General features: G+C 36.7%; 1 protein-coding gene and 1 long non-coding RNA gene across 35 annotated transcripts; both read left to right on the forward strand.

Moving 5' to 3' along the window:
• The first annotated feature begins 17,434 nt into the window (after positions 1-17,434).
• Positions 17,435-109,287, forward strand: LOC18423205 (ARM repeat superfamily protein). 34 transcript variants are annotated; one of them, XR_016054167.1, is made up of 22 exons: positions 17,435-18,062; positions 19,054-19,130; positions 19,230-19,302; positions 25,665-25,787; positions 26,284-26,453; positions 41,916-42,065; positions 42,605-42,739; positions 42,915-43,061; positions 51,469-51,550; positions 62,518-62,849; positions 66,221-66,352; positions 67,889-68,008; positions 69,514-69,600; positions 69,857-69,985; positions 70,093-70,225; positions 70,321-70,446; positions 72,442-72,576; positions 78,393-78,574; positions 78,822-78,940; positions 89,846-89,993; positions 90,082-90,230; positions 108,851-109,287. XR_016054167.1 is itself a non-coding variant. In XM_020672842.2 (22 exons), the coding sequence occupies exons 2-22, from the start codon at positions 19,071-19,073 to the stop codon at positions 108,983-108,985; spliced, it is 2,889 nt and encodes a 962-aa protein (XP_020528501.1). In that variant the 5' UTR covers positions 17,435-18,062; positions 19,054-19,070; the 3' UTR covers positions 108,986-109,287. The 34 variants fall into 34 exon arrangements, 21 of the variants coding, with proteins under 21 accessions (XP_020528501.1, XP_088721037.1, XP_088721035.1 ...); XR_016054168.1 differs by having other exon boundaries at positions 90,082-90,171; XR_016054171.1 differs by having other exon boundaries at positions 69,866-69,985.
• On the forward strand, positions 75,259-76,039 carry LOC148782308 (uncharacterized). The gene is made up of 2 exons (XR_016054178.1): positions 75,259-75,378; positions 75,475-76,039. It is a non-coding gene; the product is annotated as an uncharacterized LOC148782308 (long non-coding RNA).
• Positions 109,288-125,789: the final 16,502 nt, after the last annotated feature.

The following is a 125,789-nucleotide window of genomic DNA, read 5'->3' on the forward strand; positions in this document are numbered from 1 at the left end:
ATGTAGACAATCTATATTTACTCTCGTTCGTCTCATTGTATCCACTAACTCCTTACTCATACTTGTAAGCGCTCCTACATTCCATGTGGCTAGACAAATCTTATTCTCTTAAACTAGCTTCTTTACCCATGCTCGTCCAGGATGTCGCAGGAACCAGTGGCTATTTTTCACTGCAACCGGGCGCTGCTGCGGCACGTCGCTTATGGGGAATACCCTAGCTAACCCTTGCTTATTTCTCATTATACCTAAGGTCTGGTACAACGCGTCGCTTCTGGGGAATACCCTAACTACCCTTGCTCATTTCTTACTATACCTAGGGTCCAGTACAGCGCGTCGCTTTTGAGGAACGCTCTAGCTACCCTTGCTCATTTCTCACTGTATTTGCTCATTTCTCACTGTATTCGGGTTCTGGGACAATGTGTCGCTTGTGTGCAATGCCTAGCATAAGCAGAAACTATAGATTCAATATTCATGATAAGTTTTGGCAAAATTTTACGTGGGCTACCTATCTAAACAACCCAACCCTTTTACCTGGACATGAGATTGGTTAAGGAAATGTTTAAGGTCATCTTACATATAAGATACGAATTTAAATGGTAGTTTTCCATTTCACCTGCAATGGAAATAACACCTTTCCCTATTGGAAAACTCCAATGGTCTTACCTTTAATTAGTTTTAATTGGGGATCATGAGAAATGGCCTCTAGGCCTGGGTGGTCTAGTTGAAGGCGGTCACATAGAGAATTTCAATCCACACCAAGTTAACATTTTATATAAAAAAAAAAGGCTCATCAACCCAATGAACTCTCTTCTTAGAACTTCTGAATGGGGCTATCAACGAGCTAGCCGACCTAAGGGCTTTTACTGCAAGCTTGGGTTCTAGGCTGAGTTCAGCCCACATGCCAAGGTCCACATCAAGGTCCACAGGCCATGCATAGTAAGCCCAAACTATTTTTGGATTGAGCCTGGACCAGAGCTGGTCCTAGATAAGAATATCATAGACTATAATATAGCTAGTCAATGCTCTAAATATATATTCTGATGTAGTCCAGATTTTAAAATCTAGGGAAAATGACCTATACCCCATCCCTTTAAATTTCAAGCCCATATAAGCCTTCGTGTTGGGTTTATTGAAAACCCTTAGACCACATTTGTTTCTAAAAGTGAGGACAAGGATCCCTTTTCTTATACTCTTTTTGTGCTAACGTGCAATATTGGTCATTTTCTTTTGCTCAATTCTAATGAAGTAAAAATGAAATCCAATCTTTTGTTGGGTTTATATGGCCTTTAAAGGCCTTATGAGTGTGTATTGAAATACTTTTATTATAGTGAAACATAAACTCAATGGGAGTGTGACCCCTCTAGGACCATAATAAACAAATAATGTTTGCTTATACCGGACTGTGCTTATCGATCTAGGCCAGTCAGTTGAAAAACCCATGATACCTAGGCATAAAGAATTAACCGAGGATGGTTTTGGGTTAGCCCTTGAAGAGGTTGGAGCTTATGCCTAGATGAGTGAGCTGAGGGACTGTATGACCCTTATGTGTGATGGTAGGCCTACTGAGACGGGTGGCCAAAACCCCATCTATGTTCCATGCCACGGCATGTATATCGATAGATCATTCGGGAAAGCTAAATATCCACCTTTAGGTGAAGCGTATGCATGTGCGAGAGATAGCCCTAAGCGCCATAGAGCTATGGTCGCATTAGGTCGTGGTGACATTGACTCATCTCTAGGGGAGGACCTATAATCCACAAACTGGGATTGCGACCCCTTGACTCATCGGGCAGACTTAGTTGACCCACTAATGAGTCCTTGCTTGGACTGAGGGTCATGAGAAACACCGAATCGGTTTGATAAAGCAAGTGTGATTTGTAGTCCACAGTTGAAGGTGGAGTACCCCATTAGTTGATAGAATTCCTAAACCATATGGATCCACTTCCCATCATATTAATTTAATTGTGTTTATTTTATTATTAAATTATTTTATATTTGTTATTTGAATTTTAATAAGTCATTTGATATTTTATTTATTATTTTTAGACTTATAAAAATGAAGTTATTAATTTACAAAGTTATAATGTTTTTAAAATTTGTTTGGTTCAATTTTAAAATATTTATAAAAAATACATGGAGGCCCATAGTGCACATGGGCCCACCATGTGGGTATTGGGTGAGGCCCCACGTGTTTCATATGGGTGGCACGCCCCACCCTTAGATGCCTCTTCTTGATTACTTTGAGTACAAGTTTATTGAATATGGTAACTCTATCTTGTAGCATATGGTCAACTGTTGATTATGAAATATTGTCCATATCTTATCTTAACTATTGAAGGAATATCTTGACTTGATATTATTGAAATATTCTTATGGAAAATACAATATGGAATATGCAATTTTATGGTATGCACTATATCTTTGATAGATTTAATTTATTTAAATATATTGATGGGAAAATGGTTTAAGGAAAAGGGGATAATGGTCCATGCACCTTCCATAATGTTGATGACCCATCTATGGAATTGATGGCTCAGATTTCTCACCCCACAAGTCACATTCATCAATGGTCCATATTCAATCTCAAGAAAGAGGCAAACTATGAGAAACCCTAAATAAACCCTAGACTTCAATTTCACAATGCATAGGAACTTTCTCTCTCCAAAACCCAATGTAGTACTCTCTCGCCTCTCAAAACAGATAAAGAAACTAAGGGTTGAAAAAATTAGAGGGAGACTAAGTTAATTTTGGGGGGTTCAGGTTTAATAGAGATTTTAAGGGTGGTTACCTAGTTTGGTTGAAATCAGCTATCCCAATTCGAGATTGAAGCTAGATCGCAGATCCAGTACCATTGGATGTGGTGACTCGGTGTGGGGTGTAAAAAGCCCGGTTGAGGTAATCTCCGGTATTTTTTCTTTTATTTGCTTATTCTTTTATTTTATATTCTCAAGCACAATATTAGGTTGTATAAAAGGCATCAAGTAGTTGAGGTTTATTTTATTGATGTGCTATTTATTTTTCGAATATCTATTGTTTGTAATAAGACCATCTGTCAGTAATCTTCTTGCCAAAAACATAAGGGGTCATTATTATTAAAAAAAAAAAAAAATTGTATTTCCCCTGAGAAAGATCACATAGGTCTTACTTTCATTGGTATCAGAGCTAGTTTTACTTGATTGCCATTAGAAATCTTTTCTTATTTTTGCTTGAGAATAGAAATATATGGCTGCTTGTACCTTCATCTCAGAGATTCTAAAAACCGAAAGGTTTAATGAGACAACTTTGTTTCATGGAAAAGAAAAATCACCTATGAGGAAAACTTACATGAGTTACTCTTTGAGGACCAACCTCGTCGTTCAATTGACAACACATCTCAAGTCATTAAAGATGAGTACGCCAATTGGAAAAGGATGAATCTGATATGCAAAAACATTCTTTTATCTGCCATGACTGACTCATATGCTTCTGAGTATGAGTCAACCTATACTGCAAGTGAGATTTATGATAAACTTGAGAGAGAGTATATTGAACCCTCTCTTATGAAGCAAACCATGGCTATGAGGAGTTATAATGAATTAAAGATGGCATAAGGTACCAAGTTTGCAGATCATGTGCACGTGCTTCGTGCGCTAATCAGAGAGCTAGAAGACACATGCATGAAACTTAATGAACCTATGCAAGTGATTCATCTTATGAATCCACTTCCTAATTCATGAGAGACCTTCATATCTTCCATCTCAGCCAGAAGGAAAACACCAAAACTGGAGGAGCTCATCACTACAATTAAAGCAGAAGAGGAGAGGAAAAATTCCAGGCAACTACTGACAACAGCTTCAAGAGAAGCTATGTATATGGTAAAATCTTTACCTTTTTTTAAATTTAAGAAAGGAAAGGGAAGAAATAATTTTGAAATGAAAAAATATTTCAAAAGGAGAGATTTTGGAAATAAGGGAGCAAAGAGAGAGACTCGAACTTGCTTTATTTGTAAGAAAATGGGCCACATAGCCAATAGTTATCGATTTAATAAATCTGGAGGGACCAACAAGGAATTGGCATGTGCGGTTTTTTAGTCTATGCTGGCTGACCCCAAGGGAGCCTCTTGGTGTCTTGAATCGGGTGCTACGACCCATGTTACAAACACTAAAGATGGTTTTCATTCTTTCACTCCCATGGACCAGAACAGCAGCATAGTTATTAGGGAGGAAATCAAAGACTAATTTCTTGAAGTTGGAGATTTTGAGCTGAAACTGAAGAGTGGGAGCATCTTGATCATAAAACAAGCATTTTATGCTCCTGATATGAGGAAGTGCTTAGTTTCAGTTCCTAAGATATCTTTGGCTGGATTCATAATCACTTTCATTGGGGAGAAAGTGGTGGTCAAAAAGGGAAAAGATGTGATCATGACTGGATGACTTGTAGATGGGCTATTTACCATTAAAATAAAGCAAAATATTGTTTATGTCTCTTCCCCTAATGAATTGGATGCTAGCCTATGGGCATATGATGTTAGGACACATTAATATCAAACAATGGAAAGATTAAAAAGGGATGGGATTCTTCAAAATTATAAGGGAGATTTATTGAAAGTGTGGGAGTCTTGTGTGCAAGGAAAATTAATAAAGAAAAATATCACCAGGGCAAAAAGAGCTACTAGCGTATTGGAAATCATTCATAGTGACATATGTAGACCTATGAATGTGACCACCAAAAGTGGAAAAAGATATTTTATCTCTTTTATAGATGATCACTCGCGATATGGCCATGTGTACCTTATTCATCCAAATCAGAAGCCCTAGAAATATTCAAAGAATATAAGGCCCAGGTAAAGATCAAACCAACCTGAAAATTAAAGTCCTTAGAACCGATAGAGGGGGGGAATACTCATCTGACCTTTTCAAAGAATTGTGCATTGAAAATTGGATCATCCATCAGTACACCATGCCTTATACTCCTGAACAAAATGGTGTAGCTGAGAGAGTGAATAGGACCTTAGTGGAAATGGTAAAGAGTATGATGGGGCATGCAAATCTCACGTTGGAGTTTTGGGAAGAAGCCGTATTAACGGTATGTTACATCCTTAACCGGACTCCCACAAAAGTTGTCACACTTACTCCTCACGAAATTTTTACAGATCGCACTCCCTCCCTTGAACACGTGAGAGTTTGGGGTTGCTCAGCCCATGTCCTTATCCCACATCAAAATAGATCCAAATTGCAACCCAAAACTATCAAAACCATTTTCATTGGTTACTCAGATCATGGTAAGGGGTATCGATTCTACAACCTTGAAACAAGTGCGGTTATTGATAGCCGCGATGCTCACTTCTTCGAGGAAGAGTTCCTTGAAGCAAGGGTGAGGAGAATACAAGCCGACTTTTATGAGGAGGTCCAAAACAAGGATGTAGTTCGAGACCCTGAACTTGAAACTTCTAAACCAACCTAACCTGATCCTGAACTACCTATAGAGAGTGAACCTTTACCTGAAACAAGACGAAGTAACCGAGTCAGTAGACCACATCTTTACCTAGAACATTTTTGTCTACCTTGGAGAACATTTTGATAAGATTGGGGAAGATCCAGATTCAGAACTTAAAACTCACCGTGAAGCCTTTACCTGTCCTGAAAGAGAATACTGGGTAGAAGCCATGAAAGACGAGTATGCTTCCATTAACCAAAACCATGTATGAGAATTAGTACATCTACCTCAAAAGCGTAAGGTTATTGGTTGTAAGTGGATTTTCAAGAAAAAGTCAAACTCTGAAGGGAAAAATAAAAAAATACAAAACTAGGTTGATTGCAAAGGGTTTCACCTAAAAAAAATGGATAGATTATGAAAAAACATTTTTCCCTGTTGCCAAATTTCCATATATCCGAATCTTTATAGCTATAATTGCCCATTTTGACTTTGAGGTTCATCAAATGAATGTCAAAACAGTCTTTCTAAATGAGGATTTAGAAGAAGAAATTTACATGACCTAACTTGAGGGATTTGAGGAGAAAGGGAAAGATAACCTAGTATGCAAACTTAATAAATCCCTTTATGGCCTGAAACAAGCATCACAACAGTGGTATATAAAATTCCAGGAGACCCTTGCTCTTGCAGGGTTCTCCACAAATAATGAGGATTATTGCATATATCAAAAGGTTAGTGGGAGTGATGTGGTCTTTATATCATTATATGTAGATGATATGTTAATTGTTAGTAGCTCAATTGCCCTAGTAGTAGAGACAAACAATTTCCTTACACAACACTTCGATATGAAGGATCTTGGAGAAGCTTCATATATGTTGGGCATTAAGATAATAAGAAACATGAGAGAAAAGACTATCCAACTTTCCCAAGTAACCTACTGTAAGAGGATACTGGAAAAGTTTGATATGAGTATGTGTAAGCCCATGTCTACCCCAATTGACAAAAAGATGAAACTTAGTAATAAGATGTGTCATATTGAAGACATGGCTAGAAGAGCCATAGAGAGAGTGTCATACAAGAGCGCAATTGAATCCCTTATGTATACCATGATAGGAACAAAGCCTGACTTATCCTTCGTCATGAATCTGGTGAGCCGTTTCCAAAGTAATCCAGGAGAGGAGCATTGGAAAGCTGTAAAAAGAATTCTCAAATATTTAATGGGGACCATGAGCTATGCGCTCATATATAAGGGGGAAACTGAAATAGCAATAGAGGGATATTCAGATACAAGCTATCTCGCGGATCTAGATGATGTGAAGTCTACATCTGGATATGTGTTTTTGCTTGGAGGGGGTGTGGTTTCTTTGAAGTCAAAGAAACAAGCTATTGTGGCCTTGTCCACCATGGAATCTGAGTATGTGGCATGCTATCTAGCCGCCAATGAGGTGGTGTGGAATAAGAAGTTTCTTAATCAACTTAATTTTCATTCTGTACGTTATGAGGTAGTGCGAATTTTCTATGATAACACGACGTCTATTTGTACCTCTAAGGAGCCTCGGTTTCACAAGAACTTCAAGCACATTAAACCTTATTTTTATCACCTGAGAAATGAGGTGAGATTGAAAGAAATCGAGATCAACTACATATCTACAGATTTGATGATTGCAGACCCTTTGATTAAGAGAGTTGTCACTAATGGTTTTGTAAGACAAGTAAGAGAAATGAGGATGAGAGAAAGTAAAGAAGAGAGAATGTAAGGCCTTCAAATGCCAGTAGGAGATGTTGGGTATATGTTATGAGTGTATATTAAAATACTTTTATTATAGTGAAACATAAACTCAATGGGAGAATAGTCCCTCGAGGACCATAATAAACGAATAATGTTTGCTTATACCAGATTGTGCTTATCGATCTAGGCCAGTCGGTTTGAAAACTCAAGGTACCTGGGCATAAAGAATTAACCGATGAGGGTCTTGGGTTAGCCCTTGTTGAGGTCAGAGCTTATGCCTAGATGAGTGAGCTGAGGGATTGTGTGACCCTTGTGTGTAATGGTAGGCCTACTGAGATGGGGGTCCAAAACCACATCCATATTCCATCAGACGGAATGCATATCAATAGATCGTTAAGGAAAGCCAGATATCCACCTTTGGGTGAAGCATATGCATGTGTGAGAGATACCCCTATACGTCATAGAGATGTGGTGGCATCAGGTCGTAGTGACATTGACTCGTCTCTAAGGGAGGACCTGTAATCCAAAAACTGATATTGTGACCTCTTGACTCATCGAGCAGACTTTGGTGACCCACTAATAAGCCCCTACTTAGATTGTGGGTCATGAGAAACACCGAATCGGTTTGATAAAGCAAGTGTGATTTGTAGTCCACAGTTGAAGGTGGAGTACCCCATGATCGTTGATAGAATTCCTGAACCATATGGATCCACTTCCCATCATATTAATTTAATTGTGTTTATTTTATTATTAAATTATTTTATATTTGTTATTTGAATTTTTATAAGTCATTTGATATTTTATTTATTATTTTTGGACTTATAAAAATGAAGTTATTAATTTACAAAGTTATAATGTTTTTAAAATTTGTTTGGTTCAATTTTAAAATATTTATAAAAAATACATGGGGGCCCATAGTGCACATGGGCCCACCATGTGGGTATTGGGTGAGGCCCCACGTGCCTCATATGGGGCACGCCCCACCCTTGGATGCCTCTTCTTGATTACTTTGAGTACAAGTTTATTGAATATGGTAACCCTATCTTGTAGCATATGGTCAACTGTTGATTAGAAAATATTGACCATATCTTATCATGATTATTGAAAGAATATCTTGACTTGATATTATTGAAATATTCTTATGGAAAATATAAGATAGAATATGCAATTTTATGGTATGCACTATATCTTTGATAGATTTAATTTATTTAAACATATTTATGGGAAATGGTTTAAGAAAAGGGGGATAATGGTTCATGTACCTTCCATAATGTTGATGGCATATCTATGGAATAGATGGCTCAGATATCTCACCCTAAAAATCATCTTGATCAACGGTCCATATTCAATCTCAAGAAAGAGACAAACTATGGAAAGCCCTAAAGAAACCGTAGACCTAAATTTCACTATAAATAGGGGTGCTCTCCCCCCATCTCTCCTCACCTCTCTCTCTCCCACAACATATCTCTCTCCCCTAATCTCTCTCTCATCTATCTCTCCTAAAGGGGCACGACCCACTCTCTATCCTCTATATTTCTCTCTCTAACTTTCTCTCTCAAAAACCCTAGGTAGTACTCTCTCCTCTTTAAACCTAAGAAGAAACTAAGGGTTGGAAAAATTAGATGGAGTCTAAGTTAATTTTGGGGGGTTAAGGTTTAATAGAGATTTTAAGGGTAGTTACCTAGTTTGGCCGATATCAACTATCCCGATTTGAGATTGAAGCTAGATCGCAGATACAGTACCATTGGATGTGGTGACTCGGTGTGGGGTTTAAAAAGCCCGGTTGAGGTAATCTCCGGTATTTTTTTTTAATTTACTTCTTCTTGTATTTTATATTCTCAAGCACAATATTAAGTTGTATGAATGGCATCAAGTAGTTGAGGTTTATTTTATTGATGTGCTATTTATTTTTTGGAATATCTATTGTTTGTAATAAGACCATCTGTGAGTGATCTTATCGCCAAAAACATAAGGGGTCATTATTATTAAATAATAATGATAATAATAATTGTATTTTCCCTGAAAAAGATCACATAGGTCTTACTTTCACCTTTGTCAAGTTAGCCTTCTCTCTTTTTACTGCCTCTCTCCCCCTTTCTCTCCACCAGTGAGGCACACTTGCTTCGCATGTGTTTTCATTGGTCTGTGAAGGTCAAAGCAAGCAGGTGCACTATTTGTAAATGTGATTACCAAAGCTCAATGCACTATTTGTAAATGTAATTACGAAAAGTCAATCCCACTTATTAAAATAGTATTGATCATTTTAGTGATAAGGGTACCTACAAAAACTCAATCGCATTTATTGAGATAGTTAAGATAAATTATGTAGGTGCTAGAGAAAATGTATACATTGAATAGATACAACTCAATTTTTGGGTGGTCAAATTTGGTTGTTAAAGAACACAAATTATGATATAGAGTACACGTGATGGACACGTACTCCACAAGTATTTTCTCATATTTATTACATATGTTTCCATTTATTCATGCTTAGGAAATTATCTCATGCATTAATAGATACTACAATGAATGGAAAAAGTCTTAGCAAATTTTATTATCCAAGTACATTTGGTATAAAATATGTCTTACATTTTTAATAAATCATCTTTTGTCCGAATGCTTCCATCATTTTAGATCCAAAAAACCTCCCCAAGTGGTCTTTTTACTTTAGGGAGCTAGTTGCCTCTTTGCTCTTGTCGGAGCATAGCATAGTATACACAACAATAATAATATAATATTAGATTGAAGGTGAAAAATAATATCGCATGCTTTTGAGGGATTATATTGTGCACTTATCCCCAATCGATTTTACATAAATTTGAGATTTAATTTAACATATAAAAATTATAAAAATATACCTTAATTTTTAGATTATTATAATTTTAGAACCTTGAAGGCATTACGATCTATTGAAAACAGTGATGGTCATGGTGGATTGTAAGTCAAATGTAGTTTTGAAACATCACGGCACTTAAAGAACCATGATGATTTACTGGACTATCACGGTTCTAATTTAAATGTTATACTCTTACCTACGCATAACAACCCTTAACCATCATCATGACCTTTTAGGTGCCGTGATGTCTCTTAACGACCATCACGGTTGTTAAAAGTGTCGTGATATATCAAAACATTAAACTACCCATAAAAATAGACGGTCTAGATAATGTGTTGCAAGATGCACTATTTCTGGGACGTAAAATCTTTTTCTTTTCTTGTTTTTGATATTCATACATCTTGATGCTGAGATGATCAATTAGAGGGTTTTCATCATTAAAACAATATTTTTCAATGAATTTTTGAGGTGTATCTTCAATTCCACATCTTTTACTTTTTTTCTATATTATATGAAGAACAAGACACAATAACTTACAAAGTAAGATTAACTACCTTGTTTCTCTCACCAAATTTATAATGTACTATATCTTATATCCTATTATAATAATACATATACATATTATATTATATTATAAAAAGGCTGAAAAGGCGGCGGGTGCATAAAACCTAGGGGAATCCTGAATTATGCTTTTGATCTCTCATATACTAAATTTTTTAAAACATTTATAAATATATATTTTATTTTTTTGGATTGTATACAATGACACCATTTCTTTTTGATACAAAGAGGTCATAATTATTTATAGCCATCCGATATAAGATCTGATATCTTGGATGTGTCACAAAGTTTGAGAAAATCGCTTCTGAACTTTGAACTTAATAAATGAAATACATGCAACTACCAAATTTCCCACATCCAATGGTGAAGGCTAATTGTGACCACCTCATACTAAAGGTAAATGGTCTTATTATATACTTTTCCTCATGGTAACGTGTAGAATAAGACCATTTACCTTTGGTACGGAAAAGTATATAATGAGACCATTTACCATTGGTACAAAGTGGTCACATTAATCTTGACCATTGGATGTGAAATTGGGTGGTTGCAATTATTCCATTGACCAAACTCAAACTTCAAAAGAAATTTTCTCAAACTTGTGACTAGTATTCGTAAAATCGAAATGGAACGGTTAACCAGACATGGGCCTGGAAACGGTTTAACCGGCCTAACCAGCCGATTCAACCGCTTTAATCGAGCAGGTCCCGGGCGGTCAAAAAAGTGTTAAAAAAAATACAAAAAAAATCTACTAAAATATGAAAATGATATAAAGAATGATTAAAATAAAACACATTCAAATGAAGTTGAAAATTAATGAAAAAAATGGATTTTAACCCATTTTATATTTTCCAAGGGCTATTTTTTAAAAGTTTCTATAAAAGATGGAAAAATATAAAAGTGAATATTACTGGCCAGAACAAATTTTAGTGTTTACCATAATGTAAAAAATATTTAAAAATGCATTCAAATCAAATTCCTTATTTTTTAGAATTTATATATATATATATATATATATATATATATATATATATATATATATATATATTATTTTTAAATACCGGTTGATCACCCTAACTGCCCGGTTCCGATCTTTCCGATCTAACCGAGCAGTTAAAGGTTAGATCGGGTGATTTTGTGAACAAAGCTTGTGACACATCCAAGCTATCAAATTTAACATCGTCTCATTATATACAATCCATTTTTGTATTTTTTATATGAGTAGTGATCCTATAGGACCCTACCACAAATAGTAGTGTGAGACCCCTATGGATCACCATTGATCTCAATATTCATATCTTAAGTTAAAGTTCAAATTTTACTCACTACAAGAGTTATTTTCCCTCTCCCCATAAATTTATCACTCCTACAAACTAGGAGTTATACAACCAGTCCCTCTCTCTTTTCCTCTCTCTCACACAGAAGAAATGGAAGCCCCTTATGTCTCTTTCTCTCTCTAAATATGGAGGCCCTTGCGCATCTCTGTCTCTCCCTCTAGCCAATACTCCTCTCTCTCTTTTGCCTCTCGCTACTATCTCTCTCCCTCACGGCCTCCCTCCTCTCTCGCCCCTCACTTGCACTTTTCTCTCTCTCCTCTCTATTACATATGTATACATGGGAGCTTAAGACCCAAATATACAGAAATACAGTTTATAACACTCTCTTGTCAATCTCTCTCCCTCACAGCCTCCGTCCTCTCTTAGCCCTCCCCTACTCTCTCCCTTTCTCTCTCTAGAGAGTAACACCTGTCATGGCTTCCTGCACTCATAAAGTTTGTCAACTACACCAAAGGCCCATACCATCTCTCCAACACAGCTTTTCACTCTCTACAATTTCTCTCTCCATATCATGGCTCAACACATCACAACCATCCTCAACCAAACACCCAACAAAGCGGTTTTGAATCATTTTTTCTCTCTAGCTCATACAGGCAATTATCAACAAGAAACCCAACAAAATGTAGTGCCTTTCTAGGTAATATATCAAAAGAAATCACAAATGACTCAACATCAATTGGGTTTGATAGTGAATCACTAAGTGTTTCTCCAACGAAATCACAAATGACTTAGCATCAATTGGGTTTGACAATCAATCACTAAGTGTTTCTCCATTAATTCAATCTGGGTTATCTCTGATTCAGGCTGTGGTGGACCTTCCAGAGAGAGAAAGATGACCTTGTCTCTCTCTTCCAAACTATGTGTCGATTACGGATGGAGAGATTAGAAATGTGTGCAGTGATTTTTATGAACTAATTATTTTTTATAGTAAATGGAATTATTAAATAGGAAAGTTGGAAAAATCTATCGCTAAAATTTCTTGGCTTAATTTGTTCTCAAGATTTGATAGCAAAAACTTGTTATCTCAAGATTCTCAACAAAGTTATTTCAGAATCGAATGTTTTCACATTCGAACAAAACTCTTCAAGAACTTGGAATATTTCAAAGTTCTAGTTCAATAGGATGTGGCGTCCCAGATTGTTTAAGCGATGGACGAAACACATAATGGAGTGTAACTGTTGAAAAATAAATATGATAATTCATTCTCCAAATGAGCCTAAGGATAATGCTCCAGTAGCGTAATAATGGTCAAAACTATAATCTCTTTTGATAGAATATTTTAAAAACTTAAAATGTAGTTTCATTCTAAACACCTTTTAAAATGTTGAGCAGATTGAGCAACCCATTAGATGGTGTTGAGATGCAAAATCTGAGCCCAGATGACTTTAAGAGAGAGAGAGAGGTGTAGGGGAGGGCTGAGAGAGAGAGAGAGAGAGGCAAAAGAGAAGGAGAGAGGAAGTAGGCCATGAAAGAAAAGAACATTGGCTAGAGAGAGAGAGAGAGAGAGGGGAGAGGTGCAGGTCCCCCATTTCTTGTGTGAGAGAGAAAATGCAGAGAGGACAGGTTCTACAGCTCCTAGGTTGTACATGTCTCACTAATTTATAGGGAGAGAGAATGGAACTTGTAGGGTGCGGTAGAATTTGAATTTTAACTCAAGATATGAATCTTAGAATGGATGATGATCTATAGGGGTCCTATACCACTATTTGTGGCAGGGTCCTAGAATCATTTCTCTTTTTATATTATTTAAAAATTTATTTTTGAAACAAATATTTTAACTATTTATTTATTTTAACTGTGGATATAGGCCAATGGGACCATCCAGGAACTATATATGAAAAGTCTACATAAAGTTTTTTTAGCGGAACCTCTATCGTAGACGCTAAACCACCTCAGACATCCCCAAAAAACCAGAAAAAATACTGTCTCCCATGTCGTTCCAGTATTCCACCCTTCCCATCTCTCAAATAGTCCAATCCATCTCGTTCCTTCCTCTCTTTCTAAATCACGGGTTTAATGATTTTGCCGAAAACACCAATAAGGAAATCAATTATGTTGACCCCAAATAAGAAAAAACAATTGTTAAAAAAAAAGCAAAAAACCCGAAATCAATTTGAAGAACCATCAAAATTGAAGAACATTAAACTTACTCAAGAAACCAAATCGAAAACTGTAAAAGCGGACCAAAAAATTGCATTTCGGAGTTTCAAACTAGGAAACTTTGTCTTTGAAGAACCAACACAAAAAATTTGCAGATTTACATGTTTCACAAAGAAACTCAGACTTGCATGGTTGGAATCTCAGCTGAGAAAACTAGTTAGAAAACATAGTTGAATATTTTCAAAAGTTTTAGAGAGAGAGAAAGATTTGGGAATTGAAGAAATGAAAAACAAAAACAGGGAGATTGTAGCGATAAGGAGGAGAGACTTGAGGAGGTTGCCCAAGAGAATTAGATGGAATACGGCGAAGTATGTGCTGTTTCTTTTGCAACTTCAAGGTTGCATCATGGCTAAGGGGCCCCTCTCTACACCATGATTCCATGAACTGGGATCCTGTTTCTAGCTTTCACCATTCCTTATTTTTGTTTCTCTTGTCATTTAAGAGAAAACCGTGGGCAATCCTAGTCTATGTTTAAAATACAAATTTTTTAAAAAATATCTATTTTTTCGAACTCTATTAAGAACTCCTCGTTTTTCAAAAATCTTCGAAATCATATTTTTTTAATGGAACCCATATATATCTGTATTTTAGTTTTTCAAAAAAAAATTTCAAAAAAACTTCTTCCCTATAAATTTATTTCTTAAAGATATGTGCATTAATAGTGGGAGTAAATTAAGAATCTTGATTTAACAAAAAATTCCATCAAAATTTTTACCAATAAGTTCCTTTAGAAAACGTGTAGAAAAAATACAAGCAATATATTTCTTAAAAACTAAGATAACAAGATAATCATATATCTCACAATAATAAGTAGATTTAGAAGAAAAATAACTCGATAAAACACCTTTTTTTAAAAAAACCCTAGAATGTCATTATAAAGAGCAAGAAAGATTCAATAATACTAAAGATTTAGGCAGCTTGGAATTCAATGTGAGATTTGAATTTACTTAAGTATTTCAATGTGAGATTTGAATTTACTTAAGTATTTCAATGTGAGATTTGAATTTACTCAAGTGTTTTGTTGCTTTTTTTATGCATAGAGAAGTTTGATTGATTTCATATTTTTATTTTTATTTTTTATTTCATTGGTGTATATAATATAGCATTTTGAATGGACCACTATTTTACATTTTTAGATGTTTATGTTTTATTTTAGTTAACACCAATCCTATACTCGGGGTCTTTTTTAATTTTTTTGAGTAATTTATGTACGGCCCCTAAAAAATAAGAAAAAAAATAAAATATTCCGTTTATAGCCCAAAGTTTCAAAGAAGGTCGGTCAACATGCGATTTTCTTTTTATCAAAATTACCCCTTGGCTCGAGGATGGCATCCTTGGACCGCATTTGAATTATTATTATCATTTAGGTTTTTTTGGGTAGGCAGTGCCCCAAGTTTTAGAGTCGTGACCAGGCGGTTCGAGGTTAGGATCCTCGGACCGATAATATTCTTTTTAAAAAAAAAAACAAATAGCGGTATGAGAATGCCAACCTCGAACCACAAATGAAGTTCTTGGTGTAACTTAAATAATGTAGTCCGAGGTTGGTATCATGGGACCACTTGAAACTTCATTTGCGGTCCAAGGTTGGCATCCTCAGGCCGCGTTGTGAAACTTCATTTCCGGTCTGAGAATGTAATCTTCGAACTGCCTTTTGTTCTTTGATATATGGAATTCTAAGCGGTTCGAGTATGCCAACCTCAGGGCACCTAGGCATTGCCCCTAAAACTTGGGGCATTGCCCTACTAAAGAAAAAACTAAAAAAATTAAAATTAAAATTTGGTTTCAGGATGCCATTCTAAGGCAGAGGGGCAAAATTGGAAAAAAAAAATTGGGCATTGACCTACCTTCTTTGTAATTTTAGGCCATAATCAGAGCCGTTTGTATTTTCCCTATTTAGGGTCCGTACATAAATTACTCATTTTCTTTTTTTATGAACAATAATTCTATACCTTGGTTTACAATTCTTGTTAGTTACTAATATAATTCTTGTTTTTAGTACTTTTGGTGGTTGTTTCATTTTATGCCCCCTAATAAATCTATTATGTGTTTTGTGATGTGACAACATAGAAAGTATTGCTATTGGATTTATTGAGAGTTTTGGTAATAAAATTATCTAGTAATGCCATAAAAATATGATAAAATTACGTAAATATCTGTTATACTTTGTGTTATTACGGATATACCAAATAGTTTCCGTTATTACATGTATGTATGTTTTTTACCTTTTATAATACACTTTTTTTAAAAAGACGACTTTACCCTTTTTCGGATGTTGAACAACCGAATTGGAGGGGCTTTTGGATGTTCAACATACAAAAATAAGCCGAAAGTTTAACGTTCACATTCCCATGGGTGTTGAACATCCGAATTGAAGGGTTATGTCGCTACATTGTATTCCTAATGAAAATGGTTTCGGATGTTGGACATCCAAAAATATCACATTTTCAGATGTTGAACATCCAAAAATTTGACATTTGCAGATGTTGAATATCCGAAAATGGTTTCAGATGTTGGACATCCAAAAATGTCATCTTTTCAGATGTTTATCATCAAACAATGACTGCGAAATTTCATAGACTTTCTGGAAATTAAAAGTCATATTTTCGAATGTTGAACATCCGAAATATGACATTTCAGATTTTCGGATGTCCAACATCCGAAATCATTTTCGGATGTCCAACATCCGAAAAACCTTTCAATTCGGATGTTCAACACCTGAAAATGAGAATATGAACGTTAAAATTTCCGCCTATTTTAGGATGTTAAACATCCGGAAAACCCTCCAATTTGGTTATTCAACATCCGAAAAAGGGTAAAGTCATCTTTTTTAAAAAAATTGAGTTTTAAAAGGTAAAAACAGACATACATATTTGGTACATCCGTAATAATGCAAAGTATAATGGATATGTATATAATTTTTCTTAAAAATATTGTTCAATGACTTTAATATATTTATACAATAACTGCAAATCATAATCCTATTTTGTGTCATTTTTACAGATCCAAAAGTTTGAACACAACATCGAAAAAAAGAAAAAAGTTGTAAGTTTGAACTAGTTTACCTGCTTTGGTTTGTTTTAGTTTAATTTTTGCTTTAGATGTTGTGGCATGTTGATTTCTCACGTTCTGGTTTTGAAATTTGCTCTTTATTAATACATATTATTCGATGCATACAATGTTGTGTTATGCTTGTATACCAAGCATTCAGATTTTGAGATTAGTATATTTAGCCATACAATTTATTGATGTTATTCTTGTAATAAAATTATTTGTGATACTTCTCTGATTTTAACCCGCTCGGTTCATGTAATTATTATTTTTCTTTCTTTGTAATATTCATAGGAAAATTAGTTCTTTTAGTCTTTATATTCCTTCTTCATGTCTCTTGCTCGTTGATTTCTCATACTGTCATACATAAAAATGCGGAAGTACTGGGAACTTACTTTTAGTTTCACTTGGCTTAAGAATTCTGTGTGATTAACTCCACCTCTCTGGTTCCTTATACTTGTTGCAATTTTATTGAGGCTATTTCTTAAGTTACATAGATGTGAGATTAAATTTCAACTTAACTATACATGGTAAGAAATGCGTTAGCTAGGTAATAACAAGAAAATCTTATTAAAAAATATACATTACACGCATCAATTTCTCTTTCATAAGGGAAAAGTTAAAACTGGCTGTTTCGTGCTTTCTCAGTATCAAGATTATCAAACCGGCAAAAACAGTAGCATCATAGTTTACGACACAGGGCTCCCAGCTTTGCTACCAATTTTCACTTTCTCCCATATTCCAGGAAAGTACGCAGCAAAGGAGAATCCCTAAATTACTGCAGCTATCAAACGCGCCCTAAGTTTCCCGAATTTGATTACTGGGAAAGTCGGAATCCCTTATTTCCCCTCTCTACTGTTCAGTTTAAGGAAAGCAACAGCTGTTCAGGAGAAACTTTATAAACCCATTCCTTCTTCTCTCCTGCAAACCATTCCTACTCGGCTCAGCCACTCTCTCTCCCAACCCATCACCAAGAACTTAGGTAAGCTCTGACCATACGAACTGAGGTAATAATGCTCAGAGAGAGAGAGAGATGCCATTAATGCTCGTGCAAAGTTGCCGAGTGCTTCAGCCACCAGAGAGAGAGAGAGAGAGAGAGAGAGAGAGAGAGAGAGAGATACCATTAATGCTTGCGCAAAATAGCTGAGTGCTTCGGCCACCAAGAAAATGGCTTCCGTTTTGATCCCAACCCCACATTCACAATGCCCCCTTAAATTCCCCATTCAACCTTTTTTCCTCATCTGCAAGTTCGTGGTCTCTCTGCTTAATCTCTCTCATATTTGCATACATAATTTTCAGAGCTTGTATGCTCTGATATGTATTGGATGAATTAGGGTTTGGGATCTGGGAAATAGGGACTAATAGTCACAGAGCTACTGGTTTTTGGGAATTTCCGGGTCTTAAGTTTTAAGAAAATAGGGTTGGTCTTAAGTTTTAAGAAAATAGGGTTTGGTTTGTGGTTACGGTTTAATGTTTTGAGAGCTTTATGTTTTTAGTGATTTCATTGTGGTGTTTTTTGCATAAACCTCTTGGTGATTTGAGAACTCTTATTTTTGGATTTGCATGCTGATTTTTGTATTATCATCTGATAAATCTATGTGAAATATATCGCATTTCATGATGAACTAAGATTCGATGGTTGTAAGGATTTCCTTTTCTTTCCCCCCCTTGAATTTTCAATAAATAAGTTGATATTGCTGCAAAAAAATATATAAGAAAATCATACAGTTTAAGTTCTTTACTGTAATTTAGATTTTAGGATCTTCTGATACTATGAACTTCATTTTTGTTGCTCTGTTTTGGTTGTAGATTTTTCCACCTATGTTTTTATTTATCCAAATAATGGTTCTCATGCCTTTTTGTATGTTAGGATAGACGAGTAAATATAGTTAACATGGGGAGTTCTATAGATCAAACATGGTAATCAAAGAGACCTATTACTATTGTTGTCTTAATTTTGCCTTTCTAAATAGCAGCTAATATAGTTAACATGGTGCGTCCAAAGCCTCGTTCATCCAAAAAATCGAAGCAGGGTGGCGTAGACTTCAAAGTGAGCTCTCATTGTCTCTACTATTTATTTGAATTATGTTATGAAGTCTCTTTATTTTGAATTTTTATTCCTTTGCATTTCTTTTATCTCCTTTTGCAGAAAGTAAAGCATAAGGTTGGACGGAAATTGCCCCCCCCGAAGAATGTGACAAATCTTACTATCAAATCCAAAGGTCTGTATATCTTTTCATATTTGATTATTTCTTGGTTTTTTTTTGTTTTTTGAAGAATGGGGAATAAGATTAATGAGTTTCGATCATGATTTGGTTGAAATGTATGCTATTGAACCCCTTTCACTCTCTGAAGATTAGTCCCATCGTCATTCATAATTGGCTAATAATTGGCTAGAAGCTCCAAGCCATTCAATAAATATCAAATAATAGATAAATATTTAAAAATGGGATAAACTTTGAAAATAATTGAAAGATTTTGATTCTTGAGTGTTTTTTTTTTTTGGGAAAAAGTTTATATGAGGGCGATGCTCTAAACAATCAAATTAAGGCGCACCTCAAAAATTCACTAGAAGAGGTTGTTTCTATGCCCAAATATCCCCAAATCGATTATGTCGACCTCAAGATGTATGGACATGAGAGAAAATAGATTTCAAGTCTTAGAAATAGTGCATCTTGTAATGCATTTTCTGGACCGTCAATTTTCAATATTTTCAAGTGTTTATTAATCTGCTTGATCTCCACTATATTTGAAACTTTAAGTTTTACAATTTGAGTGGCCTTTTCTCAATAACTTTAGTAAAAAGAGTTACCAAGAAACAATGAGCATGCTCCCAAAAGAATAGGAACGTGTTTTTTAATGAGTTCCTAAGCCGCGAAACTGCATATTGGCACTACCTTAGATAGGAGACCCAATAAGTATTGTTTGAATAGGTGAGGAGTTTGGTTGTGAAGAATCTCAGATGGGAATGTGCCGCACGAGGGGAAAGAAGTTGTTGTCTAAGCTTACGTGGAGAGAACCTCTAGTTTACAAGCTCAGGTTTTGGGGAATCTCTCCACCAAAAGAAGAAGCGCTGCAACATTTAGGAAGCACTCCCAAACATTGCTAGTGTTGTAGAATCATTCTCTACAAAGAGATTTGTTAATCTCTCTTCCAAATGTGGCCTCTCACCACAATTGAAACCCAAATTTTATTACTTGACTTGAATTGAATTGGCCATAGGCCTACATGGATATCAATAGTGTTTTGAGTCCCATAGTATTTGACTTGGCTTGGGCCTCAAGCTATCTCAACTTTCCTAAACTTCCTAATTTTCTAGAATCTTCCAAAATCAGATAACTAGTTCCCTTATAGTTATAGGCATGGTCACTGGGATCTTCTAAGGAAGGGTTTGCTCCCTCTTTGGGATCTCGACTCCGGGCGATGCCATGATATTTGAGATCTCGTTTTGGGAAATTAGGGAACTCAATTCTATGAAAAAGCTATGATGATGATGATGAGGGAACTCAATTCTATGTAAATGGGATCCACGATTCCACCAACTTGGAATCGCGTATCATCTACTTTGGGAGCAAGTTTCACTGGCACATGGTTTACTCCAATTATAATGGGGAGTAGATCTCCAATTTTTATTATTGAAAATTTTCTGAATGCCATAATTTCCACAATATTGTGCAGTAAACAACTATACATACGTTGTTATTTGTGACTCGTGTCTAATTTCAAAGAAAGGCCACAAGTGTAGGCAAGGAGAGAGAAGGAAGAAGTTGGTAGGAGATACAAAAGTTAGTTGTATTGCAGTTCTATTGAGGAATGGGGATGTGAAACTTACGCTTCACTTCATTAGGGCTAGTTCATTGGGTCATGTCCACCTCCGAAAGACTTCTATCGTTTGAGTGTTGATTAAACAATTCACACCACTCGTGGGGTTGCCTTACAGGTGATGGAATAACATATATGCTCAGAAACTGTGAGGTCCCTCTTGTGTATATATCATTGAGCCCCTAGCAATCCTCGACGGAGAAGAGCTATTAGGAATTATATACGGCAATGTCTTACTTTTTTTCTTGTTTTGTGAAGTAGCGCTTAGCTATTATGACATCCCTACGTCGTTACACTCCATTTAGGTTAGGAATAGGCGTAATTGGACCTGCTTTTTCATATCTATTGTTTTGGGTACCATATTCACTTTCGTTTGGGCTTCTATTGAATCGAGAAAGAGGTTTGATTGTACATCTTTTTTGGAAACAATGTATCACAACTTTCTTAAATTTAATCATGAATTGATATTCAAGTGGTCCAATTCAACAGTTTGGTGCCAAAAATGAGGGCAGGTGTGTACGTAGGCATACCATTGTGGCTTGGTTTGAAATTTTTGTAATGGATCCACATGAGTAATTTTTCACAGTGAATTTTGCTTAAGTAATTGTTTTTATCAGGCTGTGTTGATAAAGTTTTTGTCAACAGCTCAAAAGTTAAGATGAAATAGATGTGTATTATACATCGTGTTAATGGTGCACTATTGCCTAAAAATGTTGAGAGAGTTTGTTCTTGTCACTATGTGCATGAGGGAGATAGATCACAATGTTCCCCAAGGAATTTGAAGAGAATGGGAGTCCAAGGAAGTCCCCGATGGTTTTATCACAAAGAGAGAGAGAGAGAGAGAGAGAGAGAGAGAGAGAGAGAGAGAGAGAGAGAGAGAGAGAGAGATCATCGAGGTCAAGGACACAAAGTTCCTTTCATGCCCGAGGACTCAAGCAGACTATATTGGATTTTAAGTATCAACACTCATCTGAATCGTACTCCGATGACAAGTAAAACTCTAATAGAATTTCAATGACATGATTCTTGTTCATATTTGTACTTGGGTCTGTGAATTTGGATAGAGTTAAATATATTGTTCATTAAAATTCGATCCCATATTACAATACAAGGGAATGTGAACTTTAAGAATCTTGATCCTATGTACAACAAAACGCAATCCCATTTATTAAGAAACATGCTCTTATGCATAGAAGAAACACTCCTATGCAGATATGGAACATGCTCCTTGAAAGCCAAGGATCTTGATCCCTCTTCATGGCCATGTACAGACCTACTTCCCCCTACCATGGAATTTCGAGCCTGCCTCGCTCCGTGCTTCTACTCCTGATCCCGAATCTTTTGTCACTCATGTTTCGAGTAACTATGATGTTAGGAAACTAACCATTATAAAATATTAAAACATGAAAAGAATCTCCTGGGTATGTTTGGTTCAATGGAAAGCTCTTTCTAGGAGACATTTTTGAGAAATTGGCTTCATAACTTGCAAGGTATAATGCTACTTCCTTATGGAACACTGCTAATTTGTATAGTGGCTTGAACATTTCGCTTTCCTATGTCGCTTACCCAGGAAACAAACATGGGAAAGCGACTTGATCAACAAAAATATCTCTCCCAGTGACAAATTTCCCAATGGGAGATTTCCTAAGATTCCGCAAACCAAACATGCCCTTGAATAACATTGGGAAACTAACTTAACTTGCAAACAATGAAATAAACAACATGGAAAGAATCTCCTGGGTACGTTTAGTTCAATGGAAAGCTATTTCTAGGAGACATCTTTGAGAAATTGGCTTCATAACTTGCAAGGTATAAAGCTGCTTTCCCATGGAACACTACTAATTTGTATAGTGGCTTGAACATTTCGCTTTCCTGTGCCGCTTTCGCATGAAACAAACATGGGAAAGCGACTTGATCAACAAAAATATCTCTCCCGGTGACAAATTTCCTAAGATTCCGCAAACCAAACATGCCCTTGAACAACATTGGGAAACTAACTTAACTTGCAAACAATGAATAAACAACTTAATAGAATTTTAAAGATTCTAAACTTTCTAATCTCGGGAGACCCCAATATTTGGAAGATTGATCTTTATAAAAGATTGGCAAAGTTCCTTACCCTAGGGTTTTAACCCTAGCATTTTTAGACTCAATAGTGGAACAAAAAAAACGTAGCACACTAAGCTAATTTTTCCTGCAGATATGAATAACAATATAAGGTCTGAAATGTCGAATTAGAGATTATGGTTGTAGGACTTGAAGATATCTTTGATTTAAGCATTGGATGATCCCAAATGGGCATCCAAGCGAAAAGTTATGCCCTTCGAAGTTGAGTATGATGTGGAGACCTGAAGTCTTAGTATGGTATGGCGCCTTGTTCTGCGGGGGATGTTATATGGCTTAACTATTGAGAGGCACGGAAGGATACTTCAATGACTTATGGATGAATTGAGTATTGATCTTCTTTCGCCTATGCCACTTAAGTGCGACAATATAAGCATTGGTTAGATCATAGTTACCGGGATCTTCTAAGGAGGGGTCGCTTCCCCTCTAGGATCTCGTTTCAGTGCTCCGAAGTGCAGGATCTCAATTCTGGGGTGATTCCTTGATATTAATGATTCGATTCGGGAAATCAGAAATCTCGATCCTATGTTTATGAGACCCAGATCTCTATACCAAAAATCATCATTTCATGAGTAAGCGGAGCCATGATTCCACCAACATGGAATTGAGTATCCTATGCTTTGGTGTGAGTTTCAGGGGCACATTTTTTTGTTCTTCATATATATATGGAATGTGGATCTTTGATTTTTTTATGCCCTACACACTTTCTAAATGCCATAATTTCCTATATATTTTACAGTTTACAATTTTACACCTTGTGAATTGTGACTTGTGTCTAGTTTTAAATAAATACAACAAGGGAGGGCAAGGAGAGAGAAGTAAGAAGTTGGGATGAGATACAAAGGATAGTCATGTTGCGGTTCTATCGAGGAATAAAGTCCCCAAAAATATGCTAAACTTCCTTGGGGCTAGTTTATTGGGTGTTGTCCACCTCCCAAAGGGCTTCCATCACTTGATTGTTGGTTAACTAAATCGCTTTACACATGGGGTTGCTATGTGGGCGATGGCGTAACATGTATGCTTGTAAACGTAAGGTCTCTCTCTCGTGTATAGGTCTTGTCCCCTTACATCACCGCATTGGTTTTTAGTATCACTACTCATTTATGAAATCTTACCTCTAAGACATCTTCCATGACGTGATTCTTGTTTACATTGGGTTCGTGAATTTGGAAAAAGTAAAAATGTTGTTAAATGGAACTCGCTTCCAGATTACAGTATGATGAATATCTGATCTTTCGGAACCTTGATCCTAACAAGGCCACACATGATTCCGTTGCATAAGGGCTCCACTCCTTTGTAGATATGGAACTCAATCCCTAAAAGTCGGGATCTCGATGTCTACATTTGCCCATGTACGGAACTCGTTCCCTTGACCACAGAACTTCGTGGCTTCCTCACTATTCACTTCTACTCTCAATCCCCGAGCTTTTTTCACTCTTGGCTTGGTAACTATGGCTCAGATTGCCACCAATCCTTTTTCCACACTAAACACATTAAAGGCTGTCTTTTGCTTCTGCCTTGTTATCTCTTACACCCTACTTGTTCACCAAATCCTTGCAACTACTTAAGTTCTTGTGGTAAAAGTCACACTCATTCCCTTATTAGTTATTAGTGCCTCGATTTTCAGTTGGGGAGTTGGGGATGTTAACTCGCTGTACTTATACTCTTCTGAAGGACACTTCTATCATCATATTGATTATTTTTTACTCGTACTATTGGAAAAAGAAAATCCTTAATTCATTTCATATTGCAAGGACAATGAGATCACCTGCCATCTTTTATACTTCTATGGTTATTTTGACTAAGTGTAGTTTAGTCCTTTTTTATTTTTTTTTGACATTTTACTATGCGCCCCCTCCATGATATTGCTCAATTCTCATTAAGAAATCATATTTTTATCAAAGTTATGTGCCATAATATTGAGGGATCTCTATATTAAGTCCCCTCAATATTACTATGGTATAATCTTTTGTGCCAGCATTGTGTTCATCCTTACAAAAAACCACCTTCTAATTCTTATTCTTGATTGCATTTCAAAGATTGGAGCTTTCTCTATTACTAAAGTCTAGTATTGCATACATCATGGTACCATACTGCACCATTTGGTATTTCTTTCTTTGATGAATCATTATTCCTTGTCCTGGATGCTAGACATGGCATCCCCTCTTTATACAATGCTTCAAACTTTTTATCATGATCATTGATTATATTTCTGTTGCAGATGGATTCGGATACTTTTGAGATAAAGGGGATAAATTTTTGTATGCAGTTTTTCTTTGCAAGTGAAGTTCGTATTAAATTATGCCTCATTTCAAATTTTTCTCTGGGTTAACTATGCCTCTTTAAATTGCCATTCTTTGTATATATATCTTTCTGTGCAATGTCTTCTACCCCCCCCCCCCCCCCCCCCCCCCCCCCTTCCTCCCCCACTCCCAGGCATTAAGGTTGTCCTTTTGTGCAAATGTCATGAAGTTTCACCAATTATTTGAGCTATTGATTTCTACAGTTTGATCAGTTTTAAATAATTTCGAATTGTTTACTGTCTCAATTCATATATAGTTTGATTTAGTGATTTGGCTTGGGTCCCTGGCTAAGTACTTTGATTGTTTGCTGAATTTTCTTCCTCACTCACATGCAGCTATAATTTTACCTGAACAGAGCGTGGCTACTGAGAAAGAAGGTTTATCTGTTAATAGTAGACGGCAGACATTAAAAGAGCTACTTATGCAAACACAACATCATAATAGAAAGATCCGTAGAGGTATGTTTCTTAACATGCTTTCGTTATTGAAGCTGTTGTTCCATATGGTCTTTATGAAATAATAAATTTTATTTTTATGATAGGTATTCTATTTTGTTTTTATGACTAGTTTGTTATGAAGGTGTGGTTTTCTAGAACTTGGGAATTTTGATTTTGTATTTAAGCCTGAAATCGAACCATTTATGAAGTTGAATATTGATTATCTTGAAGTTAGGGTTTTTTGTATGTTGTGTTTACGATAGCTTGCGAGATTTACTGTTTTTAACATCTAACTCTTGTGCACTTGTAAAGAAAAATTGTGTCCTAGTTGTGAGTAATTTGACATGGACATAAATGACCTAAAGACACTCCGTTTTCTTGAAGTTCTTGACTAGTCCTATTTTGGTTTCCTCCATTGTATGGCATGTTTGTATGATGTATGAGAAGAAAGACAAATAGCTACCTAATTGTCTCTCTCTCTCTCTCTCTCTCTCTTCTGTCTCTTGTTATTATGAAGATGCATTGATCGGTATGGGTGATCTTGCTCTTCAACATCCAAAAGAGATCGCGTTGCACAAATTCTCTGTAATAGAGTACTTGAGTGCACGTATTAGCGATCCTGACAATGTGGTTCGTGAAAGACTATATCAACTCCTGGAATCAAGAATCTTTCCTCTGATTAAAGAGGTATGTTTTGATAACTTATTCATTTGATGGTTGCAGGCTATGTTTTGTTCATTACTTTATTTATCATGTTTGTATTTGTTTGTTGTTGTATTTTTAGCATTGCAAACTTCAATGCTACTGTTATTTAATCTCTGGTAATGCTGGAAGCGGTATGTAATGCCCCCTTTAGATGGACAATCGTGAGAAAAATTTAAGTGGAAGTCTATAAGAAATTAATTTCAAATTAAAAAATACTGGATCATAAACCTACTAGCAATGACGAAATTTGGATTGGAGAGAAGGAAGCAAAGAGATAATAAGGAAGCACTATAACCAATATTAAAAAACACGAAGGCGGTCGCCCAGGCATTTTGGGTTCCTAGCTGCCCACCGAGGCAGGCTCCTAGAAACAACTTGGGTTTTGGTAGGGGGAGTTGGGGGTGGGCATCTGTTTGTATGTGTGTGTGTGAGAGTGTGTGTGTGAGAGAGAGAGAGAGGGGCCTCACATCAAAGAATTGGAGGACATCTTCTTTTTCCTCTTCTTCAGTTTCTCTTAGACATAGAGAGACAGAGCACATCGGCCTGTGAGTGAGAGAGAAGGGCCTTGTGCCCTTAGCCATTTAAATAGGCCTTAACTATTTTTTTATATTTTTAAGGGCTTTTTTTGGGTGGAACTAGGTGCATAGGGGTTTGGGGGGCTAGATTTGCTCCCCAGGGGGGCAATTAATTTTTTTGCCCTTGGCCTAGGGCTTTTTTCCACCCTTGGCCAAGTTGCTCCAAGGTGCCTTGAGGCGACAACCTACTTCTAGGGGCTGCCTGAGCGGGCGCCTAAGAGCAAGTACACGCAGGGCACCCGCCTAGGCATTTTGACCTCTTGGCCGCCTAGGCGGTCGGACGGCCGAATTTTCGAACAATGACTACAATCAACAAGATGGAATCAAGAACAAGCCATAATTGTTCACCTTTTGTTGAACCTTTAGGCCAGTAGACAACCCACAACTGCTTGATGCTCTTAGCATGGGACAAAAACCTCTCTCTTCTCTTTTTTTCCATCTGAATTTGAGACCTTTCAAATGTTTAGGGCGAAGGGAAAAAAACCTCCACACGATCTTTATTGATGATAAAGCATATGAAGGGTACCTATAGATTTAATTTGGTGGGTGTTGAAAAAGAAAGGGGTCACTAGTGGTTATATTGACATAGTGAGAGATATGTACAAGGGAATGCTAACTAGTGTGAGGACAAATAGTGGAGAGACAAGTGAGTTCTTAGCGGTGTTTTAAAATGTGGCCGCATCATGCGGGATTCGCTCGCATCCGCATCGTGAACTGGCGCATATGCGCTTTTGACAGATGTGGCCGCATATGCGTCGCATCAGGCCGCATCCCGCATTGTGCCGCATCGCGTCGCATCTGTTTCCGCAGAAACAATTATCTATTTTGCCCCTATGGTCCTTTTTAACTTCCAAAGTTTAGGGTAACTGTTTGGGGGGTTATTAAACCCCCTAATCGAAGATTTCCAGCCACTTTTGTGGCTTTTTTTGCATCAAATCGAGGGAAAAAGAAAATGGCAAACTTTCTTTTTCATCCAAATCTTCGATTTGGTGGTTGTTTGATACTTGGATGTTCATTTGATGCCTTTGATTATTGATTTGGGGATGTCAAGGTGAATTTGTGATAAGAGATTGGGGATTTCAGAGGCCTTGAAGAAATCGAGCACTACTTCACAAAGTCGGTAACTTTTTATTCCTCCTTGTGCAATAATACTGTTATATTTATTTTTGGGGCAATGTCTTCTTCCCAATCTTCTAGTAACAAGGATCCGGCTTGAAAATATGCTAAACTAAAAAATCCGAAAGATAGAAATTGTGTGATATGCTTGCTCTGTGGAAATACTTATATGGGTGGTATTTTTCGACAAAAAGAGCATTTGGACAGAATTTCTGGGAATGTAAGAGCATGCCCACGAGCTACATATGATATAAAAAAGGAGATTAGAGAATATTTGGTTAGATTGAAAAAAGATAAAGAGAAAAAAGAAAAGAAAAGAAAGGAATTACTTGATGATATGCAATTATTTGATGTTGTTGATGATGATGATGATACGTCTGAAGTTGCTATGAGACAAAGGGGTACTCATACTCCAACCTCAAAAGAGAGGGTTATAAATATTGATGGTAGTGCTGAGAGAAGAACACCTCTCTCTAAGGGGTCAATTGATTCTTTATTCACCCCTAGCCTCGAAATTGTGGTTCAGGAGAGAGAAAAAAGCAAAACAAACCACAATTGACAATAAATATAAGAAAGAACAAAGGAAGTCGGTATGTAAGTGGATTTACATGATCGGCATTCCTTTTAATACTATAACTCTGGATAGTTTTCATGTATGGTCCAGGCAATTGGGCAATATGGCCCAAGACTTATTCCTCCTTCACTACATGATGTTAGGGAGCCCTTGTTGAAGGATGCTGTATTTGATGTGAATAAAATTTTGATTTCTTAGAGGGAAGGGTGGGAGAAATATGAGACCACTATTATGTGTGATGGTTGGTCCGAAGGGAAATCAAGGGCATTCATTAATTTTTTGGTTAACTGCCTAACAAGTACTTTTTTTGTTAAGTCTATTGATGCATCAGACAAGTCACATGATGGTACATAATTATGTGGCTTGATGGATGAGATTGTCGATTTTGTTGATGAGCAAAATGTGGTACAAATTATCACTGACAATGGTGCCAACTATGCTGCAGCTGAGCATTTCTTGACTTTGAAAAGGGAGCATATGTTTTGGACTCCTTGTGCAGCTCACTGTGTTAATCTTATGCTTAAGGAAATGGGTACAACATCTTTATTTAGTGGGGTGATTTGAAGAGCTATGTTTGTTGTTGGATTTATTTACAATCACACCATAGTCCTAAGCATGATGAGGTCTTTTACAAAGAAGAGAGAATTAGTGAGATGGGGTGTCGCTAGATTTGCCGCGTCATTTCTCACTCTTCAAAGCCTAGCCAAGCAAAAAAGTGCCTTTAGGACCATGTTTTCTTTAGAGCAATGGAGTCAAAGCATAAGGATGGGAGAAAGGCTGAAAAAATTATTCTGAATACATCTTTTTGGAGTCAAATAATTATTGCATTGGAGGTTGGCTCGCCCTTTAGTGAGAGTACTTTGACTGGTTGATGGTGATGTGAAGCCCGCCATGGGCTATATACATGAGGCAATGACTAGGGCAAACACTGAAATAAAAGATGTTTTAAAGGGTAATGAAAATATGCCCAAGGCTATACTTGAAATTATTGATAGGAGATGGGATACTCAACTTCACAAGTACCTCCATTCAGTCGGTTATTTTCTAAACCCATCTCTTCACTACAGGCACCCATCCATTGAGTCAGATCGTGTAATAAATGGTGGGTTCTTAGATGTGCTGGAGAGGTTGGTGCCAAACAAAGATATCCAGGATGAGATCCAGAGCCATGAATTGATTAAGTTCAAGTTAGGCTTGAAAAACTTTGGGAGAGATATTGCCCCCTCGAAATAGGGATATTACAGATCCAAGTGACGGCCAAAAGCCCAAAAATAATCTTACTTGTCTCTTACTTTATGTATAGTTCCATTTTTTATTTTATATCCTTAATTTTTAACTATATTCTAAATTATAAAATATTATACAGCTGCATGGTGGGCATTATATGGAAGCGAGACACCAAATCTACAACGTCTCGCTATTCGAGTGTTGAATCTCACATGTAGCTCATCTGGTTGTGAGCGCAATTGGAGTGCATTTGAGCATGTAAGTCCTTTACTCCTTAATCCTTAATCCTTATTTCTTGAATTTCAATTTTCTAATCTAAAATCTAATTTATCTGATTTCAAATTTCTACCACAGCTCCATACCAAAAAAAAGAAAGAGGTTGGAGCAGAAAAAGTTGAATGATTTGGTTTATGTGCGGTATAACGAGTGGCTTAGGGAGAGGTATGAAAATCGTACGAAGCTCAACCCTATTCAATTATATGAAGCTGATGGTGATTCCATAAGTGAGTGGACTGTGGATCCATGACAAGAGCGTGTGTTTGAGGGTGAGGATCTTACATGGCTTGATGTCGGGCTAGCAACAGGGGTTAATGAAGAAGATCGACTTAACACTAGAGCACAAAGGAGTAGAGGAGGTGTTGGGTCTAGTCTCACTCGCACATTAGCTTCAGAGGTCGAGGAGGAAGCTGACACAGAGAAGACCGATGAAGAAGAATACATGGAGGCCGTCGAGGATGATATTGATGATGTGCATAACGACTCTCAAGATGACTTGTCTGATTGATATTTGAAAAACTGAAGTTCAAATTTCAAAATTGATTCTCAAAAGGGATGATTGTATTAAGTTACTATTTATTAACTATTAACTCTTCTTGAACTTGACTTTTGATTTGTATTTTGTAATATCATTATTTTGTGCTTATGGTTGTATTTATGGTTGTTGATGGTTGTGCTTAATTATAGTTGTGCTTATGGTGCAAATTTGTGCTGATGGTTGTTGATTGTTCAATGCTTTATGAAGCTGGTTTCAAGTTTCTAGTTTCTATCAGGGGATAGTGGATAACTAGATACAAAATCTCCGACAGCTAATAGTTTGAAGTTAATCATTAAACTAAAATACCTACTATCACATATATCACCTTCTTATTTTTTTCTATGCATTAACTTATTTTTTTAGATTTTTTAGAATTTTCTTACATTTATTGACCGCATCATCGCGATGCACCCGCATTCGGGCCGCATCGAGCTGCATTGCCGCATTGGCTCCCCACCGCATCAAGGCCGCATCCCGCATTTTAAAACACTGGTTCTTAGTGACAATATGCATACATCAAGGGTCAGCACTGTATCTCTTTGTTTTGGTTATGGAGGTACTGTGGTGTATGTTGTTCATGGATGACATAGTTTCGATCAATGAGACTAGAGGTGGCGTCAACGCAAAGTTAGAACGTTGGAGGGATGCTCTAGAATCTAAAGGTTTTAAGATTAGCCAGACTAAAACAATATATATGGAATGTAAGTTTAGTGATAATAGAAATTAGGAAGTAGTTAAGATTGATGGTCAAGAAATACCGAGAAGAGCTTGTTTTCGATATCTTGGGTTGATAATCCAGGAGATTGAAGAGGTCGAGGAAGATGTCGCATATAAATATAGAGCTGGATGGTGAAGTGGAGATGTGCATCCAGAGTTTAATGTGATCATCGTATACCATTGAGACTGAAGGGGAAATTCTATATTACGGCTATAAGATTAGTCATGCTTTATGGGATGGAATGTTGGACGGTCAAGAAACAAGATATCCATAGGATGAGCATAACTGAGATGAGGATGTTCAGATGGATGAGTGGAAAGACAAGAAAGGATAGGATTCAAAATGAATACATATGTGGGAACTTACGTGTGGTTTAAATAGGAAAGTAGACTTAGATGGGCTGGCCATGTGAAGCATAGATTTAATACAACAACGGTTAGGAGGTGCGATTTGTTTTCCATTAAAAGGCTCTAAAAAGGCTTGGGGAAGGCCCAAAAGGATATAGATAGAAGTAGTTAGAACAAATATGGTGACTTTTGGTCTTATTGCGTGTATGACCCTTAATAGAGAAGAATGGAGGGATGGGTTTCATGTAGCCGATCCCAAATAATTGAGATATGGCTTAGATGATGATGATGATGAATTTGAGACCTTTCAGAAGTATTTTCAAACTCCCAACCACACTTAAGTGACATAGTGTTCGTGTCCCGAGGACATTATGTACATAGAGGAGTGAGGGAGTATATAGTGAGTTCAATGTATTTCTCATTTGTTATATTTCTTTTTCACGTATAAATATGACGGGTGGGTACCTGCTCAAACCCCTTGCAAATTTAGAAAAAACAAATACATCTATGGTTGAAGGTTCTTTGTGGTGAGTCCTCTTCCACTTTCATGGTAGGTTATTATCCCAAGAAAGACTGAAGTCCACCAGTTCTACTTTGCATTGTGCCTGCATGGTCCAAGCATGCCATATAGGCACCTCATACTTTAGTCATTAGAGCCAATCTCCATACTATGTTTTATTAGTTTCTATATGTTTATATTTTATTACTTAATGTTTGAATTTTTTGAGTTGCCTAAGATCTGTTCTCTTGATGACGTGGGACATACCTCTTAGTCCCTCTTAGTTCCTTTTCCTTAGGACACCCTCTTATTTAAGAAAGTAAAGCTCCGCATAAATCTTGTGAGGCTGACATTAAGAAATGCTTTCTTTGGAAAATAATATAGCCTTTTTAAGAGCATATTATCCTGATATAATTGCCTAAAAACAATGTTTTAAAATGCAAGATGCGGCCCTGATGCGGTGGGGGGACCGATGCGGCGATGCGGCTCGATGCAGCCCGGATGCGGGTGCATCGCAATGATGCGGTCAATAAATGTAAAAAAATTCTAAAAAATCTAAAAAAATAAGTTAATGCAAAGAAAAAAAATATGAAGGTGATATATGTGATAGTAGGTATTTTAGTTTAATGATTAACTTCAAAACTATTAGCTGTCAAAGATTCTGTATCCAGTTATCCACTATCCCTTGATAGAAACTAGAAACTTGAAACCAGCTTCATAAAGCATTCAACAATCAACAACCATAAACACAAATTTGCACCATAAGCACACGCATAAGCACAACCATCAATAACTATAAGTACAACCATAAGCACAAAATAGTGATATTACAAAATACAAACCAAAAGTCAAGCTCAAGAAGAGTTAATAGTGAATAACTTAATACAATCATCCATTTTGAGAGTCAATTTTGAAATTTGAATTCTTCATCGGTCTCCTCTGAGTCAGCTTCCTCCTCGACCTCTGAAGCTAATGTGCGAGTGCGATTAGACCCAACAGCTCCTCTACTCCTTTGTGCTTTAGTGTTAGGTCGATCTTCTTCATTAACCCCTGTTGCTAGCTCGACATCAAGCCATGTAAGATCCTCACCCTCAAACACACGCTCTTGTCTTGGATCCACGATCCACTCATGGAATCACCATCAGCTTCATATAATTGAATAGGGTTAAGCTTCGTGCGATTTTCATACCTCTTCCTAAGCCGCTCGTTATACCGGACATAAACCAAATCATTCAACTTTTTCTGCTCCAACCTCTTTCTTTTTTTTGTATGGAGCTGTGGTAGAAATTTGAAATCAGATAAATTAGATTTTAGATTAGAAAATTGAAATTCAAGAAATAAGGATTAAGGATTAAGGAGTAAAAGACTTGCATGCTCAAATGCACTCCAATTGCCCTCACAACCAGATGAGCTACATGTGAGATTCAACACTCGAATATCGAGACGTTGTAGATTTGGTGTCTCGCTTCCATATAATGCCCACCATGCAGCTGTATAATATTTTATAATTTAGAATATAGTTAAAAATTATGGGTATAAAATAAACAATAGATCTATACATAAAGTAAGAGACAAGTAAGATTATTTTTGGGCTTTTGGCCGTCACTTGAATCTGTAATATCCCTATTTCGAGGGGCATTATCTCTCCCAATGTTTCCCAAGCCTAACTTGAACTTAATCAATTCATGGCTCTGGATCTCATCCTGGATATCTTTGTCTGGCACCAACCTCTCCAGCACATCTAAGAACCCACCATTTATTACACGATCTGACTCAATGGATGGGTGCCTGTAGTGAAGAGATGGGTTTAGAAAATAACCGGTTGAATGGAGGTACTTGTGAAGTTGAGTATCCCATCTCCTATCAATAATTTCAAGTATAGCTTTGCGCGTATTTTCATTATCCTTTAAAACATCTTTTATTTCAGTTCTTGCCCTAGTCATTGCCTCATGTACATAGCCCATGGCGGGCTTCGCATCACCATCAACTAGTCGAAGCACTCTCACTAAAGGGCGAGCCACCTCCAATGCAATAATTATTTGAATCCAAAAAGATGTATTCAAAATAATTTTTCTGCCTTTCTCCCATCCTTATGCTTTGACCATTTGCTTTGACTCCACTGCTCTGAAGCAAACATTGTCCTCAAGGCACTTTTTTGCTTGGCTAGGCTTCGAAGAGTGAGAAATGACGTGGCAAATCTAGTGATACTCGGTCTCACTAATTCTCTCTTCTTTGTAAAAGGCCTCATCATGCTTTGGACTATGGTGTGATTGTAAATAAATCCAACAACAACATTGCTCTTGAAATCACCCCACTAAATAAAGATGTACCCATTTCCTTCAGTATAAGATTAACACAGTGAGCTGCACAAGGTGTCCAAAACATATGCTTCCTTTTCAAAGTCAAGAAATGCCCAGCTGCAGCATAGTTGGCACCATTGTCAGTGATAATTTGTTCCACATTTTGCTCCCCGACAAAATCGACAATCTCATCCATCAAGCCAGATAAGTATATACCATCATGTGACTTGTCTGATGCATCAATAGACTTAACAAAAAAAGTACCTGTTGGGCAGTTAACCACAAAATTAATGAATGCCCTTGATTTCCCATCGGACCAATCATCACACATAATAGTGGCCTCATATTTCTCCCACCCTTCTCTCTGAGAAATCAAAATTTTATTCACATCATATACAACATCCTTCTACAAGGGCTCCCTAACCTCATGTAGTGAAGGAAGAATAAGTCTTGGGCCATATTGCCCAATTGCCTAGACTATACATGCAAAACTATCCAGAGTTATAGTATTAAAAGGAATGCCGGCCATGTAAATCCACTTTGCAATCCACTTACATACTGACTTCCTTTGTTCTTTCTTATATTTATTGTCAATTGTGGTTGGGTTTTTTTTTCTTTCTCTACTAAACCACAATTTCGGGGCTAGGGGTGAAAAAAGAATCCATTGGCCCCTTAGAGAGAGGAATTCTTCTCGCAGCACTACCACCAATATTTATAACCCTCTCTCTTGAAGTTGGAGTATGAGTACCCCTTTGCCTCATAGCAACTTTAGACATATCATCATCATCATCCACATCATCATATAATTGCATATCATCAAGTAGTTCCTTTCTTTTTTTTTTTTTTCTCTTTATCTTTTTTCAATCTAACCAAATATTCTCTATTCTCCTTTTTTATATCATCTGTAGCTTGTGGGCATGCTCTTACATTTCCAGAAATTCTGGCTAAATGTTATTTTTGTCAAAAAATACCACCCATATGAGTATTTCCACAGAGCAAGCATATCACACAATTTCTATCTTTCGGATTTTTTAGTTTAGCATATTTCCAAGCTGGATCCTTTTTATTAGAAGATTGGGAAGAAGACATTGCCCCAAAAATAAGTATAACAATATTATTGCACAAGAAGGAATAAAAAGTTACCGACTCTGTGAAGTAGTGCTTGATTTCTTCATGGCCTCTGAATTCTTCAATTTCTTATCACAAATTCACCTTAACATCCCCAAATCAACAATAAAAGGCATCAAATGAACATCCAAGTATCATACAACTGCCAAATCGAAGATTTGGATGAAAAAAAAATTTTCGCCAAATTTTTTTTTCAGTGATTTGATGCAAAAAAATCCACAAAAGTGGCTGGACATCTTCAATTAGGGGCTATAGTAACTCCCCAAACAGTTTTCTTAAACATTGGAACAAAAAAAAGACCATTTTGCCCCTCCCTGAGGGGCAAAATCGAAAAACATTTTCGTGGAAACCGATGCGAGCAAGATGCGGTCTGATGCGGCCATGATGCGGCCTGGTGCTGCGCATATGCGGGAGCATCTGTCAAAAGCGCATATGCGCTTAAACGGGATGTGTATGCGAGCGCATCTCGCATGATGCAGCCGTGTATGCGGCGTTGCGGCCGCATTTTTAAACACTGCCTAAAAGTAAATTTTGTCGTCGTCATCATCACCATCATTATTATTGTCACCATCATCATTAGATCCTTTTGCCAACTATTTGGGGTCCGCTACATGAATCCTGGTCTGCTATTCTGCTCTAGCGTAGATTCAAGAATCATGGCAAGTTTTGACAAAGTTTTACATTGGCTGCGTACCTAACACAACTTACCTCCTTTACCGGTGGGATGATTCGGAGGAAGATTCAGATTTTTTTAGAAAAGTTAATGTTAGTAAAATATGTAGTTTTATATAAAAATAATTAAATATATAAAATAACAAAAAATTTAAAAATAAACAATTCAATAAAAAAAACACAGGCCGGAGCTTCAATCGAAGAGGCTGAATCACTCCGAAGCGGGACGAAGCACATAATTGCTTTTTTGAAAGACAATTTTCTCAAATTCGCTTCGGATTTTCGTCCTAGACCGAAGCGAAGTGAATCTGACAACATTGGATAGGACTTACTATGCATAAGTGAACATGAACATAGGACTTACAAGTATCCGTCTCTTTGTGGCTACCAAACTTCTCTTGACCAACAATATTGTGATATGTTTGATGCCTACCTTTAAACTACCCCATGAATACATTTGAAGCTTTGAGCATGTTCTATTACTCTTGCAATTTTCCAAATTTTATTTTATTTACCTTACATTCGTGTATTATTCTGTTCTGTATATTTCTTCATGAATTTGTAAAATGAAATCCAACAAATTACCAATTTAAATAATTTTCCGTTTTGAACTGAGCCACACACCATTGGTCCAGTTAATCTATGAAACAGAATATTCTTATGCAAATTCTTTCACATTATGCCTCCATTTATTCTTCAACTTGTAATTTCACATGCTAGAAGAATTTTGGCAACAAATACCACAGTGGATAGAATATGGAAATGTAGATCAAGTGGCCAAATATGACCATAAAGCTAATAAAAAAAAATTTGAACTCTAAGAGCACCAAACTTCTCCTGTCCAGCAGTATCTATCTCTAAGAGCACTAAACTTCTCCTGTCCAACAGTATCCCAACAATAGAATCAGATTTACCCACAGTTTGTAAATAAGGCATGAACCTCCACCCCAAAATAAATTTAACTTGATAAAGTCATCCTTCAAACAAAATAAAAATAAACCATTTGAAAATAACATTTGCTTGAGCATTAATGCTAGCATAGAAATTATGTAGTAAAAAAAAGAAAAAAAAGAAAGAAAATCAACGCTAGCATGGGAGGACTAACATGGCTTGTATTTGGATCAAGTTCCCCATGCTCGTTTGCAAAAACCACTTAAGTTATCATGATCTCCTAGAGCACCCATGACGTCATGTGGTGATGTCTTATGATTGGTTAATCAAAACTCAATCCAACTTAGCATGGTGAATCTATATAGGTTATGCTTGAATCTAATGGAACACGCTCGAGGACAATAGCATGATAACCCAGTTGACATACAAGTGGCTTTGCATGTTTTGATTGACATTCTGTGGTGAGACTAAAACTCATTGAGGTCTATAAGCCTTGTCGCCTTTTGGCTTTCACTCGTCAAGCAAATAGCCCAGCTACTTGGGAAGGAGGGTCCATGGCTCACTGAGGCATGTGGTACATCATTGGGGTTAATCCCTAACCTATACTATGCTTACTTCATAGGAAGACCTTAGCCTAACACTACCATAGGGTTTCATGCACTAATTTCTGTGGTGGTGGCGTGTTTAGAGTTAGCCGAATTGCCGATAAGGGTAGCGATTCCGTTTCGGAATCTCAATTCGGCGTTTCCCTGGGCGAAAGTTGATTCTAAAAGAAAGGTATCACGTTTCCATTTTTTGCGGAATGCGATTCCACCTAGTTTAGGAATCTCGATTCCTGGATTACCGGAATCAAGATTCCATATCAACGACTTTACGATTCTTAGTTGCACAAGAATGCGATTCTTCTTGTGAGAAACGTTGTTTCCAAATTTTTTGCAATTGCGAATCCATGTTGTTTGGAATCAAGTTTCTATATCGCATACATTGTGATTTCTTGCTACACAACAATGCGATTCTACTTATGCAAAACGTTGATTCAAAGTATTAAGGAATTGCGAATCCATGTTGTCAGGAAGCAATGTGAGCATAGGGAGAGCAGAAACCCTTCAATGTGTACTCAATCATGAGTGAGCGCGACATGTATGAGAGCGTGAGAGAATTTGAAGTTGCACACGGCAATAAAATCAAAATTTAAAATATGAGTAATATGTGAGCATAAGGAGAGTAGAAACCCTTCGATGTGTGCTCAATCATGAGTGAGAGTGGCTTGTATGAGAGGGTGAGAAAATTTGAAGTTGTTGCACATGGCAATAAAATCAAAATTTAAAATATAAGTAATATGTTAAATTTTTTATTTTCTTATTTACTAATTTCCATCCTTCATTCCATGTTACTTTTTAAGAACGCTTACAAAGAATAAATAATACTAAAAAATATGTTACTTCAAATTTACTAATGTTTGGTAAATGGTGTGGGTACTAAACTACTAATGTAATAATTTTTAATATATGATCGGCACCGTCATTTCTTCAAGTTGAATAAGAGGATAAAAATGCTTTTCTTTAAGTAAAATAAGAAGATACTAAGGAGATGAGCAAAGTGCCCTGTGTGATGTTTTAGGTTAAATTAATCATTAAATATCAGAGAAATTGACTAAAAATTGAATAACTCTATTTTCAAAAGTCAAAAGACTCAAAACTACATTTAACAAAGAAGAATTACTATGTCATGTACATATTTTATAATTCAAGGAAGGGAGATAAAGGGAGCTTGGCCCTTGTTCTCACTCCTTGTATGCTGTAGACTAGCTCCAGACCTTGTAGGCATAATAGGGTTATTGGTAGACCGAATCCATTGTATGGTATTGTCCACAAAGATATCATAAAGGTTGACATTAATACTTGGAGCCTTGAATTGACTATATACAGACCAAAATTCGATCTTGTAGTAATGGGTAAATTTATATATTTTCTGAATGCTTCTCTCATATACCGAAGGGAGTTGGTTCGCAATTCTAGTAAGGGGAGAATCTCGATTCCAATATAGGGAGAATCACGATTTCGGAATGGTGAGAATGGTGATTCCAAGTTGATGGGGACAATGATTCTAGAATTTTAGTAATCGCGATTCCTTATTTTTAGGTATCACGATTTTAGCAACCACCGAAACTAGTGGGGTCATGCGTGATTCCATATCGGTATGAAACACGATTCCAACATGAAGGGACATCAATTCTTGCAAATAGGAAACACGATTCCTAATTTTTTGAATCGCAATTCCAAAATAGTGAGAATCATTTTTCTCAAATCCGAATTGTACGGACAACGATTCCTAGATTTCAAAACTTCTGATACACGCGATTCCGATTCCCGAGACGATTCAGAATCACAAACGTTTCTAACAACTCTAAGTGTGTTACATAAGCAACCATCTCATTGTGTCCATCAGTGCATAAATGGACCTCTTTGGGTGATTATTTCTCCCTTTTGGCGTCCTCATGAGAATGCCTTAACTTTGCATCCCCCACAGCTGGGATGTACACCTAATCATTTCATTATATTAAGTACATCAAAGAAGAGTGATAAGGCCTTGTCAACAGCACAATTCTGAACATATGAAACTCAAATTTGATGGATGTGCCAAGGGAATGTTGGGACTAGCAGTTATGACTTTTGGGTTTCATACAAATGGAAAGGGGTTTTAAATTATGACGCATTTTGCTAGGCCATTGAGAAGGACAATGTCTACATGGGCCAAACTAAAAGCTGCCTTTAATTGGGATTATACTGTTGGATGATTTATGGAAGCCTATTGTTGTCGGGGGTGAATTTATGAATACTATCATTTATGCTAGAGGAAAGGTTCTACTTCCTCATGCATTGGTTGGTAATTTTAAGAACTGCAAGATTTCATCTAGGCGTATGGTGAAGTTATCATGATTCCAGAGAGAACTGTGGGTTTTCCATGGAATTTTGGGGTTTATAGGGTGGAGTGGTGGGCTTTTTCTCTTGAGGAATTTGCCGGCATGAACTCTTTGTTCCTTAGTGTGATGTTATGCAGGCATTGTTTTCCTTAGCAAGTGCCTGCCTAGGTTTTGACAAGGGCATTCTATTGCAAAAGCTCACCACTTCTACTGTAGATTTTGTAATTATGGATTTCTATTGGCATCCATCTTCTTGTTATTTGCACTGATTAAATGGGCGAAAGCATTGCCAACACGTGTTTTTGATATTTAAGACAGGTTTTGGGTGTGAATGACAAGAATTAGGAATGACTGCAGAAGCATGCGTGTATACAACAGTCCTCTTATCCTTTAATTTCATTGGCAATCCACTTATCTTTTAATTTCATTAGATTCCCGCCCTGAGTAATTTAAGTAGACTTTCAATTGTGTCAACATTGTTTCTTATCCGGAATCCATTTTAATGATGAGTTTTCTCTGTGCTTTCTCCCAATGTTCAGAAAGGCGGAGGCGGCTGTCTAAATACATAGGTGGCCCTAAGGGCAGGGGTTGGGGTGCCGGGCGGGGGGGGGGCGCATATGTTGTTTTGGGTATGTTTTATGAATGTGTGTGCATGTATATGTGTAGTGTGTATGTGCATGCACGCGTATGTGTTTGCGTGAGGCCTCGCATGAAATTCTTAGAGATCATCCCTTTTTTTTTTAGATCCATATTTTTGAGAGAGAGGTCTCGAACACTTGGAGGACATTCTGTTTTTTCTTCTTCTAATATGTTGAGAGAGATTGTGAGAGATAGAGACCTCACATCAAATGCTTGGAGGTTATCTTCTTCTTTTTCTTCTTACATGTAAAGAGGGAGCATATGAGTTCATGTGTATCTTTGTGTGTGTGTGTGTGTGTGTGTAAGAGAGAGAGAGAGAGAGAGAGAGAGAGAGAGAGAGAGAGAGAGAAAGGCCTCCTATCGAACACTTGGAGGCCCTCTTTTCTTCTTCTTCTCATATGTAAAGACAGCACATGGGCCCGAGAGAGAGAGAGAGAGAGAGAGAGAGAAGGGCATTACACATACTTTACTTGAATTTTTGTTGAGAGAAGGGCATTACACATACTTTACTTGAATTTTTGTTGGGGGTGGATTTAATTTTTTTTCTTTTAAGGGGTGGCACTAGGTGGGCGTTCAGACCCACCTGGGTGCCCGCCTTAAGCCTACCCGGGTGCCTATGCGCCAGCCTTAAGCATGTACGCCCAAACTTGACCGCCTAAGCTATGCCTAAGCAGTTTGTAGGCGAGGTCACTTAGGCGGCCGAGCGGCCGACTCTTTCATCATCACTTTCTCTGAAGTGAGCTTTCAGATAGGAGTGTAATATTCATGCTTTGCATTTCTTTGTTGAGATTTCTTGTAGAGCTGTTTAGACCATGAGGAGAAAAGTGTAGATCCTGCTACTTTTCTCCTTTTTTTTTGTTTTTTTGTTTTTTCTTTGTTATAGCAGCAGCTATCTTTTTGTTTACCTATTGAATCTTAATCTTTTGCTTCTAATATTATATTTATTGGCCTTCTATACATTTCTTCGGAAGTGGATGGAATCTGTATTGATTATATCTGTTTGATTTTCTCGTTTTGGCAGGATTCCATGGGACCTCTTATTTCCATTACAATGGCATATGTTTTGTTTGCAATGACACAACTGGCAGTTGATGTTAGGCTGACAGCATTTAAGTTTTTGGACCTCGTTGTTACACACTATCCAGTTATTGTTTTCTTGTATGCACAAGAGGTAGACGCGGTATAAACTTGGGGCTGCCAATTTATCTTGGTTGGATGTTTGAGGAATTTTTGATGAAAATAAATTTTCAATGTTTGACGCTTGAAGTATTTCAATCTAGTATGTCACAACTGGAAACCAAACGAAAAGAAAAGAAAGTAATTTGTGATGGCGTTTTTTGGATTCATATCAAATGCTTGTATTGGAGGACAATTGCTGTGTTACATATTTATCTGCCCATCTTCCAACTACTTTTGTTTTGCTGTTTTCAATGCAAATTCTCGGGCTAGGAGTCATGGGCTAGTGAACTATAACTCTGGATACTGAAACAAATGTAAATGTTGAGAGGTTGCATTTCCATTGAATTTGTTTTTTTTTTGGTCGAAGTGAAAAGACTGCATGGTTGATGGAGTTTAATGCAGAAAAATTCATGTAGTCTGTCATCATAAAGCACAGTTTTATTAGCTGATTTGGGGATTCATGGGACCCTTGTTCTGTTAAACTGTCTGCCATAGTGATTTACTGCTGTTTCTGTTTGGTGGTTGTATTAGGATATCTATAGAAAGGATCGCATGGGACCATACAGGTTAGGTCTTCCAATTCTAAAAGAAGCCCATCCCGGCTCCAGTTTGATCCAGGAAACTGATCCAAACCAAGATGATTGGTCAAAACGAAGTTATTTGAAGGTAAGGCCTGATCCATAAGAAATCTTCATTCTGTTGGAGATTAATTGATGGTCTGTCTTTTAATTTTTTCTTTAATTTCTTATCTGTAGATTTAGATGACGTATCTACGTGGGACAGTGCATGGCATGGCTCATGTGTCTCTATTCCTGATCTGTATTTGTGATGCATTGAACAGGTTCTCGACAATTATATGGATATTCTTCAGAACAATCAAAGTTGCTTTCAGGATAAGAGCAAACTCAAGGCTGTATCGACTAGTCTTGTACATTTCTTGTCATCATTGGTGTCTTATGCACAAAGAAACGATTCTTCAATTAAACATGTAATATGTTTCACATAATATGTGCTCCATTTTTGGTTTTTGCCATTAAGGATTTGATTGTATCACTTGTTTCCCATTTTAATTATGCTAATCATTTTTTTTGAGGCACCTAACTCTTTCTTTTACCCTTTCCTATGGAAGCACCACAAAACACCAATGCATCATCATGTTTTGGAGATTTGACATTGATGGTATACCAGGACCATGCGAAAAAAGCATCCATTTAACGCAACCGAGAACCTTGATGTTGGAACTGTTCAGCGACTCTACAGGGGCATGTTTGACGATGGGAATTTTTGGCTTTAGAAGCCAGAAACTCTCAGGTACTGTCGCAATTCCTAGTTTGATAACTAGGAATTGCTTTGCACTTGGAAGTGTGCACTTCTCAAAAATGAGAAGTGCGCACCTCCATGGATCCCCATGGAAGGGCGAGGTTTCCATTAAATGAGAACGGCATACTTCTCATGTGGAGCTCACCCAAGGGGATCTTTTGTTTTTTTTTTTATTTTAAAGCCCACTCATGATGAAATTTTGGGGGTGATCACCTAATTTGGGGGCATCAATAAAAAATATAAAAACTAATTTTCAAAAGAATGTTTATGGCTGTTGCAATTTAGCCAGAACAAAAAAAATCTACTGCTTTGGTAATTAGGTAAAGAGAATATGTATTTCCTTGACTCAGACCCCTGGAAGAAACTTTTAGAGTATACGAAATGGAAATGCAGACCTATTCTTGATTCCAGAATGACTTGCTAGTTGCCATGTCATATAAGATTGCACATCTCACATGGTTAATTTCTATCTCAAAGTCCATTTCATATATTATCTTCAACCCTGCCATTCAAATCTCAAAGCTAACAACTTGTGTGCCCTCAATGGCCATTCAAGTTTTAATTTCTGTGTATTAGTTTCCCCAACTCAGGGGGAGTGATTTGGGATAATACTTCTTAAGTTGCGTGTTAGAGTTTTCTATTTTGCATGGTAATCCCATGAAAAGTTGGTCTAGAATCTTTCACATCCATGGTCCTTTTGTAAATTGGTATTAATTATCCTCTCATACTCTCCTTAAATTCTTGAAGTGAAGCTTTCATAAAATGATTCATTCTGAGAGCCTGGTCTCTAGCCAAACTAGAGGCCTTTTCAACTAGCTGGCACTGCCCTTCTGACTAGGCTTGACACTTTGACCATCTGTTGATGTGTTAATGCCAGTCCCCAAGTATATAGGTCCTTAAAGAAATCCATCATTGCCATGTGTAGACGTAGCAATCCTCAACTGTCATATCTTCTGTCACAACCATATTAAAATAACAACCATATTAAATTATTAACAGTGTCTTGCATCTTCTACCATATTAAATTATTAACAGTGATCCCTTTCATGCATCCATCAGCTTTGCATTTCTGCCTCCAAGTTATTTCCTTAAGTATTTTGAGCCTTGACGTTGGATCTATGCTATGTTAATACTCCATTTTTTTTTTTTGAATGTTGACTTTGTATTAAGAGAAGTAAGTGCGTATATGCAAAAAATGACTACCCACAACTTGGGAGCTCTATACAAGACCCACCTAGCCAGTGGTGGGCAAAAAGCTATACAAGTACAGTGGTAAGAAAAACACCCCAGAAACAGAAGGCCAGTGGCAAAAGACTTAGACGACCGCCATAGCTGCACCTTCTTTAGCAAGAACGACTGCTGAGTGGTTGGCCGCATGCCAAGTATGCACCGAATAGACCTGTGAAAACCTGCTAGTGTCGGAGATTCATCAAAAACTGAAGCGAGACACCAGGGTGGGGTGGCCTTGCCTGAAGCCCAGGATATTACATTGGAGGAGTTTCCCTCCACCACTAGGGAGGATCCCCAAGAGAGATTGAAGCGTCTGAGGCCTTTTAAGAGAGCGAGAGTTTCCACCAAGGTGGAATCAGCTTGGCCAATAGGTAATTGGTGAAGGAAAGAAGGGTTGTGCCTTTGTGTGTTCTGAAAATTCCCCTGATGCCTGTTGGGCTTGGATTGCTGAGAGAGCATCCGTCAAAACTGAATTTGATCAAGTGAGGATTTGGGGGACACCAAGGGGAGATGTGGGGGGGGGGGGTTTGGGGGTGTGGGGGGGTTGGGGCTTGAAGGTAAGGATGGATTGCCAGTTGGTGAGGAAGTCCGTGGTGGAAAGGCACTTGAATCTGCTGTGAATAGTGGCCCAGAAAATCACCGTGGTCTTAACGGTGTCCAACAGATGCAATGGGGAGGAGGAGTGGCCTCGGAAGATCCTGTGGTTCCATTCATTCCATAAGGACTAGAGTGTGGCTACTACCGAGTCTCTCCAAGGCAAAATTCCTGATTTGGGCCATGGAAGAAATTGGGATTGCTGGAAAAAGCTGAGGACATTCTCGGGGGTGAACCCACGTCCAGTTGAAAAGCCGAAGGACATTGTCCCATATGCGCAAAGCTGTAGTGGATGAAGAGGTGTGGGTTTGATTCTTTGTCCTCCTTGCAAAGGATGCAGTGGTTGCGAGTGATCATTCCCCTTCTTTGGACCTGATCAATGGTAAGAGCCCTCTTGAAAAAGGGTTTATCCAGTTGAAAACCTGGATTTTAGGGGGAGAGATGGTTGACGAAGCTTCGACAACAATTGGTTGAGGAAGAGGGCTAATCGAGCAAAGGAAAGCAAAGGTGTGGGGAGAAAGAAGCCACATAGAAGACTCCAGAAGTGGAGGGGGACCAAATAAGCTTGTCCTCACCAATTACCTATTGGCCAATAGGTAATTGGTGAAGGAAAGCGGATAGCTCAAGGAAGGATTGAAGCTCCCTATCTCGAAGAAGTCTTCAAAAATTGGGGCTTGAAGAAGGTACAGAGCCAAAGGAGTCGAAGAGTTCTGCAATGGTGGCTTGTGGGTCACTGGCAGGGTGAAAGGGAGTGGGGAAACGGTCCTTGAGAGGTGTGTGCCCAAGCCGTAGATCAAATCAAAAGTGAATTCCTTTACCGGCCCTAGGGTGGAACCTAATGCAATACTTGAACTGTGGGAGCGACCGTAGTATGGATCTCCACACGCCAAAGGAATTGCTGCTGACCCTTGCGTTTGGCACCCAAGAAGAATCGGGGAGGTGATATTTTTGGCGTATCACATCTTGCCAAATGTGACCTCTTTGGGTAGCCAAAAGCCACCACCATTTGTCGAGGAGGGCCAGATTCGTCAATCAAAGGCTATGAATGCCCAGCCCTCCTTGCATCTTGGGTAAGCACACGATCTGCCATGAAAGAAGATGGTAGTTTCTGGTGTCCCTAGAGCCCAGCCATAGGAAATTTCACATCAATTGCTCTAGACGTCGGGCTACTGAGGCAGGCATGTGGAAGAGAGACATTTGAAAGATAGGGACATTGGAGAGGATGGCTTTAACGAGGGTGATCCTTCCTGCTGTGGAAAGGAAGCGCCCTTTCCAACCGGCGAGTTTGTGTTTTAATTTGTTGATAATGTGTTCCAGAGGCCTTGTTTTGGTTTGTCAGGGGAAAGAGGGTAGTTTGAGGTATTTGGAGGGGAGGGAGTCAACCCCGTACCCCTATTTTTTTTGTTTTTTTGGATAAGTCAGTGGGGGAGAAGGCCCCCTACCCCTTTTTTCATTAATAAAAAAGCAGAGAAAAACAATTAAGATACAACTCTATGGTAGGGAAATTGCGCCAGATCATGTAATAAAAGATAGGAGAGAAAATCTGGTGGTCTATGGCGCCACACAGTAGCATCGGGGCCAGCAGTTGCCCTCTTAGTTAGGGCATCAGCAACCATGTTAGGCTCACGAAATACATGTGTGATGGACCATCGATGAGAAGACAGTCTGGTGCAACAATTGTCAACAATTGTTTTAAGTCTCCATGGAGCATTGCAACTATTCTGAATGACATTCACAAGCAAGGTTGAGTCGCTTTCAATCTGGATTGGAAAGCAATTACTTTGAGCACCATCAATATTGAGTTTGTAATTATGAGTCTTAGGAAAAGACCAAGCTACCGAAGTAAAGAGCTCAGCCCTCTGCTGCTGCCAAGTTATCCGAAGGTTACCAATGATGGCCTTTTCTGATAAATGAAAATACCACTTCTTAACCTCTGCTAGTGCCTGAACATGCAAGGTAATTCTTTTCACAATAAGCTCTCTCCTGGTGGGTCTTGACTCAAAAAATTTTCTGTTGCGCTCTTCCCATAAAAACCAAATAGGAGTAAAAATGATGAAAGACCAAATATTACGAAGTCCATATGATTTAAACCTGAAAAGCAACCACCACCTAAGTAAATCAGGGACAGAGGTACCAAGGACAAACCTCTTTCCACATCTCCAAGCGAGTGATCTCTAAACACCCTGCGCAAAGGCACATTGGAATAATAGATGAAAAATGTTGTCATCATGGTTACTACAAAAGGGACATAAAGAATCCAGTTGCATGCCTCGTTGTTGTAGTAAGAATTTCGTGGGTAATCGATTATGTAAGGCCAACCATGAAACCATTTCGCCCTTGGGTGGCATTTGGAGGACCAAAGTGCACGGAAGATAGGCTGTGATGAACCTTGATGCCTAATAAAATCCCATGCCCTTTTAATAGAGAATGATCCATCAGCAGAATGAATCCAGACCAGTAAATCCTTCTTGGGCTGTAGAGGAAGAGTATAATTCTCAACCTCTCTCCACATATTCCTCAAAGAATCAGATGCGGGATGCGGCATAACCCAAGCTTGAGGAACTCCTCTGATAAAGTCTGACACCCTCCTCCCTACAGCATCCCCCATATACTCCTGAATGTTGTCATCGTGGAGGTCTGAAAATGGCTTACGTGTTAACCATGGGTCCATTCAGAAATCCACCATCTGACCATTACCAATATTCCACTGTACATTGCCTCTCAAATGAAATAAGCCGACTAAAATCCCCTTCCATGCATGAGAACATCCTCTTCTGCCTTCAAGCCTCCCAAATAGAGGAATTTCTAAAATAACGATGTTTGAAGAACTGTGCCAACAATGAGGATGGGTTTTCCAAAATCCTCCATGCTAACTTCATCATTCTTGCGATATTGAAATCCGCCATATCTCTTAACCCAAGACCTCCTTCAGCCATAGGGAGACACCGTTTTCCCATTTATAAGATGAACACCTTTTTTTTCTGCTTCCCCGGCCCATAAGAAGTTTCTCTGTAGTCTCTTTATTATATTACATGTTTTCTTCGAAAGAATGAAGGATAATAACCAGAAAACCGATGATGCCTCCAGTACAGACTTAAGCAACTGAAGTCGACCGGCATATGACAGGCATAAAGGCTGCCAAGACCTAATCTTATCGAACACTGTACCCACCAGATTATGACAATAACTGTGCCTCAGATGTCCACGAAATAATGGTAGGCCTAACTAAAGGACAGGAAGAGACCCTTCAACAAACTTTAAGTCCCTCAGAATTCTCCCTTGCCCCCCCCGTGGTGCACCAAAGAAACAAACATTGCTTTTAGATGAGTTCAGAATCTGACCCGTGCTCGTCTCAAACTTATGAATAAGTTTACGCATAGCTGTGGCAGTGGAGATGGATGCCTCACAGAAAATAAGCACATCATCAGCATAAAAGAGATGAGAGACCCCATAGTCACACCCTGTAGGAAATGCCCTGGGAACCATGCCTTGCAACATAGCACAATCAAGCTGTCTGCTAAACAAATCCATGACCAATAAAAAAAGATAAGGAGATAGAGGGTCCCCTTGCCTCAAGCCCCTCTTACCTTTAAAAAAACCTTTGGGTGAGCCATTCCTCGGGACAGAGAAAGAAGTGGTGGAAATACACAAGTGAACCCAAGAAACAAATAAGTCAGGAAAACCCAAAGCATCCATCATCCCGACTATAAAATCCCAGGATAATCTGTCATATGCACTGCTCAAATCGATTTGCAGACACATTTTAGGCCGATCTGAGTTCCTATAGCAAAGATACATAAGTTCGTTTGCCATGAGAAAATTATCAGTGACAAGCCTACCTTTCAAAAATGTAGGCTGCCTAGGGTCAATAAAATTAGCAAGAACAGTCGACCCCGTACCCCCACCTGTTGGCAAAGTGCATGATGGAACATTATGATCCTTTTTCTATCAAATATCGGGGGCAATGCCAATCATTTTTTATTTAGCCATGTTAGAACATTATGATCCTTTTTCTTTCAAATATCTCTGTCTTATCTAACAGAGACTCTTTTATAAACCTGAAATTCTGAATACTTCTGTTCATTAATTTGATATTCTCCTTTATGTTGACCTGAAATCCTGAATACTTCTGTTCATTAATTTGATATTCTCCTTTATGTTGTATCTCCTTTTGAACTTTTACAGTACTCTCGGTTGTCCTTCCACCTTTTATCATTGGCCTTAGGTTGGGAAATTTACGTACGGACTATGTTTTTTGACTGTTATAATGAAATGACCCGAAAATAGGCCATTATTACCCAGAAGGATGGATCCTCAAATTTTTTATATTTTTTCCCAAGTTTGCCCCCGGTTCGGTGTTAGAACCATCAAACCGCACTCTGTTGATTTTTTTTAAAGCAAACTAAGTGGTCTGATGTTAGAACCATCGGACCGCACTCTGTTGTTTTTTTTTTTTATTTAAACAAGCAGTCCAATGTTAGAACCATCGGACCACATTCTGTTGATTTTTTTTAAGTGAACGAAGCAGTTCGGTGTTAGAACCATTGGACCGCATTCTGTTTAATTTTTAAGAGAAACATGCGGTCTGAAGTTAGAACCATCGGACTGCTTTCTATTAATATTTTTTTATGTGAAACATGCGGTTTGATGTTATAATTATCGGATTGATTTCTATTTATTTATTTTTATGTGAATCATGCAATCTGATGTTACCACCATCGGATTGGATTCTGTTGATTTTGTTTTTGAAAATCAATCGGTTCGATGTTTTTAACATGGGACCGAAATTTCATTCTAAAACAAAGTTGAATGTTACAAAGGAAGAGAGGGTCTCTCGTGCAAGATGACTTAAAACTTGTGTACACTTTGAGAGAGAGAGGATGAGTGCATGCAAAGAGGCCTGAATAATTCCCAGTTTCATCACACTGAACATTTTCTAAATATTCAATCTATTTCTCAGAGCATCAAGAGGAGATAAGCTCTTAAAATTCTTGTACAAACATAATAACCATCTCAGATATGGAAAAAAGGCCTATAATTAGTGGGAGCCATCCATGGATCGATGGAGAAGGAAAGGAAGAGATTGACACCAAAGCAGTAAACCCATAGTTTAATAGAAGAAAATGCATGAGGAAGGATTGGGGCAAGAAATTTACACACACACACGAGAGAGAGAAAGAGAGAGAGAAAGCGAGAGAGAGAGAGCGAGAGAGCGAGAGAGAGAGAGAGAGAGAGAGAGAGAGAGAGAGGGACAAGAGAATTACAGAGAGGGAAAGCAAGAGCCAGAGGGAAAGGGAATTTTCAGAGAGAGAGAGAGCGAGAGTTAGAGGGAAGCTTGGGGGTTTTAGAGCTTAAGAGCGGTCCGAGGATAAACTTGAAAAAAGAAATTTCGGGGATCCATCCTTTTAGGTAATAATGGTCAATTTTTGGGCCATTTCGTTATAACGCTAATATAACCCGGTCCGTATGTAAACTTATCCCTTAAGTTCAAGGTATTTAAACCCCACCAGCTCATTCGTATGAAGGGCCATGTGCTTGGACCATGGTTTTTCAGGTTCAAATCTTGTCAGCTCTATCCAAAAGAAGCAGTGGTTTTGAGGGTGTGGTTTTGAGGTTGTAGTTTGAGACAGGGAATGTGTTTCATGTGGCCAATAAATGTCGAATCTTGCAAAATTGAGCTTGAACTTTCTTAGTTGGATTGCGAGTTTGGACAAGCACTCTATGCTCACTTGTTGTCATTGATGGGGTTATTTGAATTCCAATCGGTGTCTTTATAAATTTGAAGAATTTTTCTTTTTACAATTTTTGAATAAAATTACTTCTCTCAAGAGAAAGGAAACTGTAGCACCTAAGAAATTTGGTCAAACTAGTATTATGTAATGATGGCTCCCTTGCTTAAAATCAATTTAAACAGGTGAGCATTTTATTATTATTGTTGTTGTTGTTGTTGTTGTTGTTATTATTATAAGTAAGCCTTTTAAGAACTTTTGTCACATTTCATCCTTCAGATTACCTATGGATGTCTACATTCTAGCTGACGTTAAAACAAATTGTGCTTTTATCATGCCTGCCCTTTTTCTCTGAAGACATGATCATCCATTTTGTTGCATGGATGTTTTAACTCAAAGATGGTACTTAGGGCTATGTTGAGACTCAGGCAGTATAGAGTATGGGATTTCTATTGCTGGCAATTCACGATCTGCTTCTGTTTTCGAATTCCATTCATGTTCCATGCATTTTGACTTGTGCAGAACGCTAATTGGGAAGAAGTGTTGCATGAGTACAAGTCTTCCCTTCCTAATAGAGCTGGTGATTCAAGCATCCCCACAAGAGGTAAAAGAGCACATCTATGCTATTTTATAATCTACTGTTGTAATTTCAGTCTGTAGTATCTCTTGGAGGTCTGTTTGCTACTCTTATCCATTGTCTGTCTCCTTATTATTGGTCTACCTGTCCAGCATTTAAAATACCTGGAATGTATTGCATGCTCTTAAGGAAATATCTATTTTAATATGTATAAATGAATGTGCTGATGTCTATGCATATCTGTGTCTGTCGACCTATCTATTTTTCTCCTATTTAGAAAGTATATATATCTATTTAGATATTTGTATACATATATGCTTGTGTACATAATTGTTGCAGCAATGTTCTCATTTGAGTAGACAGCATAACATTTTTCGACTCTCCTTTGGAAGAAGTACACCTGGTTGAGCAATGGAAGAGCATCCCTATTGAGTATTTGTACCCTAGCTAACTGAAACTCATGGTTCAATCCGCCAGGAACTCAAAAATACAGTTTTGCTCTACTAGCTGCTTGTATTTTTCCCCATTTTCCTTGCAGGCTAGGTTAAACAACTGTTGATGATCTAACTCCTACCACATCCTACAAAGTGAGTAGAAATATGCAGCAAGAGACCTCTTTCCTTGTTAAAGATGGGAAGTTTCCTGTCTTGGTTCGTTCAGTCGAGCCACATTTTTGCTTTGGGTATAGATTTGACATACCAGTTCCAAATCTCTCTCTCAGTTCGAAGTAACAAGAAGCGCATACTAATCGATGGTTGCATAGATTGTAATAACCAAGACATCATGGTTCAATTTTCAGTTCCCCACTTCTCATATGAGAGATCCATTCTTCAGGTTCAATAATCTTTCCATTGATGTACCGTAATTTTCTGCTTCCACCAATGAATATTTTTGCTGACTGCGACCACTCTAAATAATTTGTTCCATTAAGTTTGACAGTCATAATATTCATTCCAAGGTTATATCCACGGATACCAATATAGGCTACCTTGGACTACCAAAGATGGAGTTGTCACTAATACTAGACATGCCAGCCACACAATCAGCAACTGAGAATGCTTGCTGATCAACACAATCAGCAACTCAGAAACACGCTGATCAACACAATCGACAACTCTATTTCACTTCCTACAGGGAGCTGAAACTATCTATACAAGAGATCCCAACAATGATTGGTGGAGTCTCACAAGTCACAACTTAGAAACAAGAATGCATCATATTTTCTGACAACACCATCGAACCATCCTGATCAGATCTATGTTTTTAACATCATCAAGTTATCCAAACCAGATCTAAGGTTTTTCAGACCATTGAATCATCCCAACCGACTCCAAATATAGGGTCTATAACACTGTTGAATCATCCCAACCAGATCTACAGTTTTAATTCAACATCAAGAACCTGAACTCAGAATTTTGCATTCCATACATGTTTCTTCATATTTAGGGTTTCTAACTGTACAGCTGATGAGACCCTTGCGGTCAGAATCAGATCATTAGGCTTGCAAGAACCATTGCCAAAGTCTCCTGCTCTGATACCAAGTATAAATATATAGCTGAAAAGAAGAAGAATAAGGGATAAGAGGATCTAGTGAGAGAGAGAGGAGAGGAAAAGATAAAAGACAAGTTCAGAGAGAGGCAAAAGGAAGAGAAGATAGGTATTCACATTGGGCTCTAAACTGATCCACATGCCCCTCTCTTCTAATGTATATATTATTAATATTTACTTGTATACAATGATGTCCTTTTAGTGAGGGAAATGAGACATGAGTCCTTAGATACTTAGATGCAATAGAAAAAAGTATAAACTTTTACATTTACAACCAACTTCTGTAAGGTCTTAACCTTGTAAATCGATTTACAGCCAATGAGATTCTTTCCAGGTGGAAGAGAGCTAAGCTTCAAATAGCATTTATGTTCCAAATCTCAAAGTTCCGTAGTCAGATGAAGCTTCCGACAATAATTTCTTATTGCCTTTTTATGATTACAAGGTTTAAGAGTACAACAGAAAGAAGTAACAAGAGTAGAATGACTAAGTGATGCTCAAAACCATAATAAATAGGAGGAATGAAACTTGAAAATAAAAGTCCCACCACCAAAAAAAAATATAAAGACTCAGCTAATGTTTAACATAACGTAAGGTGTTATGTTGGTGGCTACCTCAATATCAAAAACAATGAGGAGGTGTGTTTTTTTCGAGTTTTATTTTTCATGTTCCAATAGGTGGGTGGGTGGGTGGGCATGGGGGGGGGGGGGGGGGGGGTGGGGTTGGGGGGTTAGGGGTTGGGTTGGATAGAAACGCCTCTAAGTATACTTATTCATAGAGCAATAAATGAATAAAAACAATTGACTTTTGTTGTGCTTTTTGTTCCTTCATTATGTTGTTCATACATGGGTTTGAATTTTTTAAACTTGAATTAAAGCTTTAGAAGATTGAAACTTTCTCAAAGTTGAAAGTGAACTTGAAAGAAAATAACAATCCCTTTAGCTGTAGGAATGGGGTTGCATTCAAGATGGTAGCACCATTTGTGACTCAGCTACTAGTCTCTGTTTCCATTCCTACCAATCTAACCCAATTCGATAACTACTGACGGATTTCAAAACTTGCTAATACACTACTAACAATTAACATTTTAAAAAAAAAATCCGTTTAGTTGTAATGCATTGTGGATTAAGGAAAAAGAACCACAAGACGCATAACCCTTATGGTTTAAATAGTTACATTGCTTGCCATACTATACAACCAAAGATATGTCTTAGAAAAACCTGTGAATCCACTCCTTATTTCCAAAAAGAAAAAAGAAAGAGAAAAACTATCATGACCACTAGATCCACTACACTCTCCATCATCATTAACAGTTGCATATGATGCCAAGACCTTATCATTAGAGTATCCCCCTTCTCAAAATATTACTCTTCTTCCTCTGTCTCCTCTGAATCAGCCTCCACCTCTTCTTCCTCCACTATTGTCCTAATACCCTTTCTTAAAGTTGTAAACTGTCAATTGCCTACATAGGGCTTAATGAACTTTCAACAGCCTCATGAACTTGGCCGAAGCTCAAACTATTTCCAAGGAGTACTTGTCGTCTACAGCATTGACCAACCACTCATTGAAATCATATGTACCTCTTCAAGCAATGAGGTCAATGTGATGGCACTCCTCTTTCAATCTTTGATTATAATTTAACCAAGATTGTTTCATCTCCTTAGCTAGAATTTGTTTCTCTTATGGACCTGTTGGATGATGCATTAATGTACAATTTTTGAAAAAATAATACACATTAATGCTGATCTAACATGCATGTTAGGGTACTAAAGTTTAGAAATTATGAGCTTAAGTTGCGGCCACAATCAGAAGGATTACAAGATTCAATATCTGAAGGGACATCCTTTGTAAGTGTTAGATTTTCCCTTACATGTGTGGCTCACCATAGAATTACATTTATTAAAGTCAGATCTATAGAAAATAGACTATATTGTGATCTGACTATATTGTGATCTGGCAATACATTATACGCTATTATGTAAATAAAGTATTCAAAGCACAAAATCACAATGAAAAGGTAAGCACAAAGATGATCAAGATAAATTTTAATCGTCTACCTTATTGCTATATCTATCCTTAGTATCCTAAGTGAATTTATTAAGAACATAAACATATTCAACTCAATTTTTGTGAGGTCTAGGACTTCCATGTTGGGTTGCTTTTCATGTACAGTTAGGAATGGGATAAGTCGACCTGGACCTAGACCTGACTCGTTGAGGTTTAGGTTTGTTCCTGACTTGACCTATGTTCAGGTCGGGTCCAAGTCAATTAGACTCAAACTCGACCGATTAGGTTCGATCCGAGTCTAAAATAAAAGAATATAAAAAGCAATGTTATATATTTTATAATATATAGTATTGATATGTACCTTACACATATAAATATTGAGTTGCCTCACGTTGGCCCCCAATTGGGACTCGATCCGATGGGGTCCAAGTTGGACCCGAATCTGGACTTGACCCGGGTCGGGTTTCAGTCAAGTAAACCCAGACCCATGCTTAAACTACCCCACTGCTATTGACATAGATTGGAAGTTCTTCAATCTTGCATCATTGACAGAAATGCTTGCTTGGTACTTCTAGTGGACTATGTATTGACATATATGAGTCCTCTCTTCCCTATTGAAGAGGTTCCTTATAGTAGTATGCTTGTCTCTAGCTGCAGTCCCAGGATTAGGATCAGTCAACCTCTTTGGTCCGGGTTTTCTCTGACCAAACCCCATTTGTCTACTATTTCTAGATGAGTCCTCCTCAGGCTCCCCTTCCTCAAGATAGTAATGTTCTTCTGCTTCTTCCTCTTTAAAAGCCTTCATTGACCTCACAATATCCTCATATATCTACTTACCTCCATATTGGTTTGGACTTCTTTCCTAACATTGGGTGATGCCATCATGTGTGAGGCCTAAATCTCCTATAATACCAGCCAAATATTTCTTTATTTAATATATGTCATTATTACAAAAGCTTGCATTCAACCCTGTTTCTATCATTTTACCTGGCAAAGTGGCAAATTTCCACCTTGGATTACCTTGTTTGTTTGAACAGGGAGATGACATTTAACTTACTCATGCTCAAGATAAGGAGCAGAGTAACTAATACCCAAACCTGAAAAATCCACAAAACCAAAACCCAATCTTGAATATGTATAGGATGCAACATAGTAAACTCCAATCATGAATAAAGTCAATCATTTAGAATCCAAATATTGAAAAGAGTTTCTAAACCAAACCCTATCTTGGAAAATTTCGTAAGAGACCCAACCCACGCTAAAAGAAATTTACAAAAGCATAACTTGGAAAACCACAAAATAAAGAAAAAATCACCAAACAAACCAAATATTGAGAATAGTCATCAAAAATAGAAAAGAACCCAAATCCAATATTGTGAAATTGTCAAAAACCCCAAGTACTTGCCCTATGGAAAAGGGTAACAAAATGCAAACCCAAACTTAAAAAAGTAAGAACACATAAACAAAATCTTGAAAACAAATCCAAAGCCATAATTTGGACAGTATCAAGAAACTAACTCTTGGAAACCTAGTCATAGTTGACTCGGATAGGTAGCTTTGGCTGCGAAAGCACCTCCTTTGGCACATCTTCAAGTCTCACAAACAAACACTTTGTGCTTTTTTATTTCGCCTGAGTTTGAAAGTACCCAAAAAAAAAAAAAAATTGTCAATCTTCAAAAACTTTCCAAATCTTCGTTTTAGAGGGGTTTTTCTCCTTAATAGGTTCACAATTTTTGGGTGGTTAGAATACCCCCAATACTCTCTCTTCCCATCTTTTAGGGAGGAAAATGACATAAAATGCCCCTTCTCGGTGGCCTTTTCTCACCCTTGGGCAGGGGCATCTGGATGCCTCCCTACCGCATTCCTTGAGGGGGCCCTGCCCATGAAGCGCTGCCTAGCCTTTGTAAGGCACAAAATGTGTCTGCAAATCGATTTGAGCAGTGCATATGATAGAGTATCATGGGATTTTATAGTGGGTAGATCGGCCTAAAATGTGTCTGCAAATCGATTTGAGTAGTGCATATGATAGAGTATCTTGGGATTTTGTAGTGGGTAGGATGCATGGTTTGGGTTTTCCCGAGTTATTGTTTCTTGGGTTCACTTGTGTATTTCCACTACTTCTTTCTCTGTTTTGAGGAATGACCCACCCAAAAGTTTTTTTAAAGGTAAGAGAGGTTTGAGGCAAGGGAATCCTCTATCTCCTTATCTTTTTCTGCTGGTCATGGATCTTTTTAGAAGACAGCTTGATTGTGCTATGTTGCAAGGCATGGTTCCCAGGGCGTTTCCTACAAGGTGTGACTATGGGGTCTCTCATCTCTTTTATGTTGATTATGTGCTTATTTTTTGTGAGGCATCCATCTCTACTGCCACAGCTATGCGTGAACTTATTCATAAGTTTGAGAGGAGTACTGGTCAGATTCTGAACACATCTAAAAGCAAGGTCTTTTTTTTTGGTGCACCACAAGGAGGACAGGGGAGAATTCTGAGGGAGTTAAAGTTTGTTGAAGGGTCTCTTCCTGTCCGCTATTTGGGCCTACCATTATTTCGTGGATATCTGAGGCACAATTATTGTCATAGTCTGGTGGGTAAGGTGTTCGGTAAGATCGGGTCTTAACAGCCTTTATGCCTCTCATATGCCGATCGACTTCAGTTCCTTATGTCTGTACTGGGCGCGTCATCGGTTTTCTGGTTATTATCCTTCATTCTTCCGAAGAAAACATGTAAGATGATAAAGAGACTACAGAGAAACTTCTTATGGGTCATGAAGCAGAAAAAAAATGGTGTTCATCTTATAAAATGGAAAACGGTGTGCCTCCCTATGGCTGAAGGAGGTCTTGGGGTAAGAGATATGACGGATTTCAATATCGCAGGCATGATGAAGTTAGCATGGAGGATTTTGGAAAATCCATCCTCGTTGTTGGCACGGTTCTTCAAACATCGATATTTTAGAAATTCTTCTATTTGGGAGGCTGAAGGCAGAAGAGGATGTTCTCATGCATGAAAGGGGATTGTACTTGGCTTATTTCATTTGAAAGGCAATGTACAGTGGAATATTGGTATTGGTCAGATGGTGGATTTCTAGATGGACCCATGGTTAGAAGGTCAACCACTTTCAGATCTCCACGATGATAACATTTAGGAATATTTGGGGGCTGCTGTAGGGAGGAGGGTTTTAGACTTTATCAGAGGAGTTCCTCAAGCTTGGGTTCTGCCGCATCCCGCATCTGATTCTTTGAGGAATATATGGAGAGAAGTTGAGAATTATACTCTCCATCTACAACCCAAGAAGGATTCACTGGTCTGGATTATTCTGCTGATGGATCATTCTCTATTAAAAGGGCATGGGATTTTATTAGGCATCAAGGTTCATCATAGGCTATCTTCCTTGCACTTTGGTCCTCCAAATGCCACCCAAGGGCGAAATGGTTTTCATGGCTGACCTTGCATAATTGATTACCCACTTCATTCTTACTATAGTAGTGAGGCATGCAACTGGACTCGTTTTGTCCCTTTTGTAATAACCATGATGACAATCATTTTCGTCTATTATTCCAATTTGCCTTTGCGCAGGGTGTTTGGAGATCACTTGCTTGGAGATGTTGAAAAAGGTTTGTCCTTGGTACCTCTATGCCTGATTTACTTAGGTACTGGTTACTTTTCAGGTTTAAATCACATGGACTTCGTAATATTTGGTCTTCCATCTTTTTACTACTATTTGGTTTCTATAGGAAGAGCGCAACAGAAGAATTTTTGAGTCAAGACCCACCAGGAGAGAACTTATTGTGAAAAGAATTACCCTGCATGTTCAGGCACTAGCAGAAGTTAAGAAGTGGTCTTTTCATTTATCGGAAAAGGCTAGCATTGGTAACCTTTGGATAACTTGGCAGTAGCAGAGGGCTTAGCCTTTTACTTCAGTAGCATGGTCTTTTCCTGAGACTCATAATTACAAACTCAATATTGATGGTGCTTCTTTGAGAAATCCAGGTTTATCAGGTGGTGGTGGAGTTATCAGGAACAATGCGGGTGGTTTTATTGCTGCTTTTGCAAAGCATTTTGGTTTTGCTTCTAATAACTAAGCAGAATTCTTGGCATTTGAGGAAGGAGTTCAATTGGTTATTCAAAGTAATTACTTTCCAACCCAGATTGAAAGTGACTCGGCCTTGCGTGTGAATGTCATTCAGAATCGATGCAATGCTTCATGGAGACTAAAGACGATTGTAGACAATTGTTGCACCAGACTGTCTTCTCATCAATGGTCCATCACACATATCTTTCGTGAAGCTAACATGGTTGCTGGTGTCCTAGCTAAGAGGGTAGCTGCTGGCCCCGGTGCTACTGTATGGCGCCATAGACCACCAGATTTTCTTTACTCTCTTTTATTACATGATCTGGCACAAGTGCCTTACCATAGGGTTGTATCTTAATTGTTTTTCTCTGCTTTTTTATTAATGAAAAACGGGTAGGGGGCCTTCTCCCCCTCTATCTTACTCAAAAAAAAAAAGGCACCTAGGGTCTCTACCTGCATGAAGGCACCCAGGGACTCTCATCTTCTTAAACACTGAAGTCAGCCATAGAGAAAAACAGACGCTTCATTTGCCCAAGAGAAGATTGAGATTCTCAACCCCTTTTCCAGATTCGAAACTATGACTACCCTCTTTCGTAAAGACCCAAAGCATTCTGAGATGAATACACCTTGATTATTGGCTATCTAGTGTAGAATATGAATGGTCTTGAAGAATAAATTCACAACACTAGATGTTAGGTCTAAACTGAACTCCTCGAAATACCAAACTCTGAGCTCAATTTTCTTTTTCTTTTCCTTTGTTTTTTGTTGTGGGGGGGGGGGAGGGGGGCAGGGGGGGGGGGGGGTTGGGTGGGAACTTGGGATGTGTTGCTGGCCATTTCAACACACATGCCCCAATCCCACTCTGTGCCTATTTTTTTTTATCAAATTTACCGTACCATACACCACACCTCTCGATGTTGTAAACACTCCATTTCCTACTCCAATCTCTATTACTCCATCTGCTTATACTTAACAAGCATACTTACCCACAGCCACCTTATACAAAGTTTGTCATGGTCTTTTGAATGCTAATGACACTTTCCCTTGAGGCGTTGATGAAGGTGTTTTGCTATGCTCAGGATGCCGACCAAAGCTTGGCATACACACACACTCATCCATATCCTTTTGTCATTCTCATCTTGTCAGAGGTACTCTATGTGCATCTCGAACTTATCAGCTATCTGATAAAGAACTTGGGTATAGACTTTGAGTTGACTGGAATGTTATAAAGTATCTACTTGATGAGGGTGATCCTATCAACCAAAAACAATGATTGGCGTTTCCACACTTCTTTCAACTCTCTATGACAACTGTCTATGACACTGGGTTAGGGTGTTCTTAGGTTTCCCAATGTGTTATTAAAGCCTAATAATGTGAGGGTCTTTACATTGCAAGCTGGTCTCTCTGCATCTAATGAATCCTCTTGGACACCAATCCTCATTGTTATGAAGCATTAACAAAACCATCTCTTTATGGATTGTAGATTTGATCCCAACCCCAGTGTGGGCCTCCAGAAGATGTGATGCTATCTTCATTTTAACTGTAGCCTGTTCAATGTTCAAAAATGCGGATTCGGGTGCCTAGGCATTTTGGGTGCTTGGCCGCCTAGGCGCCTGGGCCCCCGCCTAGGTGCCACCCAAATATAGTGCTCCCTCACCAAAATTGAAACCCCCCACCCCCGCCTACCCCCCCAAAAAAAAAGTGTAGTACTTCCGGCGGTTTTAAGTCTTTGGGAGTTTTCAGGGCAATTTTAGAGCCCCAAACGCCTTGTGAATTAGACGAAAATGTAGTAGTACAATCACATAACAGATTTACGGATACAAGTTTCAAAGAGATTGTAACTTGTAAAACATTAAAATGCTTGAAATCCCAAGTCTAATGTAATAGTACAATCACATAATAGATTTACGGATACAAGTCTCAAAGTAAAACATTAATGTAACTTGTAAAACGTCAAAATGCTTGAAATCCCAATTCCTGCCCTTTTCTTCACATAATCCCCATCATTTCAATGAAAAAAAAAGGCTAAAGCATGAGATCGAGAGAGCAAATAAATATAAAAATATAAAGAGAAAAGCTAGAGTGATGGGAGAGAGACTTGATTCTATCTGTAGTATACATTTTATAAAAGATGATTGGTCAAAATCCCATTATCATTTTTGACATAAGTTGGACCCACCATTCCATACTGTGGATATAATTCTGGGAACATTGAGTTTAGAATTTTCTCTTTATTTATTTATTTCTTTATGGAGACTTAAGAATACCTTTCCTTTTGAGAAATTTATGGAGCATTCTTTTCGCTATGCAAAATGTTTGTAGAACATGGGCTTGAACACTTATTGCTTTATTGTTTTATTAATATGCGATTAGTGATATCCTTTGTTTGATGAATATGCTTTTGTTGTTTTTTATTGACATGCACTTATCGCTTGTTTTTTTCTTGAAAAGTATAAAGAATCTGGTTGTGTTGACCTGTTGACTGAACCATATTGAATTAGGCTTTTGCTCCCCCAACATGGATTAGGTCCCCAATCCGGATCATGGTTTCTCAGGGTTGAATTGCCACCCATGTTAGGATATCTTGGCAACTAAGATCTAGTCTCCTCTTAGTCCATAACATAGTAGGTCTTTCTTCATCACCACCACCCAGACCTTTTGCTAGCTATAATCACCTAGGTAGGCACCTGAACCATAATATTTCGAAACGAAAAATGACTATCCCAGTTAAAAACATGAAAAATTCCACAATATGAAAGTAAAAATACAAATGGTATTAATATAGACCCTGCTTACTTATACATTAAAAAGACTAGTTAGCAGTTACTCATTTCATCATTGCCATGTATATCACATTATAGCGGACTCTCTACTCTTGGGGAAATGTAAGCCAGTGCAACCACAGTAAGGGCATTACCTGTAACGAGTTCTGTGGTTTCTTAGGTTTCCCTGTGTAATTTTTTGTATTCTAAGCTTTTTGACCTTTGGAGCTCTATGGAAGAATGTTAGCATTTTTATCATAAGTAATATGGTTGTAATCTTTTTGCTTGCTTGTCGGCCTTATCTACCTATGAGTTGCAAGTTACTGTGCTGTTGATTCCTCTATCAACTGACACATTTTTTGATAGTTATCCCTGTGAAGAAGCACTCCATGAATGATTGTTGCGAAATTTTTACATTTATGTATAATCTGGTGGGATGTATTGCTTGCTTATCCTTTCTACACTTCTGCAACATAGTTTTTGATGTGTTTTAATGTAAGATTCTCACTGTGGGCATTCATCTCTGAAAGATTGCGTTGGCCATAATAATATTTTTAGACTATTTTTCTAGCTTTTACCCAGTTCATATTTATGTGTAGCTCTTTCTTTTGCAGGGCTGTCTTCCATTTGCTCAAAATTGCAAGATCTTGTCGCTATTTTACTTGACTATTGGGAGGAGTCCAGGCTTGTTTTTGTGACAACGACTGTAGTTGACACACTGTATTTTGATTGCATGCTTAACATATTACAGTGTATTAATCTTTCCGTCAAGTTTGCTGCAAAAGATAGGAAGTATGATGCAGAAGATTATTTTGGATTTAACAACAATCATTCACCATTTATAAAATCTGATGGAGGAAAGTGGTTCAAGTGTTCTTTTCCTGTACTATCAAAGAAATTACTGGGAGTATTTCCTCTCTGCCCTTCAAATCATCTTACACTGCTGGTGAGTTCTTTGGCACTTATTTAGTGCAATTTTTAGTGGGATGACATTTAGTGTTCTCCTCACAGCAAGAGTATTGAAGTGGAAGTCTTTTCTTTGTGCAAAACTCCATCACTAATGGGGGGTCTCTTACCCTTTTCAGATCGTTAGCCAATGAAAGAAATTACTGTTGTATTGGTCCCTGGGGGAACATTTTTTGGCCATATTTAACATATGATTTTTGTAATTTGGTTTGGTATTGGAATTGGACTATTGTTACTACAAATCTTTATTATCACAAAGAACCTATGGCAAGTCTAAGTGAAATTGCACGGATTAAATGCCAGTTTGTGAGTTTGTTCAATCATTATGATACAGGCCAGCTTTGTGATATTACTTTTTGATAGGAATTGTATCCATTTGCTCTTCATGTTTTATTTTTGAATTCTGATGTCAACTTGTATCCAGAATAGGATAGTGGCTGGCATAAAAGATTGGATTGAACGAAGAGAAGTTAGTAGTGAAACAATTTCGGTCCCCTTGAACTAAAAACTAGATATCTTTAGATCATAGTGAGGCATTGATGTTTCAATGAAACAAATCCCATCTCTTGTTCCCTCCCAACCCAGCCTCAACAGCAGAGCTAGGTGCAAATACAGATCTAGATGCGAGATGATCCCGAACCGATTTCATAGCCACCATCCATCACCAATCACATTCCACATCCCACTTCCAACTTTTCGATTCCTCAGGTAGGCAGCTATTCCAGCTTCAGAGGCAGGTGGGACGGGTCAGGGAGGAGTTTGACTGCGGGATCGGATCCTACTCGAAGCACTCCACCACGAAGAATACATTTTAGCGCCAAGAATTTTTCTAGTAGGGATGTGTTTGTTTTTGAATATGAACGAAATTGATACTGACTTTATGAATAAATACTCTGACTTTATGAAGGACATGAACAAAATTGATACTGATTTTATGAAGAAATACTTTGACTTTCTGAATAAATACTTGGCATCAATGTTTGGAACATGTCCCTGTGTATGCTTGTAGTTATAATTTTGGGAGCTAGAGGGCCTGTCTCTGTACAAGCTTCCTGCGGTAAATGTTCAAGATCTTATTGCCATAGTGTAAGTGTTTGAAAAAGCTGGTCCTGGTGCCAAAGCCCGGCATCGTGCCTGCATGTCACCCTTACCTGTGGATCAAAAATGCCCTCGAGTAAGTGCATTTTTAGGTCATTCCACCCTCCCTTTTAAGGGGGGAGAACTTTGTGGGTTAGGGGGTTGTTAGTTGGGGAGGAGGGGGGTGGTGTGTACTCCTAACCCCTTGACATTCCAAAGCCCTAGGTTTTGTGGTGTCAAACACGTCAAAAACTAGGATTTGGTGGAACTGTTGAGGCTGAATTTTTCTCTTCTTTTACTTCTCTTTGAAGATTTTGATTTTATTTAAAGGGGATTGGATTGTGTAAATTCAAGAAGGGTTAAAAGAGGAGTTTTGAGCCACCCAGCATTAAATGGTTTGCTTCACACCGTTGTTGATTGGATTTTGTTTGTTTTTTATTGGATATATTTTGGCTTTTCCGTTTTGGGGAACATGTAAAATAACATAGAAATAAAACATAGTTTATAGTTCTTCTTTCTTCTTTTATATTTATTTTTCACAAAACCCCATCCCACTCATTTCCCCACATCCCTCTTGGCATTTTGGGCCGCCTCCTGCAAGTGGCGGCCGGCTAGGCTTCGCAAGGTGGTGCCGAGGCGGCTAGACCCTAGGCTACATAGGCCCACCTCCTGTCTTTTAATACATTGTATAGTATCATGAAATCACAATTTCTTTTCTTAGGTTGTAACTTCAGTAACTTTTAGGGGTTTGGAGTAGACATTTGAAGGGTGATAGGGAGTCTTGCTGGAGGTATTTATTTATTTTATTGCAGGAACTTTTCTTCTTTTTTTTTTTTTTTTCGGTGGGTGGGGGAGTGCGATTGCATAATTGTTGTAACTGGGAGGTGGTCAGAAGTGAGTTAGGTATTGGAAGCGATGCTTTACGAAAGGCTAAAGACTCCCATGGTAGAAATGGCATCCTACGATGCGTATTGTTGGTTTTGGGGATCTCGCTCCCAACTTTTTGGGGATCTAACTCCCAACCTTTTTGGAATCACACAATAAATTAAGTCTGCACTGTTTAAGTTTACAATTCCACTGAGAACTGGAATTAAACAGTGTAATATTAAGAAATAGAACTATTTTTAAACCACAATAGCTACTTGTTGTAAAAATTAAAGAGTGTAATCTTCAAAAGGTCCGGATCGCTCCGATCAAGATCCGAAAACTTCAAAATCTAGACCCTTGAAGATCCCTCTTCTGGAGCTCTGGAGTGAGATTCTAGAATAGAATCACCAACTGAGTTGGCGACCCCGGCAACTGATGGAGGGAGGGAGATATTAGACCTTTAGATGCACTAAATATTATGTATTGTATGAACATCCATTTCAAAATGCAAAAACTATGGACAGCTATGACAAGGTCTATGAGTAAGTCCTAAACACGAGCACAATATATTAATTCACAGTTTCGGAATACTTTTCTGGGAGTGGAGGTGACATCCTTAATGTTAAATAGAAGTGGATAGCGATAGCCTTTATGTTATTGAATAAACTAGCGGGCTGGTTACTCCCCACTGATGGTGCTTTGCTGTTATTTTTGATGAGGTCATGGACTTAGTATCCCCTTGTATCTCTTTGTTACACCATGTCCTGGGAGAAGCAAATGTAGAGCCTGATGCTTTGGCCAAGGATGGTGTTTTGCTCAATGAATTTTCTGTAATGTCCACTTTTTCTGACCATTGAGGCCTTGGCATCTCTTTCAAATTTCACACAATTTTGTGTTCGTTTTCCTCGTTAAATTAATAGAACTTTCTCAGTTGCTTATGGAAAGAAGATTCATATAGTTGCTTACGGTTTTTGTTGGTGTCACATTGCTACACATCTTAGGAGGCCTATTTTTCTTTTTGTTTTTTTGTTTTTGGTTTTATTTTTGTTTTTTCTTTTTCTTAAGTGAGACTGTTGGTGCTCCTGGGTGCTATTACGTATTGGTATTGTCGATATTCACTATTTTCTTATAATACCTTATGCCTTAGCAAGTAGGTTAACTGATTGTGACATTTGGGTATTTAGTGCTTTTAAGAAATGAGGTGCTTTCTCTTTGATTGGTAAGGCCTGGGCAGATGCCCTCAATTTCTGTACTTGATTTAACATATTTGATCAACAGAGGAACCCATAGTTATTTGTGTTGTAGTCCTAGATATCTTCTTCCATGATGTTTATCATTGTTCTTCTTTTCTTCATTTTGTACATTGTGCTAGTTTGATTATTGCTTCTATTTGTTTCCTCATGGCAGGTTGATAGCCGGTTTTTCATTTTGAACATTGGCATCGCAGAAATATTTCTAACTATTAATCAATATGTTGAAATACGTGAGACTATCGTGGAGACGTTTCTTCAGTTTATTGAATTCGCATTCTGTGCTAAGGTGCATGTTTTCTTCTTGCCTTGTGGTTTGTATGTCACACATCAAGGGAAGTCTTGTATCAATATACTCTTGTTTGTCTTTTGCTTGTGAAGTTCTCTTTTTAGGTAGCACTGTTTGTGTGTGTATAGTTCTGTGTTTCCTTGCAAATGGGCATGGTAAAATGCATGTGCAAATTCATACACATGCATGTTTAGGTTTGGATGTATGCCTTTCTGCACATTTCATTTTTAGTGCATACACATACATCATCATGTGCCCTCAGAACTGAATTACATGTCATTGTTTTCATGGATGTTATTAAAACTATGTTCTGAAAGTCCTCCTATATGCTTTGTTCTCATTGCCCTGGGTTAGAGCTATTATCTTTTAGAATTTCTAAAGGAACATCAAAAGAAATTTCTAAATTAACATCTAAAATAAGGTTTGCATCCAGTACTTAGGTTTAACTGTGGAAATCCTTGTCCAAGGCTAACTTTCAAAATATCCTACCTGAAAATTTTCTTTCTCAGAAATAACAGAGGCTCCATAAGAACATGTCACTTTTGTTATTATCAATTCTAGCTCATCTGTTGAAACTAACCAGGCCCTTTAAGACCTATTTTGCATGGGAGCAAAGAAAACCATCAGGATATCAAACCATTCTTTTCGATGTACCTTATATACCGTGGAAGGAGACTCTTTTACTGTCATTTTGTGGACTAACAAGAGTTTCTCATTCCTTTGGCAACACACGGATACCTTTCAAGAGTTCCACAATTGAAGCTCAGTTTTGTATTTTCACATGTTTTGAAGAGAATCTAATGAACTTGCTTATTTATTACTGAGGGAGGGAATCGTTTATTCTTCACTACTGGTCTTCGCAATCTTCTATTGAGAGGTAGTAGCTCTTAAGTAACTATATTTGTTATTTGAGACTCTCAAAATTTTTGTATATTGGATGCATATGCATACCTTCTTATAGCAATGAAATTCAGTTCATCATCATCGTTCGAGCCTTATCCCAAATGTTCGGATTCGGCTAAAAAAATCATATTCCGCCATTCCGCTCTATCAATGGCTACCCCGGTAGTCAGACCATCATTTCTCATTACTTCCATCCATGTGCTTTGAGGACTTCGCCTTGCCCTTTTAGAGCATTCAACTTGAACCAAATCACCTCTCCTAACTGGTGCTATTCTAGGAACAATGAAATTCAGTTATCAACCAAAGAAGAAGGTACCCTAGAGACCGATGTTTTATATATCTATAATTATTCTACATCTTTAGAGATATTTTAATAAGCAAATATTTGAGTTTCTCCAAAATTCGCTTAGCTTGTTAAAAATATTTTCCCTACATGTTTCTCAGTATGCCACTTGGGAAAGTTTTGTCCAAATTTATATGTTTCCCATGTTAATAAAAATGCATATTACCATTAAATAACAATTCTTTGCTGTCATATTAATATAAGTTATTGCATTATCTGATAGTTTTCTTTTAGATTTTCTTTGTGGTAATGAAGAATGAATACTGAGTGATATGCCACTATCCATGCAGGTTTCTCAAACCAATCAATCTCTTGAAGCACTTCATGACAAACATGTAGTTGCTTTGCTCCCATTTATTCCACAACTTATAGAAACCGTCAATGCTCATTGGAGAGCTCGGATTCGAAAGGTCCATCGAAATTATTGTCGTACTTTTGCTAATTTTCTTGTTCTACTTGTGGATAATGTTATTTATTCCTGAGGAATAGTGTACATGACTTGCCCTTCATGCAAACAAACACGCACACACAGTTCATTTGGAGAAATATTTAATGTTCATTATATATGTTTCCAAGAGAATCTCTCACGATCCTTTGACATGGCCTTTATGAGAACCATTCATTATAGTTAAGAAAGTGAGCATATTCCATAATCCAGTTGCTCAACTCATCCCCAAAAACCATTTTCCGCATGAACTATCTAACCAATTCTATCCATGTATTCTGAGTTTATGTATCCATTGGCATTTGATGCTCCCTTCAAAAAATTTCTTCCCTGAACAAAGACGACCATATGATTCTAAACAATCTGAGGGGGGCAGAAATGTGTCTTGTGGCCTACACATTATCTTATAGATTCTTCCGACAAGGTTTATAAGTCTCAAGTCTTTGATATTTCCAGTTCGCTCTATCTTAGGAATCATAGATTCATGACAATAAACATAATTCAAACCTTTTTTGAGCTCCCCTTTTGTGACATTCATGAAAGAACAGCATAATATCTTCTTTGAGAGTATGTCAAGATTCATTGAAAACGACCAACAGAGAGATCATCCAGGCCAGGACCCCATCAAAAGCATTGCAGGTTGCCCTTCATCCTTAAGAGAATTATTTTCTTGAAATACCTTGCTGGACCAATATTTAAATATTTGATCAAAAGTAATGTTTTCTGGTAAATGTTTGAATCTACTCTGTTTTGAGTAGAGCACTTTAAAGAACTGGTAAATGTTTGAATCTGCTCTGTTTTGAGTATAGCACTTTAAAGAACCTACAATTGCGTAGTACACAGATTCTTGAGCTTTGGATCAACTCCTCCCCTACTATCTTGCTTCTGATAAAAATGTTTTCCTACTCCTCGCATTATAAAGCAGTGTTCCCATCCCCTTCTTTAAGACACTTAATCGTGTTTGTTTCCAGCCTGGTTTTTCTAGCAGGAGAGTCTCCTAGAGTTCATATTTGAGTGACCTCTTACTGTTGATCATTTGATGATAGATTAATAGTTTCTTCCCTTCCATCGAACCAGCTATATTTGGAAGGATCTCATCTTTCTTCCCCTCTATATTAACCAATACCAAAAGTTGTTATGTTCCAAATGTTGAATTCACCTATCATCGATTGGAGCTTTACCTTAAGTTCTTTTTTGCTTCATTCTGCCACCATTCTGTTGGAACCCTTTATGGAATAACCAAATAATGTCAAAAGGAAAAGGGCTCTTAATGGTTTTCTATTCCGACTTTCTAGTGTGCATTACGTTGATCTACTTGCTTGTGTGTTGCCTTCTTCCTAAAAATAATTTCATTGTTGGGTATATCTTTCCATATGAGAAACATCATGTTGTTTTTTTCACTCCTTGTTTGTCGCATTATGAAGTTCTTCAGATTATCCTCATCATGATTGTTTAAAATTCTTATTGCAGGCTTTTACTGAATTGTTTGAAGGCTGCAAAGCACATTCTGTAAGGAAGCTAGTGTGCTTATCTGCAATTGGAGAGATGCTCCCACTTGTAAGACAGAATAGCCTTTTCCTTCTCTAAGCTTGCCTTGCAATTTTTATCTTCTAAAATTAATGTTATATATATCATCCTTTATATTTAAGGCTTTCATTTTTACTCTGCATTATATACAGGTTCCTGTTCTGTGCATTCATCATGGACCTATTTTTTTGTGATAATTATTGGCATTCATATATAGATTATTTTCTATGCATTTTAAATGCTCAATCCAGCTCTCTTAATTCTTTTATAACATTTTCTGTGCAAGATACAAAAGCAAGATATTTCATTTCCGGATTCATGTGACCTTGATATGTGCGAATATCTTCAAATGTGGTTAAATGCATTGCCAAAATTGTTGTGGCAGCTAGGTCACAGTCATCCTTCTGTGTCAAAGGTATATATTTTCACTGAGATCATTATGGAATAAGGGTGAATTGTCTAATATGATCAGAAGCTATGGGTCTCACTGATAGAATTTTCAATTGTCTAACATTTTTTTAGGTTGTTTTGCATCTTCTACTTCGTATCGGGCAATGTGCAAAAATAGATTCCTTTGATGCTTTGGCTTATGACAAGATGCAAGTTGGGTTGATACCATTTTTCAGTTTATGCTCCGAAAGATCTAAAGATCAAGGTGTGGAGTTGTTCGATTTTTGTGGAATCTGGTGTGTATACTCGTGTCAATTTTGCATAATTTTTCTAATTTAATCGTCACTGTTGCCACTGCAGGAAAATGTTCTTATGGGCCATTTATAAGACTACCGAGGGACTGTCAGGAGCTTGCAATCTGTTGCTTATATTATGTCTCAAGCATGTCCTCATTGTTGCTTGAGTCTTTAGCACGCTGTTGCCTTTGTAAGTGATGAAAATGGTCATTGCGGTCATTGCTCCTTAATTTTGTTGATTTCTAGTATGGAAAATTGGAGAAATAACAGACATCCTCGCAAAACTGTTAGTCTCATGTTATCGAGTATGGCTTATTGAAGTGAAATGAAATGGGCTACATCTGGTTGATTTGGAAGATATAAAAACTTCATTGGTCAAATGAAGGGAGCAGAATCATGTACATAATATGTTTTATGTAAATATTGACTGAAATTTTCCACATAAGATACACATTCATGGAGAACTAGATCTCTGGTTTTGAAGGAAGGATCATTAAAACATGTGTTCATGTATGTGAGTTGATTAGAAATGGAATGATTGGCTTCTCTGTTTATCTAATACAAAAAAGATGCATCCATTAATTATACAATCTGGGCTTTTCGATTTTCTTTGTGGCCATAAAGAGCTTTCTAAGCAATGACAAGAGAAGGATCCAATTTCAGTTATTCTAGGTGCTAGCTACATGCATTTATAGTACTGACAGGCTGCGTAATATGAAGCTATGAACGCTTGAGGATCATGAACTTGAAAGAGAGTAAAGTATAATTGCTCTGAAAAAAAGCTGCATTTCAAGCTCTAAAAGATGTCAAAAAAAGGGGCATCATCATTTGTGATCAATAAAGGAATGTGCATATCCTAGTGAGTACTTTATAGATTATCACTGGCCAAGATTGGATCTAATGATGGGAATACTTAATAGAAAGACACATGAAAAGCTAAATAGGATCATAATTGGAGAATTGAGTACTAGAATAAGTGGATCACTTAAAACTAACAGTATTGATCTAAACCATCAACCTTTAGAAATAGAATGGACATATCATTGAGCACATATGCTGCAGTTAAAGAGGCTTAAACCCTATTGATCCATGAGAAAAAACTTGGAATGCCTAGATTATGGGCACTTTAATCCACAATAAGCAATATTCCTTCTGAAAAATTCATCCAGATGTCTGGTCAAAAAAATGAGACCAACGATTCATGAATTAGAAGTGCTATACAAGATTATCTAGTAATATGTTATTGTTGTGATCATTAGTCATTATGAGCACGATATGCATGATATGTAATTTCCTATTTCCAAATAGAAATTTGGAGTGATTGAATTTGAAGCTCCAAAGTAACATTGGAAGAAAGGTATGGATTTTGGGGTGAAGGAGAATTTGTTTCTTAATACATGATGCTGAAGGACACCCTTATGTATCAGATGCGTAAATTAAGACACTGTGTGAAAACTCGGGTAAGCCAACTTTGATTCGCCCGAGTAACTCCGACTCACCACCATGGTGGGTCCAAGTAGTCCCCCCAAGTTTGGTGGTCCGACTCGGGGACTTTAAAAACCTTCAAAACAATTATAAAAATTCCAAAAAAATAAAAAATTTATTTGTAATATGTTTTTTTAATATATTCTATCATTTTGGTAAATATTGAGAAGTGTTTTGGTCATGAATACATATTTTTACCTTTTCCCTTCTTTTTGAATTATTTATAAAATACCCATTTACAAATTGATTTTTTCAAAATACATTAACTATTTTTAACCTCATTTAGATGTGTTTTGTTCTATTTTAATTTAAACATATTTTCCTATTTTTTTATTTTTTATTTTTGAACACTTTTTGGCTTGGGGCCGAACTCAGCCCAACTGGTTGAGTAACTCAGGTCGAGTCCGAGTTATTCAGCTCGGCCAAGGGCCGAGCCTCGTGGCCGAGTCGTAGTTTCAAACACTGAATTAAGAACATTTGTAAACTTCCCATTATGAGGGTGACACAAAAGTGATAATCCAAAATTCAAAATATCGTCATGAGCATCTATGTATTTCATAAATGCGTTTGTGTGTGTACATATGTGTGGTGAGGAAGGGAAATTATCATTTGGTGGCCATACTTTTTAATTGAGCTCATTTTTGTTAGACGATCAAATCCACTTCTAACGGTTTCTACCATTCATATTAACCTTTTACAGGTAACCTTTTGGACCGTCATTTGGTTTTTCGGATTATGGAAGTTGTACAAGCAGTGTACAGAGCAGGTCATTTGAAGATTGAAAACCAGATCAGTTTCTTGGTGACTTTAATTGCAAGCTATGATGTAAATTTTGGTTAGTCATTGCATTTATCTTTGTATGCTTGCTTTTCGATATTTGAATATTTCTCATTCAGTTAAATCTAAGTTATTTCTTTGTTAAATTGTATATTATGTTTTTCACTGGTTTAAGGGATCTGAAGTCTTAAACAATACCCTTCAGAATATTATATCCATACAAAAAGAAACTTATTAATTTTCAATTTGCCTTAAGAGATTCATCTTACTCTATGGCATTGATTAGACTCACATGACCTGCTTTTGTCTCTGCCTTAATTTATGTGATTAGTTGAGAAAACCTTTGACATAGGAGCAGCGTTTTAAAATGCGGTCGCATCGCTGCATATGCGGCCGCATCATGCGGGATGCGCTCGCATCCGCATTGCAAACTGACGCATATGCGCTTTTGACAAAAGCGGCTGCATATGCGCCGCATCAGGCCGCATCCCGCATCAGACCGCATCGCGCCGCTCTGTTTCTACGGAAACAATTTTCGATTTTGCCCCACGGGGGGGGGTAAAATGGTCTTTTTGTAGTTCCAAAGTTTAGGGAAATTGTTTGGGGGGTTGTTATACCCCCTAAACGAAGATATTCAGCCACCTTTGTGGCTTTTTTTGCATCAAATCGAAGGGAAAAAAAAAATTTGGCGCAAATTTTTTTTTCATCCAAATTTTCGATTTGGCGGTTGTTTGATACTTGGATGTTCATTTGATGCCTTTGATTGTTGATTTGAGGATGTTAAGGCAAATTTGTGATAAGAATTTGGGGATTTCAAGAGCCGTGAAGAAATCGAGCACTACGTCACAGAGTCGGTAACTTTTTATTCCTTCTTGTACAATAATACTGTTATACTTATTTTTGGGGCAATTTCTTCTTCCCAATCTTCTAGTAACAAGGATCCGGCTTGGAAAAATGCTAAACTAAAAAATTCGAAAGATAGAAATTGTGTGATATGCTTGCTCTGTGGAAAAACTTATACAGGTGGTATTTTTCGATAAAAAGAGCATTTAGCCTGAATTTCTAGGAATGTAAGAGCATGCCCACAAGCTATAGATGATATAAGAAAGGAGATTAGAGAATATTTGGATAGATTGAAAAAAGATAAAAAGAAAAAAAAAAAGAAAAGAAAGGAATTACTTGATGATATGCGATGTTGATGATGATGATGATATGTCTGAAGTTGCTATGAGGCAAAGGGGTACTCATACTCCAACCTCAAGAGAGAGGGTTATAAATATTGGTGGTAGTGCTGAGAAAAGAACACGTCTCTCTAAGGGGCCTATGGATTCACCCCTAGCCTCAAAATTGTTGTTCAGGAGAGAGAAAAAAACAAAACAAACCACAATTGACAATAAATATAAGAAAGAACAAAGGATGTCGGTATGTAAGTCGATTGCAAAGTGGATTTACATGGCCGGCATTCCTTTTAATACTATAACTCTGGATAGTTTTTCATGTATGGTCCAGGCAATTGGGCAATATGGCAACTTGTTGAAGGATGTTGTATTTGATGTGAATAAATTTTGATTTCTCAGAGTGAAGGGTGGGAGAAATATGGGGCCACTATTATGTGTGATGGTTGGTCCGATGGGAAATCAAGGGCATTTATTAATGTTTTGGTTAACTGCCCAACAGGTACTTTTTTTGTTAAGTCTATTGATGCATCAGACAAGTCACATGATGGTACATACTTATGTGGCTTGGTGGATGAGATTGTCAATTTTGTTGGGGAGCAAAATGTGGTACAAATTATCATTGACAATGGTGCCAACTATGCTGCAGCTGGGCATTTCTTGACTATGAAAAGGAAGCATATGTTTTGGATCTGTGTTGATCTTATGCTTAAGGAAATGGGTACAACATCTTTATTTAGTGGGGCGATTTCAAGAGCTATGTTTGTTGTTGGATTTATTTATAATCACACCATAGTCCTAAGCACGATGAGGTGTTTTACAAAGAAGGGAGAATTAGTGAGACCGGATATCACTAGATTTGCCACGTCATTTCTCACTCTTAGAAGCCTAGCCAAGCAAAAAAGTGCCTTGAGGACCATGTTTGCTTCAGAGTAATGGAGTCAAAGCAAATGATCAAAGCATAAGGATGGGAGACAGGCTGAAAAAATTATTTTGAATACATCTTTTTGGAGTCAAATAATTATTGCATTGGAGGTGGCTCGCCCTTTAGTGAGAGTGCTTCAACTGGTTGATGATGATGCAAAGCTCGCCTTGGGCTACATACATGTGGCAATGACTAGGGCAAGAACTGAAATAAAAGTTGTTTTAAAGGATGATGAAAATATGCACAAGGCTATACTTGAAATTATCGATAATAGATGGGATACCCAACTTCACAGGCACCTCCATTCAGCCAGTTATTTTCTAAACCCATCTCTTCATTACAAGCACCCATCTATTGAGTCAGATCGTGTAATAAATGGTGGGTTCTTAGATGTGCTAAAGAGGTTGGTGCCAGACAAAGATATCTAGGATGAGATCTAGAGCCATGAATTGATTAAGTTCAAGTTAGGCTTGGAAAACTTTGGGAGAGATATTGCCACTCGAAATAGGGATACTACAGATCCAGCTAAAGGCTAAAAGCCCAAAAATAATATTACTTGTCCCTTACTTTATGTATAGTTCCATTGTTTATTTTATACCCTTAATTTTTAACTATATTCTAAATTATAAAATATTATACAGCTGCATGGTGGGCATTATATGGAAGCGAGACACCAAATCTACAACGTCTCGCTATTCGAGTGTTGAATTTCACATGTAGCTCATCTGGTTGTGAGCGCAATTGGAGTGCATTTGAGCATGTAAGTCTTTTACTCCTTATTCCTTAATCCTTATTTCTTGAATTTCAATTTTTTAATCTAAAATCTAATTTATCTGATTTCAAATTTCTACCACAGCTCCATACAAAAAAAAGAAATAGGTTGGAGCAGAAAAAGTTAATTGATTTGGTTTATGTGCGGTATAACGAGCGGCTTTGGGAGAGGTATGAAAATCGCACGAAGCTCAACCCTATTCAATTATATGAAGCTGATGTTGATTCCATAAGTGAATGGACCGTGGATCCAAGACAAGAGCATGTGTTTGAGGGTGAGGATCTTACATAGCTTGATGTCGAGCTAGCAATAGAGGCTAATGAAGAAAATCGACCTAACACTAGAGCACAAAGGAGTAGAGGAGCTGCTGGGTCTAGTCGCACTCGTACATTAGCTTCAGAGGTCGAGGAGGAAGCTGACTCAGAGGAGATCGATGAAGAAGAATACATGGAGGCCGTCGAGGATGATATTGATGATGCGCATGACGACTCTCAAGATGACTTGTCTGATTGATATTTGAAAAAATGAAGTTCAAATTTTAAAATTGACTCTCAAAATGGATGATTGTATTAAGTTATTATTTATTAACTATGAACTCTTCTTGAGCTTGACTTTTTATTTGTGTTTTGTAATATCATTATTTTGTGCTTATGGTTGTTGATGGTTGTGCTTAATTATAGTAGTGCTTATGATGCAAATTTGTGCTGATGGTTGTTGATTGTTGAATGCTTTATGAAGTTGGTTTCAAGTTTCTAGTTTCTATCAGGGGATAGTGGATAATTGGATACAGAATCTCCGACAGCTAATAGTTTTGAAGTTAATCATTAAACTAAAATACTTACTATCACATATATCACCTTCATATTTTTTTCTATGCATTAACTTACTTTTTTAGATTTTTCAGAATGTTTTTATATTTATTGACCACATCATCGCGATGCACCCGCATCCGGGCCGCATCGGCCCCCCACCCCATTAGGGCCTCATCCCGCATTTTAAAACATTGCATTGGAGGCATTTAATACATTTAGAGATTGATCGTAGTTGGGTCAAAAACTTATGCTTTTGAAAAAACTGTTTTAGGACCATATGCAAGAAAGTGCTTAAATATGACTAATAGGGGATTGTTGAAAAAACCCAAGAAAAAAACATGAGCGGCCAACCTTACAAGTCACAGGACACCGATCTGGTCACCCTTGCCTTTTTCAAAAACTTCAACTTTACTGGTTGGGTGATTGGTAACTTGTAAAATTTGGTGTTCAACTTGTTAATATCAGCTAAAATTATATCAAGGCCATGAACGCATAAAATGCTTATATCTGACAAAATGGAAGCTTCGTAAAGTTTAAGGGTTAGACTTTGTCTCCATCTTTTTGCATATATAGAGTTAATTAAGCAATCATAACATTCATGTGCCCTTGTTTCTGGAGTTGATTTGTTTCGGATTATATAAAGTTGCATACACTGTAGAGGATTATTCCCACCTCACCCAAGACTTGCATCGGAAGATTTATGATAGAAATTTATTAACTCGAGAACCTCAGTCTTAAATATGTTTAGGTGAAAGAGAAAATATTGTCAATGTTATACATATTTAGGATACCTCAATTTTTACATATTTACAAATTTACATTCATATATAAATACAATGATTGATAGATGAATACATTGATACCAAACATACATGCATGCATGCATACATACATAGATGGGCACAATTTCTTTGAGCTTGTTGGTGTTTTCCCTTCTGGATGTCATTGTAAAGGTTGTCAATAGTATTAATTCTTTTCTCAGCCAACTAGTGATTCTAAAGATTTATATAAGAAGAATGATTGCTGAAGGACTCAGCCTAGTAGCCTATTTGGGTGCCTTTTTTCGGAGATCTCTAAAAGCGGGCCTGATATATAGCCAAAGAGGGGAAAAGGAAGGTTCTAATCCAATGTTTTATGTGGTTGATATTCTTAAACTAAAATATACCATTGCATGTACCTCAATGAATAGGATGTGGGGAAAGAGGAAGACTAGCAACCGAGAGTCTGAAGTGTGAAGGGGGCTTGTCATGATATGAATCAGTTGCAGCTATTGGTGATGCATATAAGAGAAGGGTGTTAACATACTTATCTGGCAATGGCCACCAAATAAGTTTGGAACAAGTCCCTTTCATTGGACCACATGTATCTTTGGTTCTTTATAATGTTGAACGTCAGCCAAAAGAAAAGGGGAACCAAAAGAAAAGGGGAACATGTGCTTTGCATGTTCAAGGAGTCACACCAATGTTTAACTAACAGACACTAAAGCCATAACCAGATGATTTAACGTTTCATTGAACCTCAATTGTGGATTGTGTTGCATAAACATATCATACATTAATTACTCCTGAGGAAGTACTATCATAAAAACCATTGTTTATTGGTTTATCTCCTTCTATCAAAATGTGGATGGTAGTGGAGAGTGAAACAGATCCACTTTAGGGGTTATGCTCTATGCCATGTCCTGATGGGCCCCACCGTCTCTCCACTGCCAACTGTTCCGTAATCTGTTGGATTGTAGTATACCTGTCCTTTACTTTAGGATCTTACTTGTGAAATCACGCATAATTTGCAAGAACTGAGTCACTCTAATGCACTAACAGGTTATGTTAGTTTCCTAATTCAATTGTGGTCAGCTGTAAATGAGGAACATAATTCTCATTCCTCTTTTTTAGCTTTTCAGGTTTCGATAGCTTTTGACCATCAAATGAAGTGTCTGAAAATGACAGTTATGGAATACACATTTTATTTACTGTTCTCGCTTTACCCGCCTTATGGATTTGACTTCTCCCTTGGTTTTCTTATATTTCCATCAAGTTATAAATATTTTAGATGCGTTTGTTTCTGTCTAGAATTGCTCCATTGGTGAATTTTGAAATATAAAGACTTTGTCCAGGGGTTCTGAGAAGATACATTATCTGTTTTCATTAGAGATTAGACAGGTTTCTGATTTTTGTGAGTTTATTTAAATAGAGGCTAGAGGATCTCTTTCAGAAGTATTGAAGAAAGCATCACCTGAGGGGGACTATAATAAGTTGACATCAAGTTTTGATACATACAGAGCCATCACCAAAGCAGTTATTTCTTGCCTCCTTGAAATGGGTGACCCAGCACTTGTACTCAATATTTTACTGCCACTCATAACCCATGAGATGGTATCCATTTTAAACATATTTCTTTATTTTTTATTCTCGTTTCTTTTGAGTTAATGATATCCTTTACTGAGTTTTGATCCTCTTGAAACTTCACTTGTTTCTCTGGAGTTTTAATTTCATTCTCATAAGTGTTCAATTTTTTCGTGTCATGCTAACTGCTTCTTTTGCTTAAATAAAACATTCAAAGTATTTCTTCTTCAGCAATCAATTTTGGGTTTCACACTGATATCGTTTATTGCATTTTCAGGCTAACATCCCACCCCTGGACAATATGTCTGCCATGTTAAGTTTGGTTGTAGTGCTTGATTGTGAACCTGGAAAACTCACGAAGGAAATACTTATCACATTACAACGCTGCCTTCCAGGGTACTTGATTAATGTTGCGTCTGTACGTTCCTATTCTGTACTCGTAAACTTTCTAGGAATGTTACATTTAATATTAATATAGATTAGATTGCTTTATTATTATTATTTTCTTCCTATATATTGTCAGATGTAACTTTTGTTAGTCATAGTTGTTATGGGTATACTGGTAATTTTATGTACTTGTGTAACTCATTCTTGTATTGGTAGTTCATATTCATTGTAAAAGACAAATATGTAGTTTCTGGATTTATTTGTGCCCTTATCTACCTTTAGAAACAAAATAAATACATATCTTTGAGTGCGACCCTGCGCTCATGAGAATGAACTAGGGGTGGTCACGTCACTCTGCTTTGGCTCCCTGTACCACAACTTGTTCTTCTCTCTCAAGTATTCAAGATAATATTTTACCATGGTATCTGAGTGAAGTTCAACGATTAATGTATTCCATTGATCAAAGGTATCAAAGTCTCTGTTTTATCTCTTTTCTTTGTCTATCATTGTACAGATTGATCACATTTTTTTTAATATTGACGTGAAACCCTAGATTCGTCCCCAAGTTAAACTTGGGTTTCTATATCTCTTTTAACCTTAAATCTCTACTTCTCTCAAATTCTCTTCTTTATCCTAAATCTCTTCTTTATCCTAAATCTCTTCTATTCTTATGGGGTGAAATCTATCACAATAACCGAGATCTCTCTTAACTCTGAATTTCTTCTTCTCTCTAAATCGCTTATTTATCATAAACTCTTTGTTTTGACTTTAACAGTAAATCCTAGTTAGTGTTCACATGAATACTAAACCCTAGTTACTGCCCACTTAAACAATAAACCCTAGTTGATGTTCACATTTAAACAGAAAATTTCTTCTTTCTTTCTTTTTTTTTTAAAATAAAAAACTTAAATTCATTAATTTCTACTCATTTTATCTCATAGAATCTTCTAGTCTCGCCAATATCAGTTTTCCAAAAGTTATCATAAAACTCTCTTATTCCAATTTCATTGTATGGAAAGGAGTTATGCTTCTTTTTATCAGAAGCCTACCGTTGATGGGTCACATTGATAGATCATACAAGTCATCACCAATTCAGAACCAAAGAGGAAGTAAGTACAAAAGGAAAGAAAGAGAAATTTGTAGCCCTTAGTTCTATATAGGATGATTGGCTTATCAAGGATAAAGAATTAATTCAATAAGTTAAGTGAATTCTTCTTTTTTTTCTTTTGAGGGAGTCAACCAAAACTCTTGTTTCTTGAAAAAAGAAGAAAAAGCCCCTTCGAGAGGAAACCTGCTACGAAAAAAGGAATAGGTCTGGTATCAGAACATGTTAGCTTTTTGGTAGTGGTGATGGCTGATGCATGGTGGAAAACCTAACAGACGGTTGATAGCTTGAACACATTAGCTTGAACTTACGGTCGATAGCTTGAACTTACGATCGATAGCTTGAACACACGACCGATAGCTTGAACTCACGGTCGATAGCTTAAACACGACCGATTGCTTGAACTCACGGTCGATAGCTTGAAGTCACGGTCAATGGCTTGAACTTACACTCATTTTGGGAAAATTCGGCAGCACCTTCCCTAGACCGAGATAAAGCTTGGATTGAACCAGAATGCTCCTAGTACCAATCGGACTCCCGTAGGAGTCGCAATCTGGAGTCGGAGGTTATATCTGGAAAAACGAAACACTCCTAGTGCCAGACTGGATTTGGAGGTTATATCTGGAAAACGAAACACTCCTAATACCAGTTGGACTCACTGATCTGAAATCCGTGTGCAGTAATAATTCTATTGAATTGTTCATGCCATTGCTTGGGTGCTTGCTTCAAACCATATAAGGATTTGACAAATTTACAAACTTTGTGCTCTTGTCCCTTAAGGACAAATCCATCTGGTTGCCCAACATAAATTTCTTCATCTAGTTCACTAATTTTACGTTTACAATGTCGAGCTTCATATTCATTATCCCGCTCACCAATAAATGTGTGTTAAAAAAATTCTGCAGCCCTAGACTCTATGATTACATTTGACTTCAGGTCTAGAAATCTATAGGCTTTGCTGTGTTCAGCATAGCCCACAAAAACGCACTTTATAGATCTAGGTCCGAGTTTGGGCCTCTTAAGGTCAGGGAGCGTTACCAAGGCTGTACATCCCCAAACCTTGGGAAAATCTAGATGAGGTTTCGTACCTTTCCAACGTTCATATGGTGAAGCACTAAAATTCGAATATGGTATACGATTTAAAATAAAACAAGCAGACATAAGGGCTTCTCCCCAAAGATTAGCAGGGAGGATGGAACTGATGAGCATGGCATTGACCATGTCCATAAGAATTGCGATTTTTCCTTTCAGTTAAGCCTTTCTGTTGCGGTGTGTATGGGGCAGTAACTTCGTGCATAATTCCATTTTCTTCACAATAGTTAGTGAAATCAGCGGAACAATATTCACTACCTCTGTCACTTCTAAGAACCTTAATTTTAGAATTCAGTTGGTTCTCGACTTTTGTCTTGTAAACCTTGAATCTCTCAAATACTTCGTCTTTGTTCTAATCAATTAAACATAGGTGTATCTTGAGAAATCATCTGTGAAAGTGATAAAGTATTTCTTCCCACCACGAGCTTGTACGCCTCTAAGATCACAAACATCACTATGAATTAATTCCAGTAAGTTGGAACTTCTTTCTGCCTTAGGAAAGGGTTTTCTTGTGATCTTAGACTTTACTCAAAGGTTTCTCTAAAGTCGCACACTTAGGATTAAGGTCTAAACTGCTCATTTTTCTTAATGCATGATAATTAACATGTCCTAATCTACCATGCCATAAGGAAAAGGAATCAAGCATATACACCGAAAAAGATGTACATATTTCATTGTGAAGATTTAGTTTAAACATGCCTTCTGAGGCGTATCCCATTCCTACAAAGACATCATTCTTCGACAAGATAAACTTGCCGGACTCAAAGTCAAGTTTGAAACCCTTCTTATGCAAAAGCTATGCAGATACCAAGTTTCTCCGGACTTCAGGGGCATGGAACACATCAAGAAGGGTAAGGACATTACCGGATGTGGATTTTAGTTCAATTGTCCCTTCGCCAACAACCTTAGAGGAGGAAGAATTACCCATGTACAATACAGTGTCCCCCCCAACCATTTCGTAAGACCTAAACAAGTTCTTGCTATTACAGACGTGTTTAGTGGCACCTGAGTCCACCCACCAGTCTGCAGTGCCCCCTATTGCATTGACTTCGGAGATCATGGCAACAATTTTTTCTTCAATCACGTTGGCTTGAGCTTGCAGCTTCTTTCTAATTCTGCAGAATTTCTGCACATGGCCAATTTTGCCACAGAAGAAGCATATCAAGAGTTTCTTTCCTTTATCCTGGGTTGTCTTTGGGTTTACATCTTTGGTGTCTTTCTTTTCTTCTTTCTTTCCTTCCATCTTGATTCCTTTCTGAGTTCTTGGTTTCTTTCTTCTCGGGCCTTCAACTATGTGAGCTCTGGCGACCATCTGAGATTTGTATTCTTTGGCATCTCGGAGTCTGGTCTCTTCTTTAATTCTCAGATGTGTCATCAATTGTTCGAGGCTAAAGTCTTCAGGCTTATGCATCAATATATTTCGATAGTCTTTCCATGAAGGAGGCAATTTGTCAATTATTGCCCTGACATGGAATGTATCATCAAGTTTAATACCATTCGATGCAAGTTCATTTGCTATGATCTGGAAAACATGAATTCGAGCCAAGAACAGTTTTTCTTCTGTAATTTTAAAGTTCAAGTATCTGCTAATGAGATACTTCTTTTTGCCAACATCTTCTCTATATTTAGTTTCTAGAGCTGCCCATAGTGCCTTTGCAATTGGCATTCCTAAGTATAGATCAAACTATGGATCACTTAGAGCATTCAGGATATGCCCTTTGCAAATATAATAATTTTCGTCCCATGCTGCAATTTCTTCAGTAATTCGATCTACAGAAGTCTGATCACCGGTAGGTGACAAGGAATTACTTGGAGCAATAGGACGTGGTTCTCTTAGCACATATTCTACTTTTAAGGTCTTAAGTAAGAATAGTACTTTCGACTGCCATCATCTGAAATTAAGTCCATCAAAACGGTCTAGTCTGACAAAATCTTGGGTCATAGCTTTACGCGAGCTTCCAACAGCCAGCACGTTGAAATTGTTAGCTTCTTGGTAGTGGTGATGGCTCATGCACAGTGGAAAACCTAACAGACGATCGATAGCTTGAACGCACGGTCGATAGCTTGAATTTACGATTGATAGCTTGAACACACGACTGATATCTTGAACTCACGGTCGATAGCTTGAACTCATGACCAATGGCTTGAACTCACGGTTGATAGCTTGAACTCACGACCGATGGCTTGAACTTACACTCATCTTGGGGAAAATTCAGCAGCACCTCTGAAGGCTCCTAGTACCAGTCGAACTCCCGTAGGAGTCGAAATCTGGATTCAGAGATTATATCTGGAAAAACGAAACACTCCTAGTGCCAATCAGACTCCCGTAGGAGTCAGAATCTAGATTCAAAGATCATATCTGGAAAAAGGAAACACTCCTAGTACCAGTCGGACTCCCGTTGGAGTCGGAATATGGATTCGAAAGTTATACAAGGTGGCAACAAGGATAGGGATCTGGAGGCCCGAAAGGAGCTCACTTTCTTCGAAGTGTTGATCACCCCCTACCTGGTACAAAACCGAGATGCAATAGGGTATCTGGTGAACACACCCCCAGGATACAACGAGATCATAAACAATCAGAGTTTCTGAGTTCCATGCTCAAAAAACTCTCTAAAAACACAGCATCTAAACTGATCTTATTTAAAGGAAAATGAAACATCAAGAAGAAATTCTATGCGTTCATTGTTTTTAGAGAATACCTCAAATCCCTTTCCAAAATGCTGCTGGAATTGCCATTAATCTCACTCCCTTTACTCTCCCAAATTCATCCATCTCCATATGCTTTCTCTCTCTTGCCCAATGCTTATATAGTAGAGAAATAAATAATATAGGAAGGGTAGAGAAGTGGCAACTAAAAAGAGAGAGAGAGAGAGACACACACACATGGAGAATGTGTAATACCAAGAGCATGGACACTTGTCCCCCATAAGGGTAAGGAGGTGAGGTCATCATGACCAAGCAACAAATAAAAAACAAATAAGACAAAACAAAAAGGTGGGATGAAGAAGTGGTGGTCCATGCATACCAAAAGAGAGCATCATGGACCATCACCAATATTAACATTAAACAGGATTTTGACAATCTTTTCTTCTTTTTAGGACCAAGTGGTGAAGGAACTCAAGTACTAGTTGGGAGTCGAATCTACCTTTTGGTTTCATCATTGCGGATTCTTAAGATGTGGGAGTAGACATGTGCAAAACTGCACTTATTTGTGCATCCGAACGGGAGGTTAATTCTTTTCCCTAGAAGTAGAAGGTAACCATTAGACAATGTGTAACCAGTGGGAGGTGGAAAGTTCTAGAAGAATACACAGAAAAGGCTTCCATCCCAGTGGGACTTGCAGTACACACCTCTATGGACTTATCCTGGCAAAGAAATAGCCTCTTGAATCCTACACCGTGGCAGGAAGCTCTTACTACTGTGAAACCTGCCTATTTACAAACTAGTGCTTATTTGCTCTTCCAAAAATGTTGACCGCTCCAGTTGGAAGCTCCCACCAGGGTATAACATGCCTATTTACAAAACCGTTGTTACTTGCGATTCGAAACAAGTGGACTACTCTAGTGGGAGTAATGGCATATTGAGCACTCCTACTTCTCTAGGCCATAACGTTTTGCTTGTAACTCCGATTTGAACATATGACCACGCATTGGAAAACGATTGTCAAGCTCTGTAATTCCATCACTACCTAAGGTGGATTTGCTAATCAAAAAAGTAGAACAAGACCTCTAAAGACTGCTAATTGTTTTCAAAGAATGGTATAAAGCAAAATCTTGAACAACACATAAAGTCTAACATCTATAAGGTGGCTGCCTGTCTGGAGTACTTCACAATTACTTGTGAAGCATGTCAATTAAAAGTTGTATTTTTCACAAGGAAAAGGTGTGTTTTTTATGGATCTCGTACTTTACACGAGGAGAAGATGTGGTTTATATGGATCTCAAGTCTTGGTTACGCGGGCTTTCTCCAAGGGCTTGCACATATCTTATTTTGACCAAGATATCTCGAGGGCTTACCAAGGCCTCTCTCAGGCTGCGCCTAATAGTTCAGTCATAATACCATCCTTGCATTGGCTATAGGTGACTGTTTTTCCATGTTCATGCACATGTGGGTTGTTGGTCCGTACCCCAGCTTGGGCAAATCATCATCATCATCAAAGCCTTTTTTCAACTATTTGAAGTCGGTCTATACAAATCTTGGTCCACCATTCTGTTCTATCATGGGTCATCCGCTCAGTAAGGCCATAAGTCCCCATGTCTTTTTTCACTACTTCTAACCATGTCTTTTGGGCATACCCCTTATCTTATTTTAGCCTTCCACTTGAGCCAACTCACACTTCCTAACAGGTACCCTACTGAGTCTGCATTGCACATGGCCAGCCTACCTAAGTCTATTTTCTCTTAATTTATCGCCTATTGGAGCCACACCTAAGTTCTCCCAAACGTATTCATTTCGAATTCTATCCATTCTTGTCTTGTCACGCATCCATCTCAACATCCTCATCTCAACTACATTCATCCAATGGATATATTGTTTTCTGACTGCCCAACATTCCACCCCCTCCCATAACTCAGGTGTGTCCCAAATGCATTCATTTTGAATTTATTTCCTTAATGACTTGCCCAACCTGGACAAGTCATTAAGGAAATAATGTTAAGTCTTTTCATATTGACTGCAAAATCAATTTTAAGGAGCCACCGGGCACAAGCCCTGAACTCAAGTACGTCCCTTGGCTTATCTTTGGAGTGTACCAACAATTTGTACATGATTCATACTACGACGGATAATCTTTTGGAAATCCATTGCGCTACCTCACTTCCAAGTATAAAAATTGAATGAATCCGTATGCTTAAAAATAATTGTTTGGTTCAGATGCATGAATGGACCTAAGTGAAGCTTGTCCACAAAGTCTAATTGAAACTTGAAGCATGTACGTAGTGGTTTGACTGGCATTTAGATATTACTTTTGACCACTTGGAACATGTCTTGAATTTGGATTATCAATGATCATGGTTTTAGGCGGTTTGAGTTCTGACGAGCCACTGTTATTGGCTTGCAAACTGTGCTTACACGACCCAAAGAAACTTAAGGGAGACTCTTGTGTCTTTTTCTTCTTCTTCTATCAGGGTTAATCAAGAGTTCTACATGGAGTTAACTTAGTGGCCTTCTATAGTTTCAACAATATTTAGTCTATGCTTGAGATCAGTTATCATTCTAGCCTCTTGCTTCTAACAAGTAGTATTCTAAGAAACAAAGTTCTACATAGAGTTAACTTAGTGGCAATCCTCCCTTGCTATTTTGTGTAACTTGTTTACCTTTTGATTCTAGTACAATAGTATGTGCTAAAAGATATCTCCTAACCTAGGTAGAAATTCCGCTCTGGAATCTTATTCCAAGCCTGAGAAAGCGATCTTCAAGAGATCTCGATGTTTTAAAAATTTTGTGATCACGATCCCCACCTTTAAGATAAAGATATCAACCACACTAATGATTCTCTTTATTATAGCAAGCTAGCATTACAACTATACTTTTAATATTGTTGCATTACTTGTTGGCAATAAATGAAAAGATAATCACTTTTATATATAGTTCTTAGCTTATATATACTCTTTAAGGTTGGGAGAAGATCCCAAACGATCGGGATCGAGATCTCCAAGGGGGCTTCTTGATTCCTTGCATATGCATCATAAGGATGACTCTCCCAACCAATAGACCTTCTAGCCTTTCACAGGCCTTGAGAAAGCGATCTTCAAGTGATCTTGATTTTTTTAAAATTTTGTGTATCTCAATCCCCGAGTTAACGATAACAACGATGCTGATGATTTCTTTAGTTATAGCAAGCTAGCATTACAACTATACTTTTAATATTGTTGCATTACTTGCTGGCTGTAAATGAATAGATCTTACAACTAAACTTTTAATATTGTTGCATTACTTGTTAGCTTTCAATGAAGAGACCCTCACTTTTAAATATAATTCTTAATTTATATATACTCTTTAAGGTTGCGAGAAGATCCTAAAAGGTCGGGATCGAGATCTCCAAAGGTTGGGATTGATACCCTTAACATTTGGGCTTCTTGATTCCTTGCATATGCATTGTAAGGATGACGCTCCCAATCATGAGACATTCTAGCCTTTCACAATCACCTGCTCGTGATCCCAGCAACTATGGTTGATATATGAAAACATCTATATTCACTACAATAATTCATGTTATAATTGCGCTTGTTTATTTGTGTGTACATTGTGGATATCTACTATATATTAAGTGAAGGGAGGCCCCTTATTATTTTGACAAGTGTCCTTTTGAATTCCAAATTTTTCTACTGGATTTTAAGTTATACCATTTGATCCTTTTTATCTCTCAATGAATCTCTCTCTCTCTCTCTCTCTCATGCACACATTGATTTGCGTCTCATTAAATGTCATATTTATCAATCTCTCTCTCTCTCCCTCAATTAACACCCCAATAAGTTTGATCCAAACCAATATTACAAAACAATAAGTATTCGATCATGAATTGAACATACTATTATATAGGTAAAGATGTTGGGTGGAATGTTGGACGCTCAAGAAACAACATACATAGGATGAGTGTAGCTGAGATGATGATGTTGAGATAGATGTGGCAAGACAAGAAAGGATAGAATTCGGAATGAATATATGCGAGGGAACTTAGGGGTGGCTCCAATAGGTGATAAGATGAGGGAAACTAAAGCTTGGTGGGTTGGCCATGTGCAGCATAGACCTAATACAACACCGGTTAAGAGTGATGATTTGGTTCAAGTGGAAGCTCTAAAAGGACAACGGGAAGGCCCAAAAGAACATGGATGGACGTAATGGGAAGGGATATGTAGTGACTTATAATCTGGCTAAGGGTATGGCCTTTGATAGAGCAGAATGGCGAAACAAGATTCGTGTGGCCGACCCCAAATAGTTGGGATTAGGCTTGGATGATGATGATGATGATTATGTCGGTAAAGATAATCATAAACTCAATGTTCCAAAAAAAAAATCATGTATTAAATATTTATTACGAGTACAATCATGTAGTAAAATTTTAACGGCATGAATTGAAGATGCATACAATAGGAAGAGATTTGTTTCTCTATTATGTTCCATTATCATATGCATAAATACAATAATCCATTATATCCTATTCTCTTTTTAGAATTTACCACTCATATTTGATAATTTATACTCTCAACTAATGTTTTACAAACAAGATTTAAATGTTTTACGAAAATTTCTAAATTTAGATAAATTTAAATTTATTATGAATTCCAAATATCTATTCGTTTAATAATTAATTATTAAATACTATAATTAAATAGTATTTACTTTATTTGATTATATAATAACAATTAGATAAATTTACATATAAGTAATAGAAATTTTGCAATTTTTTACAATTTTGTATTAATTAATATTATTTGTCAATAATAATTAATATGATTATAATTAATCATTTTGATTCTACTAATTCTATTTTTTATATTGATATAAATCTTATTATGAATATTAAGAATTTCATTGTAATTTTGTATTAAGTATATATTAAATACACAAATAATTATTATTGTATTTAAATATAATGAAAATATTACAAATTGCTATGTGTAATTAGATATTGCATGCCTATGAGTATAATTCTGTATTTCTATGTATAATTAGATATTGTATTCCTATGAGTATAATTCTGTTATTATTTATTAACAGTAAACAAGTTATATATATATATATATATATATATATATAGACACACACAAATTAGCTTACTTTACACTTACTGAATATATTTGTAATTGAATTAGAATCATAATAATATCATCTTCAAGTTTCTTAATTTGTTAATTTAGTTTTAATATGTTATTTTTAATATCGTATAAATACTTTACTCATTTCACTAAGCTGATGTTTAACTTTCAATTATGCAGTATAAAGAGAGAGGCGTAGTCATATTCTTAAATTTAATATACTATCATCAATAACACATTATTGATACAATATTTCGGTCATCATCATCATAGCCTTTTTCCCAACTATTTGGGGTTGGCTACACGAATCATGTTCTACCATTCTACTTTATCAAGGGCTATACCTTCAGTGAAGCCATGAGTCCCCATATCTTGATACAGTATTTTGATGAGACCTGCAAAAAAAGTTCATCTTACTGGTCCCTTTTAACTGGTTCTCATTTGTACAGTGGCTTGTTGGAAATGAATGGAACACCTTGCACTAAATTATATGATCTGATTGTGACCCATGTATGATGAACATAAGAAGAAATCATAGCCGTGGATGAACCTTAATAGAAGTGCTACAAGAATGTTCTTGAAGTTCGAAGAGAATTTTTTGTTGTTCATTGTCCTCTAAGAACTATCGCTCTATGTACTCTGGCCCATTACATCTGGAAATTCATGAATTTAATCTACTGAACCATTTTTACCAATGCAATGAACCTCAGGAGAACTGTGTCCATATGTTTCTTGTCCTGCCAGTGGACTTTATTTTTTAACCATCAGACCGAGAGTCGTTATTGTTGCTCTTCTACGATTTTGTGACATATTTACTCAATGGTTGAGATACGATGTGCACTTTAACTTCCTTTTAAATTACCGGTTTATTAAGAACAAAATTCTGTATGTACTGATCTTGGTGTAATTCTGTCCTCTTACTATTTCTCACTTGCTTTTTATTTTCTCATTTCGACACAGAAGCATATGCTGAAAGATGATGGGCCAGCAATTATTGATTGTAGAAGTTTTTGGAAATACTGCATATGGCCTTGCTTTTACCTCTTCAACAGAAACTATGGCCTTCTTTCTTCAGTGTTAAAGTCATTTGGATCTGCCACCATGCCATGTGATATTCTGTGCCTTTACCTCAATTTGTGATTGTTGTTAGTAGTTCCTACAGAAGATCTTGATATATTATGCATCCTTTTCCGCAGGCTCGCATACTGCATCTGACCAGTCGAATAAGGTCCTTGCCATTGCTCAAATCCTTGTCCTCATGCATAAGGATACTCGTTTTTTCCAAGGTCTTTCTCCTTGTAAAGCTGATATAATGTCTATTTTGCGGAACATCATTATTTTCCAGGTTTGAATTTCATGCAATATTGCTGTACTTTTTCTTTTAAAAAGCTATATTACATTTTTCTTTTGTTTTATTGGCTTTTTATTACCATGGAATAGCTTATGCCTGATTAATGATAATCTTACAGAGCTGAATCTTATCCATTCTAGGCATTAAAGGCAGCTCAAAGTTCTTAATCCCATTTGCTTCTAGAAGCATCGGAATAAACATATGTACTATTTGCTTGAAAGAATGCATCAAGAAATTCTCACTAGCTGTACTCAGTCCTCCCTTATGATACTTCTTTATAGATGTTTAAAGTACCAGAGTCATCATTGGACTTTCCCAAAAGTCGACTCAACTCACCAGTCTTATCACGAGTCTTTGAAGATAATGCAGAAAAGTCAGATATTTTCAACAATAGATATTAAAATAATAAGAAAAATTGAAGAAAGTTTGGTAATGAAAATATTGCCTATGTGTTTCATATTTTCTAATTTATGTTTTAAGCAATTTTCCTTTTATTTTGATGTGTCTTCCCTTGCCGTTGCCCAATTATGTTTAAGGTTATTAATATAGCAAGTTATCTCCATTCTTTTTCTTTTTTTTATTTTTATTTTTCTCTTCTCTCTAGTATGGTCTACACTCACAGTGGATTGCCATGCAGGATCCTTGGGCTCTTTTTGGCATTTTCCGCATGAAATTCATATAAAATTGTAAAGGCACATAGCTAAGAATCGAGGAAAGATCCAGCCCTTGTTAAGTAGAGATATCTAATTTTTTCAGAGTTGTATCCGTAAATGACAATAATATTCAAAAAACCCAAAAAAATGGAGGAATAGAATTTTAAAATAATTTATATGTTTATTATATATGAGAATTCAGTAATATGATATGTTATATATGAATTAGTTTAAGAAGATTATATAAATATGATATTTCGTGTGTGCTTGCATGAGTGCCTGTGTGTGTGCGTACGTATCATAGGACTTTTTGTTCATAGCTACATCAGCAATAAATAAGGGAATCTACAACATCAAATGTAGATCTGCCTAGATTAGCATGCATTGTGTTGGAGAAATAGTTTTTTATAGAAAAAGATGGAAAGCAAACCCAAGTATATATCTGTTGCATGCAGGGTTTTGGAGAAAATAGTTTTTGTGGAAAAGATGAGCAAACTCATTATATACCTGCTGTCAAAGCGGTAATCCCCTCATAATCCAGTGGGTGAGGTTGCTTCCTCTTTGGTGGCTGGTAAACAAGTACCAGATGCTCCTGAAATCCACCTCCGAGCTCTCATTAGCATTGGCTTTAAACTTAACATCCAGGGAATGTGGGCTTTGGACTTAGACCATGTCGCACTCTTTTTCATTTTCCCTTGTCTTCTTAACAACATCACAATGTCCGGGATAGCATAAGTATCAGGCCAATCAACTATCGTCTGCCAAGATGAATGTGGTTTTGCTTCTCTTTCCTCATCATCTTCTTCTCCACAAATATTTATTTTGCCAACCACTTGAATCACATCTCCTTGTACTTTCTCTGCTTTTCGATTGCCTCCAAGTATGTGTCTCTCTCTTTTCCAACATTCCGCGACAATTACATTGGGATTTTATAATAACTTTATTGCTAATGAGATCGAGGGTAGATCCAGAATTTTAGTCCTATGGAATCCTTTAATTTACTCAATCAAAATGATTGATGTAAATGATCAGATGATAACTGTCGAGGCTACTCATATTTGTAATGGAAACTTCTCAATTGTTTTAGGAGTTTATGCATCTAATCATGTGTCCCAAAGGGCCGTGCTTTGGGACCGTATGAGGGCTTTAGGAGCAACTATTATTCTTCCCTGGCTGGTATTAGGAGATTTTAACACTCTATTGGATTCCTCAGAAAAAGTGGGGGGTAGCATTTCTTTATCACTAGATTCAGGCGATTTTGCTCAAGTAATGTCGGAATCTGCTCTTGCTGATCTTGGTGTAGTCAGAGGCTGGTTCTCTTGGTCTAATAACCAGTTGAGCAGAAGATGTATTAGAAGAAGGTTCGACCGAGCATTAGCAACTACTGATTGGGTTTTGCCCTTACCTGAGTCCAAAATCCAATTACTCCCTAAAGGCACCTCAGATCACTGTCCCTTACTCGTCTCTCTTTCTAATTTGGGTCTTGGGCCCAAACCTTTTCAGTATTTCTCTATGTGGGAGCTGCATCGCGTTTTTTAGATGTTAACTTTAATTCCTAGCAAGGCCAAGTGAGGGGGGCACCCTTGTTTCGCTTTGTTTCTAAACTTAAGAGGCTTAGGACTAACCTTCGGTTATGGAGCAAGGATGTGTTTGGCTATGTTGGGGAATCCATTGCAATAGTTCAACATCAACTATCATCTTTGCATGATAGCTTACACATGGATCCTTCCAATGAGACATTCATGTCTGAGGAAAAAGAGTGTACTCAGAAATTGCAAACTCTTTTGGGCCATGAAGGCAAAAATCACGTCAAAACTAGTTACAAGAGGGGGACTTCAATACCAAATATTTTCATCTATCGGCTGTGGTGAGAAGGAGGAAAGATAGAATTATCTCTTTGAAAGATCAGCATAGGAAATTTTTGTCTACTGAGGCTGACATTGAAAATCATATGATTGGCTATTTCAAAGACCTATTGGCTCAGGAGAGCAATATTGACCTGCACATGGTTGATCAGTTCTTGCCGCCATTTCATCTCAATTCTTCTCAGAAGGAAAAATTAATGGACATAGTAAATATGGAGGAGATCAAAGAATGCATTTGGATATGAAAAATTAAAGTGCCCTAGGTCCTGATGGGTTTTAAGTGGAATTCTACAAGTTTGGATGGGAAGTCATTAAAAAGGATCTATTTCTGGACCTTAAAGATTTCTTCACTAAAGGTAAGCTTCTCAAGCAAATCAATTCCACTTTTATATGTTTGATTCCTAAAGTGGATGCACCTAAGGTGATGAAAGACTTTCGACCTATAGGGTTGTGTAATGTCTTGTACAAAATCATCAGCAAAATAATTTCTATTCAGCTGCGAGTTGTTCTTGATGATTTTATCGACCCCAAGCAAGCTGCATTTTTGAAAGGTAGGCTTATTACAGATAATATTCTTATGGCAATTGAACTTATGTCTCTTTGCCATAGGAATTCAGCTCGGCCTAAAATGTATCTGCAAATCCATTTGAGCAATGCCTATGATAGGGTTTCCTGAGATTTTATTGTGGGTAGGATGCATGCTTTGGGTTTTCCTGAGTTATTTGTTTCTTGGGTCCATTTGTGTATTTCTTCTTCTTCCTTCTTTGTTTTGAGGAATGGCTCACCCATGGGATATTTAAAAGGGAAAATGAGCTGGTGAAGCAGAGAAAAAAGGTGTTCATCTTATAAAATGGAAAACAGTGTGTCTCACTCTGGCTGAAGGAGGTCTCGGGGTAAGGGAAATGGCGGATTTCAATAGCTCATGAATGATGAAGTTAACATGGAGGATATTGGAAAATCCATCCTCGTTTGTTGGCACGGTTCTTCAAACATCGATATTTTAGAAATTCCTCTATATAGGAGGAGGCTGAAGGAAGAAGAAGATGTTCTCATGCATGGAAGGAGATTTTACTTGGCTTATTTCACTTAAAAGGCAATGTACAGTGGAATATTGGTAATGGTCAGATGATGGATTTCGGGGTGGATCCATGGTTAGCAAGTCAGTTGCTTTCAAATTTGCATGATAATGACATTCAAGGGGATTTGGGGGCTACTGCGGGGGGGAGGGTTTTAGACTTTATCAGAGGTTCACCTCAGTCTTGGGTTCTGCTACATCCCACATCCGATTTTTTGATAAATATGTGGAGGGAGGTTGACAATTATACTCTTCCTCTACAGCCCAAAAAGGATTCACTGGTCTGGATTCACTCTGCTGATGGCCTATTTTCTATTAAAGGGGCATGGGATTTTATTAGGCATCAAGGTTCATCACAGCCTATTTTCCGTGCACTTTGGTCCTCTAAATGCCACCCACGGGCGAAATGGTTCTCATGGGTGGCTTTGCATAATCGATTGCCCACCTCATTTTTATTGCAGCAGCGGGGTATGCAACTGGACTCTTTATGTCCCTTTTGTAGCAACCATGATCATAGCCTTGTCCATTTATTATTCCAATGTGCTTTTGCGCAGCATGTATGGGGATCATTAGCTTGGAGATGTGGAAAACAATTTGTCCTCGTTACTTCTGTCCCTGATTTACTTAGGTGGTGGTTATTTTTCAGGTTTAAATCACATGAACTTCGTAATATTTGGTCTTCCATCTTTTTTACTGCTATTTGGTTTCTATGGGAAGAGCGAACAGAAGAGTCTTTGAGTCAAGATCCACCAGGAGAGAGCTTATTGTGAAACGGATTATCTTACATGTTCAGGCACTAGCAGAAGTTAAAAAGTGGTCTTTCCATTTATCAGAAAATGCCATAATTGGTAATCTTCAGATAACTTGGCGTCAGCAGAGGTCAGAATCTCTTATTCCGGTGGCGTGTTCTTTTCCTGATGCTCAGAATTACAAGCTCAATATTGATGGTGCTTTCGTGAGAAATCCAGATTTAGCAGGTGGTGGTGGAGTCATCAAGAACGTAGAGGGCGGTTTCATTGTTGCTTTTGCGAAGCATTTTGGTTTTGCTTCTAATAACAATACAGAATTTTTGGCACTTGAGGAAGGAATTCAATTGGTTCATCAAAGGAATTGCTTTCCATTACAGATAGAAAGTGATTCAGCCTTGCTTGTGAATGTCATTCAGAATCGATGCAGTGCTCTATGGCGGCTAAAGACGATTGCAGATAGTTGCTGCACCAGACTTTCTTCTCATCGATGGTCCATTGCACATGTTTTTCGGAAGGCAAACATGGTTGCTGATACCCTCTCTAAGAGGGCATTTGCTGGTCCCGGTGATACTGTGTGGCACCATAGACCAGCAGATTTTCTTTCCTCTGTTTTATTACATGATCTAGCGCAATTGTCCTATTTTCTCTGCTCTTTTATTAATGGGAAAACGGGTAGGGGCCTTCTCCCCCACTGACTTACCAAAAAAAAAGTAGCAAGGTACTGCTTATGCCAATGAAATCAATTGCTTCATTTAAAATTGTAACTCATGGTATTTTTATCTCCTTCATTGGTTATATGGCGATACTTCTCCTCTAGATCAGTTTTTTTCTAGAAGCTATCTTACAAGGCATGGCTACGAGAAACCATGTTTGAGTTGGATTCTTACGGTTGGTTTCTAGAAGATCCACCCCTTGTGGGTGAACGACTTCCATGGGGTTTGGGACTTTGTTTGTGGCATGAAGAGAGAGAAGGAAACAGTAGATGAATAGTTTTAGTGCGTTTTCTTGTTAATGAATAGTTTCCTTTGGACTCCAAAAAGTCGTAATTCACCCCCTTTATCCTTCTGTATATTATTCTATTCATGATGGTGTTTTTATTTATTCGTTATCAAATGCTAGATGCAATCCTATAAATAAAGATAGGATGCCTAGAAGAGCTCTTTGAATCATTAACCAAAGTAAGCTTACCCATGTCAGAACTCTGCTAAATGGAAGTATCCACAAAAAACCCCATTTCCTATAGCACGAAGATCAAAAGAATTGGTAGATATTGTTTGTTTGGACATATGTAGTGTCTGTGATGTGAAGGCTACTACATAAGGGTTTTGTGTACTCAATCCCACATAAATGTAAGGTCATTGATTGATTCAAAAGCTTGTTGGAGGTGGAGAACCATTCAAGGAAGAGAATCAAGGTTTTCAGAACTGACAGGGAGCGCAAGTACATCTCTGAACTTTTAGGAAGTTTTATAAAGATATCGTTGGGAAGAAATAATGTCCTATACATTGCAGTAATAAGATATTGTCGAGAGAAGGAATAATACTATAATCCACAAGATCAGGTACATGATGGCATATGCAGATCTCTTAGAGTTTCTGAGGAAATACTTTATTGGCTATTGTTAACATATTTAAAAGGGTGCCTTCAAATCCGTGCGTAAAACCCTTTTTGAGTTATTGACGATATGAAATGTGAACTATCCCATTTGCATCTTGGGTGTCAGATTAGAATTTCATAAATTGAACCCTAATTCGATGTCCTGAGAACTCCAAGGGGACATGTCTGATGATACGAGTTTGAAAGGGTGGCGTGAGAAAAGTTGAATTCCATGATGTGGACTTCATGGGTTGAAGTAGGACGCTTCAAGGATGACTTTAGACCTCTATAAAATGATTTAGGTCTCAGACAGAGTATGATGAGGAGATTTCTTAGTGGAGTGTTCCCACGGCCAATTTCCTCGAGACACTTTGATCTTATAGGTGAAGGTTTCACATGCATCACCATTGCTGAGGATGAACTGGGTTCATATCTGGAAGCATTGTGATTAGTGTTGAAAGCAATTGAATTGATGCAATGGATGAGGAGAGGAGTTTCATGAAGAAGAACTAAGCCTAGGGTCTCATTGATCTTTCTCCAAGTGGAGAAGGCCATCAGGAACAAGTGGATCCTGAAAATTAGTGGAAATGTTGATGGAACTAAAGATAAGTACATGGCCTGATCGTGGCGAAAGGATTCACCTAATTGAGGGTGTCGATTGTTATGATGAGTTATCCCCGGTGGTGAGTTGGTCTCAATTCGCCTCAGACTTGTCGCTGTAGTCAGTTTGGCGCAAGAACTCAACCAAATGGATTTAAGACAAACATTTCGTGAAAAGGATTTGTCAGCAAGGACAGAAGCAGTTTCATGATCATGTCGTAAGTCCTCAAGATCCTATTGGCAAGAAATGACAAGGAGATGATTGATGCCCCTCCTCTTTGTGAAGTACATGTTAGGGGCATTATGCACTCGATGTTGAAATCGAGTGCAACCATTCTAGGAGGCTCCTAAAGTCGTCTCTCAAATAATTTACACTAGGAAATGTTTAGAACAATTTAAGATGCATGATTGTGAGCCCATCGATACTTCAAGAGTTACCATGTGCTAAATCTAAATCTATGTCCATAGATGGAGGGTACGCACGGTATAAACATTTATATGCAAAGAAATTCATAAGCTACTAAATAAATAAATAAAATTTTAAGAAACTATAACAATAAACTTATTAAAGAAAAAACAACCAGTAATTTCTATATAAGTAACAAACTATGGCATTGATTGACATGAAAAAAAATCATTTCCTACAAAAAAACTAAAATCTGAATTTCTCTATTTTTCTAAATATAGGACATAATAAACTTCCTTGTAGGGCAAAGAATGGGTCGGATTGAGTCTGGATCCACCGGGATCTGTATTCAGATCCGAAAAGAATACATGGGATCCGGATCCGGACTCGATCGGATCCAGAATATTCGAATCCGGATCTGGATCTAGATCCAAAAAGTACACATTGGGTCCAAATCTGATCGGATCCACTAGGTTTCATCTCTCACGGAAACAGTTGGTGGATAGCAATAGGAAAAAAAAAAAAAGTTAAAAAAGTCAAGAACAAGACCCATATGAAGTTTTTTAAGGGGAAATAAACAATACTCTTATTTGAGGAAAAAAACTAAAGATAAATGTAGGATTTTTGTAGGGGATTTGAAGAGCTTCAACAACACTCAAAAATATAAAAAACAAAACGAAGAAATGAGAGAGATATCTAGAATTTGGCAGATTTTACTGGTTCTTCAAAGGTTCCTTTGTTAAGCCATCACAATGCTTGGATTTGAGCAAGAAAACTAAAGATAAATGTAGGCTTTGTTAGGGGATTCGAAGAGCTTCAACAAGAGTAAAAAAATCAGAAAAAATAACTGAGAGTTGAGAGAGAAATCTAGGTTTGGCGGAAAGTTTTTCTATTCACAAGAACCTTGGAACCACTAATAATAATAAATAAAATTAGAGAAAGGATTAGGCTTACCTGTTTGGAGCGACTGTATTCCAATGGCAAGACAGAGAGTAGAATTATCTGTCAGAGAATGCTTTAGAGAGAGGAACAAAGGCATAGAAAGAGAAGACATCAATGGTAGAGGAAGTATTGAGAGAGAGAGAAATAAAAGCATAGAAAGTAACCCTTACCTGTTGAGATTTGATTGTGATTTGTGAACAAGTATTGAGAGAGAGGAGCACTCATAATGGCAAAGGCGCAGAACAATGGGGAAGATGGCTGATGCGTTTATAGAGAGAAACCCTAATTCGTGAGTTTCAAGAGAGAGGGATAATCGAGGATCCAATCCCCACTGTTCATCTTCCGTAGGCATACAGTGGGGGTTAGGTCTTCTAAAAGTCAAAAAATTATATACATATAAATATATAACATGTATATAATAATATTTAATATTTTAATAACCGGGTCGGATCCGGATCGGATCCACCTATAGGATTCGTTTTGAATTACTATTCGGATCCAAATTTTGGATCCATATCCGACCTATTGGATCCATTCCTAGAACCGGATAGCCGAAATTCAGCTTTTTGATCCAAACCGGCTAAATTCTCAGTGCTGCTTCCTTGGCACTTAAGTAAGAATGGATTCATGGTCTGAATCCTCCCCTTAAGTTGCATGATTTTGTGGGTGTGCGCATGGGTTTTTTCATGTATGTGTGTGATAGAGAGAGAGGGAGTAGAAATTGCCAAAGTGGCTCTCTCTAAAAATCTACTTTTAGAACCCCGAAACCTTTCCTATTTTCAAAAAGGACCAAAACAACCTTACTCTATTTCAAAATGAAGAAATCAATAAAAAATTACTGAAAAATAAAAGAAAATAGGTCATTTTTTTTGGTCAAATTTGAGCTATATTGAGACCGGCTAGTTCAACTTGCACTGCTCGAACTAGCTTGTCTAATCGTCGAACTAGCCGATCCACTAGTTAAATGACCATTTTTTGTCACAAGGTTTGGGTTGACCAGAATGACCATCAGTCCGACGGTTCAGGTCGGACCCGTCAGTCTAGTCCTGTCTTAACATATTTGTTAGGGGGGATTTAAAATACCACCCAAAACCCCTCTTTGTCCTTTAAGGCAGGAAATGACCATGTTTACATCCTTCCAAAGGGCTTATTCGCGCCTATGAGCAGAGCCTCAAGAGGCATCTATCTTAGACCAAACTCTAGGCGCCTGCCTAGGTGGCTCCTTGGTCACCTAGGTAGGCCCTGCCCTAGGTGCTCCACGTTGCCTTGGTGCTTTGGGCCTAGGCCTGAATATGGAGCCGAGGAGGGCCATTTTCAAAAATGTTTGATGGTCAAAGCAATTCCTCTTAGGCGGCTGATTTTGATAACCTTGGTTCTTTGAGAGATGAAATTTCACACTGCTTTCTGAGGTGGATGTGAACTTCTTGAATATGATATTTTGTAAAGTGGGAACCAATGGTGATCTTGGTGGGTCTTAGGATGACTTGGGCCTAATTCATGCAAAATTTGGCATCTACGTGTTCATATTTTCTTGGATAAAGACATCCATGTCTATTAGGGTTCCATAAGTTGCAACCATACTTATGTTTCGACTCCTCTGGAGAAATAGAATAAATATATGGACACCAAAGGGTTTTAGTGGCATACTACTTTTGCTGCAACAAATTTTAAACTGGCTACTTAATGATTCTAAATCTGCAGCTTAAAAACTCAAACACCACTGGTCTGGCACACTTCTGCATCAATCTTCAATTTACCTTTGAAATATGATATTAATCCTTCTTGCATCAGAATTAACTATTGTAGATTTCCGTCTGGATATGTACTGTCATAACATTTTATGGTTGAAAGAATTTCCTAGACATAAATTCTTATTTGCTAGACTTTTGTACATTGTTTTCCCTGGTTATGTGGGGTGCTTAAGGAGATTAGAACTTCAGTGCTAGTCGTAGGATGGCCTTGATTTGTTACAAGTTTTTATTCTTGGTTACGGAGTCAGCTCCCACACTCCCCAGATTAGATGAAAAGAGTTTTCGGGTTAGTTTTTGGGGCTGGGTGGAAAGCAAAGCTTGTTTGGTAACTCTTTAGCTGTGTCTTTTCTCTTCTTGACAATATCTTGACCATATCATTTAACTAAGTCCTTTATCTCTGACCATACTCTCTTTCTGTAACTTCTATTTTTATAACCACATTTTTATGAACGACAATATCTGTCTATCGCATTTTCTCTCTTTCAACACGTCATTTCTATCTCTAGCCATGTTCGATGTTCTTTTCCAGAGTAGATTAATAGAATTTTGTGGACTGCACTTGTTATTAAAAATCCATATCTATGCATAAAAATCCATGAAGGTAGTCCCATATCCTTTTAAGTAACTTTTGACCATCCTACATCTATGAATTAGTCATTGAAAATGCATAGCTTATTTACTTGCAACCGACATTTATTAAAGGAAAAAGTCTATATAAGTGCGAGTCTCTAAACAATCAAATTAGGGCTCACCTCAAAAATTTCACTCGAAGAGGCTGTTTTGATGCCCAAATATCTTTAAATTGATCATCTCAACCTCAAGATGCATGGACATGAGAAAAAATGTCCATGCATCCCCCCAACTCTATTTTTCTCCCCGTCTCCCCCCTACCCCTTATATCTGAACCACTTCCTACCTTACCTCCAGACCTTTACCCTTCCAACCACATTCCTCTCACACTTCCAGCGCCTGTCATGGAGTTGCCTGAGGAACCTAGCGCACCCATCTATCCGCTCTTGGAGAATGACAACGTTGAGGGGGTCGACAAGGATGGGAACAACAAAGACTTTGACAGGATGAAGGAAATATATCGGATCGTGGGGTTCCAACATGAAGGCCTTGAAGGACCGGCACACCAATTCCTACTCGCAGACACTCAGAACCGACTGAAGGTTACTTTTAAAGGACAAAGGGAGCTACTCAATCTGTTCTCCTCAAATCTTCTACGAAGGAACTCCATTAGAAGGCCTCCCATCCCCAACCTCCTCTGCTTCACTGAGGAGGTCTGCCAGATTAGCCTCTTCCTCAGCTGCCACCCCCAAACCATGAAGATCCTTACATGGAACATAAGAGGTTTGGGACTATCGTCCAAAAGGGAGGCAATCAAGGACTTGACCTCGAAAAATCTTCTCGTGATTCTTGCCCTCTCAGAAACCAAACTGCCTGAGCCCACTCTCCATCTTATTCGCCAGGTCTGGGGTAGATGGCCTTGCCAGTGAGTCGCTCTACCTGCGGACGGGGCTTCAGGTGGTATATGGGTGATCTGGAACCCATCAGATCACCTCCTCCTCTCCTCCCGTATAGGGGAGTTCTTCGTCACCGTTCTACTTTCTTGCACTTCACATGACTTCCTGTGGAAATTCTCGACCATTTACGGTCCCAGCTCAGCTTCTCTCCGACCTCGTTTCTAAGCAGAACTAGATTGTGTGGCCGCCCTACCTCACCCTGTTTGGTGTTTGGGTGGAGATTTCAACATCACGAGATGGTCTCAAGAGAGAAACTCCAACTCAACCATCTCCCAGGGAATGACGGACTTCTCAAATTTCATCTTCCAAAACGAACGCCTAGACATTCCACTCCAAGGAAGCCGCTTTACTTGGTCCAATCACTCCCCCCTACCTACTCTCTCTAAAGTAGTTAGGTTCCTCTATCTCTGAACTGAGAGGAAACCTTTCCGGGCTCTCATGCCATGGCCCTGCCAAAACCCACCTCTGACCATTGCCCTATCCTTCTAGACACCCAAGCGATCAGAAGAGGATCGAAGCCTTTTATATTTGAATAAGCCTAGCTTGAAGAGGAGTCTTTACCCACTCTGATTCCCATCTAGTGGAACTCCTTCTCTGGTCAGGTCTCGGGAAGAGCAGGTTATAGGCTCCAAACCAAAATTCAACTTCTCAAAGCCTCCCTAAAGACCTGGACTAAGTCCATCCCTGTGAATTACTCCCATCTCAAGTCCTCTCTTCTCAACTCCATCCAAGACCTCAAACGTATTGTGGAGTCTAGACCTTTGACAGCACTAAATCGAGCTTGAAAACCCAAACAAAGTTGGAATACTTCTCCACCCTAAAAAAAGAACTTTGTTGGTTCTAGAGGTCTATAGTTAACTTGGCTAAAAGCAGGGGATCAAAATATAGGTTTTCTTCCACTGGATGGCAAATTGTCGCAAGAGAGAATACTATTTCAACTATCAAGTTAAATAACCGCTATTTGGTACAACCTGGGGAAATCGAATGGGTCACTCTAGACTTCTTCCAGACCCTTTACACTACCCCTTTCCGTCCTAGACCTAAAATGACCGACCTTGATTTCCTAACGCTTACGGAAGACCAGGCCCTTTGGCTCGAGCAACCTTTCTCAGAAGAGGAAATCCTAAAAGCTTTAGATGACTTAGCCAAAGACAAAGCCCCCGGTCCGGATTGGTTCCCCATAGCACCTTTCAAAATCTTCTGGGTAACTTTCTGTCCAAACTTCATGAGTTTCTTCGAGGAATTTTTCTATCGGGGAATTCTTCACAAAGCCATCAACGCTACATTCATTGCCTTAGTCCCCAAGGTAGAAGGGGCTGAGGAGCTAAAGGACTTCCTCCCAATCAGTCTCCTCAACTCTTCCTACAAAATCCTGGCTAAGGTTCTAGCTTCTAGAATGCATCAGGTCCTTCCTTCTATCATCTCTCTGTCTCAGACTACCTTCATCAAAGATAGGTAAATCCTAGACGGAGCTTTAGTAGCACATGAGTGCATTCACTCTAGGCATTTGTCCAAGAAGCCTGGTCTAATCTTTAAGATTGACTGGGAGAAAGCGTATGACCACTTTGACTGGTCCATTATGGATGAGTCAATGGCAAGAATGGGTTTTCGAGACCGCTGTCAGAAATGGATGAGAGGTTGCTACTCTCATCCTCATTTCTCGATTCTCATCAATGGAACCCCAAAAGGCTTCTTCCCTTCATCGAGGGGGCTCCGCCAAGGGGACCGTCCTTCCCCTTTTCTTTTCGCTATTATAGCATAAGTCTTCAGCCGATCTATCCCCCGTCTGGACCAGGCGGGCCTCCTCACGGGCTTTAAAACCTGTCGCCTAGGTCGAACAGTGTCTCATCTGCAATATGCAGATGACACTTTGGTGTTCCTGGACGCTTCATCACAAGAAATTGATAATCTGAGGCTTTACCTCAAATGTTTCCAAGTGGCTACAAGTTTCAAAGTCAATATGGAAAAATAAAAAATGATGGGGGTAGCACTCGCCAACTTTGAAATCAATGAGCGTATCCCAAATTGGGAATGCATAGTTGAGGACCTACCCACAACATACCTTGGTCTGCCTCTGGGATTGGGAGAACCCAAAAAGACACATTGGTCTCACATATTAGACAAGGTTGACAAGCGTTTGGCAAGATGGAAAGGGAGTTACCTTTCTCAGGTAGGCTGTACCACTTTGATCAAAGCAACTTTGGCTAATGCTCCTATAAACCTCATGTCTCTCTTCCATATGCCAACCTAAGTGGCCAACCACGTTGAACAACTCATGAGGAATTTTCTCTGGTCGGGACAGGTAGAGAGAACAAAATACCATTTAATCTCTTGGGATAAAGTCTGCTTACCCAAACATCAGGGAGGATTCCCTCTGTGCTCAGGTCCTACGCAGCAAATATAGGATCTCTGAAGGAACTTGGGTACCTGAGAGGAGACCTCTGAGCAGGGCTTCAGGAGCGTGGAAGTCGTTCACCTCCTCCCTCTCACTGTTCAAAAAATTCATCAGGTTTCATCCAAGAGAAGGAACAAGAGTGTGTTTCTGGTCAGATCTTTGGCTAGGACACACGCCTCTAAGGGACTTTTTTCCATCCCTTTACTCCATCGCCGCAAACAAAGACTCCACCATTGCTGAGGAAATGGTGCTGGCAGGAAGCCGAAGAGTGTGGAACCCCTCGTTCAGAAGATACCGTTCTGAAGAGGAAAGCAACCACTTCCTCTCACTCTCGGCATCTTTGCATCGCATTTTCATCTCAACACAAGGGAAGGACTTGATGGTATGGTCTCCTGCCCCCTCTGGTACCTTTTAGGTGGCCTCTTTTTACAAAAAACTTATCCAACCCCCAACCTTCCCTCTTAACCCATCCTCTGTCCTATCCAAGGTTTGGTCCACAATAGCCCCCCCTAAAGTGCAGACTTTCAATTGGATAGCGTGCTTCCAAAGGGCACTCACTATAGACCAACTTCAAAAGAAAGGGGTTCCTATCCCCAACAGATGTGCCTTGTGTTTGACTGAGGAGGAATCGAATCCTCGCCTCTTCATGCACTGTAACCTAGCTCACAACCTTTGGGTCAACCTTTGGGGTCAAATATTGCAGTTGTTTGGCTTCCAATGGGTTACACCCCGGACAGTCAAGGACCTTATATCCTCGGACCACACATCACATTGGCCGAAGGCTGGACGAACCTTATGGAAGGCTATCGTGGCAGCCACATATGGGTGATCTGGGTAGAAAGAAACGCCAAGATTTTCCAAGGCCATTATACCCAAGGCTCAGCACTTTTTCATAAGGTTACGGCCTTAGTAACATTCTGAGCCTCCAACCACAAGATCTTTTCAGGTATCTCTGCAAACACTTTCCTCTGTCAATGGGAAAATATCGTGTACCACCAGCCTAGAAAGGTGCAAAGAACAAACAACTGGTTGCCTCCTCCAGAAGGTACCATCAAGCTTAACTTTGATAGGTGTTCTCTGGGGAACCCCGGCCGGCCCTGCGAGTGCTGGTGGTATCTTCAAAGATCATCTTCGCAGTATTCTGTTCACATACTCCGAGCACCTGGGCCATGAAGACTCTCAGTACGCCGAAGCCATGGCCTTGTTGTTGGGCCTTAAAAGCTTCAATCAGTCGTGGGGACGACACCTTCTAGTGGAGGGAGACGCACGTAATATTATTTCATGGGCAAGAGGGAGGTCAACACCTCCATGGTACCTTGCTTCGATCTTTGATGAGATTGCTTACATTTGCAGGGATATGGTCGTCTTCTGGAAGCATATTTCGAGGACGTCAAACGAGTTCGCCGATTTCCTGGCTCAAGATGGGCCTAGGGCCCAAGAACAAGACAAAACTCGGTCCATCTCCTTTTTTGCTTTGGACCACAGAGGGTACACATAGTAGACATTCTCTTTGTAAACGGGCATACCTAAAAGCCCAATATTTTGTAAGCTCACTGTAAATCTATTGTAATCGAGCAGATCTATAAGCCCATTTTTTGTACGAGGTCTGATGACCTATGTTTTATCGGGGGAGCTGTCAAGTGGGTACCCTTGGATAAACCCACAATTGTACTCCAACTATATTTAGCAATACAAAAGTTAACCGTTTTAAAAAAAAAACGTTTTGGAAATAGTCCTTCTTGTAATGCATTTTTGGACCGTCAATTTTCAAGGTTTTCAAGTTTTCAAAGATCTGCACGATCTACACTATATTTGAAGCTTTAAATTTTATAATTAGATATGAAAATATATTTTATGGCTATCACAAAGATTTCCAGTATTGGAACCACATTTTTCGACACTTTTTGAAGATGCGCTTTACGTTGATTGTTTAGAGCCTCAGCTTTATACAAACCTCACCCTTTATTAAAATGTGGGTTTCTACATCAATTCTAAGTAAACTCCTACTTAAGATTAGTAATTCATCGGAATCAAACCAGTTATGAGAAAGCATCGGTTCCCGGTTATGTCTTGTAGACACTCCCCTTCATTCTTTTTGTGTTTCTACCAATCTTAAGTAATCTAATGTTTAAAATAATAAAATGCATCATTTTTGTCGTGACACTATGTTGTGTTACCCACTCAACTCGTGCAAAATTTACTTTAAAAAAATTAACAGGAATGTAGTATTTAAACTGGATATATTGTTTCATTAGAGAGTTGAAACGGGTATGTTATGGATTGCCTAGAAGTTGAAAAATGGAAGTCCCATATTATGGTCTTGCTAGATTATAAGTTTGTCTTAAATTAATCGTAGAGCAGTGGAATATATCGTTTTTGTGGCGGTATTGTGTTGTGCTATCCGCTTAAACTAATGTCAAATTTACTTCGAAGTAAGTTAACATGAATGTGGAACTGTTTCATTACACAGATTAAAGGAGCGGGTGCGTTACACATTGACGTGAGGGCTTTAGGCTTTGATTGTATAAAAGTGGATAAAACGAAGATTTTTATTATGGTCTTGCAAGGCTATAATGTAGGTTTATCTTTAATTACTATTATTTCTTAAGTCAAATATATTTATTTGTTAACTTTTCAAGCGATTGGCGGCAAATCTCGTAAGCAATGTTTTGAATCCTCAAATCTGAATCAAGAATTATCGATCAGGATCGGTAATCCGCCAGAGTCAAATCAGTTTTGAAATTTACTTCAAAGAAGTTAGCATGAATGTCGAATTTATTTAAACTGGATATATTATTTTATTATAGATTCTATTGGGGATGAGCGTTGGATTGTCTAGATTTTGAAAAATAGAACTTCTTTATTGTGGTTATAACTTATAAATACCAATTTAAATTTATTTATAATAAATATGTTAAATTTTAATTTATAAAAAATGATAATAACTTTATAAAATAATTTTAGAATTGAATTAGACATTCTATTGTTGATACTCTATAGTAAAATAAAAAATTATAAAATAATTAAAATCACTTAAAATTTGAAAATTTAACAAAAAATAGTATAAACCCAAAAAGTAAAAATTATGGTCGAACTACAAATTCACTGAGTGATTCTTTTCTTCATCAAAGTTCAGCTCATCCATGAAATCTCCTTTATTAGTGAAAGCAAGATTGCCAATTGCATTCAGACGGTCATCAAAGATTGATGGTGAGTTCTTTTTATTAATCTTAAGTAAACTAATTGCTTTGAATAGTGCAATGCATCATTTTTGTGGTGACACTATGTTGTGCTTCCCACGCAACTTGTATGAAATTTATTTTAAAGAAGTAAACATGATTATAGAATTTATTTAAACTGGATATCAATTAAATTTAAGTGTATTTATTAATTAGTGAGATTACATAGCTACAATTTTAACATTACAGTGCTTATGTAAACATAAATACTATGTACTCACCTTATTATTTAAAATAGATGATGGTTTAGATTTAAATTTCTCAATTAATTAATGGTATCATACATCTATAAAATAATTTTAAATTTATTAGATTTAATATTTAAATTTTTGAAATTTTGACATTTTCAAATTTATACTTATAAAAATAAATTGTTCTTAATATAATTTAAATTTTGAAAAAATTAACCTTATGAAATTTATAACTTTTAAAATAAATATTGGGAAATAATATGAATTTATATTTTTATTCAATTGAATTAGTTATTTCGTTATTCAATTCAAACTTTTTCCACTAAGCTGCTTGTGTTAATAATTTATAAAATTTCGGAAATATTTGTTAAAAGAGTTTGGTTTGCATAAGGTTGCAACCTTAAACAATCAAATTAAGGTGCCACCCAAACTATGTCATGAGATGCAATTTTTGCATCGAAAAGTCCTAGGATAGTATGAGAATCTATTTTCGTCTTTAATTATAAAATTTTAAACTCTAAAAATAGTTCAAATCAAGTAGATCTATAAATGTATGAAAATCTTGAAAATAGACAGTCCAAATAATGTGTTGCAAGTTGGGATAATTTTTAGACAATCTTTTTTTTTTCACATTCATACATCTCGATGTCGAGATGAATGGATTTTTTAGGTGCACCTTAATTCTACATTTTAGGGTTGTAACCTTATGTAAACCTTTTCCTTATTAAAATGATTAAAGGTTACATTGTCTTTTGGTATAGAGATAATGATTGTTTTCAAGAAAATAAAATATGACTTTTTGGAGCATTTACTGCAATACACATGTGCGTCATCGAAACATTAACCAAAGTTCCCATATGGTCCACATGCTCCCTTAGGAGCATGCTATGCTCTTTCCCTCAAGTAAAAGATCCAATTAATCGTATTTTATGGATGTAAATTAGTGATTTACTCATAAACATGTTATATTATTTTAGAAATCCTATATTGAACTTTTGGGTGAAATATTATGTTCTTGATGAACCATAAAATCATGTTGTTATTATCATTACTCAAAGAGTTTACATTATTCGTTACAAACCTTATAACTAAGTTCCCTCAAAAAGCGTCTAAATAAAAAAATGGGTCTTCACATGGAACTTAAGGGCCACACATGTTGGGAAATTCTTGATTGCCATGTATGGATGAGCTCCTTGGTGCTTTACATATATAGCGATTGTTTTGAAGGGTGGTTCGCTGTTCTAAAGCTATAACAATTTGGGATTATTAACACATCTTCATTTTGACTCACCTCTTTCAAAGTTAAATAACTTCTCTTTCCAAATTCCAAGATAGTCATACTCATTAAACAGTGTTCGCTAAAATACCTTGCAATTCTACAAAATTTGCATTCATGAGCTTGTTATTTCGCATGTACATGATTTAACTAGTCTCATACTGGAGGCTGGAGCATTATCAGTGCAATTCAATCTTTACTGCCTTTAGAGTTGCTGATCACCTTATGCGTTTTCAGTGTTCTATACATTGTGGCATATTTTATTTTGTTTTTTCATTCAATGGAAAGAAAGATTGCACAGGTAAGTATTGTTAGATTCACCTTTTTCTTTGTTGGCTATGTTGTTGCAGGCTGAGAATGGCATGAACATGACTTCTGAAGAAAGAAGAAAGACCCAGAATGCCCTTCATGAGTTGAAGATTCTAACATGTAAATTGCACCAGTGGGATGTCAATGATCTGGAAAGGATCTCGAAGGTCATGTGATACAAAATGATTCATTTCTCCATACACGTGGGATGTCACTTCTCATGATAAGCAGTTGGTCCCCTGTTTCTCTATGCCATGCACTGGTGCACCCGTATTATTGATATGCATGTATGGCATACCTTCATATATGCCATGTATCTATTGACGGCATATATTTACATACGTACGTTTGTATGTAGTGGCAGCATTAGGTTGCTGCAGAGTAAGAAGCACTGTTTATTTATTTCAATTGCAATTTACATGTTTCAAGTGAACATATCTCTACAAAGTCATATGAAATGGTTCTCTTGGCATGCAAATACTTAGACATATTTTGGGCAGCTTTGTCGTTAAATTACCATCTATCATTTCCTTAAATTTGAACTCAAGAGTTAACTGAAAGGGCCATTAAATTCTGAAGTAGATCTGTTATCGCATGCTATCTATTTGGCTTAGGCATTGAAAGTACAAAAATGATGATTCCTTTTTAGCATACTATCATGTTGTTAATATTCCTGGGAGCACACAGATATTTTGAATGAAGAATGAATGAAGGAGCGCAAGGGATTCAAGACCAAAGTGGGGTGCTACTCTTTGTTGATTTGGTGCTCAAGCTCAAAAATATGAAGGGTATCACTCTGGCCTCTGTCATGAAGCCCACTATCAACTTTTGGTTGAGACAGGACCAATTCGTATATTTATGTTGGTGCTTCTGTTTATTATCATGTTTGGCACTTCCCTGTAGATTTGGCTTGGCCACGTAAGTGGGGGCACTATTAACAAAATGCCCTACTAGTTCTGGGGGCCAAAATTAGCAAAATGCCCTACTAGTTCAAGGTTATCCCACCTTGTGAAAAAAATTTCTAAGGTGGAATATGGGTGAAATGAAAATCGAAAAGTAAATATTTTAAGTTAAATGAGTTCATTTGACCACATCAATGATTTCGTAAAGCAGTATAATTTAGTTAGTATTTTCCTCATGGTTTAAATATTTTAATGGTAAATGAGTTCATTTGACCACATCAATGATTTTGTAAAGCAGTATAGTGGTTTAATTAGTATTTTCCTCATGGTTTACAGCTTTTTCTATTTCCATAGGTCTATTATTTTTAAGGGAAAATAATATATATATTTATTATAGTTTCCGTTATTACAGCTCTACCGAATATTTTTCGTTATTACCATCATGGTCGTTTTTTTTATGTCAAAATGGAAATTTAAAAAAAAGATGACTTTACCTTTTTTCGGTTGTTAAACAATCGAATTCAAAGTATTTTTTGTTGTTCAATGATAGAAAATACACTAATTTCGGTTCTTCAATAATCGAAGAATGTTTTTTCTTGTGGCATACTCTGTCTACCTTTCTAAAAGCATAGTTATCTAAAGTCATAGTTATCTGATAAAATCAAAGGGAAATAACTAATTTGAGCCCCTAAATTTAGGAAAAATTTTAGGGATTATGAGCTTAGAAGATTAGGAAAAATATTGTGGAGTATTCTCTCTCTACCTCAATGAAATCATGTATATAAGATAAAATCAAGGGGATAGTTAGTTTGAGCCTCTAAATTTAGGAAAACTATCAGGGATTATGATTTTACCCAAAAAAAGTCCCGGGGTGAAGGGGAGTTTAAAAAAAAAAATCATTTTTACCCATGTAAAGTAGAGAGAGAGATAGAGAAAGGATACACGCGAGAAAATAAAATTTTGGTTCTTGAAGAACAAAAAATTTTAAATTTTAGTTTTTCAAAAACCAAAAAAGTGTAAAGTCGTTTTTTTTACAAATTTTCATTTTGATATAGAAAAAATAGACACGGTGGTAATAACGAAAATTATTTAGTATAGTCATAATAACGGATATGTATGTAATTTTCCTTATTTTTAAACCGTTTTTCAATTTAAATCAGGGATACAAAAAATATTGATCCTCATCCATAATCCTATTGCTAAATGAGGTCTAATAATTGTCAAAATTATCTTGAATCTCTTAATTTCCTATTTTTATTGTCTTTTTGTTAAATAATAAAGAAATATTTGAAATTAATTTTTGCAACATTTTAAAAATAACGTGTCAAGTTAAACTCTTAAAATCTCTCTCCCTTTGTCTTTTTCTATACTAAAGGATTAAATGTGTTGCATAAAATTCTAGACAATCCCCTCTAATAGAAAAATTAATAAATTAGAGAACTACGTTATTATGGATAAAAATAAGTAAATAATTACACCTTTTTGTAACATGGACTTCTACTTCAAGGTTTTGAGGTATAACATAAAATAACAGAGAAAAAGTTCTGATAGAAGATATTACTAATTGTAGAATTCAAATTTAGTCATATATATATATATATATATATATATATATATATATATATATATATATATATATATATATATATATATATATATATATATATATATATATATATCCTATCCAATAATTGAAAATCATAAACAATTAGAATTTAAGAATTAAAAATATTTAGATATGGTATTCCTTTTTTTAGTAGATGCAACAATTTTATTTTAAAGAATTCATGTCATAAGAAATTATGGCACATAAAATTTAGAAATTCATTATAACTCATTTTTAGAGGAATAAAAGTCATTCAAACATAGTCATTAAACAAACCGAAAATAAAGAAACTGTCATTTCAAAAAAAAATCAGCAAAATTTTCTATTTAATTTGGTAATTGATAATAAATTTTCTAAGAATGAAAATTTCTATTAAAAACTATGGTTTTGTATTAGAAATTTCAAAAGTAAAGCATGTTTGCCATAAATGAAACTTTAAAGCATTTGAAATTCTAAATTTAAAAATAAAGACTTTGAAACTTAGACATATTTGTAGCAAAGATGAAAGGATAATCTAAAAGTTTAAATGACTAAAATAAATTATATTAGTTTTACTACAAATGTAGCAATAAAACAATGAAATCATGAACGAAATTGCATACATGAATAGTATGCAACATTGATATTTTTTAATTTTCTGACTGCCATGGTATGCTCATCAGTCCACTCTGGAGGATCCTTTTTTAGTCTCTAGAATAAAGGTTTAGCATCTAAAGCTAAATCTTTATAACAATTTGAAATATAATTTAGACATCCTAAAAATCTCTGTAATTCTTTTTTATCTTTTATGATGTCAGGAAATCTGGAAGCAAATTCAATTGCCCTATCGATAGGAATTATCCTTCCTTGAAAGATATTATGCCCAAGAAACCTACTTTTTGTTTTAAAAAGATTTATTTTTCTTGCAGAAACAACTAGTCGGATATTTTTTATAGCTTTTAAAAATATATTTAAATGTTTCCAATGTTAGTCAACATTATCAGAATATACGAGGACATCATCAATATAGACAATAATGAATTTAGTATATGGATTAAAAATGTCATTCATAATGTTCTGAAATTCTGAAGGGGCATTTTTTAACCCAAAAGGCATTACCTTCCATTCAAAGTGCCCGAAAGGAACATTAAATGTTGTTTTATATTTATATTTCTCCAAAATTTGAATTTGCCAATATCCTGATTTTAGGTCAAACTTTGAAAAAATACAAGCATTGACTAATCTATCAATGAGATCCCTTTTATTTGAAATAGGGTAACGAATCCAACTCAAAACCTTATTCAAGGGTTTATTCAACGAATCCACAGCTTCAGGATGAAGAACTTTTTCTGATTAGTTTTTTGTTAAGAAGTTCTTGTATTTCAGTTTTACAAACTTCTAGGAGTCTGCTATTCATTTGTATTGGCCTGGCTTTCGTTGGAATTTTCTGTTCGTTAAACCCTGATTCATAAGAAAGTTCCACAATGTGTTGCTTTGTATTCCAAAAAGAGTTACGGATTTCAGCACAAACTTCTTTTTCCAATATTGTTTTGAAGTTATTGATTTTACTTTGTATTTGTGGAGATGTTAATTTTTCATCAATAGTTTTATACTTAACCTCTTCTTTTAAATGAAAGAGAAATCTTTCTTTTGTAGAAATCTTATTTTTGATGCTATTTATTTCATGAATTTTTGGTTTATCAATAAAGTCATATTTTACTTCATATCCTTCAATATCAGCTTTTATCTCAGTATTGTCAATTTTAATGGGATAGAGTTCCAAGTATCACAAGCTGGCTCAATCCTTTAACCATTATAAAAGGAAATTTAAAGCATGCACCATTATTACAAACTGCTGCATCAGATAGTTTATATTTTATTATCATTTTACTACCATCAGCACTATTCAAAACCTAGGTTGTTTTGCTGAAATATTTGGTTGGAACCAATCCTTCATTTATACAGTTTAGATCGGCTCCTGAATGGATAAGGGCGGTAGTTTGAAAAGTGAATTCCTTTTGTACCATTATTTTTATGATGGTAAACCATCTTTGGGTTATCACTTTATCCAGGAGGTTTATATATTTATAATCTTGTATTTTTCTTAACATATTACAGTTATTGGAAGTTTGTGGATCGTCTATTACTCTTGGGAGTGTATCTTCCATTTCGGGTGGTAACAGATTGTGATTATAATCATGCATTATATTATTAAATTCTTCTTCAGGATTTTCTTCTTCAATCCCACTTTCATTTTTAGTGGCTGCTACTTCAAGAATTTGTACTCTAGTTTTTAGAGTTATTAGTTTATTCCAGACCTCATTTATTTCATTTTTAGATCATGAATTGTAGGTTCTTTTTGGTGTTGAGTTTTATTTTGAACTCTTTTCAAAATATCACTAAAGCTGTAATCTTTATTAGTAGGAACTTTGGTTTAGGAGCAAGAGAACTTGAAGGTTCTTTGGCCATGTTGATATAATGAATTAAGGCTTCTCTTTTAGCCTCAGGGTCACTTATTTTATCAATTAGGTTAATTATGAGATTTTCTTCTTTGGTCAGAGTATTTAAGTTTAGGTCTTTCAAAAAATTGCACTGACAATTTATATCTTCAGACTCTGTTTCAGAGTCTAAACTGGAGAAAATCAATTCTTCATTAGATAGTTTATATTTTATTATCATTTTATGACCATCAACAGAAGGAGTTAAAAAGAAAAAAGATAATAAAAAATTGGTAGATGAGCTGATGAAAAGATTTGAAAAATTAGACATTAAAGAAAAATCAGGTAATGTCCAAGTGCTTCAACAAGAAAAATTTTCTTCTGACCTTGAAATATCTAAAATAGAAGAAGCTTTTAAACCAGAAAGCATGGAGCTTAATAGGATTGACTATGGGAAAAAGACTATGCATGTAGCCCCAACAAGAATGTATTATCCTAAGTCCACTCCTGTAGATCTACAAATAGAAGATGACTTCATTACTACCTCAGTCTCCTATTCAAGATGATCTATAGTAACTTGGAATATTGATGGGATGTCTGAGAATCAAATTCTCGATCTCATGAAACATATGACTATGTATGCCACCGCATGTAAAGCAAGTGGAAATCAAGATCATGAAATTGCTAAAGCCATTATATATGGGTTTACTGGATGGCTTAGAAGATGGTGGGATTTTCATATGGACGAAGAAGCAAAAAATCAAATCCTAAATGCTACTAAGCAATGGGCTGCTAAAAGTGAAGGACGATCAGGACAGGTCCTTGAGAACATAGTTACTGATGGAGATGCAGTAAATAATCTAATATATACCATCACACTTCACTTTGTGGGGAGTACGGCTCTTTTATCAGCTAGATTTGAGGATCTACTTTCAAATCTTCGTTGTCCAACTCTCTCACATTTCAAATGGTATAAAGATGTATTTTATTCTAGACTACTATCCATAGAAGATAATAAAGTTGACCATCGGAAAGAAAAATTCATTACTGGACTTCCTCATTTGTTTGGAGAAAAGGCTAAAATAAGATTGAAAAATAAGCATAGAGGAATTATTCCTTATTTTTTATACACTCTTGGAGAATTATCAACATAAATATGTGCTGAAGGTCTTGCTTTATGCACAAACTTAAAATTGAAAAGGCAATTGGAGAAACAACGAATGACGGGGAAAAAGGAATTAGGAAATTTTTGTGAGCAATTCGGCTTTAATACAATACCTACTTCCAAGCCCTCTCACAAACAGAAATTTAGAGACTCTAAAAATTCTCGAAAGATAAAGTCTAGATATTCAAAAGGAAAGAAAAATACCTTTCTTAAGAAATTCTTACAAGAACGCTCCTTTAAACAAAACGGAAAAAAGAAAATACCAGTTTGCTAACTGTGGAAAACGACACTATAAAAATAAATGTCGTGTGAAAAAGAAAATAAATGCTTTAGAAATAGACATTGAAATAAAAAAGCAATAGTGTGAGGTACCTTGAAATCAATATACCTTTTAATTGGTTCAAAAGGGAAGTTCAGTAAAACGGAACCAATTTGCCAATAAGAAATCCCATTATGAAAAAGCACATGATGACAATATATATATATATATATATATATATATATATATATATATATATATATATATATATATATATATATATATATATATATATATATAAGGTGAGTCTGAGGTCAGCTTGTTAACTAATAGCTACAACAAATGCTCAATGGCCCATATTGAATATGGGTCGATCCAATAGTCATGATTGCACTTCGTATTTTAATTTTTTTAAAAAAAATCAAATCATTTGAAATTTGAAGTATCTATTCTTAAAATATAGGTGAATCTAATTAAAAAAAAAAAATTTATAAAATTAAATAGACCAAAATACTTCTCAAAACTTTTAGGGGTATTTTGGTCAATTTAATTTTTACAAATAATTTTTTAAATATTTTTATTATGTCTGCCTTGATGAGAAGAATGGACGCTCCAAATTTTATATGATTTGGATTTGTAGAAAATAATTAAAATTTAAATACAAAATACAATCATGTCCATTAGATCGGGCTTACATGATTCTGTGATATTGAATATAGGCCGATCCAATAGTCACAATTGTATTTTGTATTTGAATTTTGGTCTTTTTTTACAAATCTAATTCATTTGAAATTTTGAGTACCTACTCTTGAAAAATAGACGAACCTAATATAAATATTTAAAATAATAATTAAAAAATAAATTGATCAAAATACCCTTAAAAGTTTTGGTGTTATTTTGGTTAAATTATTTTTATGAATATTTTTATTAGGTGCAACATAATGAGAAGAGGGGACACTCTAAATTCCAAGTGATTTGGTTTCATAAAAAAAAGATTAAAGTTCAAATATAAAAGACAATCGTGACCATCAAATTAGTTCAAATGCAATTTGGCTCGTTTGGCTTACAGTATTTCATCAACTAGTGGGCTGATGAGAAAATATTTTTACAACCTTTAAAAATCTCTTCTTCCTTTTTTTACAATAGTACGATTTTTATTAACAAAAGAAAGCAAGAATTATATTAAATCATAAAACAATAAAAAAAAAAAGTGGGCAAAACCCCAACTGCAACAGTACATGACTCTCCAAAGAAGCACCCTTCTTGGCATCTCTGTAAACATGTTGGAATGATAACTCCATCCCCGCACATATATTCAACACTTCAGCCCAAATAGAAAGAAGCCTCCAAAGTGCCCTATTCAGCTTATTACACCAATTTGTAACATTTAATGAGTCTCCTACCGTAATACAACATCTCCTACCGTAATACAACATCTCCCATGAAACCTTTTCTTCACCAACTTTACTCCTTGCAACACAGCATGAAATTCTGCCTCACTTGTCGCCGTAAAGCCATAGGGACTAGTATAATCTCGCCTTCAGTATTCCTAACCACCCCTCCAAAACCGTCAGCCCCCTGATCCCAAAAGAGCATACATCGAAATTCAGTTTAATGCATCCCTCCAAAAGAAGATGCCATCTTCCCTTTGGCTCAGTGCAAACCGCTGAACCATTTATAATAGCGTGTAAATTGAGAATGACATCCACCTTAGTGCAGCCACGGCCCTCCTTGGTGACCGAAATCCAACTCCACATAGAATTTTGATCCTGTGAAGAATGTCCTCTAGACCACATTAAAGCCCCTCAAAAGTTCTCATGTTTCTTTCTTTCCAAACTTCCCATATACAGTTGTTCTAAGAATTTGCCACACCACATGACCATTTTTAGGCGGTTCCAATTGCATAAGAATAGCTGCATATCCTTTTGACAACATCATCTTTACACCCATAATCTTAAAGTTCCAGACTCAAATAACTACTGAGAAATATAGAAAAAGATGGTCTCCGCTTTCCTCATCCCTTTTACAAAGCAAACTGGCATTAACCAAAAATTTTCTCCCCTTTATCAGATTATTAATCGTAAGTGTTTTGCCTTGAGGAGCCACCCAAAGGAAAGCTCAGATTATTAGTCGTAAGTCTTTTGCCTTGAAGAGCCACCCAAAGGAAAGCTTGGACCCTATGCATTATGGGCAACTTTCAAACATATTTCAAATTGGATTGGGTGTTCAGATCATGATAAAGAAATATGTAAACTGATTTCACAGAGAAGATAACATCATTTTCTTGCTCTCACACCGTCTCATCCTCCAAGGTTGGAGAAATGTAGACAGAGTTAAGTGAGGAATAAAGGGACTCCAATTAGCCGATAACTTCATCAAACACCTTCCTAGAATTCTAGGAAGCACCAAAGGGGTTAGACCCATAGCATATGGCACTAGGAACCAAAGGGCGCTACGAATAGATATGTAGCACTCTCCAAGGATCTATTGCACAATTATCATTATGGTTCCATTAGACCTACTGTTTCAAAACCCAAATCGGTGGGGGTAGATCGTTTACCCTTAAATCTATGTTGGATAGTTGGATTGGCGGTATGGATCAGGTCTGGGTCGATCCGAATGGGATCAAAAAATAATAATATAAATAAATAAAATAAAATAAAAAATTAAAATAGGTATTAGGTGAGGATTTAGAAGGGGCATAAAAAAATATTAGATAAACTTAATATATATATATATATATATATATATATATATATATATATATATATAGAAAAAAAAACTGGGATTAGCCCACTAGCTCATATGAACATATGAGTCCAACAGCCCAGATTGAATTTGGGCCGATCTGACGATCATAGATGTCCGGTAATGTTCGAATTTTATCTTTTTTTCTACAAATCCAAATCACTTGAAATTTTAGGCATGTGTTTATAAAAAATAGTTGAATCTTTGAAAAATATCAAAAAAATATTTTACATGAAATAAATTGACTAAAATACTCCCGAAAAGTTCTGGGGGGTATTTTAATCATTTTTTAGTATCAAATAATTTTTTTTATATTTTTATTAGGTGCGTCTTGATGAGAAGAATGCACATCTAAAATTTCAAGTGATTTGAATTTGTAGAAATAAAATAAAATTCAAGTACTATCAAACATCCGTGAACGTCAGATCGGCCCAGATTTAATCTGGGCCATTGGGCTCATATGTTCATATGAGCTGGTGGCCTAATCCCAGCTTTTTTCATCATATAAAAAAAGCTGGGATTAGCACACTAGCTCATATATATATATATATATATATATATATATATATGGTATGGTTTCTATAAGGATTCAACCTTAAATAATCCAATTAAATCGCACATTAAAAATTTATCATAACATGTAATTTTGTTATAAAAAATTCTTAGTATTATCTTAAAATCTATTTTCATACCTAATTAGAAAATTTAAAATTTTAAACATAATTAAAATCAAGTAGATCTATAAATATATGAAAATCTTGAAAATGAAAGGTCTAGATAATGTGTTGCAATACGCACTATTTCTGGGACTCGAAAACATTTTTTTTTCATATTCATACATCTCAATGTCGAGATGATCGATTTGAGGGTTTTTAAAGATTAAAACAACATTTCCGATATATTTTTGAGGTGCATATGTGATTCTACATTTTAAGGTTGCAACCTTAAATAAACTTTTCTAATATATATATATATGTGTGGAAAAAGATAAAGTGTTTTCAACATGTGCAGGCTTGGCCGAACCATGTCCTTTTTTAAATGGCATCACTCAACACACCTATTTATTAAATGGCCTAATACTATTTATTTTTGCGTCAACACACCTACTAAACATTAGGACAAAAATACCCCCATGTAAAACCATGTTCCTTCCCATTCCCTCACTCTCTCAAGACTTTCAAGTTTTTAAAGAGTTTCTCTCTGTAAAAACTTAAAATTTGAGATAACTTGAAATTTGAGAGTTTCTCTCTAAAAAATTTTAGAAAGTTTCACTCTCTAAATTTTGAATTTGAGATAGTTTTTCTATGTAAAACATTTGAGATAATTTTTTTCAAAAATTTTATAGAGCTTCTCTCTCTAAAATTTAATATAGTTTTTCTCTCTAAAAATTTAAATATTAAAATAGTTTCTCTCTCTAAAAGTTTTAAAATAATTTCTCTCTTAAATATCAAAATTCAAGTTTTTAGAGAGAGAAACTATCTTAAATATATTGGGGGATATTTTCATCTTTAAAAAGCTACTCTTTTACTCCCATGGGCTCCGGGGTGGGGGATTGATTTTGAATGTAAAATGAATAGTTTTTGGAGTTAGTGGTGTGGTTTAAAAAATGATTCGGTTAGCCTAGGCTCTAAACAATCAAATTAGTGCCAACCTTCAAATAGTGCCAAGAAATGTGGTTTCAATATTGAAAATCTTTATGATAACTTTAAAATATATTTTCATCTTTGTTTATAAAGTTTAAAGCTTCAAAAATAGTATAGATCGATAGATCTATGAAAAATTGAAAATGTTGAAAATTGATGGTCCAAAAATACGTTACAAAATACACTATTTCCAAAATTTGAAATCCATTTTTTTTCTCATGTCCATGCATCTTGATGTCGAGATGATCAATATGAGGATATTTGAGCATCAAAACAACTTATTCCAGTGAACTTTTTGAGGTAGGCTCTAATTTGACTGTTTAGAGCCTCGGCTCTATATGAACTTTCCCTTTAAAAAATAGAAAAAGCTTATATGAAGTTGCAACCTTAGAATTAAAGATGCACCTAAATATCCATCATAAAATGTTGTTTGGATGCTAAAAAACCCTCTAGTTGATTATCTCGACATCGAGATGTATAAATACAAAAAGAAAAAAAGATTTTGAGTCCACGAAATAGTGTATCTTGCAACACTTTATCTAGACCGTCAATTTTCAAGATTTTCATGTGTTTATAAATCTACTTGATTTGAACCATTTTTAGAGTTTAAAATTTTATAATTAGAGATAAAAATAGATTCTTAAACCATCCTATAAACTTTTTACAACAAAATTATATTTATGATAAAATTTAGAGGCGTGCCTTGATTGGATTGTTTAAGGTTGCAACCTTATGCAAACCCCACCCTTAAAAAATAGCGCTTTTTAATTAAAAAAAAGAAGCCTTTTTAGATTTCATTTTTAAGACATTGGACTTGCTGCTAATTAATTTTTTATTTTGTCTCTCATGCTTTTTGTAAAAGGGCCAATGGACCATTTTGCCTCCTTTTAAAAACAACTTCATAACAAGAATTCAGTTTTTTAAGCTCTTCCCCATCACATTCTCTCTCTAAAGACCCAACACATTACTTCTCCTCACATTCTTTCTCTAAACATTCAACAATTCTTCTCTACTATCACATTTCCTCTCTAAAAACTGATGTAGGGGATATGGAGGGAATAAATAATTAAAATAAAAATAACAATAAATAGTGAGAGAATATATTCTCTCAAAATCTGCAAGGGAGTCCACTCCAAAATATCTTTTCACAATGTCAATTTATTACTGAATCATCAATTCTCTTCTCTTTACAATAAAGGGACATCTCCCCTTTAAATACACTTCGAAGAAAGGAAAATAAATAAATAAATAAACTCTCCCTCTCTAAAAATCACTACATCTCTACCTCCCTATTTTCTCTCAAGTGAAGCCTCCATATCTCTTCCCAGTTTCCATATTTTTTGTCACATGAATCCCTATCCTTTCCCGAATCTTTCTTAAAAAATTAGTTCTTAATATATTCCACAAAAGCCTCCCAAAAAAACAACTCATACCAAATTTAATATTTATCTTTTTAAAACTAACCAACTCAATTGCTACCCTTTCATCAAAACAACTTACCCACCAAAACCCTCCCTCCTTCCACTTAACAAACTTGCGTGCCAAAATCCTCCCACCTAACTTACACCAATACGCTTTCTATTCCTAAGAAAAAAATAATTGCAAAAAAATAATAAAATTATAATTTTGTGTTATTTCTAATTTTTTATCTGCATTATTTTTCCCGAATTGGGAGAAACTCGAGACCTCAAACTTATCGAACTCAAATCTTTTAGAGGCCTTGTCAAAAGTTGATGATAAAGCTCCACCATTGTCATTGATACTTTTTCTTTTTAAATGATCCAACTGAGAAGACACTTGGAGTACAATTTGTAGAAGAATTTTGAGCGATCGAACTCTAGACAGCAAAACTTAAACTTGAATTCTCCTTTGATCTGAAAAGGTCGTATTTCATCTACCACAACTAGTGAATTTTTGTTTGCATAATTGTCAACATCTTTAGCATTGAGAGTTACCTCTTCATGCTCTTTTTCCTCTTCTTCCGATTACAATCTATGAAATAGATCTCATAGATCTTGTTCCAATACTTTCTAATATGTTCTACTAGGTCTCCTTTGAGTCTCTCAAATATTGTTCTAAGCTCTCCATAACTATATCAACAAAGATTTCAAGGCTCTGATACCAACTGATGCAGGGGATATGGGGAAGAAATAATTAAAATAATAATAATAATAAAGAATGATATAATATACCATCTCTTTGGGTCTGTGCAGACCACCCCAAAAGATCTTTTTACAAGTTTAACTTTTTATTTAATCACCAATTCTCTTCCTTTTAAATACACTTGGAAGAAAGAAAAATAAATAAGCAAAAACCCAAAAAATAAACTTTCTCTTCCTTTAAAACTCGCGGTACATATCTATCTCCCTATGTTCTCTCATGTGAAGCCTCCATATCTATTCCTTGTCTCCCAATTTTTTCTCGTGTGAATCTTTATCCTTCCCAATTCCTTCCTAAAAAAAGATTAGTTCATAATATATTCCACAAACACCTCATAAAAAGAACAACTCATACAGAACTTAAGATTTATTTTTTTTAAACTAACCAACCCAATTTCTAATCTATCATCAAAACAACTCACACAACAAAACCCTTCATCCTCCCACTTAACAATTCACGCACCAAAATCCTCTCACCTAGCTGACCCCAACACGCTTCTAACTCCTAAGAAAATAATAATAATAAAATTATAATTTTGAATCTTTTCTAATTTTTTATCTACATCATTCTCTTCGGGTTGAGAGAAGCTCGATCTCGAGCTTATCAAACTCAAATCTTTTAGAGGTCTTCTCAAAAGTTGGTGATGAAGTCTTATCATTTTCCTTGGTACTTTTTTTTTTTAATGATCCTGATAAGACACTTGAAGTACAATTTGTAGATGAATTTTTAGCTACCAAACTTGAGAAAACCAAATTGAATCTTGGATTCTCCTTCGATCTCAAATGATGTATTTCATGTACTGCAACTAGTGAATTTTCGTTTTAATAATTGTCAACATCTTTAGCATCGAGAGTTACCTCTTTATGTTCTTCTTCATCCTCCAATTGTAATCTATGAAATAGATCTCATAGACGTTATCCTACTACTTTCTAACACGCGCTATTAGGTCTTCTTTGTGTCTCTCAAATATTTGATCGAAGCTCTCCATAACTAGATCAGGTGGATCTCAATGCTCTAATACCAACTGATGCAAGGGATATGGAGAAAAAAATAATTAAAATAAAAATAATAAAATAGGGTAAGAATATACCATCTCTGAGAACCTGCAAGGAAGCTCACCCCAAAAAATCTTTTCACAAGATGAACTTTTACTAAATCACTAATTCTCTTCTTATTACAATGAAATGACATCTCTCCTTTAAATAACTTAGAAGAAAGAAAATAAATAAATAAATAAAAACCCAAAAAGTACTCTCTCTCTCTCTTACCAAAATCCTCCCACCTAGCTTACCCCAAAGTACTTCCATTCTTAAGAAAAGAATAATTCAAAAAATTAATAAGATTATAATTTTGAAGTTTTCTTAATTTTTTATCTGCATCTCAACCAAATCTTGTCTAGCCCCATGTTCTCGATCTAGAAATCCAATCTCATTTTCGCCTCTACGTAAATTCTCTCTCTCCAAACCCAACTACATTCTTGCCTCCCTTTATATTCTCTCACAAGAAACCCAATCCCATATTTTGTTCTACCGGAAATCTCTCTTTATAAAAGTCTAACCCATTTTTGCCTCCTCTCACATTATTTAGGGAGAGAATGTAAGAGGAGGGAACCAACTACATTCTTGCCTCCTTTTTATATTCTCTCACTAGAAACCCAATCTCATATTTTGAAGTCATTCTTGCTTCCTCTCACATTACTTAGGGAGAGAATGTAAGAGGAGGGAAGAATTTGTTAGGTTTTTAAATAGAGTACGTGATAAAAGAGGGAAAAGAGAAACCATAGCGAAAAAAATGAAAGACGGGAAGCCTCAAGATTTTTTTATTTGACTTTATTTAAAATGTATGAGGGCCAAAGTCAAAAACAAATTCTCCCGAGGTCCCATTTCTTAAAAAAAAATTCTTATAATGCGGTTTTCTTAAAAAACCCTATATATATATATATATATATATATATATATATATATATATATATATATATATATATATATATATATATATATATATATATATATATATATATATATATATATGAAGAGACTATTTACTTTTACTACAAGGAGGTCACAACCATTCTTGTCCATAAAATTTCAAATCAGATAGTTGTAAGTGTACTTGTAACTAAACTCAAAGCCCAACAAAAAAATTTTTAAACTTCGTGACACACTCGAAAGTTTCTTGAACTTTGTTACACACTCGAAGCCATCCAATTGAACATGTAATTGCTAGGATTAATTGTAACCTCATTGTACTAACGATAAATAGTCTCATTGTACACAATCCCAAAAAAAATATTGAGGGGGAGAGGAGTGGCATTGTCATCTAATTTTCCCTAAAAATTTTATGTATGTTAGGATACTCATACATATGAGCATTACCTTAATTTACTCAATATTTTTTAACACTTGAGAGCATTATCCCGTCATATAGTAACTTTTTTGTCTAGAGGTATTTTAGGTAATTTATTATTGGTAAAGTAGAAATTCATGATAGAAGAAAAAGAAAAACTTATTAAGGGAAAGGTTTATATACTTCTCCTACAGCATAGAAAACATATACTTTCCCTTCCATCGAGCCGTCCAATTTACATCAAGTGAGTCACTGACCGTTTGATCTAGATCCAATGCCTTAGAGTATTTTATTTTTTTACAAATTGTATGAATATGAAATTTGGTACATACAATCTTCTCAATGGGGTGCACCTAAAAAAAGAATATTAAAAATAATTTTTTGATAAAATATAATTATCAAAATACCCCTAAAAACTTTTAGGGGTATTTTGAGCATTTTATTTTATTGATTTTTTTTTTTTTACAAGTTCGAGTTCAAGAGAGGAATAGACACCAAAATTTTGGTATCAATATTTTATGAAAAAAAAAATAAAAAATAAAATAGTATAGAGACGTGACATTGTGATTGAGACCATCTCAGCCGTTATTTTAGAATGGATGGTTGGATAAGGGCAAATATATAAGTTTTATGTTGTAGAAAAAGCATAGAAAGCTTGCCCATTTGTTAACTATAGTAGATGATGATCATCCAAATGAGGTGTGACATCACCTATATAAAGCAATTATTGATATTTAACCATTAGTAATATGTCATTAGTTTATATATATATATATATATATATATATATATATATATATATATATATATATATATATATATATATATATATATATATTCTACTGGTCCTAATGACAAAAAATGCCCTTACTTAAAAATTGTATATTACAAAACAATGGCCAATGAGTATCCAAAAATATTAAGTACATTAAAACAATACTCATATGTATTAGTAACTTAATATAACTTTTTTTTAATTTCAAGCGATATTTCTCTATGTTTATAAAAAAAAAGTATACAAAAAGGCCATTTATCTTTTGTACAAATAGGTCACAATCATTATTATCCCTTAAATTTTAAAATAGGTAGTTATAAAAATGTCATTGAATAGACACAGTTCCAAAAAAAATTATCGGATTTTATGATTGGCCGCAAACAATCCAATTTGACATCAAATGAATGTAATAGAAATAAAAAAAAAAATTGATATAAAAAAAAGGCCCTAAACAATTAAATCAAACGCACCTCAAAAATTTACTAGACATGTTGGTTCGATGTTGCAACGGTCTCCAATTGAATTTGCACCACAATAAGCATGCTGGAATGACATCATCAAATTCTCACATAAATCCTATGCTTTAGCCCAAATTGACAATAATACCCACGGAGGCTTACTCCCCCTTTTCCACCCCATTCAAATAATCCCCTTCCATACTTTGCAGGACCATCTGCAATTGAATTTGCATCACAATAAGCATGTTGTAATGGCATCATCAGATTCTCACATAAATCATGTGCTTTAAGCCCAAATTGACAATAATCCCCATAGAGGCATACTTCCCTTTTTACACCAATTCACCACATTCAAATAATTCTCTTCCACAATACAAGGCCCATTAGGTCATCCAACTTTATATTTTCAACCCCTGCAAAACCGCCTGGAACTCACCATCAGATGTAATGTATTATCTAGACCATCAATTTTCAAGATTTTTAAATATCCATATATGTATT

This window comes from Amborella trichopoda, chromosome 4 (genome assembly GCF_054954075.1).
Source record: "Amborella trichopoda isolate Santa Cruz 75 chromosome 4, AtrichopodaSantaCruz75HAP2 v2.0, whole genome shotgun sequence".
Taxonomy (NCBI): Eukaryota; Viridiplantae; Streptophyta; class Magnoliopsida; order Amborellales; family Amborellaceae; genus Amborella; species Amborella trichopoda.

What these genes read in the sequence shown, in the direction of transcription:
- LOC18423205 (XM_020672842.2), top strand. Translation starts at nt 19,071, where the DNA reads ATGGTGCGTCCAAAGCCTCGTTCATCCAAAAAATCGAAGCAGGGTGGC. An exon ending in GGAGAGCTCGGATTCGAAAG is followed by an intron (nt 68,009 to 69,513) that starts GTCCATCGAAAT and finishes TTCTTATTGCAG; the next exon opens with GCTTTTACTGAATTGTTTGA. An exon ending in GGAACATCATTATTTTCCAG is followed by an intron (nt 90,231 to 108,850) that starts GTTTGAATTTCA and finishes ATGTTGTTGCAG; the next exon opens with GCTGAGAATGGCATGAACAT.